General features: G+C 38.6%; 1 protein-coding gene, 1 long non-coding RNA gene and 1 pseudogene across 4 annotated transcripts; 1 reads left to right on the forward strand and 2 right to left on the reverse strand.

Moving 5' to 3' along the window:
• The first annotated feature begins 3,280 nt into the window (after positions 1–3,280).
• On the forward strand, positions 3,281–40,859 carry LOC143268513 (uncharacterized). Its single transcript, XR_013044571.1, has 3 exons — positions 3,281–4,208; positions 11,384–11,443; positions 39,861–40,859. It is a non-coding gene; the product is annotated as an uncharacterized LOC143268513 (long non-coding RNA).
• On the reverse strand, positions 8,699–10,817 carry LOC102927552 (L-lactate dehydrogenase A chain pseudogene; annotated as a pseudogene). Its single transcript, XR_013044568.1, has one exon. The product of XR_013044568.1 is annotated as an L-lactate dehydrogenase A chain pseudogene (transcript).
• Positions 24,301–100,871, reverse strand: Itgb8 (integrin subunit beta 8). Of its 2 annotated transcripts, XM_006988288.4 has the most exons (14): positions 99,722–100,871; positions 64,330–64,415; positions 58,054–58,228; positions 49,877–50,123; positions 48,331–48,496; positions 47,696–47,854; positions 40,854–40,949; positions 37,550–37,639; positions 33,981–34,115; positions 31,322–31,724; positions 28,635–28,860; positions 27,581–27,687; positions 24,561–24,724; positions 24,301–24,468 (listed from the first exon to the last, which is right to left on the reverse strand). In XM_006988288.4, the coding sequence occupies exons 1-14, from the start codon at positions 99,846–99,848 to the stop codon at positions 24,346–24,348; spliced, it is 2,304 nt and encodes a 767-aa protein (XP_006988350.1). In that variant the 5' UTR covers positions 99,849–100,871; the 3' UTR covers positions 24,301–24,345. The 2 variants fall into 2 exon arrangements, with proteins under 2 accessions (XP_006988350.1, XP_076407706.1); XM_076551591.1 differs by lacking the exon at positions 58,054–58,228.
• Between the last annotated feature and the right edge of the window lie 43,308 nt (positions 100,872–144,179).

Here is a 144,179-nt window from a genome sequence, read left to right on the forward strand (position 1 = left end):
TGTAGGCGGGGTGAGCAGACTGAGGAGAATTCTGGAAAGAGGAAGGACAGAGTGAGGGGTTGTGAGCTAGATGCAGAGGAAGCAAGATGAGAATGTCTAACTGAGAAAAGGTACCAAACCACATGGCTAAACATAGGTAAGAATTATGGGTTAATTTAAATGTAAGAGCTAGTTAATAATAAGCCTGAGCTAATGGCCAAGCAGTTATAATTAATATAAACCTCTGTGTGTTTACTCGGCAGGACACAGGAAAACTTCCAGCTACAATTGTGTAAAAAAATGGGCCTTCTTATAAAAAAAATCCTCATATCTGGGGAGATACTTTATAGCTTAAGTTTTGAGTGAGTGAGAGGTCCCAAGTGTGTATGTAGTGGTTTGAAACAAAATGCCCCCCAAAAGGAGTGGCACTGTTAGAAAGTGTGGCTTGGTTGGAGTAGGTGTGGCCTTGTTGGAGGAAGTGTGTCACTTGGGGGTGGACTTTGAGGTCTCCTTTGCTCAAGCTTTACTCTGTGTGACACTCCTTCTCTAGCACATGTCTGCCTGTATGCTGCCTTGCTCCCCACCATGGCAATAGTGTACTAAACCTCTGAACTGCAAACGAGCCACCACCATTAAATCTATAAGAGTTGCTGTGATCATGGTGGCTCTTCACAGCAATAGAAACCATAAGAGTGTGACATTCAGTAGTAGCATCTGGGGCTTGTAGGAACCCTCAGACACCTGTCATTTTTCTGCCTCTGCAAGGGCAGCAAGGCTGAGCTGACACTTAGGATGCATAGGGGCAGCACAGGAAAGTGACCTTGATGTAAAGGTAGCCTCCAAATGTGCAACCAGGTGAGCTATTCCCGAGGCCGCAGAGCAGAGCCACGCAGAGAGTAAACTAAAATCTTCCAATGCACTGAGCCAGTGTGAAACAGTGAGATCAAGATGAATCCAGAGGGTGGATTAAGACAGAATGCAGGGTTATTAGAAGGACCACACTATGAAAATCCTCTCACATAATATTGCTATGTCTTATTTTTTTCTGCCTGTTACCTGTTCCTATTGTCTATATAATAATGAAGACAGAACTGAGGATGACCAAGGGACTCAAAAACATGGAAAGGATCAGAGCCAATAGATTTGGGGATTTTGGAATCACAGGATCAGGCTGCAATCTCCCTGTTAGGTTATTGAGAAACGGTGGATTCTATCTATGGATGTAACATATAGGTGGGAACAATCTAACATCTCACAAACACACAGTTTCTCAGAAATATTTTCTTTGGTATCTCATGTTTCATTAACATTTAGTAGGGTGTTTATGTCTTTTGCACTGTCTATCCCCGTCTTTGTTTAAAACTTATGTTTGGCATATCTCACAGGCCACTAACTTGCATCTGTGTTTAACACTGGTTTCTCCTGTGTCTCACAAGACACTTTCATACTTACTGTTTATAATTGATGTTTCTCATGAGTGTTTTCAAGTCTATTTGTTCCCCCTGTTTTTGTGATGAGAACTGAATCCTCTCAGATAATAGAGCAAACACAGCTCAGAAAGAGGAAGATATAAACAGACCATGCAGAGACTAGCCTTCTGTGTGTGGTGGAGATTGTGCTAAACAAGGGACACCGGCAAAGGGTGGCAAAGGGATCCTCTTCCATAGGATTTTCCCCACATGTCCTATTGGCTCCAATGCTGTGGATTGTCCTTACTGGTTTTTAGGGATGATTCAGTAGTCACCGAAGAAAGTCCTACACACAGCTGTGTGCTTTAAAAGCTTCCCTATTGTAAACTGTATTATGGTGTTTATTCTTCTACCACCATATCTTCCTCAGGACCGATAAATTGTTTACTTAATGTTGACAAGGCTAAGCTAGAAAAACATGCCAACATTCAGATACTCAGAGGACTGAGGAAAGGGGAATACACAGGTTTGTTTTTCTTCAGGCAGATGGCTCCAGAATCTCTCAAGGTAGAATTAAGACTCACAAAAATTTTGATTGCTAGTAATATAAAATTGGGATTCATAATGTATCCTATCCTAGAATCCATGTTGCAACTAACTGACATTTTCTGTTCAAGCTATACACTTGATTCTGGGTGTTCAGTGTTGTTAAATTCCAGCTGAACTTGAATTTGCTGAGTTCTATAACAAGAGACAAAAATCCCCACTCTTACTTACAGTATACGACTTTATTCTTTGTTTTTCATCTTGGATTATGGAAATCACCAAAGTTTTACCACTATGACTTAAGATGCTGATTGGAGGGTTGAAATAGTTCTGATCCAACATTGGGCAAGTTCTGCTTTCCCAAGCGGACACTCTAGTATGTGTATACATACAACAAACAGATTTTGAAAGGAGCTACTTAGAAATTTGAAGTTCTATATCCAGGTAATTTAGTAATCACCTGGAGGTGGCTATTAAGGCCAATGCCCCAAAGCACAGGTGGTAGGACACCTCCTAAGCACTGCCAGTTTCACCACAGAAAACCCCGCAGCGCCAAAGCTGTCCTGCTCAGGCTTGCATATTGTTTTAATTCTCAGAGCTTGCTTGACCAAAGTGCTTTTTATTTTTAAGTTTTAATGAAAACCAGTTTGCTGTGTTTTAAGGGGATTTTCTCAGCAAGCATGAAAGAAAATGTGCAGAATGATTTTAACAAATTGTGGGTTAAATTTCATGATAAAAAATAAATCGGCTGGGTAAAACAATGCTAAATTAACATTTATGTATTTATGGTCCAAACATTTTAGTATTTAACCAAATGTCACTTTTCATGGATAGACAGAGCAAGTGTGGTTTTGGAGTAGAAGGCTACAAAAGAGTGGATTCAACACAAATATAAAAGTATTTGGAACACTATAAATAATCAAAATTCAGAGATAACAGATAGATTTTGCTTTACATCTTGCTTATACTTAACAAAGAATCTCATGCAAGATGCTGCAGAGTATTTTTAATAAATAAATGTAACATTTTGACTTATTCTTAAATACATATTTTTATAAAAGATTTTGGAAGGAAAAGGAGATTCTGTGTATCTTCACAGATCAACAGAAAGAAATAAATGATTATAGTATTCCAGAATTGTCCTTTGGACAGGAAGGGTGGGAGGAGGCTCATCTATGGTTATAAATAATGCGACTGGAATCTCTTCACAACTGCAGAAAGCTGTTCTCTATACTGTGCTGGGAGAAAATATTCACTGTGGCACCAAATATTCCACCCTGCCTCCCTAGTCCTCTCTTCTTGGGCTCCTGTTTTTTTTTTTTTGTTTTTTTTTTATCTACCCTTAGGCAATTTCTCCCTTGGTGGTATGACTTCCTGCAATTAAAAAATGGATTAGAAGACCGCTTATACCCAAGATATTGGCCTATGGAGATAAGAGAGTTAGCTCCATAGAGGACATGGAAGTAAAACTGGACCTCAGAAGGAGAGGGGTTCCCTGGAAGTGAGTGGGAAGGAGCCCTGCACATCACAGGACAAGCATCTGCCACAGGAAGAGTGCAGAACCCAGCTTATGTTTACTATGCCTCCTCCCAAACGTGGCTGGAAATGGAAAGTGAAATTCTGCTGTGGAAGCGTTTCAAAACAGGTGGATGGGTACAGAGTCCAAAAAAAAATCAGTGTAGGTTCCCACATCAACAGCACCAGACACAATCAGAATGCTGTCCAGTGATCACATTCAGCAAAGGAATTTAACAAAATTGGGTATTTGTCCTGAAAGAGTTCTCAGTAAATTAGGAACAATAAGGGAATTTCCTCAACTCACCATAATAAATTTGTGAAGAGCCTACAGCTAATAACTTAATGGTCAAAGTCTTATGCCTTCATCTGAGGATAAAGACAATGGTAAGATATTTGCTTGTAATGTTTACTTTAACACTGTCCTGGCTGCTGTGGCCACAGATGATGCTTCTTTATATGCCCAAAACAAAACAACAACAAAAAATGGGAGTAGGAAATCGAGAGCACAGAAAGAAAAGGAAAGTTACATTTTTGAGTTGGAACTCAGAAAACAGTCATGCTTACCAGTGAAGATTCACAAGCAATTGCAAGGGGAGGGACTCCTTGGAGGTATAAGCACACTGTCTCTTTAAGGAGGTAATTATTTCTCCTATCTCCTTGGCCTGTTTTCAGGTGAATCATGGTTCCTGTGGGATGGTCTCCTAGATGGGAGAGTGACAGGCCCAGCTGCATTAACTCTTAAGGGAGGAGGCAATGGTATGTAACATTCTAATTTTTGAAGCGTATAGTGGTTTGAATGAAAATGGCCCCCATAGGCTCATAGGGAGTAGCATTATTGGGAAGTGTGGCCCTGTTGGGGTAAGTATGGCCTTGTTGATTGAAGTGTGCCACTGGCTTTAGGGTTTCAGAAGCCCAACCCAGGCATAGTTCCCTCTCTCTTCCTGTTGTCTCTAATCCAGATGTAGCTACCTCTCCAGCACCATGTCGGCCTGTGTGCCACCATGCTTCCTGCCATGATGATAATGGACTAAACCTCTGAACTGTAAGCCTGCCCCAATGAACTGTTTTCCTTTTTAAGAGATATTGTGGTCCTGGTGTCTCTTCACAGTAATAGAACCTAGCTAAGACAGAGCAGATCAGAATGTCATGTCTCCATCTAGGGCCAGAGGTAAAGCTCAGATTCCAGAAGGAGGTGCCTTTCGCTTAATGGGCCTCCACAAAGCTCCAATACCTTTTTCATATGGTATTTTAAATCCTAAGGAGGGTGAATTGTGAAGCTTCTCTTTTTAGGGAGAACAAGGTAGGCTCTAAAGCCAAATATGAGGCAGGGGTTTGCACTGTGGCCTCTAAAGCTGCTAGTAGGTCTTTCTACCTAACAAAATACTTGACAAAAACAACTTCAGGGACAGAGTTTATCTTGTCTGATGATTCCAGAGTACAGTCTATTGTGATAGGGACAGCATTTGTGGGAGGTGGCTAGGCAGCTGGTCACGTTGTCCACAATCAGGAAACAAAGGCATGTGATGGAGTAGAGCTTATCTTCTCCTTATTTAGTTTAGGGCCCCACCTACCCCATGGGATGGTGCTATGCATACTCAGTTAAATCTTTCTAGAAACATCTTCATACATACTCAGAAGTTTGTTTCCATAGTGATTCTAAATCAAGTCTCATTGACAAGATTTATTTATTTATTTATTTTATTTTTATTTTATGTGCATTGGCATTTTGTCTGCATGTATGTCTGTGTGAGGGTGTCAGATTTTGGAGTTACAGATAGTTGTTAGCTGCCATGTGGGTGCTGGGAATTGAGCCCGAGTCCTTTGGAAGAGCAGTCGGTGCTCTTAACCACTGAGCCATCTCTCCATCTCAACAAGATTTATTTGAACAGCTTCCAGAAGAGAATATATGAATTTTATGTTGTCTGTTATTGCATAACAATCTAACCATAAAACTTGCACAGAATAACTGGACCTACAAGCACTTATTATCTCATAGTAGTCATAGCTCAGGACTGAAGAGCAGCTTAGTTGAGTAGTCCTGGTTTCCGTTGAACATGTAGCCAAGATGTTGGCCAAGGCTGAAGACTCTGAACTGTTAGCACTTGAGGATTTGACTTCCAAACTGTTCATTTACATGCCTGCACAAGTGAGTATTGGCTAATGTCAGGAGGCCAGCATTCTTTATCCTGCGGCTCTCCCTATGGGGTTTTGGGAATGTCTTCATAACATGGCAGCTGGTTTCCATCAAAATGAGCAAGCCAAGAAAGATTAGGACGACAACAGTAATAGTTTTATGACTTAATCTCAGAAACTTTCTATGGTGTCCTAATAGTTACAGTTTAGGAGGGAACCACATTGGGGTTTGAACACCAGTATCTTGGGATGACTTGGGATTTATCTTAGAGGCTAGACACAGAGGTATCAGAAAATACATGAAAAGAACCTCACTGTCTTAGTTGAATGTACCCTTTAGAGTTGTGTGTGTGTGTGTGTGTGTGTGTGTGTGTGTGTGTGTATGTATACAGAAGACAGTGGTTGATATCAGGTGTTTACCTCAGTTGCTCTTCACCTTATTTTTTGAGGCAGAGTCTCTCAGTGACCCTGGAGCTTACTGATCTGGCTAGATTTGCTGGCCAGAAAGCCCCAGGGATCTCTGTTTCTGCCTCCATACAACTGGTATCACAGATGGACTGTAGCATGCCTGGCTTTTTTTCAAGGGTGCTTGGGACTCAAAGAACTCAAGTAGTCATTTTTGCATGACAATGCTTTGCTGACTGAGCCACCCCCAAAGTTGTAGGATGGCTCTTAAAACTGTGACAGTACTTGACCCTACTAAGAATGCCAAACACCTGGGACACTCATATTTTGCTGCTGAAAATGGGGAATGCCACAGCAATTTGCAATGTAGTTTGATCATGTCTTACATAATGATGTTCATGTTTACTGTTTGCCCTATTACTTTACTCCTAGGCCTTGAAACAAGACAGATAGAAACACAGCTCTGTAGAAAGAGTGTATATGAATGAGGATGGCACTTTTACTCATAATTAATTACCCCAGACAGAAATACTTCAAACTTACTAGGCAGGGCCAGTGAAATAACTTGGCTGGTAAGCCTGATGATCTGAGTTTAATCCTCTGGATCTACAAGATGGAAGGGGAGAACCAGCTTTTCCAAGTTGTTCTCTCTCCTCCATGCATACACCCTAGCAACTGTCCCCTGCACTAACTAAAACAGAAAAAAAAATTAAACAAAACAAAACCAGATATTAGCCACAAGTGGAAAATCAAACTGGTGTATCTGTAAGATGGGATTTTGGCAGCTCATAAATAGAAAGAAGCTATACATGTGATCACAGTTAAATTTCAAAATCATTATGCTAAGTGAAAAAAAAGCCAGTGGAAAGGATTATACAGGGCACAATATCATACTTACTACATCCTGGAAAAGAGTCTATATAGGATCATTGGTGATTGTCAGGGACTGAGAACAAGTAGGAAGAGAAGATCAACTACAAAGGCCTTCAGAAACTCTTGGAGCTGTTGTAAATACCGTTTGTATTGTTCCTAGTAAGGAGCCTACTACCATATGCATGTTTTACCTAAGATCTAGCTAACAATGCCCCCGAAATCAGTGACTTTTCCTGTAAAGTGCTCTCATAAACCGGAGTTTAAAGAAATATAATTTAAATACCATAACAGATTCAGTGTTTCAGTGTTCTTTTTTGTTTTGAGACACTTATGTTTTTAATATTAGGTGAGATACTATTTTAATTATAATGAGAAAGCTATTTGGCAGTGGTGGGTTAGATGAGCCAGAGGTTGTAGAATGGGATGGGTAGCAGGTTCTCCAAAGAAACAGAACCTATTACATGTGCTTTTCTTAAGCCAATTGCTTAAAATGCAGCTAATGTGGAAGTCTGGCAAGTCAAAAATCTGATAGGAAGAATGATGTAGCCAAAGTCCAATGGCAGTTGTTGGCAGAAACATGATGAGCCTTGCAGAAGGTAGTATATTAAGAATCCTTTGTGTCTCTATGAAGTCACACGTCAGATCTGGTCAGAGCTTCAGTTCAATGGATGAGGCCCATTCACATTAAGGAGAACAATCTGCTTTACTGAAAGTCCCCAGATCCAAACAAAATTCTCACCTTAAAGCACCCTTACAGAAGTATCCACAATAATCTTTGGCCAAAGATATGGGTGCTGTGGCCCTGACAGGTTGTCATATGTTTAACCATCACAGGAGGGCACTGATTGATTGGGGAAGGGAATAAAAATCTACTAAAGTATCAGAATCTGAGTTGGGATGGTGCTGTCCTGGGTGCAAACATTTCTCAAAACTCATTCAGTGGTGAACTTCACTTCTGCACACTGTGATAAGTTATATACTTTCTTAAAATCCAGAAGATGCTCTGGGAAGCGTTATAAGGTGGATGTGACAGCCCACCTATCACAGTGTGTTAGTGTGCATTTTCCTGTGTGTGCATGTATGTGTACATGTGTGCACACACATTTGAGTGCCTATGTGTTAGTATGTGAGTATGCATATATGTGTGTGTGGTGGTGGGATTTGGTGATAATTGATGATTTCACTCAAATCATCTTCCTTCACTGGTCTTCCTGTTCTTGAGCCCCCCCCCCCCTGCCAATACCAAACACTTGAGCCACTTTTAATCAGCACCACTTTTAAGAACCCATTTTATTTCCTGCTGTTCTTTGGAAGTATGTGGGCTTTTTCTATTCTGCTCCCCCTTTCAAGTTACTAATTAGACCATCACTGCTCCCTTTACCAAAATAGAGAGACAGAAATGTATGATCTGTCTTACTAAATGACTAAGGAGGTAGGAATAAATTTAAATGGCATCTTTATCTTTTGTTAATGGAGGAAATAGAAAGGAAAGCATGTACAGGTATTATTCTAGTCATCTAATTTTACTCAGAGTTCTACATAATTTTTCCAGATGAAACTTGTGTCATTGGAGGACAAAGCAATAGCATCTTTAAGCTTGCTAACTGGTCTTTCATAGTTTACCCAAAGACAAATACATAGCATGGTGCTTATTTTAAATATTGAAAGCATTGAATTTGTCTTAAAATATCAAAATGCTTAGTCTAATAATCAGAATCTAGAAAATATCAAGTGAGAAGCAACTGATATTTGAAGAATCAATTTGTAAATCAAGGCAAATATTTTTGTATGCAAAGTAATCTAAATTGAAATGGGCAAAAGTATAAATTATAATGAAGTAGAAAGGATAATTTTATTAAAAATTTTTTCACTGTTCAAAGTTTATTTGGTGTTTTCATTGGCATGACACTTGGGTAGTTGGTTGCATCATCCATATGTAGATCTTTTTATATATTTCAATGCACACTACAGACACATAATACACAAAATAATATCCTTTAGAACAGTTATGCACAAATATCCATGGGATTTACCCACTGGAGCCACGTTATGACTAACTGGGAACTCACTGGCCTAGGCATGTTGGTGAGGGTGCGCAGCAGACATAGCAGGCTCCCAAGATCACCGAAGCCTGCACACAGTTGGCAGTGTGTCTCAGAGACAGTGGGACGACAGTGGGACTGCCACACCAACCAGGTTACCACTACACAAGTACGTACCACTTAGCATCAGGGTAGAGCTGTGGGAACTGCCACCTTAACACAACCACATAAACACAGCTCAGATGAGGAGATAGTGTGTGATCTCCATAGAAACCCTGCTGCAGCCTGGACAGTGAAGCTCTAGGACATCTGAGGACTTTAGAACTGCAGCTCTTTCTGAATGCCCCAGAGTGTATCTGCACTCTTCTTCAAGAGGGCCTCCTCTTTAGAAGTCAGAGTTACTTTCACAACATCTGAGATTCCATTTTGTCCCAGGATACAAAGGACACTGAGGAAGGCATCATCCTTGATTCCATAGGGACCCTAAATCATGGCAGAAATGGGATGCACCCGCCTAAGATTCTTCATCATACTCTCAGCCAGGTCAGTCACCAAGAGGCCAATGGCCCAGGATGTATATCCTTTGAGTTTAATCACCTCATAGGCGCTGTCAACCACCTGCTTGTGAACCTCCTTCCACTACTCCTTGTCTGCATCGCTGCCCAGTTCTGGGTTCAGATTCTTCAGGGAGACACCAGCAACATTCATACCACTCCACACAGGCACACTGGAGTCTCCATGCTCCCCTAGGGCCCATCCATGACAACTTAGCGGGTGAATGCCCAGCCTTTCTCCCATCAGGTAACGGAACCGAGCTGAATCCAGATTGCAACCACTCCCAATAACTCGGTTTTTGGGGAAGCCACTTATCTTCCAGGCCACGTAGGTCAAGATATCAACTGGGTTTGAAACAATAAGCAGCTTGCAGTTTGGACTGTACTTCACAACGTTGGGAATGATGAACTTGAAGATGTTCACATTTCGCTGGACCAGATTGAGTCGGCTCTCTCCCTCTTGCTGACGGGCCCCCGCTGTGATAAGGACCAGCTGGGAGTTTGCAGTCACACTATAGTCTTTGCCAGAGACAATTTTTGGTGTTCTGAGGAAAAGGCTGCCGTGCTGGAGATCCATCATCTCTCCTTTCAGCTTGTCTTCCATGACATCAACAAGGGCAAGCTCATCGGCCAAGTCCTTCATTAGGATACTGATGGCACAAGCCATGCCAACAGCACCAACCTCAACAACCGTAATCTTGTTCTGGGGGGCTTGTTCTTCCTTAAGTAGATTCACAATCAGCTGGTTCTTGAGGGTTGCCATCTTGGTGGACTTTGAACCTCTTGGGACCGCTAGTGCACGATGAACAGCAGCGTGGTCTGGGCTTGGCAATAGAGGCTCCAGGACCAATTTTATTAAAATTTTTCAATTTTTTTCAGATATTTTTGGTCGGTTAATAGGGGGTTGTGAGTCATGTCCAAATTATTTCTGAGAAGATTCTGATTAGTTTTTCAAGTTATATAGCAAGCTATACAGTGGGCATAGACATTTAGTCAGAGTTAGTGTTGTGCCCAGATCGCGACCCCCAGAGAGACCACCAAAGACCAGCATGCCGGAATGCAAAAGCAAGGTTTAATTCTGGATATCCAAAAGCAATACAAGCCTAGGCAGGGACTTCGTCCAATACATCCAACGCAGTGGAGGCTGGAGGAAGTGCCCGCCTGTCTGCAAGCTCAGTTTTTAAAGGGAAAAATCACAAGGTTACATCATTTAGGGGGTGCTAGTACAGGTACAATTCTGACTGGCTTGTTTCTAGGGGCTTTCTAGAAATCATGGCTTAATCTTACTTCTAAGGGGGTGGTTGCCTGCTGCCATTGTTCATTGGCTGCCTCAGGTAGGGACATTTTTATGGTCAGTTACCCTGGAAACCAGGGTTGGAACATTCTCTATAGTCTGGCAATCATTACCTCGTGACTACCTTGTGACACCGTACTTTTACACTTCCTGGATTCTGGAATCTGGACTGACTTGTTTCAGTAACTATTGGCCTATTCCTAGAAGGAGAAATCTTAGGCCTAAGTTTTGGGGTGAAAGCATTTTGTTCTTATAATTCTAAGATGGCTTATTTTGGTCTCACATTAGAAAGAAGATGCTCAACTTTGTCCCATTTTGTTTTCATGGGAGGAGACAGGATTTAGGCTATAACAGCTTTGTGTGTTATTAGAACTAATTTATGGCCAAGACTTCTTCTGGCATGAATCTGGCATAAGACTTCCCTGCATCCTAAATGTCAGGAATTTATTGATGATCCATATGGAGCTTGATGTTGGTAGTGATATATCCTGTTTTATCCACAGGGAGCAGTAAAGGTGAATTTCTAAAATAAATAAATGAACAAATAAATTTGTCTTTTTTTTCTCTCTTCTCCCTTACTGTCCCCCCTCCTCTTCCTTCCCCTTTCCCTCTCCTCCCCTCACTTTCTAGGTCCAACAGGAGGCAGCTAGAATTTCAATACCCTTTATTCTGAAAATCTGCATATGACAGGTAGGGATCTTCTCAGCCTGGCATCCTGGTAACTATGAGCAATGCCCCAGGTCAGACTGACATGTGGATGCCAATACCTTGTGTCCTCATTTATCTGTCTGACTCCTGATTCATTCAGAGATGCAGAGTGAATTTTTATGACAACTTCCTACTGTTCCAAACTTTTCCTGAGGCCTTAAATACTAATATGTATTAAGAATAATTAAGGTATATTTTTTTTTTATCAAAAATACCTTTGTGAGAAACTTAGATAAATGCTTGTTTCTTGGAAATCCATAGTTTAAACAAAACAAATAAATGAATAATGTATTATTGAAAGAATAAGGGAGGAACCACTGGTGTTAATTATACTTGGTTGAACTCAATAATCATTGAAAAGAGCAAAGAGTATCTGTGATAGTTTGAGTAAAAATAGCCCCTATAAGCTTACAGGAAGTGGCATTATTTGAAAAGATTAGTACTTGTGGCTTTGTTGGAATAGTTATGGCCTTATTGGAGGAAGTGTTTCACTGGGGGTGGGCTTTGAGGTTTCAGAAGCTAAAGTCCAGCACAGTCTCTCTCTCTCTCTTCCTGCTGCCTGAACTTTCAGCTCCTTCTTCAGCACCATATCTGCCTGTGTGCCATCATGCTTCCTTCTGTGACAATAACGGGCTAAATCTCTGAACCTATAAGCCAGCCCCAATTAAATGTTTTCCTTTATAAGAGTTGCCCTGTTTATGGTGTCTCTCCACAGCAATAGAGACCCTGTCGGAACTGGGGTACTACTGTGATAGGCCTGCCCCCCCCTTTTTGTTTGTTTGTTTGTTTGTTTGTAAGAATGTAGACTTTGGGATATATGAAGATCTATAATGAAAATGAGCAAGCTGAGCATGGAAAAGTACAAAATGTACTTTTTATACATGAGAAGAAAAGGAACACCAGGAAGTATAATAGAGCTAAATCCAGTGCTCAAGGAGATTAAAAAAAAAAATTAAAGAAAAGCCTGAGTCTAAATGGAGTAAAGGGTGTGGTGACCTCAGAGCTAGACCCCACGTAGCTAAACTTTCAATTTGTGATAAAGAATTAAAGTGAAGCTTAGGCCTGCGTGTGGGTGCATACCTTTAATCCCAGTACTCAGCAGAGAGAAGCAAGCAGATCTCTGAGTTCGAGGTCAGCTTGGTTTGCAGAGCAAGTTCTTAGACAGCCAAGTTTAGGCAGTGAAGGAAACCATCAAAAACAGAAAGCTAATGAAGATGTAACTGAAAGAAGGGACCATGTTGCAGCCTGGCAAATAGAAAAACTTGGCAGCTTTGGCTGTGTGATTCTGATTTTAGAATCAAGGATAGAAGAAAAGGGTTATGGGCTATCCGTCTGTGGCTAAGGAAAGCCCCCAAGGCCAGGAGTGTGTCAGGGGTGTCCCTGAATGGAGGCCTAGAGAGGCTATTACCTGAAGCTGTGAAGTTGAAGCCTGGATTACCTTGGACATCTCAAGATGTTGGAGATGCCAAAGTTGCAAGATAATCTGCCAAGGAGAGCTGCTAACAGGGAGTGGATCTGGCCCATGAGAAAGAAGTGTGTTGCAATCAACAAAGCTGAAGAGAGTTGGAGATCTGAACAGCACTTTGATATCAGACATGGAGATGCAGAGTTTGGAGTTTGCTCAGCTGGTTTTAGTCTTTTTAGTCCAGCATTTTTTCACTATGCTCCCTTTCCTCCCTTTTGGAATGGTAATGTGCCACTTGGAATAACATTGTGCTGTTGTTAGAAGTATATGATCTGCTTTTCCATTTTGATTTTACAGGGGATTACAGTTAAGAGATTACATGAATCTCAAAAGAGACTTTGAACTTTGGACTTTTAAATAGTGCTGAGACTATTATAGACTATGGGGACTTTTGAAGTTGGACTGAATGCATTTTCACATTATGATATGGCTACAAGCCTATGGGGGCCAGGGAGTGGAATGTGGTGGTTTGAATAGGAAATGGCCCCATAAGCTCACAGGGAGTGGCAATATTTGAAAGGATTAGGATATGTGGCCTTGTTGAAGTAGGTGTGGCCTTATTGGAGGAAGTGTGTCAATGGGGGCAGGCTTTGAGGTTTCGAGGGCCCAATCCAGGGCCATTGTCTCTCTTCCTACTGCCTGCTGACCCAGATGCAGCCACCTCTCCAGCACCATGTCTGCCTGTGTGCCACCATGCTTCATGCCATGATAATAATGGGCTAAACCTATGAACCTGTAAACCAGTCCCAATTAAATGTTTTCCTTTAAAAGAGTTGCCCTGTTCATGATGTCTCTGCACAGCAATAGAACATTGACTGAGATAGCATCTAGTGTGTAACAATCTGTGACTTTTAATTCATAGTGCATAGAATGACCCTCCCAGGCTCCTGTTCTTTCCCCAATAGTATTCTCTGCTCATCTTCTAGTAGGCTCACCTAGATTCCTGACTAACATGAGGGTCCTTCCCTCTCCAGATAATTGGTAAACACTTATAAGAGAAAATAGTTTTTTTTTTCTCTATAACAGTGTATACCCTCAATTATGCTGGAACTCATTTCCATTTAATGATGTTAGAGAAAAGGATATAGGAAAAACCAGCAGAAGCCTAGCAGGGTAGGTACCTAGATTTTTTTTATCTTGGAGCTTGAGTATCACTGAAAATTAAGTTGGGTACATTTATGCTTTTCCATTTGTACTTCCAATCAATCCAACTCCCTTCTTTTTCCTCCAGTACACATTTCTATCAAGCCTATGATAAAGTAGAAATACTACCAGAATACTGCTGCTGCCCATTCCCATCTTTATGGAGTGATTCTTAAATGTTGCCAGTCATTGGAGCCTTGTAGAGAGCTTGTGAATGCACATTGCTGGGACCCATTTCTAGAGTTTCTGACTCAGAAAATTTTGGCTATTGTAGTAGCTTGAGTAAGAATGGCACCCGCAGGCTCATTTATTTGAATGCTTGGTCATTAGGGAGTGGGTCTACTTGATAGGAATTAGGAAGTGTGGCCTTCTTGGAGTAGGTGTGGCTTTGTTAAAGTAGAAGTGTGTCTCTAGGGTGGACTTTGGGCTTCAAGTACTCAAACCAGGCCAAGTGTTGCTCTCTTTGTCTGTCAATCAGTCTGTCAGGCAGTCTCTCTCTCTCTCTCTCTCTCTCTCTCTCTCTCTCTCTCTCTCTCTCTCTCTCTCTCCCTCTCTCCCTCTCTCCCTCTCTCCCTCTCTCCCTCTCTCCCTCTCTTTCTTCCTGCTAGCTGCCAACCCAGTTATAAGCCTCTCAGCTACCTCTTCAGCATCAAGTCTCCCTGTGTGCTGCCATGCTTCCCACTATGACTATAATGGACTAAAACTCTGAACTGTAAGCCAGCTGCAATTAAATGTTCTCCTTTATAAGAGTAGCCATGGTCATGGTGTGCTGTGGGATGTTCTGTATGTCCTGTGGGAGCCCTTCTTGGGTTCTTTGTGGCGTTACCCAGCAGGTCCGTATAGAGGATGATTAGGACCATGGGCCTGAGTGCAGGTGTTTGAGATGGTCTGCACTTGGCTGTGCTGGGGGATGGTCTGTATGTCAAGTTGCTCTGATTGGTTAATAAATAAAACCTGATCGGCCGTGGCTAGGCAGGAAAGATAGGTGGGACTAACAGAGAGGAGAAATAAAAGGACAGAAGGGTAGAAGGAGACGCTGCAGCCGCCGCCATGACCAGAGAGGCTGCAGCCGCCGCCATGACCAGAGACACTGCAGCCGCCGCCATGACCAGCAGCATGTGAAGACGCTAGTAAGCCACCAGCCACATGGCAAGGTATAGATGTATGGAAATGGATCAATTTAAGATAAAAGCACAGTTAGCAAGATAAGGACAGTTAGCAGGAAGCCTGCCACGGCCATACGGTTTGAAAGCAATATAAGTGTCTGTGTTTACTTGGTTGGGTCTGAGCGGCTGTGGGACTGGCGGGTGACAGAGGTTTGTCCTGACAGTGGGCAAGGCGAAAAAATCAAGCTACAATGGTGTCTCTTCACAACAATAGAACACTATCTGAGATAGCTAGGTACCAAAAATTTGTCTCATCAGCAGAGTTTCCTGGTGATGCTACTACTGACCCAGGGGCTCCTCTGTGAAAGTCTGGGGCTCATAGATTACAAGGCACTTAATATGGAAAAATATTGGCAAATTAAGTGTTTTTCTTAAGTGGGTTATTCTCATTATTTTAGTGGTGGTTACAGTGAATTTTATAATCATAATCACAAAGTAGTACATAATATGAAAAAGCAAATAAAGAAAGAGTATCCCTCTTACCAGTCTGGTCTGAGGGCTTGTCTGATTAAGGCCAGAAGTCAGAATGGCATTGACCCACAGTGCAGCAACTTCAGTGTGCTGCAGGGGATGCAGAGCTGAGCACAGGTGCCACCTGCCTTTCTCATGCAGCACACAATGGCCTGTAAATATGACCACAATTTCCACACTAAAACACATATTGTTGCTCTTTCAATTAGATTTATTTTACAAATCATTGAAAGTATGACCATTGACGTGGTTTAAAAATTCCCTGCTTTGGTTTGGTCTGGCCAAATATTTTGATAATGTGAGAATTTAGTCTACAAGTCAAAGATTGGCAAGAATAATATGGTTTGTGAGACCAGTCTGGGAGTTTGATCCAGTTTGGACAGATGCCAGGAGTAACTATTGGAGCTGGCATTAGAATTCTCTTGGAGTAACTTCTTTATAGCCTAGATCAACTCAGTCCCCAAGCTTCCTTGAAATTCTCTTTAGGCAGTAGCCAATAGTCCCTTTCTCTATACTTTTATTTGGATCTTTACTTTCTCATGGAAAAGCTTTGTTCACTTTTTTTATGGACTCTACTTTGTCACAGTTTGAAATGGCCACCCTTATATCTCAATTCACCAGACCTTCCCAATATGAATGTTTTTCTCTACTCTGGTTTCTTTTCATCTTTGTTAAAAATGGACAAGCTTGGACTGGAGAGATGGCTCAGAGGTTAAGAGCACTGGCTGTTCTTCCAGAGGTCCTGAATTTAATTCCCAGCAACCACATGGTGGCTCACAACCACTTATAATGAGATCTGGTGCTCTCTTCTGGCCTATAGGCATATGTGCAGGCATAACACTGTATACATAATAAATAAATCAATCTTTAAAAAAGTAGACAAGTCTTTCCCATTAAAAATAATTTTTTCCTGAATATTGATGTTAACAATGCTTGATATTTGATATCTTATCCTGTATATTCTTTCCTCAGTGAACATGATTATGATAAACTTATGGGTGAAGCACAGTTTATCTCTTAAGCAGAGTTTTAGGCTAGGGGCAATACAGCTCAGTCAGCAGAGTGCTTGTCCTGCAGACATAAGGATCTGAGTTCAACTCCCAGAACGCAACTGAAGGAAAAGCTGGTGTGGGAGCACGCACTCTGTCAGTCCAGGGCTAGAGAGGTGGAGATAGTCAGATCCTGGAGGCTTGCCTGTCTAGCTTTTTCAGTGAGTTCCAGGCCAGTGGAAGACCCTGTCTTAAAAGTAAGGTAGATGGCACTTGAGGAACGACACCTGAGACAGCTGAATTTGTCCTCTGGACTTCATGCATACAGATGTGCACACACACACAGACACCAGCAAAAACTACCCTAAATTTAGTTTTAAATCTTTACAGACAAAATATTTGATATATTTTAGAAGAAAAAGGTGTATCTTAATATATAAAACCCCAGGAAGAACAAGTACAAATATTTATCATTTCTTTCTTAGCTACAGATGTGTGCCTTTTCTGAAAAAAAAAAAAAAAAAAGGCAACAATCAACTGGGTGGTTGTTTTGGAGAATTTATTTCCATGTCTAGGGAGTTTTGAGCTTCTGTAATATATATGTACCACTTGCATAATAATAGTCATAAATCACATAGAAAACAAAATGAAAATATAAATATGCTTACATATGAAAGCGATTGCCACTCAGAAGTTAGAATTTGAATTCTTTTTGATTTTGTATGTTTTTTTAACATTAGTATTAAATAGTATTTGAATTTAATAGCAAAGGGAATTCATTAGAATTAAATACCTTATAGTACTAAATAAGTATTTACATTTGAGAATATAAAATTAATGTGAATTATAGTTTTTGTAATTATATTCCAATCATGTTTCTTCCAACAATACTACTTTCAAAATGTAGCAGGCCTACCTTTGACTCCAAGTGTTCCATAGCTGAGACTGGTAGGTCACTGCCTTTTGTTATCCTATACAGTCTCTGAATGGAATTACCACTTCCCTTGCCTTGTGGTCATGCTTTACCATTTCCTATGTCTCTCCTGATGCCCCCTTTCTCCATGTCCACACACACTTTTCCTGCGAGGCCAGTGCTATTTTCTCTGAGTCTTATGTCCTCCTTTACTTGTGGCATCTTAGTGTACATGGCATTTCAATTACCATTTATTACCATGTAGCATTTGTGCTCACATAGCAGCTCCTCTGTTTTATTCATTGCATGTGTCTTTGGGGGCACAGGGACAAAATAGCCTCTGATAGCTGAACTGGTTAATTATCCTCAAAATACAAATGGTCAACCACTTATGAAAAGAAAAGTAGACCTGGGTATGGTGGACAATGGCCTGGCCATTTATTGGCTTGATGCATTTTTGTAAGTTCCTGAACCTCTCTGTAACTCATTTTTCTTTGAACAGTTAGGGGGAAAGGTATTTATATCAGTGAAGATTCATTGAGACAATTATATAATGAGTCAGTATTACAGGTTGTCTGCTGTCATGTCAAATGGTATATATAACTACACTATTTACCTGCCAGGGATCAGTTTTGAGAGTTTTGAGGTGAGCACCATTAGGTAAAGAGGAAGCTGTCAGTCTCAGGACAGAGTTCCCTATGCCAACGCAGTTTCTCTAGTTGCCCTAGATAATGAAAGGGGAGGAGAAAGGGAAATCAGACTTGAACACATCAGTTCTCTTTCCTTTCACTATATCTTCTTTTGGCTGCAAAGGAGTCTGGAAATTGCAGTGTACTCTATTGAAACGCAGGAGGAAGATTCTGTGACTACACCAGGATGGGAAGAATTGCCCCTCTAAGACTGGGTGTAGTCCAAACACAACTGGGATGAATCCTCAAAATGAAGGGCTGTGAGATCGACTTTCTAGTAGCTTCTCTCTGAACTTTCCAATGTGCCTTCTATCTAATGGTGTGTTACACAACCTCTTCAAATTATTAAGAGCGCCTTAAAGATAAAGTCTGTTGTGTTTAATATGTCTTCCACCCTTCTGTCATATTCTTTCCCTTAGGTTAAAAAAAAGAGAGCTGCAACACCTTTTAATAAATTTTAATTGCTTAGTGGTGACATTCTAGAATGAACAATTGGATATTAGTAATGTGATGTTTGTGTCAAATGTATCCTATATCTCATGGTAGAAATCTCTTAAAGGTAGAGAATGCCAGTTTTAAAATGGACTAATTTTTTTTTAATACTCTGTCATTAGGATGATCTTTCTGTTTCCATCACTAGGGATCACCTAAAGGGGCAAAGGCAGTTTAGGATGCCACAGCTCTCCCTCAGTGGTTCTCATACCTAAAAACAGTAGGTTTTAAAAATGATTTAATATCCTCTGTCAGTGACAGCATGTGACTATTGCCACATTTTCCCCCATGTCAATGCTGTTTTCTGAGACTTGGAGGGTTGTGAAGCACGTAGAAAATAAAACACAATTTAATATATTCTTTATGTTTTTATTAGAGCTTTAAAGTTTCATTTTAAAACATAAAATTTTATATTGATTAACACGTACATTTAGACAGAATAGTTTTATTAATTAAATGCCTTGTCACAAACTGTTATAAGCTCTGTTAGAAAAATAAACATCTTACAACAATCTACAGTGTCAGCTTTTAATAAATACATAAAAGAGAAGTTAGTAGTCAACCAGTTATGTGAAGAGATTCATAGTATAGTATGTGAAATTGTCATATTTATCAGTTTTCTGTATCATTTAAGGCAGTTTCACCTTGTATATAATTCAAAGCCAGAAACAACACAAAACTTGTTCATGAATAATTTGTTTTTCTTTGAGCTATTTTATATTCAAATGTTTTGATTTAAAAATACATTCTATATTAAATTTCTTTTTACAAAGGCAGTATTTGTTAAGTGAAACAAAGATTATGTTATTGATAATTTAAAAACATGTCTAATCATTTTTGCAGAGATTTACAAACCTTAACAAAGTAGCTAGTACATGTAAAATAGCTTTAAAGGTATGTTAAATATACACAAAATGAATTTCTATATTAATATGTGCAAATTTATACTTTCTTATAATTTAGAATGAAAAATAATTTTACTCAATATTTCAATAAAAAAATCTATGTACCATAGTTGTCATTGTGCAGACTTGCTGTCAAAAATCACATTTGTCTGTGTAAAGTCAGTAAAAGTTCTTTACACAAATCACATGATTTCCATCCTTGATGACTACAGTGTTTTTTTTCCTTTATGCTGATGTGTTAGACAATTGTACTGAAATTGGTTGTGAAGAATAGACACCTGATTGAAAGAGTTAGCTTACAAGGATACATTTTATGCAAGAAGGTACTTCAGGTAGACACAGAGTAGTGTTATTACTCTCACATATTTAATCAAAAGCTGCCCAGAGAGTTGAACAATTGTTTCACATAAGTACTATATTTTAACTATGCAGTTTTATAACAGCCATCACATGGGCTGGAAAGGAAAGTTACTAAAGCCAAGGAAAACAGCAAAAGAACAGAAAGGATAAGGAAAACTAAGAAAGTTGGGAGACCTGAGAGGAAATCTTTTCCACAAGACCAATTGGTTGCATTATTTATTCTTTTGCAGCTGACGTCAAGCATACAAATTGCTGTGAAATCTAACTATGATGTATTCATGTAACCTTTTTCCAGTTAACTTATTTAAAAGTGAGATGATCCTTTCAAACAATCCCTTCAAAAGGAATAAAGACTAAAGACCCCTAAATGAAAGCTCGAGAAACCTCTGATTTCATCAGTCATCAGTTAACTTAGGTTTGCTTAAATCACTGATATTATAATAACACATAAATGGGACCCTTAAAGAGCTTTTGTAACTTGGAGATGCAAGGATCCAAGCTGATAGCCAGTTAGGTCTGTGTTGAGTGGTATGTGGCTCAGTTGTATTGAAAACTGGCTTTACATGTTATCACAAATTCATAAACATGTATAAGGAAAGGAATTTCCCTGTACACATGAATATTTGATTAAGTTGAAGTAGTGTAATGTTTATTCCAACACAACTTTAAACACTGCATTATAGATGACAATTTCAAGAGACATCACAATTTTGGAGATGCTAAATTGAATAAATGTGTCCTAGAATCAGCAAGACACACAATAGGTATTCTAATAAGTTATCACAAGTAATTTTCCATGCAGGGATTATGGAATACGAAGAGAGAAAACTTTGAAGGAATATTGTTTCAATATCCCTTTGAAAATGTTTGCATCACATGAAATGAAATAATGTTTTTAAGGTCGTAAAGACATAAGGATAGCTGTAAACTAAGTATTAAAAGTAAACAAAGAGACTACAATTGAGTTGCTACCTTAATGAAAACATAAATCACTAATTGTAAAAATTTAAAATTCTTTGTTTTTAGTGGGGCTGTCTTTGTCCAAATGAGTGTTTAAATTAACAGAACTTTGTAAATGAAGAACTTAAGTATATTATTAAACAGTTATTTTTTTGCAATTAGGTTTATTGGCTTGAAGCTTATGGCCTATTTCTAGAGAAGTGTGAATAGGACAAACAGGAGCCAGGAAAGGAAGGAAAAGCCATTAAGTATGATCTATTCTACCAAGTACCAGAAAAAATATAATTCAATGGAGAAAAATATTCATAATCCATCAATAATAAATGATTTCAGTATCTCCTGAATATCTGTTGACATATACAAGAATATATTCAATGGAGATTAGGTAAATATTAAAATATTTTAAATTTACTCTTTGGTGAAGGTTTGCATCTGATGTATACACAATTTTAATTTTTTTGAGTTTTGAAAAATTTGTCTCTAGAGATACCTACTTTTTTGTTATTTTTACAAACTATTAAATTGAAATTTGGGACATAATTGGATTTTTTTAGTGAATTTTTAAGTCTTTTAGAGAATGTCTATGGTTTAATAAATAGTAGAAAATACCTAAAAATTGTATCAAGTGTCTATAAATACATGTGTACTGCAGTGTACAAATGTCTCAACAAAGAAACAACTTGCATATGTAGTGGATGTATGGAACATTTCTGAATAATTACACACCAGGGCACAAAATGCTGCCATGCCAAAAAATATCATTCAAGTCATTAATTTTACTAACAATTTAAAATTCAATTAATTGCATTTACTATCAACAACTCTCAAAAGACTCTTGCCATCATAGCATTTGAAAATACTCTCTAAGTACATAAATTATTTAATCTAAGAATACCCTGTTTCCCCTTACTTGTTAATTAATTCTATCTAGTCAAATATTAATTTTCATCTCACTAACTATTAAACAGAAGAACATCAATTATTCAAGTAAAATATGAGCCCTACAATCTTTAAGAATTAGCTCTTTAAGTTAACAAAAAAAGAAGAGAAAAAGAAACCACAAGACATTCCATGTGTTAAGTACATTTTATCACCTGGCACTGAATTCCTGGCAAGGAAGTTTGTCTTTCCTGTGACAACAATCTTGCTCCATCTTAAAATTAGTGCAAACTAGTGAGGGCCCAAGAGTACAAATCCTTGCTTTTCAAGGATTCCCTTTAAGTATGCTCTTTTGCTCATTCCACCTGGAAATAATCTATTGTTCATAAACACTGCTTACTTTTAAGTTGTCAGCATTTAATTAGTGGATATCTTTCATTTTTTTTTTTGGGGGGGGAGACTGCCAAGCATCCATTAATTTATATATTCATAAAAGTCTACTGTATGTTATGAGCAGCAAAATATGATTTTTTCACACTAGCTTTAGTGACTACAGTTTCCTGACACACAGTCACAATATGCAGTATTTTGATGATGCCCATCCTCCTTGGAGGCAGAAGAAACAGTTCAAGATAGCAACATCACCACTGCACTTCTAAGGGACTTGTCATGTTGGCTGGCTAGAAAACAACATATAGGCTTTCCAGGCCCCTAGGGTACAATATCTAATGGAAGTTAGTCTTCATCAAAATGCAAATATCTAGAACTTTCAAGTGCTGGGAAGCAGCAAACCTGGGAGAGACACTTCTTTAGAATCCTCTGTTGTCACAGGAAAAACATGTGCTACTCGTAGGACAGTTGGAATTTAGGATTCAAGTACCAAGCCTCTGCATGAAGGCTTCAAGCTGAGCCATTCACAGCTCTATGAGACTTGTTCTTATAGCCACTGTGTGGAGGGAAGGGCTGTGCCAAAGCCTTATCAGAATGTGGCTAATGAGAAAAACAATAAGCTGCTTATACACAAATCCATTTAAAGTACCTTCTTCTACCTTGCTTTGAAATATTCTCATGAAAATACACTCAGGACTTCAATAAATTATGTTTTAAGTTTTGCCATGGATATTTTGCAAATTTAAGAGGTAGTGTGCTATTGTGCAATGCTGGCCTGTAATTATAAGGCAGATCTTCTCTAATAGTGCTACTTCGTTGCTTCTGTGTTTTTGTGAATCATTTATATTCTCCAAGCCTCAGTTCCCTGGCTAACAAAAAGAGGGGATTAGCTTATTTCTAAGATATTACCCACCCTTCTCCAATTTTATGCCCTTGTTAATTCTCATGAGTCAGGTTGGGATGATTCAAACAATGCCCTTAGACTGCACGGGGGCGGGGGTGGGGGAGGTGGGGGGTGGGGGGGGATAGTACAGCTTTCCCTTTGAAAACGGTTGATATCAACTTGGAGTAAAAATCAAGAGAGCATACTCAGAAAAGGGCACTCCACTTGAAGCAGTTCTGTAGACACCTTGTGGATTTCAGGCTACAGGTTAGATTAATGAGATAGGCAAACAATGCATCCAGTTTGACAGGTAAGAAAGTACAAAATTCTGTATCTTCCAACAAAGAAGCCATGGACTTCAGTGACACTTTACAGTGACCCTTATTAACATTCAGCTTTAAAAACCAGTATTCTAATAAAGTGACATTGTCATATAGATTTCTATGGCAGTAGTAATTTAGCACTTATTTAATCCAGTCATCTATGACATTATAAACTTATTCCAGAAGGAAGAAAAAACAGAGTATAAATGCAAAAAAGAGAAGATGTTCGAGTCAATATCCATTTTGCAAAAGAGAAGAAAACAGAAATGCACATGCACCAAACCACACAGTTTCAAAAGCAACACCCCTTAGGTTTAAGGTTTTATCTATTCACCTCCAACTGAAGTGAAATACTAACCATTATTCAGCTGGTTGTGCACATCTAGACGATGCCAGTTGGTGTGGTTGACTGCTTTCAGTGACTCCCAGATGTTTCCCATCAGCAGGCTGTGTGCAAGAAACACTGCACTGTGGCAACAACACCATGCCAGCCTGTGTCACAGCACTGTGTCTGGGAAGTGCAGGGATGACAGGAACCTGTAAAGTGTAATCAGTGCTTTCCAGATGATCTACATTCTACGCTGATCTAAATAAGTTATATATTACAGTAAAGTGCTACAACACTAGTATCCAACAGTAGTAAGACACATAGTTCTCTGAAAGTTTCAGCAGCCGGGTGAGTCACATGGTTGTGAAGACACTTGCCAGTCTTTGTGGCACAATCTTCAATACTTTGTCTCCTCCTGTGACTTTTTATATTATACTTTTTCAGAGTAATTGTGTAAAAAAAAAAATCCAGTTTCCAACAGTGTTGTTTTGTTATTATTATTATTGTTGTTGTTGTTTTAATCTTTCTTTAGAAGTTGCACCTGAAAGCTTCATGAGCATTTAGTTTGCTGATATCCATTTTTATTTCTTCGGGCTTTTCTCGTCGGTAGGTTACAGCTCTTGTGCAAACACTTTGCAGAATCAGTTTATCCTTGGTAGAGAAGAAATAGTAGCATTAGTGAAGAAGCTGAGTATTAGAACAGGACAGTCACATACAGACAGCTATCCTCTGAATTCACCAACCTTTTTGGAAGCAGACATTCTGTAATCTGATGAAGACTTTATCTTATTACTATTCCATTGTAGTATCACCTGTCTAATGATAAGGACTTTAAGCAACCCAATCAAGAATGTGACTATGAATATAATGAAAAATATTCGCAGATAGCTTGGGCCAGATAAACATTCTGCAAGAAAGAAAACAAGTTGATGGGTTAAAAAAAAGTTTAGAAAAGTAAATAAAAGTTTTCTGTCAAATAAATGATGTTTATATTCCTATAACAGAAACAGAGTTATTTACAAATCTATATTTTCAAAATAGGAGGCTGGCATTACTGCTTACTCAAAACAGTAAACCTGTTTTTGGAAAATATCCACAATATCTCTTACCTACGTGTAAGTTTCTTTACAACAGAGAGAGCTATAGTGGTGTGTAACGTTCAGCACTATATGGAAAATATGATTAGAAACTATTGAGCAGCCCCAAGCATTTAGCATGTGTTTCTCTTTTTGTGCTTTCTCCTACTTTGTTGTTCAGCAGTAATGGAAAATAAACATCTGCAGAAGCTAAACTCAGTACCACTCTAATAGGCAAATAAATATTTCCTCTAAACCCTGGTGTAGGATTTCATTTTTATTACACATCATGACTCTGAGAAGTAAGAATGCCATATCTTGGACAATACCTAAATATCTTGTCTCATCTTTAACTAATTAACTTTACTAATCTAGTCTGTTTGCCTGCACAAATTCATTATGTGTTTCTCTAAGAACAAATGATCACTAGCTCTAAAGAAAGAAAAGCTCTGTTAGGAGAGTGAGCATGCTAAACCTTTGTTTTAGCACCAAATCTCTGGCAAACTCTTACTGGAAAATTTGCAGGCTCTGTGCTTGCCTGGAGTCTACTTTAATCTCTGAGGAACATGGTTGCACAATAGTGGGTATTCCACAGAGCTCACAAGCTGCCCCAGATTCATAAAATGACTTCCTGGACTGAAGCATGTGTTTCTCCACCCATTCAGCAGGCTTCAGGGACCTGGTCTGAATGTAGCAATTGCCTCTGAAAAAGTCTCTCGGGAGAGGACATTCCAAGGCCTCAAGCAGAGTAGCATCCAGGTATGGCTGATTCTGGCCAGAAAGTCCAATAATAACCCAGCATGCCTGTTGAACAAGGCAAAGTTTCAGTAATGGGGATAAGAGTTCTTTTCCAACTAGGTGGACTTAATAGAGACCATTTCTTGTGATTGGTGACAAAAGACCTTGAGGAGGTCAAAGACACACCCATTCCTACTTATTGGAATGGAAACAACAGATGCCAATACAGTATAATGCTTCCTTGTTAAAGATTCATGGGGACAGAAAACAGAATGTGTGTCCAAAGATGTTACTATTTGATCTTCTACAACTCCCTTCAGGTTAATGACCCTCATGGCGTATGTCCTGACAGACTGAGGTCTTTTGGCTGACTTAGTCGATCCTCAGAGGGGCACGTGGCTTGATCCTACTCTTGGCTTTTTGCCTGGTGGGAGCTTAGCCAGAGAGACTGAAAGAAGACCCTGTAAGTGTGATTGAGTGGACAGATAATTGAGGTGCCTAACAAATGCCCTTTTCCTCTCCTTGCACAATAGTTGTCAAGGGGAGGGAAGCCCTGTAGCTACTGATGCATTTCAGAAATATTACTAATGTGTTAGCCAGAAGACCCTTTGAGGGTTCAAATCTGTGCATTTTCCCCATATTGTTATGGATGGTCTAACCTTTGCCCCTGGTCATGCTTTTCGTAGCTGAGGTCAGGCTGGGCCTTTTTCTAAGGAGATTTAAGGAAATACTGTTTGCAACAACACTTAAGTCAGAGTAGTGTTTACTTAACATAATTAATGACATGTAGGGCCCTTCTTTATTAGGAGGCACTTGGCTTTCTGGAGAGATTGCTGCAGGCTCAGCTGGCAGGACATGGGACTCTTTTCTGAGCCAAATTCACTGTGGGCTAAGATAAGCATGGGTGGGAATGAAATATGGGAAACTAAGACGTGCAGGACATTTCTACTCTGCTGTTCCTGAGGGCTGGCTTCTCTATTTCTTGAAATAGTAGAAGCAATGGGTATGTTTCTGAATATTTAACTACAAGTATAGCTTCTATGACATGGATAGTTCTACAGCTTAGGCCTGTGCAAAGTGGGCTTTGTGGTTTTTTTTTGGGGGGGGGTGAGTGGGAGTACCCCAATAAACTTGCTTAAAAGTAGTTTTTGTACACAGCTCTCACATCTTTCCTATTTATACATCACCTTTTCATTTTTCTTTATGTTTTTCTTTTTTCTTTTTTAAAATTTAAAAGCAGGATCTCACATGGCTCAGGCTGGCCTTGAATTCCCTATGTATCTGAAACTGACCTTGATCTTATGATCTGGGCACTACCTTCCAAGTTCTGTTACGTACCACGATGCCTAGTTTTATGTGATACTGGGTATTGAACATGGGGCTTTACCCATGCCAGGCACGTGTTCTACCAACAGAGCTACACGCCCAGCCTCATAACCTTTGGAAGTTAGGTATACTGCAACAGCAGATGATCACTTAAAATCTTAGGTTTTCACCTGAAACAGGAGAATAAAGTTTTGATAGATATGAGGAGGGTCATCAGCAAATTTAGGTTATGAAGAAAAACCATGGCTTCTGACCTCTTAAAGAAATTATTCTACATGGGGAACCTATATTTTGGCTCATGGAAGTACTAGGCTCCTTGGTGGAGGTAGGCAGCACAGAAATAGGGCTGTGAGGATGAGAAGGGAATTCTGACCACTTAGGAATTCCATCTCTGAGAGATTAAAAAATGGATCACCAACTCAATTCAATATTGTATATACAAATAAGCACAGTTTTTTTTTTTTTATATTTGTGGCACAGTGATAAAAGTTGTTTTAGGCATAGTGATAAAAGTTGTTTTAAAAACGTTTATAATTTAATCAATACGAAGCTACTGCTCTTTTCTTCAGGAAGTAAGTGGTACTTGGCGGACCCCTCAGCCCCAGGAGCCTCCACACACTTACCTGACACTTGGTCCACACGATGCTGTTCCATGACAGCACAAGTGGTTTTACACTGATCAAGTACAGCCTGAGACAGATTGTGAGGGTGAAGGCATTGCATGCAGTTCCTGTGCAGGGAATGGGACAGGGTTACTACTGTAAAAAGGCAATCGACTGGATTAGGTCCATTAGGAACTAATCCCATCAGCAAGGCCTGGTGGCCCAAGCTAGTAATCCCAGCTACACGAAAGGCTAAGGCAGGAAGATTATATGTTCTAGGGCTGCCTGAGTTAAATTCAGAGGCCAGCTAGGGTGAAACATTGTCTCAAAAGTAAAGAGAAAAAAAGAAAAAAAAAAGGCAGGATATGTTGCTTGGTAGAGTAGTTGCTCAACATGTGTGAGACCTGGATCCAGTTCCCAGTAGCAAATAAATAAACACCAATATATTAAAACAATGTATTTCTAAATGAGTTAAATAAATTACTTTGCATATTTATAAAATTCTTTTTTGCATTACTGATCTGAGAAAGTACATGCTTTAAAAACTTGAACAAACAAACTGGAGGCACAGTGACATTTACACAAGTGTTCTTTGAGCAGGTCTCAGATTAATATTGGAAAATATTTTTAGCACAAAATAATAATGTCACTGTCATGTAACACAGGGCTTTCCGTTTATGCATCCCGAGTGCTCATAGCACCTTTAATTCTTTCACATTAACCAGAGGCACAGAGAGTTTTAGCAACTTATTGTACATCACAAGGCTAAATGGCAATAAGTAGGTTAGCTGGAAGCCTCTATTTTCAGAAAATTATGTTTAAAAACCAAACAAATCCAGTAGTGACTTTATGTAGATTTATTCTAATTTTTCCAAAGCAACTTACTAGCCAAAGATGGGAATTTTAGTATCCTAATTCTTAAAATTTCCCATTCAGTTTCTAAAAATCATCATCATCATTATTTTTGTATGATAGTAACTAAGGATCCAGCAACTAAGATTAAAGGCAGCAGAATAAAGAACAAAAACAGCCTTCAGCAAGGACTGCTTTGTTCATGCTGGAGACAGAATCATACCAGTTTTCACTGCAGGACAGATGGCAGGTTGGGCAGTGCTCACAGAGGCGGCCAATGCTCCTGTGGTCAGTGCACTCGCACCGGCCACATACACAGGTGCCTCTCCCGCTGCAAACTTGGCCCTTGGAATTGACACAGTGCTGTGCTAAGGCTGACGGACACTGGCACCGATCTCCTTCCCAGCCATTAAAGCACTGGCATCTGCCACCTTCACACTCCCCACGCCCTGCAACAAAATCACACCAAGATCAGGGTCACCAGTCCCACTCACTAACCTTGTAATACCTCTTTCTTTTTAATGGAAACATGTAACAGTTTTATGAACGGAAACAGCATCCGTTTCTACTTGTTTTGACAAAGCAGTGCCAAGATCTAGGAGTGTCTGTTTTAAAAGCTGTTCTATTGTAGATAATTTCCCCCTACCAATATATTCAATATATTATGCTAACATGTATAAAGAAAGCCCCTACTTTGGTGGTTGCCCAACTTCTTAAATGTCATTGTGCTTTCAAGTTTTAAATTAAAAGCGCATAAATATAATAAAGCCATAAAGGCTGACTTGAAATCAGCAAGTTAAGTATTTGGTCAATGGATTCCACAGTCTACCCTAGTCACCGTTGCTAGGTGCCCAGGAAAGTTTTGCAGGATGACCAGGCAGCCATGTTATTGCTTCTGTATATTCAGGCATGGTTAAAAATAGGTTTTCTGAGAAGCTAAAATAATCCCTCTTATCCTCAACACCTTCGTGCAGGCAGGGTTCATCTGTGCTATGAGCTGTTACTAGGCAGTATAATGAGAAAGAGAAAGGGATGTGTGTGCGTCGGGTGGGGGGGAGGGGGTGGAGGGAGCATTTATGCAGACAATTTACCTGAGAAAATCTTGGATACACATTATTAAATGGATTTTAGACTATAGAAAGTATCCCAAATTTAATATGCCAATGTGAAATAGAAGTCTCAAAAGGAGGTACATTTTATGTTTTATATAGTATTTCTCAAGCTTATTTGCCTATGGATCATCCTTCCTTTTTCTTTCTTTCTTTATGCTTTTTTAATCTCTTTGTATTCCCCCTCTTTTTATTCCCCCTCTTTTTATTCCCCCTCTTTTCTCCCCTCTATTTTCTACCTTCTCTCTCTCTCTCTCTCTCTCTCTCTCTCTCTCTCTCTCTCTCTCTCTCTCTCTCCCTCCCTTCTTTTATTGCTGAATACCTCACAAGTTAATTGTTCCATAGAGCCTACTGCTGGATCAGCTCAATTTGCTAACTGTGAAACAAATGAGGTCCAGGCAAACAAATGTCCACTATATCCCCTTCCCTGATGTAGCTAGCATGCTGAACCCTAGCCAGTTGACCTGTGAACATGAGTTTTCATTCCCAAGGGAAAGTGGTAGGTAAATGCATGTCAGCCTTGTAGCTTGCACTCCCACAGCAATTCAAAGCAGATTTCAGTTGACTCTGTGTGTGTGAGGTATGTGGTTACAATCATATAGTATATCAGTATATCGATTTTTGAGATTTTCAGATTCTCATTGTATATGAAACTGCTTTAAGAGACCATTCTATTGACTGATGACAAACTTCATTCTCTTCTTCCCTGTCAAATATTTCTTTTCCCTGTAAAATATAATAGACAACTGCTGGTTTATTCTGATGTTATCTTCTTTCCTATCCACAATTCCAGTTACAGCAGAATAAGTGTCTAGAGCACAGTGTTTTGTGTATATAATAGAATAAAAAGATGACTTGTAATAGTGTTTTTCTGTAATTTACAACAAGATTTCTGCCTATACAAGAATAGAGAGTTAAATTTTGTAGGTTTTGATTTTCATTTTCCAATAATTTAACACATATTTTCTTACTAACATGCACATACAAAAAGAGATCTTTATGATAAGCAAGCTTACCTTTTCATGGAGAAACAATCAAGGAATTAAAATGACAGGTAGTTTATTTTAAAACAATAATTTGTTTTAATTTTCAAATGCTGCATTGGTTTTTTTTCTGGACTTTAACCAGCAGGTGGCAGTGAACTAAGTTAGCCAAAAAAGTAATCTTGATATTTTTATCTTATCCTATTTCATTGCAAAATCTGGTCTGTGTGTGGCCAGAGAGAATCTTCTGGATTACTTCGCAATCCAGTGCTTTCTGAAGAACGTTGTTCTTTGTCCATTCTGTTGCTGGTGGCTTTCCAAAAATAAACTGGCAAGGTTTGAATGGCTGCAAACTTACAATACCATATACAATGATGCTTTAAGAATTTTCCAGTGAGTGGAATTATATTTTTATAGCTCACTTCCCCTCATCCTGACAGAAATAAAATCCTCTGAGCAAGCAGGAGGGGGACCACTTGTCAGAATGAGTCAGACCTTTATAGAAGAATACCCCCCATTCTTCTAGGAAACATGTCTGCTATCACCAGTAACTTCCTTTTTTGATGTAAATCTTTCCAAGATCAAGGGATACATGAGATTCATATTTAATTTTAGGTTTTGATTTTAAAAAATAGTTGCTATACTTTAGCTAAAAATATAAACATGATCTTGCCATGACCTAATTTCATAGACTATGAGGCTTTAAACTTTGATTTGGGTTGAGTGGCAACATTTCATCACATCAGATTTAAAGATACACACATGTATATGTCAATATAGCTATGATTAATTCAAACTGCCTGTGTGTATCAACTCACCAGCACACACATTTCCATGGTGATATGGACAAGAAAAGTCATCCTTTTCACAGTATCTGCCATATACTCTTCCAAGCTTGGTTTTGTGACATAAACATTTCCCACAGATACAAACTCCTCGACCACTACAGACAGGTTGATCCTCCTGCAACTTGCAAGTTTCAGAAGGAAACTGGTCTTCATCAAGATGACATTTGCTGTCATCACACTGTGGACACTTGGGATCCAGGGGAGCTTCGGCACACTGTCCTTTGCGCTCTCTGCGATCCTCACACTGGCAGCTGCAGCTTCTGTGTATGTGGACTTTAGTGGTTTCATTGAAACCAATAGGTTTGATTATTGCATAATTTTTTCCTCCTGTGACATCACAGGTTTTCATCACAACTGTTACATTGAAAAGAGCCTAAATTTCAAAGGAAAAAGGAAATATATTTACATCCTTTGATACTGATACTATATTCAGTAATAATATTTGAATCAACAACAAACATCTTACAGACATATTTACAAATCACACGTGCAATCTCTTTCATATATAGATGCAAAATATCCTTTTAATTCCATTTTACCTGATTAATTAGAATTAAAGGAAGCAACAATTGCTAATGGCCTGTAAATCACCATGTGTCCATTTGTCCTCACATGTCTGTGCCCCTTAGATAACTGATTTCATAGAAAACTGGTGAAACAGTAATTTATTTTCTGAATTGGAAATACGGGGTTAGTGAACATTTGTCGTTAGGAAACAATGAACCAAAGTAACAGGCTTCTGCTCTTCTGGCTCAGAACCCTGAGGTATTCCTATGGACAATATTATTTATTTATATTCTATTTTCTAGAGGCCAAAGTGAAGGCCCAGAGTTGATCTTTAGCATATGTAGGTTGTCCATGAAGGAGAATACAATGCTGTCTCTGATGTTACTCAGGAGAAAGAGGCTTAGGACTTATTCTCCAATTTCGAGACTTCAATACAGAATCATTCTGTTGTCACAGTGGAGAAATCATTCCAGAACTAAATAATGTACTGGCAAGAATTCAGAATTCGGTTTTTTTCCTCCCAAAACTACAGTTTATTTTCCTGACAGTGTTTTTCCTTGTTCTCTAATTCCTTGTTTTTCCATAACATGATTGATTTAATATCTATATTTTTTGACTTTCCATCTTTACATGCTTTGGCAAATCAGAAAATTTATACACACAAACAGGTATATATACATAACATTCATATCAATAATTAAATTCCAACATTAAAATAATGTATTCTGAGCTTTTCAATAGGAACTTATGTAGCATGAAATGAAAGACCTATATTTAGGCTTTCATGTGCAAGGTATTTGAGTTGGATTTATCACATAAAAATCAGTGCAGTTGGTGTTGGTTTGTACTTAAATTATTTCTACCTCTAAGAATTTTAAGGATTCACAGATGTGTAGAATGATGTGGTCACTGCTAGCTACTATGACTAATGGAATGAAACTGCTCCCAGGAGTCAAACTGTTTTTACAACTTAGTTGAAGGTGATATAGTCAAAGAAAGAAAAAACATGTAAGAAGGAAGGTCAATCATTGCTATAAATTTGAGAGTCTTGAAAGACTTTGTTTTTAAGCAGTTAGTTTAGTGTTACTTTGCTACAAAAACTTTTGCAGAAATCAAATGTGTATTATTTAAACTAGTATATGACATCTTTTGAACAATATCCAAGGAATAATTATAGAGGAAACTACAGAATTAGAAGCTTGAGATAATTTATTAAAGATACATGGCTTGTGGGCACAGTCACACTACCCACAGTTTGTAATGTTCTCACGAGGAAAAATTTATTCTAACTAAAGATGAAAAAGTGTTCCCTTCGACTTAGTCTTAGAACTTTAGGACTTTGAAAACTCCTCCTTCCCAACACAGGATGGAATTAAAGTAATAAAATTACAGAACCTTAAAGTGAGAAGGAAGAAAGATTTGGAATTTTCTCACCCAGCTCATTCAAGTACAATCTAAGTAAGTGATGTTGTAGAGGTGACACCCCACAGCCCCAGGACCCTGCTGAGAGCATAATCTGCATGCTATGCTCTGCTGTGGCAGTTCTTGGAGAATCACTTTCTTATCTGGTCCCGTCTCTTGATAATGCTGAAACCTGGAGTTCTCCTCTTGGCATCCCAACCCTTTTTAGTTATTATATAAATGATGTCATCCCTCCAATTTGACTGATTTTAACAAATTTCTTTATCTCATTCTTGAGGCCATCACAAAGTGAAAGATTTTGGAATTCTTAGCTTTTATCAACTGTCCCATTCTTTCCTATGGCTACTTCAATTTCATACTCTGAGAATGAGCAGATTTGAAATTAAAAATACTTTGTCACTAGAATAACTACTAATACTGCATGTTTGAAGGATGTAGTTTCCTCATTAGACCAATTGTGCCACAAAATGTATTACTACTAATAGTTAATAAGTACTTAAAGCAATACATATTTGTGTTAACTTGAAAATTTGAGAAAATAGTCAATTAGGAAGAAAATTTGAGAAGAGACAAGGCTACTTTAAAGTTGAAACAAGACTCTTGTAGTTAGTAGTAAATTTTTTATAGTAGTTTGATTTTTTTTTCATGAGAAAGTACACCAAACAATTTATCTTAAACAAGAAAAACAGACCACACATACTTCATCATTGCTTGTCACATTTCCACATCCAATTGTGCCTGGCTTTCTGGCCCCATCCGGACAGATGGCAGTGATGTTAAAATAGACACCATGTACCTGGTTTTCCATCTGCACTTTTACTTCTGAAATGAGTTTCTGCAGAAACATTGGTTATAATTACATACTGCAGTGTAGCAACAAAGCAGACTCATGCATTATATCATTCTAGATGTAATATTAACTTAATCAAAGTCTAGCTCTGAAAAAAGATAAAATGGTGCTTCCTCATAACAATCCAATTATACTTAAAACATGTAAGAAACATTGAATGATCAGCTGTGTTTAAATGGCTTGATTTTCCACACATCTATGATTACACATTTTAATCACTTATAGAAATATCTCTTATCCAGTGCTGAAATGATAATCTTTCAAAATCATACTGCTGATATTTAATGATGAAATTTAAAGAAACATTTTCATAACAAGTGAATTTTGACAGTTTACAGCAGGGAATATAGTTTTGACAAAAGAAACTTGAATTTCAAACGCTTTTGATTTATATAAAGTTGAAACATATAGTTTTGTGGGGGTGGCATTTCTAAACTGTGGCTATGCACAGGAATCCCCATGCAAACACTATCATACAAGGTTCTCTAAGAAGGGCTTAGGGTTTTATCAAGTCTTCATGCTTGCCTGCATCTGTAATGCTTTTTTCCAAGCCTTAATTCTAAATCAAGACTTCTTACAGGGTATAAAACCATGCATGTATTTACACCATCATTCATAGGCTCATTCAGTAAATATCTACTGCATGATGCCATGTATTGGGCACACACTAACATCTTCCATCACAATCTTTTAGTTCCAAAAGATACAGCTATTTTAAATATGCCCTTTAGATATGCATGCATTTGGTCACATAAATCTGAGCCTGGCACATGCAAAAATCCTGAATTTATACTTGCAAACAGAAAAATAACAGAAATGTGAAATAGGCAGCTATGCAAGGAGAATGAGTTGTAGCATGTGGAAAAAACACTTCCAGTAGCTTCTAATCCTTTAGTTGAGTACTTTTATTTCTTCAATGTATCTTTGATAAGGAGATAGATACCCATTGATGAATAATTAATTGATCATGGAATTCTGATAACATATCCTCTAAAGAAGATGCTGTCCTCAAGTTCATGAATATTATTTGTATAGACAAGACTACTTTAGACACACACCCCCACACACATGATTTTCCTCTCACCAAGAGCTCATATACTGCAATCCCAAATAATTCTGGCAAACTAGGAGAAACTTTCAATGGTATTAAATGATGTGGATATGTATTGATTGTCAGGGCAGAACATGCCTCCCATTGTAGCACACTCAGCATGCCATGCTTGCTGTTCCTCTAAGAGCTCAAACCACTTGGGTTAATGTCTTTGAAGTATCGTGTGAAGACAAATTTCTGCAATATTTCTCATCTTTGTGCTTTGGAAATCAAGATTCTGGTGAAAGGACAGATTCCATTTCATATCTAGGAGGTGTTGGGAGAGACACTATTTTTTCTGATTTATAATACTTCAATGAATTGTGAATTGTTTCTGTTGGGCTTTGAAAACAAATAAAATTCTATAAGAGTTTTAAAGATATACACACATAAAAATGATAGAGTCCTAAGGAGATTGGCTTAGCCAAAGATAGTTTTTGTTGAGTTCATTAACATTCTTCCACTGCAAGGTTGTACAGAACCACAGTGGGCTAAGGTAGTCGCACATCTGCACAAGGCAAAGAATGTAAGGCTGGAAAGTGCTGTCTACTTTTACCATTTGAGCCAATGTCTCACTCATAGCTCCCTGTCTCATTTTTCATAAGTCTGACACAAAGGTTTAAAAAAAGTTAAATGTGGCGGTATGTGCTTTAATCTTGGGACTCAGGAGGAGGCTGAGACAGCAGAATCAGGAGTACAAGGCTATCCTGGGCTTACCAAACAAGCAGAAAAGGCAGAAAAGAAACCAATTTATGTATTTTGGGATAATATAATGGAGGCACACTGTAGTAATTGAAAGGACTAAATGCATAAACTCCCCTTTCATTTGGATGACTCTTGAGAACAAACTACTGATAGGAATATGTTTTCCTTTTCTTGATACAAAATTCTATGGATCTAACTTTTAAAAAATGTGTGTGAATGTTTTGTCTGCGTGTATGTAAGTGTGTGCAGTGCTGATGAAGGCCAGAAGGGGTGATGGGTCTCCTGGAACTGTAGGTAGAAACTGTTGTACGCCACCATGTGGGTGTTGGGAACTGAACCTCTGTCCTTTGGAAGAGCAGCAAGTGTTCTTAACCACTAAGCCATCTCTTCAGCTATTGGAGCTAACATTGTTTTTTTTTATACTAGTGAGAGATGTAATTTAAGATATCTGTTTCATTTCATTCTATGCAGTTTTCAGACAGTAAAAAAAATCATCCCCAGCAAAAACAAACCTAGCAAGATTTATTTTCTTTAAATAATAATATGTTTAAACAGTTTCTTCATTTTCTGCCTTGTGTCTGCTTCCTGCCTCACTGCTTTGAACCCAAGTTGCAAGCAGGTGCTGCCTGAAGACAATTAACAAAGCAGCCTGAGGTTTTTCACAGCTCTGTGGCTCTCTCAACACTTTAATTCTACATGTCAGGCAAGCAGGCAGGCAGAAAATCTGGAGAAGTGAGACTTTATAACTGGCCCATAAATCCATGGAAGAATAAAGCATAGTTTTTGACACCCTATTAAAAAATCAAAGAAAGGAAGATCAACAGGCCATATCATGCAGCTGACAGCAGCTGGGGCATGGAGTAACATCTGGAATTTCAACCTGATGCCTCTGCTTATTGGCTGTGTGAACTATGGTTAATTTGCTTACTTTGTTCCTACAAATATACAATAGTACTTCTAATTGCTGCCTGAAAGGTCAGATGTGAGGCTTAAGTGAAGTCATGTATAGAAAGTGACGGACATGAAAAGAAAAGTCAGTATTAGCACATTTTAATAGAGCTTTTTTAATGCAGGAATGATTCAGTTTGAGAGACCAAGTGTTCATTTAAAACATCATGAACGATGACAACATACAACCAATGATCCAAGAGGACAAGTGGGAAAGGAAACTTTGGCCTAACTGTTTTGATTAAAAAATGATAATTGACTGAACACTACAATGACTGATCAAGGAGACCCTTACTAAGCCTTCTTAGTAATCTCTATATCCCCCTGCAGATTTTTTTAAATAACACCATGGTGGATTTTGTTTTACTGCTAAATTTATGATGTAAGAAACTATTCAAATTTTTGTGACAGGCTGGTGACTCACTGAATTTTCAATTTGGAAGGAAACTTGGATGCTGGACCAGTTTTGGTTCACCTGTCAATGGGACAAATGAAGCACAGAGAACTGACTCTTCCAAGCATCAGACATCATTGCTGGTTTGTGGTCCATTCAGGGCTAACCCCAGCTAGTCCTAAATTCTTCCTGTCATTCCTTGCAAGATGCAGCAGTATTGCTTTGAACATTGCCACAAAAATGGTAGACTTAGAGAAAATTGTATAGGCTGTACATACATACCTTATAGGCTTCTACTACTAAATTGTTGAGATTTGCAGCTTTGGATTCTATCTCACCAGCAATGGCACCAGGCAAAAGGGGCAGAAGATCCTGTAAAACATGTAAGTCACAGGTACATAATATGACAGTAGCATAGAAACAGTGCATAATCAAGACACTAAACATTTTGTAGCTATCTGGAAGGCAAGCCATTATATGAATGAAAAAATGACAAAAACCATAAGGAAGCTAAGAGAGTTGCCAATCCAGAGAACCTAGAAGCATCAGTGTGTGTGGTCTGTATGTAAATGAGTATGTATGTATATACTGAATTACATGACCTCAAATCCAATTAAAGTTAGCTCAGCATTTCCTAAACTGTTTTTAACATGAAAAGTGTTCTGAGTGCAAATAAGCTGATAAAGTTATATGGTTGTTTTCTCCACCTAGAGATTCAAAATGCACATTTGCAAATTATTCAGGATAGGCCTGCAATTTGCAAATACTTTAATATTTATAATTGACATTCCCAGTTCTCTTTTAGTTACTAAACTCTGTTCCCATGTGACATAGATAAATGTTTAATAAGAATATTGTTCTGTGGAATGACACTTTGGGGCATGCTGGGCTGGATGGAAGGTCATAGTTAAGGTGTGAGCTTCATGGAGCTGATGAGTAAGACTATGAGGAGGGACACCAGCAAACATTTCAATCTGGGGAACATTGTCATGGACTATTTCCCCGAGAAAGTGACTTAAAAGTTTTGTCCAAAGAATAAGTGAGAGCTAAGCAAGTAATGAGGGAGAATGGCTTCTATGGGGTGGAAGCAGAGCAAGAACCAGGCCACCCAGGAAAAGTACAGCCTGAAGAGTATATATGCACAAACAATTAGAAGCAGTGAAAAGACAAGCGCAAGGCAGGAAACAGTCTAGGGAATGAGGCCAGAGAGACGGACAGAGGCCATATTTTCCTATGTCCTATGAGAGACTTAGCTATTGAAAGCAAAGGATGATTTCAATAGAACATTTTGCTATAGAGAGTATTGTGGATATCTCTGTGGTTTCAGTGGATTTTCTAAGTAACCAGGTAGAGAATGGGCCTCGGAGAAGGCTCCCAGTGCCATTTTAACCCAGATAAACATGGTTTGTCAAATGACACCCGTGAGAGTGCTGAGAGTAGGGGTACTGGATTCTGAGCAGAGCTTGTCAGGCTTGGAGAGCCCAGTGATTCTTACTTTGCGCATAATTCAGTTAATAATAAACCTGATTTTCTATTTTATCATTCAATGGCAGATTTACAAAGGGAAGGATAAGCCCTGGTGTCAACAACACATGAAGAAACAAAAAGCAGTAGAGAAGCAGGAGGCAAAAGACACAAAAAGCTGAATAGAATTTCAAGGTCAGCTGTTAACCTTAAAGGTTAAGAGCCCAAGATTTGAGTCATTAGGAAACCAGGCAAGCTTTTAACCTCTCTAAATGTTTGCTCATCTTAAAATGAGCATCTTCATAATACTCCCCTTGTTACGTGTAGCTAAGAGGACTGGAAGAATGGCTATTTCTGAGCTCAGTGTCTGAAAGTTGGCTGGTACTCAGCAAACAGAAGCTGTTTGTGCCATTGGTGGTTTGCACCTTTCAGTTTGGACCAGAACTAACTCACGTGAATGTTGATTTGCTATTATTTTAAAAAATGATTACATGGTATGTTTATATATTTGGGGAATCAAGGAATTAAAGTTTCATCATAAATTTCAAACAGAACAAGTGATACACTTAAAACTGCACTTTTAGGTTGATAGCATTGTCATTAGGTATGAGGTAAACTTGTGAAGGAAACACTAACTTTGTGGAAGATGGAAATGAGCTTCAGAATTTTTTTTTTTGAAGTCAAAAGAAAATGTGGCTGCTCAAAGGGCTCAAAATCAATAAATAAGTAAGTAGGTAAGTAAGTAAACAAACAGACAGGCAAAGCAGATGGGCCACTGCAGGAGGTTTAGAGAGTAGAAGGAAGAAGAAAAAATTGTAAAGGAGATGAAGGCTGAGTGAAGAGAGGACAATTGAGGTTATTATGTTCTCCTGGAAACAAGTAGCTGAGTAGCCGAAAGAGACACTCTAAGAAGGCTGTGAGAGACAGCAGTGCCACAGGCTCGGAACACTTCTCTGCTGGGAGCTACATCACACTTCCAGATTGGTAATGATGCACAACATTTGCTTTGCTTAGGAGGCTCACATACACTCAAGGGTTCTGAGAACCACAGAGATGATTTTTATGTACACAGTATTGGCTGGCTTAGCCATTTTCATGACTTCTGTTTTCTCTTTACTTCATAATCTAGATCAAAGCTAGGTGTGTTGGTGCTGTTGAAAAATCAGTGCATCTACAATACAATTACACCCGAGGCTCCTGGAAAATCATGGAAGAAGGGCAGGAAGATTGTAAGGAAGGAGGACCAGGATGCCTGCTTCAGATGCTTGCTTCATATGACTATGAAGCTTCACCCATGAAATCTCAACAATATGGCTGCCTCAACAAGACCTGCATAATGATGACACTAGTCAACATACCAAGAAGGATGGGAGTATTTTCACAAGGCCCCACCCCTAGATGAAAAGCTACAGGCAATCAAGAAAAGGAAAAATCACTTTTCTCTAGGGATGAGTTTCTGACAGGTCTTAATAAATTATCTAATCCCAAGTCAGACCTGAACACATGTACATAAAAGCAACACTAAAACAGCAGGATTTATATTATGTGTATATGCATATATGCATATATATATATCAATAATAAGATGTTATTAATTTGAGGAAGAGTTGAGGGGCATGTGAGGAGTTGAAGGAAAAAGAAGGGGTAGAAATTATGTAAATACAGTGATTATATATGAAGTTCTCCAAAAAAAATTAATAAAGAGCAGACAGCTGTTGTTCTCTAGTCTTACCCTATTTCAAGGACATGGCCATGAACCATGGTACAAGCAGGACTTCAGACATGAAAGGGACAGAGATGGAATATGAAATACTTCTCATCTGATGGGAGTTTCCCATTATTGTTACATTCAGTACCAGCTTAGTTGTCAGGCTGTGCCCTTGTGTATTGAGTATAGTTTTCACCCAGCTTTCACTGCCCACATGTCATGGTCCTAGAGTGTCACAGACTTAGAATTTACACCTAAATGCTAACATAAGATACTATAAAGTTCACCTTGAGACATTATTAAATTTACATAGTGTATCAGAATTCCAGAACCCTCATCCCTGCTTCTGAAAACAGCCTCAATTCATCCACTAATCCAAGCATTTTAACTTTGATGTTGCAGGCATGAACATACCTTGTACCAATGAAACTGCTTTCCTTGAACTGCAAAAATGACATTTATGTTGTTGTCTATTAACTTTTCAGAAAGTTGCCCTAGTGACGGATGTTCCTGTAATGGACAATGAAACAGAGAAGGGAGTGAAGTTCAGCAGCTCAACCTCACACATCTCCAGACGTTCAGAATGGAGAAACCAAGTGCCTTAGAATAACAGTGAGTCCACTTGCTTATGGCAGTCAAGGGACATGTAAACTCTTTGCAAATGCAACACCAATATCAATGAAGTCAGGATGTCTTGCAAGCAGAGCTCCATCAAAGTCTACTACTCAGAAAAGTAAAAAAGGTCAAATTCACACAATAAAGTGAGGATCAGAACCTTGTTAGGTTTATGTGAACTGAAAATGATGTAACTGAGAGATAGCATAATACTCAGAAGTGGAGACAGTGCCTTCTGAGGTAGAACTCAGAAAGTTTTGAAGTTCAATTAAGAAACAATTAAAAATATATATTTGTTTATACATATCCGGTGTGTGTGCACATATACATCTTTGCACACATTTATGTGTATATGTGTGTGTGTGCATGCAAACATTTGATTTGACTTGTGACATAGCACACTCTTTAGATGTAGAAAACCCCATGGCTTTCACTTGGATAACAAAAGCCTTCAATTCTATCCTCTAACATTTGCATGAGGTCCACTTTTTACAGTTGCTGGTTAATTAGAAAGATGGTACTAGTACATTAAATTAGAAAGATGTATTCAGTAGGTATTTAAAACTAATCACACTAAAATTTCTACTTTAACTTCCTATATAGAGTGAAGATGAATGACCCCTTAATTTGTTATTATACTTTTTTTGTTGTATGATATATTGTGAGCCATTTTACCTTGGTAAATAAAATGTGAAAAGCCAAACGTAGCTTGTTGGTGTGTGGTGGCTGTTAGAAGGCTAGGGATGAGTTAGGAAAGGAAATACAGTTTAGTTCAAGGATGAGAATGCAGTAGTAGGGTTCTTTCCCAGAGCACAAAGGATCCTGGCTTCAATTCTTAACAATGCCTTGTCCTCCTGTTCGACAACTGCAGAAGTTGCTTTTTACTGTTATATAGTAAGGCACAACAGAGGTATTGTTTCTTTCCATAAATGTTCATCTAGGAATTAAACTGATTGTCTCAAACAATGGGTTCATGATTAGACAACCACAGAGGGATGATGTCAGACTCCACTTGCTGTGGCCTCTGGCTATTCATTGGTGCCTAAGTATAGGAGCAAAAAAGGGTTGTGTGACTGAGCCTACCTAACTTCATGGAGGTCAAGGTCAAGCTGTTCTGTAGTTTACCAGGTGTCTTAGTTAGGGTTTCTATTGAAGTGAATAGACACCATGACCACAGCAACTCATATAAAGGAAAAACATTCAATTGGGGTGGCTTATATTTTCAGAGGTGTAGTCCATTATCATGGCATAACATGGTGGCATGCAGGCAAACATGGTGCTGGAGAAGTAGCTGAGTGTTCTACATCTTGACTTGCAGGCAACAGGAAGTAGACTGTCGCACTGGGCATAGCTTGAACATATATGAGACCCCAAAGCCCACCTCCACAGTGACACACTTCCTCTAACAAGACCACACCTACTCTATCAAGGCCACACCTCCTCATAGTGCCACTCCTTTTGTGGGCCATTTTCTTTTAAACCATCATACCAGGTTACACCAGGTTATACCCACCAATGTTAATCTAACTTAGTTAATGTCTCTGTAATATGAAGACTATGTGAATTTAGTAACAAACCTAAATTAACTAGTCTTACTCATAGCCAATGTTCTGTGGCCTGCATTTAAAATTTATGCATATGGACAGATACAGCCTTGTTTTTAAAAATTCCACTAGGGCAGCAGGTGTGCTTGGTGTTATAGAATATGTTTAGCATACATGAGGCCTTGGGCCCAACTCTGTCTGTATTTGTTTTTATTAGTTGCATTTATGTGATATGAAACCAATTCACAAAAAGGCCTGAAAAGTGTTAACACATGGGTTTGCATAAGAAAAATTCTGCCCAGAGCAATTCTTAGGAATGTAATTTTAAAGTAATAGAAAAAAAAATTCCTAAGTATAAATTCTTCCAGCCAAATTCCTATTCCTGTTCCTAATAAAGTACATGACCTTAAAATAGATTTGTGACAGTTTGCGTAATACCAGTTAAGCTACAGGGAGTAAGTAAAAAGTAAGACAAATCTAGATACATTGGGAATATTATTTTAATAGCAACAGTTACTTTTTAAATATTTTTTCTTTGACAAAAAAATAGTAACAGCTTGCCAAGCACTCACTCTTCTTACTTTTTAAAAACATTTCATTTGAAATAAGAAAAAAACCCACATGTTTTTAACCAGCTTATACTTAATCCACACAAAGTCAATATTTAAAGAACAGTTGAAAATGTGAGTAGCTTTAGGAGCCTTTTAAATTTCCTTTCTTATCCACAAACAGGAAGTCATGTTAGACAAAATTATACAAAATTCAAGTCTAGAACATTTATTCAAGCTGGTCAAAAGCTTCGTCAGACTTCTAAGTTTAAAAGAACATTTTTTGCCCCTAGAGAGAAATCTGTCTTAAAAGAATAATCCCAAGTACCTCAAGGCAGATTTTTTTTAGATTATAAATGTCTAACATATGTGTAAATAAACCACTGTTGACAAGTGGCTATGGATTAATTACCATTTCTGAAGCTGCCTCACCCCTCCTCCATGCAGCACAGTATCTTTTAAGCATTTTATCTTTTATGTCCTTTTTTCTGTGAGCAGGAGAATGTACTCCCTCTCAGCCAGCTGCCCTGTCCTGGTGATGTCATGACTCCTCAATTCTAGCAAATATCCCCTCCTCCCTCCACCTAACCCATTATATTGCTTCTCTAAACTCTGAAAATAATTAATGGAGATAAGGTACATTTTAGAGGCAAAAGGGAGAAGGGAAGGAACATGCCAGGAGCACCACTAAGTAATTAAGTTTGTGGGAAGTGGCTTATAAATGTCAGGAGGGAAGAGAGGTTGACAGGAACACTTTCAGTCAAAGAGATTACTGTTTGGGAAGTACAGTTGAATTATAATAATATGTATATCCAGGGGGACAAAGAAAGTGTTAAAGAGTCTCTTCTTCCTAAGTAAAAATAAGTTAGGAGGGTAAGTTAAAGTTTGCAGTACTGAGAAATATAATATATTGAAACTTTCACTTTCAGTGAGTTTATGTTTTAGAGGAGTAAAACAAAGTGGAGACAGTGTGGGAGTGAAAATGTATTTGGAGATGAAAACTTGAAAGGTTGTTTGTCTACTTTTGTCTCAACAGCCTGGCTTTTTAAGTACATGGTAGATTCTGGTAATGGCACAGGGCAGGTTAGGCAGAAGTGGGGCTGCCAACATTTGGGGCTAGATACCGGTTTGTTTTGAGAGTGTCTGTACAGGTGTTCTATGCAATACAGTCTGTACAGGTGTTCTATGCAATGGAGGATGTGAAACATACTGTTTGACTGCCTGTTAAATGGTAGAACCCCTCCCTCTGCCACGATAGCTAAAATGTTTTTGGCATGGAAATGTCCTCTTAAAAGTGAAATATCCCAAAGAAAATCAAGAACTGGTGCTCTGGACAGAGCAACGATGCTGGAGCTCCATTTCCTAGCTCTGCAGCTGCCAGCTTTGTCCTTAGTTTGGACCTTAAATGCCTCTCAACACCCCACATGGTAGAAGCCTGGTCCACACTGTGAATCTAGGGGGTGAAGGTGGAACCTTTGACTGGTGGGGTTTATTAGAAGTGTTCAGGGCACTGGGGTATGCCCTGGGAGAAAACTCTGGGTCCCTGGCCCTCTTCCCTTCTTTTGCTCCCTGGTCACAAGGTAAGCAGTTTTACCACCACCGCAATGAGGACAAACATTCATGGACCACAGCCTCCCAAACTGTGGTTCAAAATAAACCCTACCTCTTTACAAGCTGATCATCTCAGGTAGGTGTCATAGAGAGGGGATGGTGATCAGCACACCATGTGACCAGGACACAGTTTTAAGGTATCTGAGGTCCTGTTTCCATGTGATTAAGGCATATAGAAATACTAGTTTATATTTCTGAGAATTATGGCAGTACTATCTTACATAAATGGACTACTGAATAAAAAGGCTTTGCTCCAGGATTCTGGAATTACTAAGCCCATACCAATAGTGAGAAGTGGCCAGGTCTTGATGTCCATTGACTGGCATTTATTGCAGGCTCTGCCATGGAGTAGAGTGGGATTATGTTCAGCTTCTGACAGTTACCATATTTACCCAAGAGAAGAAAAGCATTATCCCTACTTCTGGGCTGTGAGGTTGTGCTTCCAAAATGTAAAAAGGAATGCACAGAAGGACTACTTAGTAGAAGATCATTTTAAATAAGACTGTTAACAGTAAACACTGTAGGCATGCTCTTAACTGTGCTTTGGTGGATCTACCTCACTCATTAACCCTGTTCCCCTGGCTTCTGGGGTGTTTAAATTTGTCTCCTCTGCCCCAGATAGTGTCAACTGTAATCATGAAACTCTACTTGGTGAAGAAGGGCAAGAACTAATGTGTAAGCTTTTCAAAAAGAATGGGAATAGATGTTTTCTCCTTAAATGTTTTAACCCAAACATTTAATTTAATCAAGATAGCTTGTCCCATAAACTTGCAAATTAAATTTAAATGTTTTTGAGCTTAGTTTTTAGTTATTAGTTGAATTCCTTTCCAGACATTCTAGAGAAACAGAGCCAGACTCCTTTTATCCTGGGTAGGTGATTTTTGCATGTAGCATTTGCTTTCAATTAAGGGATATGTTCATCTAGGTATTGTTTGCAGAGATTATTTCCTGGCTAGTTTTCTGTGAACATGTAGAACATTCAAATTTGGCTTCATAAAATAACTGCAAAAATATTCTCAGCATGTTTGCAGTTGAAAACAAATAGTACAGTCAACTGCTATCAAGTATTTTGTTAGTTAAAAAAAAAACACAAGATGCAACAATATTTGTTAAAACCACATACAGGCTTCCAGCTTTCTGGAAGTATTTAAGAGTGCTAAAGAATAAGTATTTTTATTAATGCATCCAGGACACATAATGAAAAGTGAAAGGATTCTTAACACTTTCTGACACTGAATAGCCCATTTCTTAATCAAGAGCGGCAAAAATAATTAACAAATTTCTTTATTAAGAGATTATAAGTCTTTGCTTAAATGGAATTGTCTTATGTCAATATTAATTATAAATGCCTTTGTGACTTTGAAATTGCTAAAGAAAATTTATTTTAGTAAAAAAGAGAACTGAAATAAATGTTATAAAATACAGATCTGGTGTAATGGAAATAAAGGTGTTCTTTAAGTTATTATTAAGTGCACTTCTCTTTGATTTACCCAATAAATCACAGGAATGACATGTGTAAAAGTCATTCCACTAAATAATGGCTGAGGACACAAAAGAAGGGCATGATGCATTGCCTGTTTTTCCATATCACAATAACGCAAATGGGGTTTAAAATCCTACAAAAATTATATACAAAATTATAACTTATCCCCACAAGTTTTTTTTAACATAACCTAGGTCAAATATCATGACATTTTATTTTTGCTCAAAGATTCATCCCTGCATGAGCCACAACATCCTTTCAAATATACTGATGAAGAGATGATGTCAGTAACTTGGCAAGACTTCAAAAGAATAATAGGACTTGGGAATCATACCATTGTCATTTCTCCTTTAAAAAGCTTCCCTCTGTCTCAAAATAGAGTAGCTCCTCCTGTCTCCTTTTCCATTGCCAAGGAACACATTAGACCTCTACCCTAGATTCAATGAGGCCAAGTAGAAAGCAAGCTAGATAAGAGATGAGTAACTAGAATGCAATGTAGTTGCACAGGAGAGAAGATGCCCCTGTAGTTATTCCAAAGCCTGAATTTTAAATATGCTCAGGATTGAATTTATTTATTATAGTTTATTATTTCATTTATTATATTATTTGAAACAGAGTCTGATGTGTCCAGGTTGGTCTTGAGCTTGCTATATAGCTGAGGATGATATTGAATTTCTGATCCCCTTGTCTCTACCTCCAGAATGCTGGAATTTCAAGCTGGCACCACCATGACTAGTTTATGTCGTACTAGACAATGGGGCTTGTGAGCTGAGAAACTTGGCAGCTTTGTTGAAAACGTTTCCAAGTAAATAGCTGTCAACGTCAGACACAAACGATACTTTGTTATTCCTTTTTAAAAAATATCTGCAATTAGCTAATACCAGGGAAGATGTGGTGATAAAAGGTTGTATTTAAATACACGCTTCAAATCTTATGCGAACCTCTAGGGAGCAATTCAGATAGGCTTCGTCTAACAAGCAGTCCTACACAAAGATGTGTTGCAGAGGGAGGATGAGTGGTGTCTGTATACAAAGTCTGCCTTGTTTTATGCTTTTCCCAATGATTTTTATTTAGCTTATTTAGTACTGTATTCTGAAGATTTCTTAGACCAATCCATTTTTCTTATCACTTCTTATTCTATTTATAGATACCAACCTCAGAGAAGCAGCTTATTTCTATAAAACAAATGCCATGTTTTTCTTTCTTTCAAGGCCTTTGAATCCCATGAAAACAATCTCTTGTATCACTTTCTTTCAGAAATTCTACCATTCGTAGTAGCTTGTCAAAGAGTCAGCTACTAGACAATGCCAATGTCTTTTAGCCATCAACTTTCTTGAGCAGTGATTTTACTATACTGCTCTATAGGTATAGACAAGAATGGCTGAATTGACAATTTAAACTTGCATTTTAGCCCAAGGAATCAGTGTAGCTAGGAAGGAGCTGTTGCTACATTACCATGGTTGTCGATTTGACGTAGACGTTGTTTTTCAGATGGCAGTTTCCGTCATTTGGCACCACTATGCCTGCCAGCTTGCTATCAAGAGCAAGATGTGATGTCTGGTCTGTCATCACCAGCAGCAATCTTTTAGCTTCTTTTCGCCATCCAATGTGACTCTTAAAATAAACATGTAATTAGACCTTGTACAATGACATGGATCTCACTGTGGTCTTTGCCTCAAGTAAACGATATATTTGAATTGACAAACACCAAGTCAGGCTTGAATGATGTAGTGTCTCTAAAATAGCATACCCATGCATTTGTTTACCCTTTACTTCCCCACTGGAGGAAGAATAGGCTGGACAACATGACGAAAATGGGATAACAGGCTCTTTCTGGCTTTTTCCTGGGGTGTATACAAGCAAAGAACATCTCCTTTGTAAAATTTTGTCTTCTCTCTATAGCCTTTCCCCAACTTGGCCCCTCTATCCCAGCATATACCAAAATGAATCCTAATAGTGATGAGAAATGAGATTTTTTAAAAATGTATTCTTCCATGCTGTTTCTGCTCCACAAACCAACCAGAACATAAAACTCTTATACCCTCTGCTACATCTGAGATCTAAAACACTCAGCATGCAAAACTTCTTACCTCACATACAGCAGCCTGAAGCATGGCATCAAAACCTCCTTCAGGAGTGTCTATGTTTCCAGATATCTTTTGTCTGTGAACTGCTTTTTCAAACTCAGTGATGTTTTCTGTCAGAGACAGCACATGGATGTATCCATGGGGAGGCATACAGTCTAAATTGTAGTCACTGTGTGGGAAAAAGAAGTCCAAAATCTAGTTTTCTATGCTTTCTTAAATTTTTCAAAGTGCTACTAATAGTCAAATTATGTAGTTGGTAAAAGAAAGAAGGGGATTATTTTGGAGGTGTAGGGAAATTTTTACACCATAAAAATTTATAAGATTAGAGAATTCAATGTTGGTGAAACTTGTTTGTGATCAGAAATAGAACTGTATGATTAATGTTAAAAATGAAGAAGATTCTATGTGTCTCGTGAACACAGGACGATGAAGTGCTTCAGTATGCTAATGAACACTTTGTTTAAAGGAACATAAAGATTTTTAGTAATTTCCTATCACAGTTGGCCCTGGAGCTGATGAGAAACACATCCAAAGGGATAGTTTGTGAATCAGCTCAAATAGCATATTACCTTATTATTTCTAAAAAGATATCACACTAATTTTGAAAATGATGCTTGCTGTGGAATTATTAGTGAGTAGTAAAATGCATGAGAATGACTTTGATAAACACTCTTGTATTACAGAAAGAGACTCAGTCCTCAGGTGGCCTCTCCTTCAAGGAGATTGTTCAAGCTGGGCATAATGTAACCCAAGTACTCAGGATGCAGAGGCAGGAGGATTCATGAGTTTAGGGTCAGTCTGAGCAACAAAATAACACCTGACCTCAGAAAACCACAGTGAATGATAAAGAAATAACAATTAGGAGAAGACTTCTCGAAGTCTACAAGTTGGAATGTGTAGAGTGAAATTATTTGAGCAGTTTATAGAAGTAGAAAATATCTTTAAAGAAAATGATTTATGGAATAAGAGATTTACAAAGTCATTTCTCTGAAAATTCAACAGATGACTCTAAGAAAACTTGCATGCTTGAAGTTAGTTTTCTTTCCCTGGGGAGGCAAATGCTATTTAGAATCAAATTCTTATTTTTTATCCCTCGTCTTTCAGGAAGTTAGTTACATCATTAACAACATAAATATATACCATCACAATACAGTAAGGTATCAGTGTAGCATTGAGGTGATAAATACTCTAAAATGTGTCAAACCTAAATTTAATAAATTTGGAGCAACCACAAAGGAGGCATATATTTCCACAGGTACTTATGTGCATGTCAGCCTCATTGTTGGAAATTCATACAGGGTTACTAATAATAGGTAAGATTATTTTGTATGACAAAAGGTGAATAAACAATATTTGAAGGAATATAACTTAAAACCTAAGCTACAGGCAAATGTTTCCATAGAGGAACAAAGATCCTCCTCAAATATTTTAAACTTTTATTTAATAAGACAATATTTTGAAATATGGTGAGTCTATAAGAACAAATAACATGAGCTTTTTTTTCATAAGAAAGATTCTTTTAATATTATCCCCATGAAACATTAGCTACCTGCACTGGTTATGGATCCTCTCTGGATGGATGCTAATGTAAGGTGAGACAGTTTTATCCACATATGAACCAAAACCAAGACGGAAGTCATGGGAGAAAAACGCCATTTTTCTGGATAAATCATTTCCAACAGAATTCAATTTTTCTATATTATTGTGCATTGATGCTGACACATCCACCAGATAATAAAGATCCACAGGGTATTTCTTCAGAGGACGGACTTTTAACATGAAGTTAGCTTCAGCTCCTAATTCAAAGAAAGAAAAACATCATATAGTCTCCACTTACACATCTTAGATGTAAGTGACATTTTCAGTTGCATTTGGTGTGTGCATGCATGTGTGTATGTATATATGTGTGTAAGCACACTTGTAACAACATATGTGTTGAGATCAGATGACAACTTATAGGAATCAGAATCAGTTCTGTGTTTCTCTCTTGTGAATCCCAGAGATTGAACTCAGGATAGTTAGGTATGACAAGCTCCATGCAGCCAGAGTCATCTTGATGGTTTGCAGTGATACTTTAGTAGCAGCACAGTAATCCTAAGTTTATACATTATCAAGTTACTTTTCTTATCACTGTGATCCAGTACCGGATAGAGGTAACTTAAGCAGAAAAGGATTGTTTGGGTTCACAGATCAGAGGATACAGCCTATTATCTTGGTGGGGATGGCACAGTAGTTGAGGTAGCAGTAGCTTGAAGACTCACTTTTTTCTCATCTTTGTAGATCAGGAAGCTGAGTGCTACAGAAGGAAACAGGGTTGTGTCCAGCTCTCAAAGGCCTATGACTGTGACCCACTCCCCCAGCCATATCCTTCCAAAATAGTGTCAGAAGCTGGGGACCAAGACCAAGTGTTCAAACACAGGAGCCATGAGGGACATTTCAGGTCTAAGCTACAACAATGCATTTTCTGACAATTCTAGAGACAACATACAAATAAAAAAAAATAGACCAGCTCAATACAAATGTAGGAGGAATCATTTACATGACATGAATTGCCCATCACCCTCAAAGCTAGGAAAGCATAATGCAAAACAGTAAGCAGTATTCTATTTGAAAAAGGTTCCAGGTGGCCGCGCTAATCAGAAAGATGTTCTTCTGAGGTAAGGTGCCTTTATCAATGAGATGCAAACCCTTTGGCTCTTGACAGTACATGAAGCTCTTTGAGATAATGATTGCACATTATGAATCAGCTGATGAGTTTCTTCCTTTTGGTTATTAGTGGGTTAGACAGTGGGTTAGAGCAGAAAACCAGGCATGCCATATTGAAGGTGTGCAGATTGTTAGTTCAACACTTGGAGGGGGTTCAGTGAATGTATGAAGATCACAGAGGCCAGGTATTGGCCTTGAGTAAAATAACTGGATTGGAAGAGACAGTTATCACCACAACAGGTAAAGCGTTTCCCAAGGGCACCTGTCTGCAGTTCACATTATTTAGTTCTTGGCCACATTATAATTTGACATAGAATCTGGGTTTTTTTTTTTTTTTTTTTTTTTTTTTTTTTTTTTTTTTTTTCATCTAGACTCTTCAAATTCTAGGTCTGCATTTAAGCTATACTGTGAAAAGTTACCTATTTAAAATATGTGAATTTCTCCTTTTAAAATAATAGATCAAAAGGTTTCAAATCATTAATGTTCATCCATGGGGATCATTTCAACTGGGAAATACTTTATAAAAAAATTACAATTTGTATATCTACATAGTCAGTAGGGTGATATAGTTATTAAAAGATTTACCTAATCAATTAATTATTCCTGTAGTTTTCTTTAAATTCTTTTACAATTCAAATGTTATTCAATCTGAACTATCTAACCTATCGAAATAGCAATGCTTTACTGGGGGATATAAACAAATACAGAAAAGGAAGGATGTTCATTCATTTCCAGTTTCCTGCCTGAGTAGGAAGCCCTGTGAATGTAATATTCTGAGTTCTGCATCCCAGAAGTTTGGAAGGAAAAGTGGGGCAAGCATAACCCAGCCTCCTCCATTCTGTATTCCTCTTTGGGAGCTGGCCTGCCTCCAGAGCACATTTACTCTGTTTACTTTTTGACTCTGTACTGAAGAGTACCAGTAGAAACATTCTGTAATTAAAATGGAGAATTAAATGTAGGAGAATATCAGAAAATAGTACACAGGGGCAATTGGAGAGCATAGTTCATGCAGAAGGGCTGACACATGGGTCAGCATTTAAAAAATATATGAATTGTGTAGTTTTTTTTGACTGTTGACTTGAGCATATTGCTAAAGGCCTTAAGCATTAGCTGCATAGTATTTTTATCTTGGTGAATCATTACAGTTTATAGTAACTCTGCCTGACATTGAATGAGTCTCTGTGTTTTTACAGATGATGCTAAATGTAGCAGTTATTCAGCAGATTGTGCATGGAACTCAGCAAAAGTGTGGGGTGCTGACCTCAGTAAAAGGCACAGTTTGTGCAGCATCTGCAAAGGCGTCTTAGGGGGCCTACACTACTGAAGGTACTCCAGACAAATGTCAGCCACACAGGGGACCTGTGCTGACAACACTTGTTCACAGCCCAGCCAGCAAAATCTCCTTTCACTGGCTCAGCAGAGGAGAGATGATAAGAAAGCCCTGGAGGCTACTGTGACAGGGTACTTGATTACCTAGGTGCTGGCCTTAGCACAGGTACCTGGGTCAGTCCTCAACATGGCGTACGACCTCAATCGGACAAGTTGTCATTTAAAAATAAATATTTTCTTAACTGAGCCATTTAGTCACTGCACAAGAAAACAGTAATTGCTACTTTTACATTTCAAGACCCCTAAACTGCCAGTGAGATTTGCCAGTTCAGGGTAGATAGCCCTAGACAGTCTGACCCCAAATCCCACTTTGCTTGTTAAGATGCGATCAAGTTTGATTACCATGCCTTCCTTGCCTGTGAGTTTGAGACATTATCCATAATGTGCTCTCAGGATGCCTTTGGATTAGACAAGTATATATGTGGGAGAAAAGAATTAGATGTGGGTTTTGTAATATTCTATAGGTAAAGGTAGTAGAAACACCATCTCATGGTTATATAGGTACTATGTCCCCCTGTATAACCATTTAGTTTATATTAGAGTATAGTCAACATAGACCAATAACCAGATGACACTAAAAAGGGTTTGGTTAAGCTGGCTCAGAGAGAAATGTATCTATAGATACATGACTTAAGACCTGGTTGTTAACGCAGTCCACAATGTTTTGATGTTAGAGGAACTATGTGAGATGAGCTATGCTAAGATGGATGTACTACATTCATATACTCTACACAACTGGTATACTTTAGCTAATCAAACAATTCTTTAATTAAATGTTGCCAAAGCCACACTCAACCCAGACTATGTCCTTTGTGCAATGATAAATGATTCTATAACAAGATTACATGGAAACTTTAGGATATCCAAATACTAAAATTCCAAAATGACCTATTTAATTAAAGAGGCTGCACCTAGCTTGGTGTACTCAGGCTTGTCTTGCTTCCCAGGATTGCTGTCAAAGGAACTGTGAGAGTAACTGAAGAACTGTGCCAGTGGACCATGGAGCTCTGGTATGAAGTGGCAACACAAGGCTCATCAAGCATTTGTTGGTTCTATCCAGTGGTTTAAAACTAAGAGACTGACAGTAGTGGGTAAGGAAGGGAGAGCTCATCACTCTTAATCTTTCTTCCTACAAGAACAGCCTCCTGGGCCAAAGGCGTGGCTCAGTGGTTAAGAGCATTAGCTGCTTTTCCAGAGGACTTAGATTTGATTTCCAGAACCTACATGCTGCTCAAAGCTATTGGTAACTCCAGTTTTAGGCTATCCAAAGCCCTCTTCTGGTCTCTGAGGGTACTGTGCACAAGTGGTGCACAAACATATATGCAGGCAAAATACCCATAACATAAAAATAATTAAATTAAAAAGAATAACCTCATACATTTCTAATTAGAGGCAAAATATGACTTGCAATTTTATCAAAAGAATATTGATTTTCCAGGGTTAGGATGGTTTGAATGAGAAAGCCCCCATAGGCTCATGTTTGAATACTTGATGCCTAGTCAGTGGAACTGTTTGGGAAGGATTAAAAAGGTGTGGGCTTGCTGGAGAAGATCATAGTCACTCAAGTCGCTTTGCTTTGAGTGTTGAGGATGAAGGGCAATGACTGATTATGTTGCTGATATCTTTCTTTATCAACCCCACTAAGAGGAAATCTTAGACAGTGATAAGTGAGTTTCTGACTATGCCTCAGTTTTGTTCAAGTTTTTGGTGTTGGCACATACTTCTCATGTCTTCATCAGCTTCTATTTGTGGAGTGCAAGTGAGTATGAAGAATATACTGGGGTGTGTGTTTATGTGAATATCCTTAAAATATTGTCAGGTTCTCTTGGATGGAAGCCCCCCTTTTTTGTATATGTGATTTAAATCACATTTTCTAACTAATTTTAGATCCCATCCCCAACATTAAACAGTCAAACCACTAAACATAGTTGATAGTCAAGGCCAACTATGTGGAAAATAATTATAATTGACTACAGTCTGGGGCTAACCATAACATTTCCTCCTTGGTATTTTCTTTCCTTTATGAATCTGTCTCCTCCCCTCTTGTCTTATCTCCTTTTCTACCAGCTTTTCCTTTTACCGTTGTTTCAGACAGGATCTCACTATGTAGCTCAGGTTGGCCTCAAACTCAACTTTCTGACTCTCCCCTGCATTTTGCCTTCTCACTTCACTGTCCTTTGCTGTGCTGCTCTCCCATAGTCACTATACCATGGACTCTGTCTTTTTAAAACTCAAAAAGTTGTATGTGTCACTGCCTGCTTAAGGTGTTCAAGCAGCTAATCATGACAGGTTAAGGCATCTCATCATTTTGATTTTTTCTTCATCTTAAATCTAACAAGATAAAACTGCTTCTAAGTCCCCAGAAGTACTCTGCAAACATACACTTCCATGCCCTGTTTATGTTCCTTTTGCCTGTGGTGAGCTAACCTCCCTTTCTTCATGTAATTACTGCTTTAAGACACTCTTTAGTAAGCTACTCCTCCTTGGACCAGGCTGAGCTTCCCTGCCTTGTTTCCCTGGCAACTGGATCATACCATCATTTTAATGTTTGCCATATAATTATGAGGTTCCAGACATGGTATCTTTATGTTCTTTCAATTTCTAAAAGCTACTATGAGATAGCTTTACACAGAATACTTAGTTCCATATTTGGCACACAGTAAATAGATATATGTACTCACATATATTATTGCCATTATTTCTACTGGATTCTAAATAACCTTAGGGTAAGGACTGCTTTTCTTCTCTGAAGCCTCTGGTATCTGCTTATAATTTCAGAAGACCAAAATCATTAATATAGCTACAAAAGGGGAAAACTGTAATTACTGACATATATGAATTTCATGAACACATAAGCAAAAAGGTGCAATTTATAGGTCCTTACATTGCAAATATTTTCTAAAGAGCAGGGCATTTGAAGGATATATTTGCATTTATTAGCCATAAATAATATATGAAATAGGATAACCTGCTGGAAATTAGTATTTAATTATAAAAATAGAGTCATTGGCTTAATAGTATGGAAAAGCAAATCACACTCAAAACCTAGAGATATCTATCTATTTATATTTTTTGTTTTAATGCTCTATTTCATTAATTTTATTAAATTAAATTTATCAATTACTTCTTTTTATTTTATGGTTGTTTATTTTTTGCTATTCTTTTGTTTGGATGCTCTGTCCATTTTTATTCATTCTTTTTCAAAATAAAATCAAACCTTTCAATTTTTTAGAACAATTCAAGTTACAACCTATATATTTGAATGTATCTTGTTACTGTTGCTATTAGTTTATGATTAGAATTTTGATTATATCTTTTGACTTAATTTCAAATTTTATGGCACTATGTTTAAAGACGATGGATCATAAAATAATTTTTACTTTCTATAACTGGTTCTTCTCTGTGGTTGATTTCTTAATATATTTTATGGACTTTAAAAATAACATTTTACTTATCAAGTCTTATAATCTGAATAGTATTTGTAGAGGGGGCTTTGGGATGTAATTAGGTTTAGATGAGATGATGGGGAATGGTACTTCATAATAGGATTAGTGGTCCTCTGAGATACTGGAGAGTTTTATTCCATACCATCCCCACTCCTATGACTTTCCTCTTCAACTCTGCCATGTGAGGACTTATCAAGGAAGTGAACACCTGTAAGCCTGGTGAACCCTCACTAGAAACCCAATCTGCTTATACCTTGTTCTTGAATTTCCCTGGTCTTTGAAATTTGAACCTTCCTGTGACATTGTGTCACCAAATGTGAGGCATCTGTGTTGTGGAAGCTGAACAGGCTAAGGCATCAAAGTTATTAATTAAGCTCAGCTGTTCTGCTTTCTAGTCCCCCACCCCTTATTTCCTCTGCAGATATTGAAGGGGATAGTTTTACACTCTCCTCTAATAAAGAACTTGAGGTTAAGTGCAGAGTGGTGATGCAGGAATCTGTAGGATTTGAAGAGAGGCTTAGGGTAAAGACCATGGTAACAGAGTACCTTCAAATTCAGGTGTGCTCTAGGAGTAAGCCAGAAACCTGAGTCAGAAAGCCAAGATATAATGGAGTGTCATATGTGTTACTATTCAATGTTAACACAGAAAGCAAACAAAACAAACCCACCCTAGAAAGACTGTAGAGACAAAGGTGGAAAGGTGATGGATGAGAATGTCAAGACATGGAGGCTGGTAAGATATGGAGACTGGAATTTTTAGAAGTAGTTTAGGAGAGATTAGAAAACCTGAGATCATGAATGTGTTATAAAACCAGGTAGAGAAAAAAGTCATTAGAGGTGGTTGGACAATTATAACTTTAGAAGGCTGTATGTGAGGCAAGACATGTAATTATTGTAATGCTAAGGTCAGATTTTAGTGAATATACTGGACTGAGTAAATATTGCCTTTTTTTTTAAACAAATAGCAGGTGACAAGAACCATAATCTTTATTAACTGACTAGAATTCCTGTACTGGCTATGAATCCCTTTCCTGCTAGTGCTCATATATTTCCATATTAAACTGTATCATCATTTTATATGGTGAAGAACCCAGTTTTAACTGGAAACTAGGAACATGTCCAGGGAAAGAAACAGACTTTGTTTTGCTGGTAACTAATCAGTCTGGAAAAAATAGTTCAGCATTTAGAGTGGGGTGAGAAGTGTAGGAAGAATTATTATTATTATTACTATTATTATTTTATTATTAAAAACAAAAACTAATGACAAGACATGACCACCCACAGTGAACTAATGAAGAGTTGAAAACAATTTAATATTATTTTAAACAAGTCTTCTAGCTCTGTGGTACATATCTGTGTACTTTGACATCTTGTATATAGTTCATATATTGGAATTCTATGTACCTGGGGGCATGGATGTTTTCCAGAGCTACAATATGTGTCAGACTGTGGGGAACACTGCTATAGAAGGGGAGATATAAGAGAAATGTATGAGGAAAAGTGCACATTAATCTTAATTTCCATCACAAAGTTATTTAAGGTAATTATGGTAATAATGAATGATAGTTTTGTATTTAAAAGTTCATATCAGAGGCTCTAAGTACTTAACTCATTTGTATTTCCCACAAACTAATGAATCAATGTATCATATAAGTACTCATGGAGAATTTACTCTATTCTAGCACTCTGAGGAATGGCGAAAGAGAACAAAAAGTACGTTCCCTTTCTGGACTTTGCTACCAGGCTCGACAATGGTCATGCAGCCATCAGAACAGACAAGGCTGAAGGAGAGAATTGAATTGATTCTTGCAAGTTGTTTTCTGACCTCTATGTGCACTGTGGCATGCATGCCTCTTCACCCTCTACCAACTAAATAACTAAATGTAACAAAAAGTTCTCTTTCCCCAGAGCTTCATTGGAACCAGAGCACAATTACATCACAGTGTGAGTGGCCTGTATAATCAGAACAGAGTTATAATAGGTTGTAGTAAGGTTTATAGTGTGGCCCAGGCCACACAGCTTAGCTACAAACATGACAGGGAGTAGAACCATGGTTCCTTGATCTGAGCTCACTAAGATTTCAACTACATTGTTGTCTGCTGCAGCATATTAACTGTGAGCAAGTCACTACGAGTTGTCATTGCAAATTAATGGTCATCACAGATTTCTTTGAAAATCATCAAACCTGGATGCAGTTGGATTGAGACTTCTCCTGGTGTCACTTGGGTATTGATTTCATTCTCACTTGGTGTTACTATACGCACAGACAGGTACTCTACAGAATCAACTGGACAGCCTTTGCTTATCAAATTGGAAACAGTATCACAGCGTTCATTTCTTGATCCACTTGAAACAAAATCCTGTTTAAAAAAAGGGAAAATCACTGATGTTTTAGCAAATCCTCTCAGTGACAACTTAAGAAACCTGTACAATGCAAATATTACAAAGGAGACATTTCCCGTGTAGAGCAAATTAGGTCATTGCATAAATTAGCTGCATGCTTCCAATAAAAGTATGGGCAAATTTGTCAGGAATAAAAGTTTTACTTCTACATTTTATTTAAAAAAAAGAAAAGTTAATAAAGAGGAGAAGATTAATCAAGCACTTTCATTGTTGTTGACTGAGCACTGTAAAATTACACCAGCTTCATTCTTTCTAAACATCTGACTTCGGAAAGACAGATCTAAAAAGTAATTAATCAAAGTAGACAATTTATTGTTCCCACATGTATGCCTCATGTTTCAGGGAACACAGCTGGCATGTCTACTGTGTGCTGTTGTGCTCAGGAGATGAGAACAACTCCTTCAAAATCACATCCCTAACTGTGCTGACAGCTCATATAAGAAGGAATTGGAAGTCTGCCTTCTCAGACCATCAATCTCTGGTGCTTCTTATATAGAAATCAACCTGTGAATAATTGGATAAACCAAGAAAGATGCTTTTGATGACATGGTGGTAGAAGATTCCAGTTCAGAATCTCCTGATTTTGCATCTAAAGCTAAACCTTTCACGATAGTTCAGCATAAAACAGTAGCTAGTTGTTTAAGAGTCATCCATATGCTTAGGATTAATGGAAAATGTTTAAAAGTTAATTTGTTCTGAGATAAAAAAGGATACTTCTATTTTTCACATGACCATTCAGATTGTATTGAAAAGTATGGAAATATTTTTCTATGGATATATATTGGTATAAATTATTTGAGATAGTTACATGTGAGCTGAACATTTTTTCAGCAATCTTCTGGAAGGGCTGTTTTGGTCCAGCATTCAATCATTTTACCTTTAATTCCTATGATTCAGGGAATCTGATCTCTACTTAATTAATCATTTGGCTAAAGACTGTTGAGCAGATACTTAACTACAGAACAATGGTTTTCAAAGTGTTCAGGATACAGATCAAGGCAGCTAGAGTCTTCACTACTGGAATCAACAGATCAGTCACTACACAGAAAAATATAATTATTATGGAAGTAAAGCTTAGGGGCAAGAGAATGTCATATGTTATGAAAAAAAGTTATATTTTTTATATAAAGTTTATAATTTTGGAATTATAAAGTTTAAATGGCATACTGAAAATGAGATAATTAATTATGAAGAATGAATCCCCAGCATCAGGGAAGGATTAGGTAGATTCATAGCAGGCAATATAAAACATTCAAAAAAATTTTGTTTTTTCTCGATTTAGAGCATGGTTTGGAAAATTAAAGTCTGTAGGACAAATGTGACGTTTTGTCTGTCTTTACATGGTTCGTGTCAAAATGCCCCATTTTTAGAAGACAGCAATAGATCAAGGCAAGAAGAACATGCTGCAGACTGTGTTTGGCAGCTGTCTGGTCTTCACAGTGTTTATTCCTAATTAGTATATGGCTCTTGCTGGTGATCCTAACACAATGAAAAGGAAGAAGGCAATGTGCCTTTCTTTCTAATTGAACTTTCCAGGTATTTGCTAAATGGTACAGTGGAAACAGACATTTTAATTTGCCTTACATTTAACCTTCACCTAGATTTTAACCAGAAGTTTACAAGTCAGAGCCTTTACTTATATCTAAATTTATCATATCAGCTGGTAACACCTACAACTATCAGCCAGATGTAGTTTATGAACTGCTTGGAGTTCCTCAGAGAAAGGTAGCTAATAACTGCTACAGCATGTGCCACCATTCCTAGTTCCTGGTGTGCTTTAGGTTAGGTGAACTCTTTCTCCCATTGTGGGGACACAGAGTACATAAGTTTTGTACTCACGTGTTATGTGAAGGGCCACATGCGTTTTCCAGATAAAGCATCCCCAAGATTTTAGATCATGCAATGGAAATAAAATATAAACAACTCCCATCTTCCTTTTCAGCCTACTAGATTTTCTGAACTTGGGTGTATAGAACAGAGAAAGGAAGGGTGGCTTCTTTCCTGTAAGTATACATCAAGCTATATGCCATGTGACCTTTAAATGTCAAATAGTTCTGCTGAAATAGCAAAATCTTCTCAATTATTTTGCAATATCTGAATCAGAATAGCTGTGTTAGCCCACTGTAAGCACTAAGTCAGAAAAGCATTGCCAATTGGCCAATTAGGTTTGAAAAGGAAAGAAAAGGCTCTTGCCCATTGTGGCTTACTTTCCGTTAGAAAGAAAAGCAATTTGAAACCACACTCTTCTAATTTCTTGGCAAATTATGTCATTTTAATTTCTTCTAACCATTATGTTTTACTTTTTCTTCAAGAAAAATACTGGGGAAATCAGACTCCACGTTTCTGTAGCTAAGATCTGTTGAGAATGAGAGTCCTAGGCTGAAGTCACTGGCTTTTCACCAGTTACCTCTTCTGTGAATTAGCACAAAACTCTGGGTGTATAAACAAAATGCATTTTCCCCCTACTAATGTCTGAGTCTTTTGGGCTTCCAAAACCAGCAATCTGCTTGGAAATAGAAGGGTCTTATCATCTCCCTTGGAACAGTGAGTGCCCTTCACATCTATGATAACTGTGGTTTCAAGTCAGGCCCACACTGTGACACTGTGATGGCTGTGTTAGCCAAGACAGAAGAGAACTGCTCAAAACAATGTGGCTCTTAACCATGTTAACTAGAAACACGAGTGTTAACTAGGTAATATTAATAAAGTTCTTTCTATCTCAATTATTTTTCTAATAGTTTTATTGAGCATGGGAGGAAGGGAAAATAGAGATTATGGAATGATAGATTAAAATGCCATTTAAGAATGCAAGCAGATTGAGTATATACTGTCTATATTCATAGTGATTTTTTAGACAGGATTTTCATTCAATTTTTTGACAGTTTCATAGATGCATATAATACTCTCTGATTACTATTATTCCCCCTTTATTTCCCTCGACCACTAATGCCTCCTCCTCCCTACAAAGCTTTTTCCCACATTCAACTCTATTTGTTTTTTTCTGTGACCTCCTGTTTACTCAGGACTGTCTTTGTGTTCATGGGTTTGAATTATCTACTAAAGCCTGTGGGCTCACCATTTAGTTCACAGCTAAAGACAATGACCACACTTCTCTTAGGATCTTTTAGTTGCTAGTATTTTGGCAGGGAGGGAAGGGCTCTGTGAACCTCTCTCCCATCCATAACCAGTTGTTGACAAGACCAGTCTTATGCAGGTCCAGTGTAGGTAGCCACAACTGCTGTGAGTTTTGGAGTGCAAGGGCTTCCTCATTCCTAGTAGATAGCATTTCTTAGCCTTATTTAAGCTCTTATATCTTTTCTACCATCCCTTCTGGAGTATTGCCTGAGCCTTGGAGGGGATGGGATTTTGACCAGCTTTGAAAATTATACAAGTCAGGTTTATTAAGCTATTTATTCATTCATTATCATTATGATCAGGAAAACACTCCCTCACCCTTTTCTTTCCCTCCATCTTTTCTGGCTGAGAAATCAGGGTCACCACCTATATCTGTGTTTATATGATGGGCGATCTTACCTCTTGATATCGTGCCAGCCTACAGGGATTACACAATTCCTTCTCTTAGGAATAATGGCAGATTGTACCTTCAGAGATTGTGTTACTTTTTATTTATTTTATTATTATTTTTGTGTGCATATGTGGTGTATGTATGTGTATGCAACTGTGCTTTCCCACACAACTACATGTGGAGAGTAGAAGTTGATGTTTAGATGTCTTTTTCCATTGCTTCTTTAACTTAGTTTTTGAGATATGGTCTTTTTACTGAATTTGGTGTTTGCCATTTCAACTAGACTATCTTGCTAGCAAGCCCTAGGAATATGTCTGTCTTCACCTTCCAGTATTGGAGTTACATATGTGTGCCACTACACCTGGCTTTGATATGGGTAATGGGGCCCTAACTAAGGTCCTTGTACAGCAAGCACTTTTCCACTGAGCAATCTCCCCAGCTCCTGGTTGAATTATTGACACAGCAGTCCCATTTCCTTAAATATAAGTAAAGTATCTATAGTTACAACTCCTGTATCTCAAGCAATGCCCTATGCTGTATGTTACTTCATTATATATTGGTTAAAGTGTCGGGTGGATACAATCAGTATTTCCATTTTAGAGATAGGGAAATGATTTAAAGGGATGAAGCAACATAGTGTACATAGTTGTTTACATAGTCTATAGTTAGAAACTTGGAACCAGGATTTGATCTTTCTAAACTATATATACTACCTTACACTGTGGTATGTAGACAAGAATAACCTTGCAAATTCTCCCCAAGGTCCCTGTTTGCAAGTGCAACAGTTGAAACAGGTTTCCTTTGTCCCTTTCAGCACCTCCCTTGCATTGGCTTTCTTCCTTCTCAATTCCCATTCCTTGGCACACTCCTAAGTCCCTGCTTCTGTGACAAGACAGATGGGTATTTTCAGGGCTGCTAATTTTCTCCCTTTTTGTGCCAATCACAAATATGAGGAGGAGCGGTCTCTGGGACCCGATGTCACACTTGGCTGACAACTAGGCTTTGAAGCATATTTCAGAAAGCTCCTTCCAACAACTCCCACTGAAGCACTCAGCAACTGAAGTTGGCTTGGCACAAACAGTAGGGCTCTAAGGATCTTCTTTAGTGATGAGTGGATAACTGGCTTAGGGTCAGGAAAGCCAGGCCACAAGACATTCCTAACAGAGAATCCTACAAGTCAATTCCACATTCAAGGCTGTAGAGATGAGTGAGGAAATCGTCGTTCAGAGAATGGCAAGAATTCTGTCTAGTCTTTAGATAATAAAACTTGGACTAAGAAAGTCTGGAATCTTCCTTTTTGTGACATTGTCTGACTTGATGAGTTGTGATAAAGTACTTCCTTGTTAATTAATGACATCTCATTTTTCCCAGTATGTTAGCCCAGAGCACACAGGATTACATGAGACTGTCAGCAGAAAAGGCAACTTTTAGATATGGTTACTGTATGTGAATCCCTTCCGTGCTTGAACCCTAATTTGTTCACAGAAGAGAGCGATACCCATCATCCTTGCTACTTTTCAATGGTCTCTGTCTTCTTGCTTCATGCATGAAGTGGGGGGTAAGAAGAGAGGGTGACAGTATGATGGAAATTTAGTCGTTGAACTAAATTAGAGGAAGTAAAACTAGAGATTCATGTCCATGTCAGGGAGAAGTCTCTGAAAGCCTGTTAGTTGCAATTTCCAGGAGTTGCATAAGTAACTACAAAACTACCCAGGCAATCTCACAAAGAGATTCCAATTTAGCAGATGACACCTTGGGAAAACATTATATGTAGGTGCCCCTGATTTAAGATTATTGATTTTAAATACCTCATAAAACAATTTTAGAGCAAGACAAAAAGAAGTTATTATAATTTTTATTAAGAATTTTGTTGGAATTTGTTTCTCTGCACAGAATGAAAAGCATTAACTTTTAACAATAATACTGAATTATTCTCCACTCCATGGAATTTAAATATACACAATACTTCAGGAACAGGTTCAAGTGTAAAAATAAAGGCATCACATTTCCATGAGAAACTAAAAATTGCTATACAATGTTAGGAAATAACTGAACTTTTAGTGTTTCATATTAAAAACAAGTAAAATGGACAAATGAATCATCTTACTTTTCTTTTATAAGCAAGTATTAAGAAAGCAATCAAACTTGGGCATATAACTTTGCGCTGCAAGTTGCAGCAAGAATCTTATATCAAAGTCTACTGAACTATCAAAAGTTATTATATGTATTTGCCAACTTCTTCTATAGAACAGATGGAAAACATAAAATGGTTTGCACTTCATGTCAAAATTACCACACTTTTCCTAATAAAAATGTTACATTTGATTTTATGTTCAACCAGATAAGCTGCTTTTCCACAGAAAACCAAATAAAATTTTCCTGGTGCTCAGGATTATCTTTCTTGTTCCTGATGCATCTTTATAGAATAGAATATTAGGGGGATGAAGTCTGGTTAGAGAGAAAGTTAAGGATGAAAAAAACCCTCAAAAGTAGCAGCAAGAATAAACAAAAATTACAACAACAAAGGCACACCTCTTGAACACACCATCCGCATTCTGGACCCATCTGGAGGCACCTGGCACAGGAGACCACGTTTGAAGAGGCACATCTATTGTGTTCTGGAATTCAAGTGAAGAGGAACCATTAAGCTTTTCTTTCAAGGTAGAAAGTGCACACAGTTTGAAATGCAGTTAGAAAAGTGAAATAAGGTCATCTTTTGTTAAAAACAGATGGCATCAGATAATGTATAGTTTCTTTATGAAACATTAACTTGCTCGTTGCCATTAACAAGCACCTGGATAGCATTTAATTTTCTAAGATCAGGAGAGAGGAGGAGGGTAGAAATGTGACCTTGGTCATATCTGGGGCTTTAGCTTTATTATAGGTTGTGCTGCACTGCAAGGGGATCCTTTAAAGTTTTAGTTCATTGAAGTCATAGTTCATTATCTCTGAACCAAGCAGGTACTTTTCCTTCTGATGTTTTTCCTGTAAAAATTAGCATATTAACATGTGAAGCTGTGCTGAGTCACAGTGAGAGAAATTTCTGAGAAGTAATCTTGATGGGCATTTGAAGTAGTTCCTGTGGAAGGTCTGATTGCGTTAATATTGATTATTTTGTGTAATAAAGATCTAGACACTGTGGCATGATTCAGTATTTTAGACACAGAGTGGTTAAAGTGAGTGATCCCTTTGAGCTAATTCAATGTGGTTTTCAGACTGGATCACATTAAGATCATTGATTCTTGTGCTGGGCTGTATCTGAATAGATAGCTGTATCTTGAAATTGCCTTTATTCCTCCATGTACTCAGTTCTTAAAGAAAACAATGCTCGCTATTATAAACATAGACACATAGACTCTAATACAGAATAAGAATGTATCATTTTTCTTCTTGAGTTTAGTGGGCCAGTTTTCCTATATTTTATCCTTTAAGCTGAAATGGCCTACAGGCACTGGAAATTATGTACCTACCCCCTTACTCATAGGCACACAGTGAATGGGGTGGACATCAAGGCTACAAGTCACATACATTTCAGGTGGGAGAGAATATGCAGATTGTGTAACAAACATAGGAGATGTCATCAAATTGCTATGATGTGGTGAGGTTCTCTCTATTTCAGAGCAATAGAAAGGGGTAAGGGTGGGGCTCTTTAATTATTGCTCCATAGAGATTGTGCCTCTCGTACTCTCTTTGCTATCTTAGTTCACATATTTTAATCTGCATTTCTCTCTTTAAAAATGCATTCAGCATTAAAATGTGAATACCTATGGACAGAATCACACATGAACATAGGATTTACCAGGGACATAGCCTATCAAATTCCTATTGCAATTTTTCTTGTCTCTTTCAACTTTCCTAAGTGTTCTGGAATCCAGGGTGAAACAGTTCTGACTTGGATGTGTCATAGCACAGGTGTTAGAGTGGGCAGAGCGAGGGTGGTAACTACAGTAGAGAGGCACTAACTATAGCAGAGTGTCAGGCTAGTGTGCACCCTTCCCTGACTTCCCTAGGCAGGCTTTGCATTAAGCTTCATACACTATTCCCTAACACCCTCTCTCATGGGCTATTATTTACTCTATGGTTCCTCCTACCCTTCATCTTTGGCTTTAGAACAACCTTTTTTTTGTGATATATATATGAATTCTTCACTGATCTTCCAAAATCTACTCTAGAATTCCAAGAACTAAAAATAACTTGTGTTTGGGCTCTCTTCACTACCAGCTTGGCTATCTAAATATGGAGACTCCCTATTCCAAATCTTCCATCTGGCTTAGTCTGCAAAATGAAAAAATAAAAATTAAAAAAACCCTGCTTATTCTTAAAATATTCAGAAGACGGAGTGACCTTTTCAGTTTTATTTCGAGAAAGAAAACCAAAATGGTTAGAAATCAGGGACACTGGCAAACTCCTGTGGTCTGAGTGTATTCATCTCCAATGCAGTGTTTGAGGTGGGGCCTTTAGGGTATAACTATTTCCGAGGTTCCTCCCCTGTGAGTGAGACAATAGCCCTTATAGAAGAGGCTTCTCCGTGGTTGTCCCCTTTTGCCTTTTGGTCTCTGTCATGTGAAGGTAGAAGATCCTCACTAGGATGGAATGCCTGCTCCTTTATGGTATATTTCCCAGCCCCCAGAGCTATGAAAAGCAAACCTCTTATAAATTACTTAATATCAGATATACTGTTACATCAACAAGAAATAAGTGAGATACAGACCTGACTTGACCTTTACTAGTGCTGGCTTTGACCTTACTGGAACATGGAGTGACATCTATTTCAGTTTAGACTTGAATGGGCATCTGATTTAACAGGTAGAACTTTGCATTGCCAGTCAAGTTTGCAGAATCCAGGAAGGACAGATGCAGAATCTAGGGCTCTAGTCCTTATTACTAATATTTGTCCAATTCTGACCTAAGTGCTCCCAGGTTAAAGCTTATGTTAGGCTCCTACTTCCACAGCATATAGGAAGCATAGCAAATTTACAAGCAAAAAATCTTTTTCTTTCCTTTTTTATCTTGCCTGGAATTCTGTATAGCCCAGGCTGACCTTGAAGTACCAGTGATCTTCCTGACCATGTGCTAGACAATCCAAATGAGTGGCCATGAAGAGCTGCAAAAGTTTTCTTAATATTTTCTTATTTTAAAATATTTCCAGGGCCAACCTCTATTCTCCAACTTCACATACCTAAAAATGATAGTCAAGATGGATAGAGACCATAGTCTTGTCAATGAGTCACAGATCCCAGAGATGACATTGCTCAAGTCTACAGAACTACAGACAATGAAAGAGCCCAGAGATGGATTTAGAGGAGGCAGGACTGATGGCTCTGCAGATCTGGGAGAAGGCAGGGAACTGAACTCCATGGGAACAGTGTCAAACATTATTTCTGGGCAGTGTCATAGTTACACTTCACAGATATGCTTTGCCAGATAGAATTTTAAGAGATTACTCTTTAATTTAAAAATATGCAAGTTAGAAAATGCCTAACATTTAAAGAACATGTTAATTATGGCAATTCTTGTCACTGAGTGGACAAATTATTGTAAGAACTGTTAGTCAGCATGTATTATAAATTCTCTCTCTCTCACACACACATACAGACACACATACATATTTCTGTGAGAGGAGAAATCCTTACAAAGCACACATATCAATGCACAAATGCTGTTTGTAGACTCTGGCATTTGTCATCAGCCTCTGGGTCTGCTTGGCTCATTGGCTTTCTCATTCCTAATGCAAGAACGTGGTTTCCTAGCAGCCCAGGGCCCTGCCCTGACACCTCATTAGGATGTGGGCTTGAGTAGTTCCTCCCCCATCTATGATTGCAGTGTCTGCTTGCTCAGTCTTTTGTCCAGTGCTGTTGCCTTACATTCACTATTCTTTATATTCTAGGCTTACATTCTTAGGAAAGAATACAATACAATACAATACAATACAATACAATACAATACAATACAACACAACACAACACAACACAACACAATAGCTTTGTATTGATTGTAATGAGTATTCCTAAGCCACAGGAAGCATGGTGACAATGTTTTAAAGCACACAATTCCAATTCACCTTTTGTACCTTTTAAGTCCCCCTGAACTCTGTGTCATTTTTCTGTGACAGAAATCAGTAAAGGGTTTAATGGCTTATTGTCCTTCTAAATAATTTTATTCCTTGACCTATGAGTAAATTTTCACATTACATTATGAAACTGGAAGGGGCAGATGTGTTGGGGCTGCATTGCTAAATGATTACTGGGAGAAAACACCAGACATCCATGCTGCTTCCACTTACTAACATGTGCCCAAAACCTCTATGACTTCATTTCCTCCTTCTAATGAGTACCTAACCCATAGCCACCTGTTTCTACAATGATGCTGTAAGGTAAAGCATGCAAACACAGTAAGCACAGAGTAGGGGACCTGTGATGATGGTATAATAATTGACATTACTAATTATATGGAGAGATCCATATGGACATATGTACACTTGTACCTTTTTTTTTTTTTTTGGTTTTCTGAGACAGGGTTTCTGTATGTAGCTTTGCGCCTTTCCTAGAACTCACTTGGTAGCCCAGGCTGGCCTCAAACTCACAGAGATCCGCCTGCCTCTGCCTCCCGCGTGCTGGGATTAAAGGTGTGCGCCACGACCGCCACTTGTACCTTTATATGTAGGTGTGTTTATGTGTTTAGTTCTAGGTTCCCAAAAGGATGCTGGTGTGTGTTTAAATATGTAGTAATATATCATGCTGCCTATCCTTAACATGAAAGTCTCTTTAGTTATAAGACAAAAATTTAAACTGTAGCTAAAATAGAAATATAAGTAAATAAAAAGTTTATGTACTCAACTTAGTTGTTTGAAATGATTATTAAGAAAAAGGGGGTTAAAGAAACATGTACCAATCCAGTCCTGCAAGCAAAAGCCAGGCCTAACTGGGGACCAAATTACAGAAGCTCTCTGAGAACACAATCATTTTATTCATGTTTTTACTGTGATACATATGAAATGATGTCTATGACTCCATATATAGAATAATAAGGACCCATCACCCACAGAGGACAGACTAGGAAACTGCATGTCCATGATGCTCAGTTCAGTCCTCTGTTTAGATGGTGTCACTTACTAATTATTTTGAGACTATTTAGTCAGTAGAAGTTAGGAAACTCAAACAGATGACAAGAACCCCAAGCAAAATTTAACAAGCACAGCACCCCTCCCAACCAAAAAAGACAGTAGATGTTTTGGTGTTAGGACTTAGAGCTTTCCCCAAATCAAATGATCAGACTAAGTGAAGGCTAGAGACAAGATTTCTAGTGTTATTTTCTTGCTGTAAGGACTGTACAACAATTTTTTGATGTGATTCACATGATATCTGTTGTTAGTAGGTAGCTTATAAAACAAATAGGATTGGCAGGCATTGTAGACTCTGATAATTAAAAGCACCTATTTCAGTTTCTTCTATTACTCCTAGATAGAATGATTTGTAAGAAAGTGAATTTTTTCCAGGCAGTATCGCTTTCCTTCTTCTATTATTATACAAATCAAATTATGTTTGGATAATTGCATAAAGCTACTTATGGTGGCACTCACACCTTTAACCCTAGCATTACAGAGTCAGAAATCTGTCTGTATCTCTGTGAGTTCAAAGCCACATTGGAGACAGCCAGGCATGGTGATACATGTCTTTAATCCCAGAAAGTGAGCCTTTAATCCCAGGAAGTGATGGCAGAAAGCAGAAAGGTATAGAAGGTGTGAAGACCAGAAACTGGTTAAGCATTCAGGCTTTCGAGCAACATTTCAGCTGAGATTCATTCTGGATGAAGGCACAGAGACTTCCAGTCTGAAGAAACAGGATCAGCTGAGGAACTGGCAAGGTGAGGTAGCTGTGGCTTGTTCTGCTTCTCTGATCTTCCAGCAGTCACCCCAATACCTGGTTCAGGTTTGATTTTATTAATAAGAACTTTTAAGATTCATGCTACATCTGGCTCCAGATTTATTTTTATTAATAATACCTGTTAAGATTCCTGCTACACAAAAGTCAGTGCATAGTAGGGATCAGAAGGAGGCAAGGAGCTCCTCTAAAGGGGGATCTGAGAAGGGAATTTTTGAAGGCTAAGGAAGATGAGACTAAACAAGTTAGTTCCTGGGACTGAGATTTAAAAAAAAAAGGTGATGAGAAAAGGGCATGGGTCTTCCATTTTCTTTATTCCTCTGAGTATACCCTTAGACTTCATACATACAGCATTCAAACAGTGTAGGTTGGCATTTTTCATTTGCTATTTTATTTAGTGCTTAGACTATAGGCAACAATTCTACTCTTGGAACTGATAAGACAGTAGATAAATGAATTACAATACATATGTCAAAACTTTAGCTATTAAAATAACTTATGGAACAAATATATATCTCAGTTATGTTCATTTATAAGTAATTAAAAATTTAGTCTTATATGTGTAGTTTACTCATAAGTTATGGAATCAGAAGCTACTAGTTTCTAACATATATAGTAAACAGTATTAGCTAGCAGACTCCTCTTTTTGTTCTCTAGCATATTGTTTAATTTATTTCAAACTTGTAGTAAATAAGCATCCAACTCAAAGCAATGAAGATGAGTGTGTCTTTGGAGAAAGCACTCTTGTCTAAAGGGATCATCTTCTTTTGCTGTGCATGTGTTGGTGTGTGTGTGTGTGTGTGTGTGTGTGTGTGTGTGTGTGTGTGTGTTGAAAACCACATATTATCATGCATCTAGAAAAAAAAGTGCAAATTGTATTCGTGTTTGCCTTCTTGGTTTGCTTTTTGAGGTGGAGAACTCTGGAGGGGTTTTAGAAGAAGAGAAAGTGGTATAATAATGTTTAATTCTTAGTAGTAGTTGAAGAGAAACTGACGAGATGAGGTCATTATGAGAAGAAGAATAGAGATTCCTAGCAAGTGGCTTATTGAGAAATATTATTATAGTCAGGGGAGGGCATAGTAGCAGACCCCAGAGCACAAATGGCATCACAATCTGTCCCACCTTAAGGCAAGACCTAACTTTAAACTCAGATTAGAGAGAGAGGTTGTAGGCAGGCCAGTGTAGAGTTGGGTTGTAATGGCTTGACATTACATTATAATACATTGTAATACATTGCATTGAAATGTGGCTCCTTGGAAGGAAAGCAATTCTTCAGAGAAGAGAGCAGTTATTGTCCCTCAAACAACAGAGCTCAAAGCAGAAGGCAAGGAGGCTGACAGCCTGATGAAAGAGGTCTAGGCAGAATACCACCAATGTCTGCAGTGGTCTACCCCAGTTAGTGATAAATCATTAGAGTACTGTGGCTAGTGGCCTGCCTGTTCCTTTTTAATTACTGTCCCCAGGATTTTTAAAGCAACATTGAGAGGAACTGGAATGTCACAATTCCCAGCCTCTCTTGCAATGATGGTGATTGAATGAATGTCCTGATGACAGTTATCCCAAAGTTGCTTAATGGGTCATCTGTGAAAGATTCTCAAAAGGGACCTTTCTGTCCTTTGCCTGTCCTGCTTTGTCCTTCCTGCCACATCAACATGTCTCTAGTATCCACCACCATCTTCAGACCAGAGAGAACTTGCCTCAGAAAAGTCAATGCTAAGGATTCAGAGTGAAAGGGCCCATGCCTTTCTGTCTGAGTCTGTCTGTCTGTGACACTCAGAGCTGCATCCGAGGATGAGAATAGAGATACCCTGATCTTAACTAATTCACTGCTTTTAGGAACCCTTTCACTAGTATATTAACACAGCTATTAACTAACAAATTTTTATCTGAGAGTTTGAAAAAATTAATAAGGGAGAGACAAAAAATTAAGTACATGGTTTTAAAAGAACTGTGAAGCCTTTTCTTACCACATTGAAAAGATACCCCCTGGCACACACACATTTTGTTTGTTTGCTTTCTCTTGGAGAAAATGACTAGACTCCTTAAACATATTGTAGGGGCCCACAGAGGCTTCCTAGTAAGGCCTTACTAAAGGTCAGAGAATCTGAGCTTGCTTTACCCAGCAGGGCTGCATAATGGGATGATCTGGCCAGGGATGTGGTTACCAGGTGTTTTGAAGGGTCTATATTTGGCTGTATATTGTGCTTCAGTCTTGAAAGGGGAAGGTCTTTTACCTCTTCCCTTGATAATATATAAAAAGCCCATTAGAATAAAACTCTAGGTGACTGGGTATTGACCCAGAGCCCTCCTGAAGCTATCCTGTGTCTCTGTCTTTCTCGTTGTCTAAGCCTATATTTATTTTTTTTCATTTTTCTTTATTAAGAAATTTTCTACTCCACATACCTACCTCCCCCTCCTACCTCCTCCCACCCCCAGCCCTCTCTCCCAAGCCACCCCGCAACCCCACATCCCCCAAATCGAGGTCTCTCATGGGGAGTCAGCAGAGCCCAGCACACTGAGCCTAGGCAGGTCCAAGCCCTTTCCTACTGCACCAAGACTGTGCAAGGCATCACCACCACAGGCACCAGATTCCAGAAGCCTGCCCATAGACCAGGGATGGATCCTGATCCCCCTGCCTGGGTGCCCCCCAAACAGTTCGAGCCAAACAACTGTCTTCCGTATCCAGAGGGCCTAGTCCAGTCCCATGGGGGCTCCACAGCCACCAGTCCCCAGTTCATGGGCTTTCACTAGTGTGGCCCGTCATCTCTGCAAGTTCTCCTATCATGATCTCGACGTTACTCACCTGCAGTATCTCTCCTCTCTCATCAATTGGATTCCCAGAACTCAGTCTGGTACCTGGCCGTGGATCTCTGCATCTGCCTCCATCTGTCACTGGACAAAGGCTCTATGATGACAGCTAGGTTATTTGCTAGGCTGGTCACCAGAGTAGACCGGTCCAGGCACCCTCTGGACCACTGCCAGCAGACCAAGGTGGGGTCAACTTTGTGGATTCCTGAGAGCCTCCCCAGCACCCTGCCTCTTCTATTCCCATGATGTCCTCATCTGTCATGGTATCTTCCTACCTGCCCTCCCACTCTGTCCCTGTTCTAGCTCAACCCTCCCATCCCTATGTTCTCATCCCCCACTCCTCGCCCTCTGCCACCCCCACCCCCCACCCAGTCCACTCATGTAGCTCTCATCTACTTCTCCTTCACAGGATCATCCATGTGCCCCTCCTAGGATCTTTTCCTGTTACCTAGCCTCTCTGGAGTTGTGGGTTGCAGTCTGGCCATCCCTTCCCTCCCATTTAGTATCCACTTATGAGTGAGTACATACTATGTCTGTCCTTCTGAGTCTGGGTTACCTCACTCAGGATGACATTTTCTAGATCCATCCATTTTAGGCCTATATTTCTATCTAATACTTCCTCATTCCTCTGTGCTCCTCCCAAGAACCATTTGACAGGAGCTGGCCTCCTGCAACATATTTTGTTTGTTTTTAATTAATTGAATTAATTAACTTATTATATTGTTATTACTCTGTGTTTGTGTGTTTGTGTGTGTGTGTGTATGAGAGAGAGAAAGAGAGAGAGAGAGAGAGATTGAGAGAGAGAGGGAGGGAGGGAGTGTTTGGTTGGTAATACAAGTTAGGATAGAAAATGAACACCTTGGATTCACCAAAATAGAATAGATAATGGAGTATTTTCTCTGAATTTGTCAAATGTTTATGGAATGGACATTGTTAATGTAATTATTGACTGTATATATTGTATATACTTATTGTACTTATTGTATATAGTTTTTCTTATATTAGTTATAACCTTCTTTTATTATTTTAGACAAAAAAGGGGAAATGTGGTGATATGTTGTGCCCTAATAAAATCTGCCTGAAAAATCAGAGAACAGAACAAGCCACTAGATTAAACATAGATGCCAGGAAGTGGTGGCACACACCTTTAATCCTAGCACTAAGAAGGAAGTGATGGTTGGTTGGAGAAAGGTATATAAGGCACGAGGAGACAGGAACTGAAGCCTTTTCAGGATGAGGAGTCCTAGAAGTGGCAGTGGCTTGTTCCTTTGTCTCTCTGATCTTTCAGTATTTACCTCAATATCTGGTTCTGGTTTTTTTATTAAAAGACTAATTTAAGATTTGAGCAATAAGATAAAGCACATGATTCTCTCAATTCATGAAAACAAACATACCCTAGTGACATTATTTATTTTGAAAATACAACTTTTATTTTGAAAGTCATTTGAAAATATAATTTATTTTGAAAATTAATTTTTTTCAAAAGAACTCTGACTATATGATGAGATGGTATGACTAAAATAGCACTTTTTAATCTTAATCTCTTCAGATGCAAAACTACAAAATCCATTTGCATTCTTTAAGTGTTCCTGTCCTACACTGGAATAATTCCGTAGTGGAACTTCTTTGTGAGTGTTGCTCCTTTAAGCCAGGTGGGGATTTGGGGATGAGGAGGCCCTTAGTATATGTTACCTTAGGTTTCAAGGATAAGACTCAACCTTCCCATTATTCAGAAAATATCTCATGCAATTGTATTAGAAAAGCAAAGTGGGTAAAGGCCATTTTAACTATGGGCAGGTTCATGAATATTCATGAATGTTGGGGTGAAAGAAAATTCTAGTTCCTCTTTGGGGCAGTCCAAAGTGTGTCCAGTTGCACTGGACTAAAACAGCATAAGTTTGAATGCCAGTTTACAAGAAGAACTAGTGTGTAGCTACAAGTAACCTTCATTTGTGTTGAAAGTGATGGTCACAAGAGGCCTGGTCAGAAGGGATCATAGCAGAAATTTTTATTATTATTTATTTTTATATATAATAATCAGAAAGGCTCTGACTGGTGCACCTATAGGGTGACTATAATTTATGCTTTATCTCCAGTCACTTTTTACATCAAACAAGACCCTGGTATAATTAATTACAATTACAGTTATATCATTGGTATAAACTAGAAGTCCCCAGGGAGGCCAACGGTCAAGATCAACCTTAATCAGTGGTTCTCAATCCATAGTTCAAGACCATTGGAAAACACATATTTCTGATGGCCTTAGTAACTGAGACACCACTTAGTAGCAAAATTATAGTTATGAAGTATCAATGAAAATAACTTTATGACTGGAGGTCACCACAACATGAAGAACTGTATTAAATGTTGTAGCATTAGGAAGATTGAGAACCATTGGTCCTAAATGCTGTTTTAGTGGTGAGCAATCCAGAAGTAACAACAACAGAGCAATTAGACAGTAGTTGGAAGATATGTGAGTCTCTACTCACCAAGCTGTCAAAGAGAAAGGACTCCCTCCTCACAGGATGGCCTGGAGTGGGGATTGAAGGCCAGGTAAATGCAGAAATCAGATTAAAAAGTAGATTATGTTTAAATTACATTCCATGAACACCTTGGCATATATTGTTTGATGTGTGAAGCAGATGAGCACACAAAACGAATATTTGTTTCCTTAATGATTACTGTTCCTGTTATCCCTAGACCATGAAATTTCTTGAGTGGGCCAACTTGTCACTCAACAAACAACAAGAGTAGATCCAAAAAGGATCCAATTTGTTTGTTCATCTGGCATGTCAATTTGTCTTCAGATACTCACCTGGTAGGAAAATGAGACATACTCAGGAAAAAAAGGTGGGGTCAAGACCACTCATATCTCAGTACAGCCTTTCTACTGAAGCCTCAGAACTTCAAAAACCACCAGCAGCTCAGGACTCAAGCAATGTTCCAGAGGCCCCTCTGAGGTAAATCCTAGTTAAGGCTGCATTTGTCTAACTTGGAAAGGCAATATTAGTCATGTGCTTTGTGTCTTGTTTTAACTGGAACTTTTCCATACATTCCAACTATCCTGTTTATGAGGCACACTCCCTTTCTATAAAAGCCAAATATTCACCAGCTTTCCACCCTACAAGTTTTGAACTTAGCATACTGGATTGAATGAGTTCCAGGGGCTCTTCCTATTTTCCTTTCCAATTCTTGGCAGGTAGGAATTTCCATTCTCCCATTTAAAAATGAAACAAAACAAACAACAACCAAAACCCCCAAACACTGTTTTTCATGCCAGGAAAATGGCTTGTTAAAGAGGCAAAAGAAAAATGTCCTGTGGTAAGAGGAATGCCTTGTCTGCATTGAATCTTCCAAACCTGGAGTCATATTGCAGATGTATATGACTAAAACCCCAAGGCAACACCTAAATTGTAAGGAATTCAGTTTGCTTTTCAGTAAACCTTGTGTGTTTGTCTGTCTGTGAGTATGATAACTCCTACCTGCATGGTTTTTTAAAAGGTCTCTTGTTCACCAAATCTAATACCTCACTCAAGTAGAATGCCAGTAAATGTCTGGGTATTTCCTGTCTCTGGCTCCCATCTCACCGACCAGTGCAGTGAGATTACAGATACACATTCCCACACATGACTTTTTGTGAATTCTGAGGATCTGAACTCAGATCCTCATGCTTATGTGGCCATGCCTTCCCTTCTCAGTCCAGGAATTTAGTTTTAAGTAAAATAAACAAATTATTAAGAGCCTAAGTGGATGAAGCCCAGTTAGAAATTGGTTTTCTTCAAACTGCATTTCAAAGTTCTGGATACTGCCGCTTGAAAAGTTAAGTCTATATTTACCATCAGATAGAATTTTGGGAAATTAAAACAGTAATGATTCATCCTGCAATTTTTACCCCATGTTGAGCCCTGTACTGAGTCTTACTGATAGTATAAAAAGCCTTTGAGGGTGGCACTACTGTCCCTGTGTTTTGGATCATGAGCTAAAGTCTAGAGAAGCTAAGTCTCAATCTAAAGTCATCCAGTTAGTATGCCTGGGGACAGGCATTGTGGGCAGTTGTGACTACAGAGCACTTTCTGGTGAAGACTGTCCCACATGTAGTTAAAAACAACAAAAAGACAATTTACCCAAAGTAGCACTGGAAGCTCCTGGGTATTAAAGTTATTAATGTTAGTCCTTAAGTGATGACTCAGTAACCCCATGTACCCAAAGACATGGCTTAAGTACATGCACTCTGTCATTACTTTTCCTATCATTATCCCACTCTAAACGTGAGGATATTATATTCCACAGCAAGTGTTTAGTATTCTCAATGTCAAAGAACCCCTAAATGCTTCATCCCTTTGCAAGATCCATTTTCTTTCTATGCCCAAGGTAACTATGAATTTTAGCTTGAAAGTCCTGGCCTGAGCCTCTTGCTGAGGCATAATCAGGTCTGCTGGCCAGTGCTCAGTGTAGGGGAGGGCAGAATTCTCTTTTCAACTGTTTCCCCAACCTCTTGCCAGGAGACGCTCTGAGCTGCTTACTAATTAGGCAGAAGCATAGAGTGCTGTTCACAGTGGCCTTTCACTTGCTAACTTCCAGTTCTGCCCTAGCAGTCAAATCTGGACCAGGAAAGAGATTGGGTTGGTCTTCTGTCACTACTGCTTCTCTGACCTTAGCTGTCACTGAACTTTGCTGAAGTTCTGCTTGCTGGCAGATGAGGGATGCTGCTCCCCACATCACAGGCTTTGCTCATCCTCTGAGTTGTAAAACCCCTTTAAAAAGCAGAGTATGAGTTGTTGGACATGAGTGGTGAAGATCATGCAGCTAGCCTATACAGTTCTCTCAGCATATGGGGCTGTTTTAAGACACAGTTTATAGCAGCCGAGATTTATTTTAAAGGCCGGCAAAATCTTCATGCTTTAGCTACAACACTTGCCCATAATGTTGAATGAGCATTCACTGTTTCCTGTTTTAACATTACTGAGAGGCATCAGCAGCTCCTGCAGATAAGGAGGGCTCTGCATGTAGGCACAGTACTGCCTTCACAGGTCTGTCAAAATCTGTGCACTCACCCTCTCATGTTATCTCAATAAAACTTACAATTGACATTGTAAATAGAATATTATTTTCAAAGAGGGCAACCAGTGCAGAGTAAAAGATTTTTTCTTCTCCTGACAGTATACAGAAAAACATGAAATTACATGATATAGCTTTTTAAAAGTAAACTAATAACACTTTATATATGTTTTTGGCTTCAGCTCCCTTGGTGACCAGCTCAGGTTTTTTAGGCCTATATGGTATTTGGTTAATGTATATACCTTCTTTAATTCAGATTAAGAGGTTAATTATTCTAATGATGCCCTTCATACCAATGGAGCCCAATTGGTGAATTACAGTCTTAATGCTGTGAAGAGATACTATGACCAAGGAAATTTTTTTTTCGAGACAAGTTCTCTCTGTGTGGCTTTGGAGCCTGTCCTGGAACTCATGCTGTAGACCAGGCTGGCCTCGAACTCACAGAGATCCGCCTGCCTCTGCCTCCCGAGTGCTAGGATTAAAGGTGTGTGCCACCACAAGGAAGTTTTTACAGCATTTAATTGGGAACTTGCTTACAGTTTTAGAGGGTTAGCCTGTGGTCAGCCTTGTGTGAGCTTTTGAACCCCCAAAGCCCAAACCCAGTGACACCTATTCCAAAAGGCCACAGCCACTTTGTGGTGGTTTGAATAGATATGACCCCCATAGCCTCATGTGTTTGAATGCTTGGCCCATAGAGAGTGGCACTATTACAATGTGTGGCCTTGTTGGAGTAAGTGTGTTACTGTGGAGGCAGGCTATGAGGTCTCCTATGCTCAAGCTATGCCCAGTGACACAGTTCACTTCCTGTTTCCTGTGGATCAAGATTTAGAACTCTCAGCTCCTTCTCCAGCACATGTCTGCCTGCACACCACCATGAAGATAGTGGACTAAACCTCTGAACTGTAAGCCAGCCCCAGTTATATGTTCCTCTGATAAGAGTTGCCATGGTCATGGTGTCTCTTCACAGCAATAGAAACCCTAACTAAGATACATTCCATCAAGGCCACACCTCCTAATCCTTCCTGAACATTTCCACTAACTGGGGACCAAGAATTCAAACGTATGAGCTTATAGGGACCATTCTCATTCAAATCACTATATTAGTATCTCAAGCTGTAAAGAAATAGGCAGGATAGTGATATCAGTCTAAGATTTATTTAGTAATTGATATTACTACTCCCAGTATACTAATGCAGTTTGAACTTCATGTTAATAATGTATCTTATATTCTATTCTATACATTAAATTCTCTTCTATACTTAACACCAATGATAGTTCTAGATATATTTATGTCTTTTCTAAAGTTCATTCTATTTATAAGGTTATACAAAAGGAAATCCTGAGTTACAGTCAGATGACTGTAACAGAAGTGTATCTTATGCAATGGACATGTAGATATATACTCTTCTGTAATATCTCAGTTTCTTTAAACTTTTAAAATCAATATTTATCTAATTTCATTGGCCACAATTTGAAATGTATATGCATATTACTATGGAGTTGATATATTTAGGAAAGATAATATTAATGCTAAGTTATGAGCTGTTGTAATTTGTTGCTTTAAAATACTTTGAAATTTTTGCTCTGTATTCCTCACATGTATCCAAATAATTAAGTTACTTCCCCTTCATCATAATTCAGCTTCTCCAGAGTTCATCATTCCCTGGAAAGGTTTCCCAACAGGGTTTTAATACTCTTCTTGTTCTCCCTATATTCTTGCAGGAGCCTGTCCCAACCCCACCTCACAACACTTCCCATCAGTCCTTCCTAATGAACAGTTCTGACATACTAGACTGCACCAGGCCCCATTGTCATCATTGCAGAAATATTTTCTAAATTTGACAATATGTTCATCACCTTTCTCAAATACCCCCATGTCTCACTCTGCCACCATGGACAGAGCTGTTAGGACTCCCTGAAGTTGCTGACTGTGATAGGGTGGGAACCCTCTTAGGCTATAATAGTACTGCACCGTAAACATGCAATGGTTCTTAGACTCCAAAAACCAAAGAGAAGTGGAGTAAAGGGAAAATTCAAGACAAGCCAGAAGGTGGGATAGAAGGCTGTCCACTGAGCCAAGGATGCTAAAGCATGGAGTTGAAAGTGAACAGAACAGGCCAATACCAGTGTGTATGAATCCTGAGTAAGAGCTTGAATCTCAGTGTCTGGAGCTGCTTCATAGCAGTCTCCTTCACAGTCCTTTCTCCTGTACCTCGCTCTTATACCTGGCTTTTGTTCATGACTGGTTAATTTCCACTGGAGCTTCTTTTTACACTTGCCATTTGAGATTCTTTCTTCTTAGGCCCACATTTTTTTCTAAGTCTTCCCACTAAGACATGACTCAGACTTAACCTTTCTCTGGCAGAGAACATGAGAGTGGCTTGCCTTCTCTGCCCCAACTTGTCTTTATTCTTTTTCTGTAGGACAAGCTCTCCCCTACAAGATCTCCTCCTCTATGTGCTCAGTGAATGGTTCATTCAAAGGCAAATGGCTATTGCCTAATTACATTTAGCAACTGATATTCAGTGATGATTGATTGTCCTGTGCCTTTAACAAGGAGTGTCACTCTATTTCATTTCCCCTTCTGACAATATCTCTTCTTTTTATGTCTGACTATTTTTGTATCTCTCAGTAGATTCCACACCTGGAGATTCCATGAGCTAATGAAACTTTAGATTCCCCTCCTCAAACATGAATACAATTTTTTTAACTTAATTTCCAATTTCTTCTCCAAGTTTCTGTTTTGGGTTTCCATCAACTTTCTGGCTATCTATTTAGATCCATGACACGTCTTCAAAATCCACAAGTGTTCCTCTTCCTCACCCAAATGGGTTTTCATTAATAACCTTATTTTCACATTTATTTCAGTCTAAATCTTTGTGATCAACCCAATTTCCAACAGCCTACCAGTTCCCAGGACTCTGCTTTAACTTCAGCATCGTTGCATTCAGCCTCTTTCTCACCATTTCCTCTGCTCTCATCTTGGTTTAGGCTCTTTGTCATTTACTCTGTCATGATAACTTTCTTATAGTCTCCTTCAACCAGTGCTTGGCACTAAAAGTTATTAAACAAGGATTGGGGAGATGGCTCAGTTGATAAAGTATTTGCCACATAAACCTGAAGATCCCCAGAACCCACATAAAAAGCTAGGCATGGTGGTGTGTGCATGTTTGCCTCTATGTGCTACTCCTTTTGTATTTCCGGGTTACAAAATCCTACTTTATAGATGTTCTATGGTTTGTTTATGCATTCTTGGCTAATTGTACTTGAGGCATCTCTGTCTGAGGTGACTATAAGTGAAGGTGCCATTCACATTCATGCACAGCTGTATGTACAGAGCTGTGTTTCTACATCACTTGTTTAAGGGCCTAGGAGTCATAGGGCAGATGGTAAGTATAAACATCACTATGTGAGATACAAACAAACTGCATTGCAAATGGCTGTGCCATTTTCAAATCAACAGCAAAATTTAAGTATCCCAGGTGCCTGGTATCTGCAGCTTCTGGGTGGCTCAGTCAGCAAAGCGTTTGTCATGCAAAAATGACTGCTTGAGTTATTTGGGTCCCCAGCACCCTTGCAGAAACTCAGGCTTGCTACGGTGCATCTGTGATTTCAGTTGTATGGAGGCAGAAACAGGAAGATCCCTGAGGTTTTCTGGCCATCAAGTCTAGCCAGATCAGTAAGCTCCAGGGTCAGCCTCACAAAGTAAATGGGGACTAATGAGGAAAATACTCAGTGCTGACCTCTGACCTCCACAAACATGCATATATACATATGTAATATGTACATACATATGTAAAGTCATCAGACACATTTCTTCCAGCTTCACTTTCTGATACAGTAGATCTATCCCATGAACACAAAATTTCAAAAGCCAAAATAAACAAACTCCCAATCCTGTGTAATTTCCCTCCTCCTGAGAAGTAAAGTGATATTAGTCTGTTTAGCTTGCTATCATGAAATTACTTAGATTGAGTACCTTGTTAGTATCAAAATTTATTGCATACTGTTTTGGAGGAGGCTGGGGCATCCAAGTGCTAACAGGTTTAGTGGCCCCTTTCTGATAGCTGCCTAAGGCTTCTTTGTTGAGGACAGTTAATACCTTTATGACTTAGTCATCTTCCCAAGTCCCTGCCTGTTAACACTGTCACAACCAGGATTTGATTTTAATATTTACATTTTGGAGGCACCCAAGTATTGACACTGTGCAAGAAAGTTAAAAAAAATCTATTGCTAACTCTATAGCCTTGTCTCACTTCTCCCCTTTTGCCCTAGGTCAGGTCAATATTTCTCCCACCTATATAGTGCCAGCCTGTGCATTTCCATCTGTACAGTCCAGACAGTCCTTTTGATTCTAGTTTAGACATACATCACTTACCTCATGTGTCTGTCACCAAAACAACCTCCCTTTTCCCTTCAGGCGTAGTTAATCACTTCACTAATGAATGCTTCCACAATTTGTACTACAATTCTTATACTATGCTGGGCTATTTGTCTGCATGCTATTTTCTACTTATGTTTTTTTATTCAGATATTTGCATATTATGTCTGGGTCTATAATTTATATATACACAAGCAAATATACTTACCAAGAAGCAAATTCCTCAAGGAAGGAGACACTATAAGTCGAATTGGGAAAACTTCCTTTGATACCTTCACTGACAAAGTACTGTTTGCTTGTATCTCAATCAGTTTTATCACCAGGAATCAAGAGCAGTCACAAAGAAACCTATCTACCACTAGGGAGGAAAGGAGATAGAGTAAGCCTCATACTTGAGTGATAACAGGCTTCCTCGGGCCTCTTCTTTTCTTTCTGCAGCAATCAAATGAAAGCCCTGAGCCCCTGCCCCCTTTGTTGTAGAATACTATTTTAAAGTGTGTTACTTTTGTTTTATGTTGCATTTGTTTAACTCTGTGAAGCTGTGTTACTGTGCCTGTGTAAAACACCCCATGGTCTATTAAAGAACTGGCCAATAGCAAGGCAGGAGAAAGGATAGGCAGGGCTGTCAGGCAGAGAGAATATATAGAAGGAGAAATCTGGGAGGAGAGGGAAAAAAAAGGAGGAGCCAGGGATGGGAATTCAACCTGAGGTCAGTAAATGGCACTGAATGCCTGACAATTCGTTACTGAAAGACACCTGGTTAGGAGGCTCAAAGAGAGTGGGAGCACTTAGGGAGAGCTCTGCAAAAGACAGCGAGGAAGGCAGTCAGTCCATCTCCAGACCCAGCCATGAGAGCTAGGGAAGGAAGAATCATCACCTCTCCTAAGTCAGAAGCACAGTCCTCATGAGAGCACTCTGTGGGGACTGGAAGATAAAGGGATGCTTTGAGAAGAGACTAAGATACAGGCAATTCTCCTGTAATACACCAAGGACTGAATGAGAGTCACCAGGGCTGTGATGGCTGAGGGGATGAAGATGAAGGGAGGTCCCACAGAGCCGTAGGGGGACTAGAGAGAGGGATGGGTGCAGGGAAACTTGGCAGTTTTGAGCATCTTATAGTGATTGGTTTAACCAAGGAAAAGTAAGATTAGTTCTGAGGAACTCAAGGTAAATCATCCTGTACTTGATTCTGTGGGTACTGTGGGGGAAAGGGGTACTGTTATTTTTACTCTTTTAGGGGGCCTACCACCTAGCTCCTAAATAAATCACTCATGGAGGCTTATTCTTAGTTATGAATGCCCAGCCTTAGCTTGGCATTTCCTTAACTTTAAATTAGCACTGTCTATCTTTTGCCTCTGGGCTTTCCCTGTTCTCTTACTTCTGTAAATCTTGCTCTTATTCCATGGCTTGCTGGTTGTGTAGCTGGGTGTGTTACATTTGCTTATGCTCTGGAACATTTCTTTAATGATGCAAAGATATGTTACATTTGTTTATGTTGCATGTGTTTAACTCTGTGAAGCTGTGTTACTGTGCCTGTATAAAACACCTGATGGTCTAATAAAGAACTAAATAACAGCAAGACAGGAAAAAGGATAGGTGGGGCTAGCAGGCAGACAGAAGAAATATGAGAAATCTGAGAAGATAGGAGAAAGAGCAAGAGAACAAGGAGATGAGGATGTCAGGGCCCAGCCACTGAGCCACACAGCCAGTCACGGAGTAGAAGTGAAAGTAAGATATACAGAAGTAAAAAAAGGAAAAGGCCCAGAGGCAAAAGGTAGATGGGATAATTTAAGAAAAGCTAGCAAGAAACAAGCCAAGCTAAGGCTGGGTATTTATAATTAAGAATAAGCCTCCCTGTGTGATTTATTTGGGAGCTAGGTGGCGGGCCCCCCAAAAGAATGAAAGAGAAAAAACAATCAACAGTTACACAGGTTTATTGCAGAGAATGAGTGAAGTTCTGAGTGAATGTATGCTGTTGATATGGCACAGCCATGTCAAGCACCAATGCCTTTACCCTATGGTGATGGCAAAGATTCCCTGGGTGATACTCAGAGGGAAGGCAAAGCCTCCCTTTGGTCTGAGTGTGAATGTTGATAGGATGTGCAGATAATCACCATAGCTTTCTCCTCTTGAATGTTTATGGCCTGAAGTCTATTCTCTACAGAGACTTCACCTACCAAGATTAGCCAAACCTGCCTCCTTGTTCAGCTGTATATAATAAGCTGGTCTTTTAAAAAAAAATCTGAATGCAATAACCTTGTCTCTTGTTCAGCTGTATGTAATAATCCTTCAACTGTATATAAATAGCACAAGGAACTTCTACTGTGATGGCTTTTCCACCAGATAGATCAGCTCATCAGATCCCAGCTTTTCTGTGTCTATGTGCCTGTCCTTTCTTCATTTCCTCACAACCCAAGGTAGGTGAATCATTGGAGCCTTGCAGAACACAGCCATTTATTGTTTATTCTGTTTTCTGCTACCAAAATTATAAACTAATGAGGAAAAGGACAGGCAGGTGTGTGTGTGTGTGTGTGTATGTGCGTGCATGCGTGCGTGCGCACGCACGCGCATGAGAGAGAGAGAGAGAGAGAGAGAGAGAGAGAGAGAGAGAGAGAGAGAGAGAGAGAGAGAGAGGAGAGCTGTATATGTGTTTTTCTGTACATATGTTCCTGTGTGCAGGTAAGAGATTGATGCTTGGTGTCATACTCTGTCTCTCTCCACCTTGGTTTTGAGATAGTCTTCCACAACCTAGACCTTACCATTTCAGCAAGTGGTTGACAAGACTTTCCCCAGGATCTACCTGTCTTTGTACTTCCACCACTGTGCCTATAGCTGGATGCCACCATGCTTGGCTTTTATACTGGGGAATAGAATTCAGGAACACTTTACCCACTGAGCCACGGCTCCATCCCTCCGTTTCTTTCTTTTGTCTATTATTGTTCTCCTGCCATATGAATGTAATCTCTGATGAGAAAGATATTTTTGTTTATTCTGTTCTCTGCCATCTCCTCAGGGTTTAGAGAAAGACCGGGCACTCTCCAAACAGTACATATTTGTGCAGTGAGTGGATGAATGGGCATCTTCTCTTCATTGATCAAAATGCCCTGTGTGTATTCTCTCTCACCCTCCCCCACTTCTCTGACTTGTGTTTATTTCTGTGTCATTCATGTAGCTTTCCCCATCTGTGTCCCCTTTCCTCAGTCCACTCAGGAACTCAGCACACCCAGTTGGAAGTGCTTAGCCTGAACACTGTGCTTGTCTGTTAGGCTCTGCACTACTTTCCAGTACACATATACTAATATTTTTCCTCCAGGAGCCATCCCTGAATTTGGGTTCTTTGGTATCCTAAGTCTACTCATTTGCTTAGTTAACCCTGTGCTTCCCATCCTACACACATATATCACAATTTAAACACAGTGCAAGCAGACCATGCTCTTGGTGTGCAGAACACACAATTTGGTTGGATGGCACTTTCTGATGACTCATTTCATGACAATCTGGGACATACTGTGCCCATTTGTATTGAGAAACGAACATTCTCGAAATCTTCCATTAATCAGAGCCGCACACCCTAACACTCAGTTTAGGGGAGGAAAAACAAAACAGAAGCTCTAATATTTATAAAGACACTGAGGCTTTGTCTTCCATCAGAACACATTTGCCCTATATCCTATCTAAAGCTTCAAGGCACCAAGAGTGAAAGAACTCTTCTGCAGCTTCACACCACTGCCTTTTGTGTGTTTTCTCTCAAATCCTCGGAAACAGTTACCCTGTCTGCAAGCAATGTCTGTAGTAGCCAGACCAAGGTCCCATACACCTCCTGGGTAAGTGATGTTTTATGACTCAGCTGTAATTGCGAGTTTTGTGATTCTGATAAAATGATAACTTTAAGGCTTTCTTCTTTTAACAAAAACCATTTAAATAAGGCCATTGTCAACAGAGGAAAGCATACATATACATCTTAAACAGTTTAAAAAAGAGTCAGGATATGAATGACCATGGAATTTGATTAAAATACCTTTTACATGTAGCACATGGAATCAAACTATTCACTTCATGAGAACTCTGCTAGTATTAGTAAAAGCTGGTTGCTTAGAATAAAGGAAGTGGTTAAGGATTTAGTTCAAAGAAGAACATCAAATCATTGGGAATTAGAGGGAGAAGAGTCTACTTCAGGATTTTGGAGTAGTAATGATTTTGATGGCATTTCTTCATCTATGAATTTTCTAGTAATACCTGCTACTGCACAGGATTTTTAAGGCTATAGTACTTGCTGTGTGAAGTTTATGGCATCACAGCCAAACCAGACATAAAACAGAACCTTTACAAGCATGTCACAAAAAGGACCAGGCAGGGTGCAGTGGCATCAGATAACAGGGACCTGTCACCTCAAATGGAGACAAAAAGGCACAAAGCACTCTTCCTTGAGGAAGTTCCTGAGCCTTTTTTTACTGCAAGATTGCACCTCTATCCTGTCTGGTTCCCAACTACATGCTGCCTGTGAAAAATCACACCCTATTGCTAAGGCTGGGCTAGGATTGATACCAGACCACACAACAGCAGCAGCCTGTTCAGAGACATGAAATGACTCCCCATATCCAGAACCTCACATTTAATCTTTGATTGCTGAGATTCCTCTCAAACCTCAGGTCTTTTCTGTTTTGAACACCTACTGGCCTCTTTCAGGGTTCAAACCTAATGCTTCTGTTAAAGGCTCCAAGATTCAAAATCATATTTGAGTGGGCAATAAAGAAGCCACTTGTTCACTATGATGAGGCTATAGATTGTCTCCCTACCTACTCAGAACTCATAGGTCCATGCAGATATAGCTGTTTTTATTTACTTTTTTTGGTCTGGAATACTCTGCTATATTACCAAGTGAATGACACACAAATGGAGTTTATAGGATTCTATATTCCCACACTCAGATTGAGAATGCCTACAGTCATTTAATCCTTGCCTCATGGACAATCAGAGGCATCCTGAACTTTATGACATTTTACTTTGATATAAAACCAATTCAGAGACGAAATGGATAAAGGCCTCTTGTGACATGAGTTTGCATGTGACTGGTAAAATCTCCTGGAGTCTAGGATTTCCTGCCATTCTCCCAGTGCTGATGCCCCATCACCTGTAAAAGTGACTAGTTTAGGAAGCAGTATCCAGAAACCTGGATTTCTCTGACCAACTCATTTGCACCATTCTGGATGACTTACCAGCATCATCAAAGCTCTACAAAAGTGACTATGCACTATTGAAACAGAAATTATTGTGACCCAGACTCTTTCTAGGACAGCCATGTATAGAGTGACATTTGGCTAGAAGAAGGCCTCTAAAAATTGAAATACTTCTGTATTTCTTGTGATTTTTTCAGGACATTTCATTCATTCCCTGCTTGCCAATAAATGTCTTTAATAAAGATTCTCATAGACTGATGATTTATAGGCTCTCTGAGATTATAGCAGCTTTATATGATTTGCTGCAATTTGTTGCTAAGTGTCCCTTAACATAACACAGAAATACCTAGTAACCACACAGGATCAAGGACGCCTATGTTCTGCACAAAAGTTAAGCCTAAAGAATTACAATTTTGTAGTGTGGAAAGAAAATAGTTTGTGGCCTCTAGACAATAGTTAAGATGTCTATTTGTGAGGAAGAATGTAAAGTCCAGTGATAGTTCTGACCAGACATATCTTTCCTGCTCAGGAGTCCATTCAGAAGCAGCACTTGCCTATTTATTATTCAAAGCCAAACATCTCTGGGAGGTAGAATTTCTCTCCAAAGCCCTGATGTCTGCTTTTTCCATAATATTCATACATCACCCTCTGTCTCACCAAGTCTGTCACAGGTAATTCAGTCTCAAAGAGCAGTGGACTCTGGTATTGGTGTTGTGTTGACCTCCAAGAGGACAAGATCAGTCTTGGACTTGTATATTGCCATGTTGGGGACGTAGCCAGGAAATGCTGGAACTCATCCTCCAAATGCCCTACCCTGGCTTCAGCAAAGCATGTACAACCCTCAGGAGCCCCTTCCTATTCTCCTACATTTTTGCAGTGCCATAAGATGGCACTAAACCCTGTATGGTCTTAATTCTTTACAAAGCATCATATGTGCAGCATCCCATTAATTAATGATGATAATAATATTTAATTCTTATATTTTTTAATCATGAACTCGGGGGTCTGGTATTGTGACCATATATTTTAGACTTTACCTCTGGACTGTCACTAGAGCTGACTGGAATTGAAATGATCATTGAAAAGGGCCTTTTTTGTTATTTGGTTGGTTTGGTTTTCTAGCCTTTTATGAGACAGGGTCTCACTGTGTAGCCTCAGCTGACCTGCAGCATGCTATGTAGACCTAACTGGCCTTGAATTCATAGAGATACTTCTGCCTCTGCCTCCTGAGTGCTGGGATTAGAGATCAGCACTAACACACCAGTAAAGTGACTTTTAAAAACCAAACTTGGGATTCCTGGAACTGACTTCTATCTTGAATGTGTGTTCGGCTGCTTTGTTGGTTTCAGTATTAACCTTCCAGATAAAGTTTTCTCTAAGTGTTCATCATTTGTATAGAGTTGTCTTTTGCAAATTATAATCTTCTTGTTTTAATTCAAAAAGACAGCAGAGAAATACCTTGGGAGGTATGGCTTGTACTAAGGGAGACTGGCTCCATCTTTTTTTCTCTGCCAACAATAAAGCTTGCTACAATGGCTTCTTTGTTTCTAACTAGAACAGCTAGTTCTACAGAAATCCCTGCCCATCCTATTACTTTCTTGTGTTCTTTGTTCTCCAGCAGTCAATGAATACCTTACATGACTAGGCAAAGCCAGCCTGGCTTCTCAGCTTCTCTCTAACAGGACTTAGGAAGGGCACCCCCGGTCTGGCACACCACAAGGTACATTCTGTCAACCTTCTTTTAAGGAAACTAGAGTTTGTATTTTAATTACTTCCCTTTTTAGATCTCTAAATATTCAAAAGCCCCCTTGTAGGATAAAGGTGATCACTCATTCAGCAAGAAGCTCCCCTTCTCCCCAGTACTCGATATCTGGCAGAGTTACTGAAGAGTGACACTGAATACACAGTCTTCTCTGAGGTCAGGCAAAATGCTCCTTTCTGGAAAGACACTTGTCATTCAATTCAAGGCAGGGAAACACAGATCAGGTGACTTCATTTTGCATCAGCATATCTTGAAATACCAGTATAAACCCAAATTGTCCAAACAAAGCTATTCAAAACATGAAAATATTCCAGTGTACATCTTCTATACCTACCAGGACATGTTTGGCACACTTCAACAGGTTGACCTATATCTAATGTCCCATCCTTTTGTCTGTATTATCCTTTCTCCCCACACTTCCAGGCTTACACCCATCCAGGGCCTTTGGCTTAACCCAGCCCTCCCGAGCTACTTCTGCTTCATATTTCATTATTGGGCATGGGATGTATTTGGCAACGCTCTAGGTCAATCAAACTGCACCAATACTTAGAATGACAACAGACTCTTTGACAAATTCAATATTCTCCAGGCAAAACACAGCAACAATTAAACTCCTTGTAAAAAGAGCTAACATTTCTTAACTACTTACAGGAATGATAAGTGGCTCATTACTAATGTCAGAATGAAAGGCTACTTCTTAAAAGCTTATATCCTGTTCTAAAATGTGAACTATAAGTACTTCAAAAAATACCATTCATAATAAAAATCATTTAAAGTTATCTTGAAAATATACATGTGGAGCAGGAAAATCTGACAACCTGAGTTCAATACTTGGAACCCATATGGTGGAGGCGAGAATGAACTTGCTCAAGTGGTCCTCTGACCTCCAAACTCACACCAAGGAATGGATGACCACACACATACCCACAATAAATAAGTGCAAAACTTCTTTAAATTGAATGAAAATTAAAGAATATACATAATAAGACCATTATAATTTATTTTATAATTTTTGGTCAATGATTTCCATTTTACTTCCTAAGTTAATTAGGGGCCTTTAAAAATAACTCAGTGAGATAATTTGAATGTGTCTGTTTAGTATCATAGTTTCTAGCAAGAACTGATTCTTGCTCTTGTTGAAAGGTGGGATCATTTTAACTAATGTATAAAATCCTCCTGAATACCATTTTTATTTTCACTACAGTTTTGTTTGGCTATAAATTCTGCTGGTTTACTGACTGTGAATGATAAAATAAGGTGACATCAATGCTGATTTTTGAAGTGAAAAATAGTCCCTTTTACTCTATGAAAGTTGTATAGCATTTACTGCATGTTCATTCTCCTATGGATATTAACTATATGCAGCTGGATAATTTAGCTTATTCATGTGAATAAAAAAATCTTTCTTGAGGTGTTTTAAATTAATAACAGGAAATAAAAAGTAAAACTAACTTAAGAATATGCATGGCACTGACTCTCATAGGCATACTATTTGCAAGAGAGTAAAACTTAGTTCACATCTTGAAGTTTTCTGAAAATAGGGCAATATAAAAGCCCTTTGATGTGAAGGAGTCCTTCTGCACTTTACTCTGGTACTATTCTTGTCTGTCCCGCTCTCCAATAATATTTAAACTATTAGCCAAGTCTGCTCTAACTTTTCAAGGCCAAAGCCAGAGTACAAACAGCAATAGGCAGAACAAGGCCAAGTATTTAATACTTGCAAACTAGAATAAGAAATAATTAAGTCAAAGAAGTTCATTGTGGTTTGGATATTAAATGTCCCTTTAAGACTCACATGCTAAAGTCTTGGTCCTTAATGCAACAGTTCAGAGGTGAGAGTCTGAGTAATGATTGGATCATGAGGGTTCTAATCTTATCAATGGGCTAATCCATTGAAGTATTCATATCTGAATGGACCATTAGGAGGCAGAGCCTATTTGAAGGAAGTAGGTCACTTGCCCTTGAAGAAAGGCAGATCTTGTTCTTGTACTTGTTCGAGAGTCTGCCCCCACCCTCCTCTACCCCCACCCCAGCATTGTCTTCTCTTTCCCTGTCTCACCCTACATCATGGCTATCATGAGGTGAACACTCTCCTCTGCTGCAGGTTTCCACTGCTGTGTTAGCCTGTCTCAGCTCTTTAGAGATTGAATACAGCCAAATCCCAACTGAAACCTCTGGAGCCTTAAGGCAAATTGGATCTTTACTCCCCACAGTTTATTTCTCCAAGGTGTTTTATCAAAGTGATGCAAAGTTAACACAGAGTTTTGTCTTCTGGTTAGGAAGTTAGCATTGTATGAACTCCTTAAACCTCCAGTCCAGGATCCATCTTTTTCCCTTCCAGCCCTAGAATCATTCTGCAATGCAAAGAGGCAGCTATATACTTGCATAGAAACTGCAGTCTGTGTGTCTAAACTATCTTGTTTCCATCAGCTACATTTGGGCATGTTTGTCTTGAACTTGGCACAGGAGCAGTTACCCACAGAAAGAAGGCCAAGAAAACAGCTTGTGGCCCAGGTCAAGAATTTTAGAAATAATCTAGAAGTGACTGACAGAAAGGACACCTTCCATGGACTATTTATGCTTGCTTGGGGAATAACCAGAAGAGGCTAGAACTAGGTGTCACAAGGTCAGGGAGGAACTACACTTCCCTGTAGATGGCAGTCTATGATGGTAATTCAGAGTGCTGAGTAAAAACCAGCTCTAAATTCTGTTTCCATTACTTATTAGCTAAGAGAACTTTCAGAAGTTATCCGGTAACTTCCTCCAGCTCAGAGAGCTGTAACATTAAGGAAATAGCAAATTTTCACATCACATGCATAAGAGGCCTCCTGGCCTGTAGAAATCCTCCACAAATCTCAACTATTCTTACCCTTACCTCTAAAGCTCAGTGTACTACTTGTCGTGACTCTAAAGGCTTAATAAGAGCCTGCATAATGGTCAAGTGGATGAGAATACTTTGTTCATTTATTACTTTTTGTACTCATCTTTTCTTCCTCATCTTACCAACCATTCAAAGTGTGAGAGAAATTATTAAGGAAGAACAAACTTAAGTAGTTAAGATTCAAGAATACAGAGTCTTAGCTTTTAGAAGAAACTCTCTGTAGTTCATGAAAGGGTCATAACTGAGTGGGGTTTGGCTGCTTTCAAAACTGCTTAGTATTCTTATATTATTCAGTGTGACTTATTCAAATTATTTATTGGACCTACTGTGTGCCCAGCTCTGGTTACAGAATCAGCAGGCTTAGTGTAACCTGTCCAGGAGGTCATGGGTGGGAGTGGCGGCAGGGCATAAACAAAGCAGAGGGCATTGGACTTTTGGTCTTCTGAGGATACTGAAGGTAATGGAAAGCCATGGTAGATTCTGAATAGAATGTATACAAAGGTCATAAAGAATGAGATTGCTTCAGGAGCCCTTGTAGTGAGGGCCCAGCCAGGCTTTCTCTACCTATTGAGAAAGGCAAGGCCACTTTAAAGAGATCATGAAGGACAAAAATCTCCATGTTGAGAAACATGTTAAGAATCCCCGTTGAAATTTAATCATTTTATTCGGTATCAATTTTCATTTTATTTTTATCTTCTCTGGTATCAACCTCTTATGTTGTTCTCTCATTCATTCAAAAATTTTTTTTTAAAAAAAAACCTATTATAGTTACCAACTTGAAAATCCTAACATATATTCCCTTTCACATTTTCCCCAAGAAGCTAAACTGCAGAATGTATTAAGTGAATCTCTAAAAAAAATCAAATAAACTTAATGTTACAAAATAAGAAAAGTGTGTGTGTGTGTGTGTGTGTGTGTGTGTGTGTGTGTGTGTGTGTGTATGAGATAGCAGTCTGCTTTTCAAACCTCTCTTTCTCTCTCCCTCTCTCAGATACACATACATACTTGGAAGGCAAATCTCCTGAAGCAGGCCTTTGTTATGCTCTGTGTTCCCAGTGCTTAAAACAGAGGCCTGGTTCTCTCAGCATTGAAGCTGTGTGAAGAGAGTAGAGCAGCATGTGCCTTGAGCTTAGCATATACTGAAATGCCAGGCTCTAGTGACCCATCTTGCAGACATGAAGAATTGCTGAAAACCATTAACAGCCAATGGAGTGTCCAAGTTAGTGAATATGCATGGGGTAAAAAATTGATATGAATATACAAAGTAATATATAAGTTCAGCCACATTGTAACACACTGGCTATAAGCAGTTAGAAGCATGATCAGGTCTGAGTTGGTCAGTAGTTTGACAACGTCATAGATTTGTTCCTGTAAGTACTTTTTATTTACCTGGAATGCTCATTCTTTTCCTTCTTGTCTTTCTTCCCTCTAGTAGCAACGCTTACACATTAGTGACACACTAGAAAGCAAAGGGACCCCAAGGAAGGACTTTACAACAGGGTGCTCCCCACTAAGCCACTTGTTTTCTCTTCCTTCATCACTCATACACAAAAAACCTTTCCATAGTGAGGTGTACATGAAGTGACCTGGGGTTAACTGGGAGCTTCCCCAGGATGCATATTTCGAAGATACCAGGATCCTAAAATCAAAGTCCTCTCTCTGTGATTGTTGTGCATAGGCAGCAGAGTTCTACATTACTCACACTATGGAGGTGCCCAAGGGCTCACCAGGTGGGGCATGTGTGACAGACATAATTGTATAACACCCAGAAATTTCCTTAAGAAATTGTGAAGCCATATAAAGGAACTCAAATCCTGGCTCTCCTCACACTGGCTATGTGTTATAAAATATAAGCATTATTCATCTCCTTCTATGTCTATCCTCCTTTCAAAAGTAGGGATTATAAATTCACTTTTCTCACAGTGTGTTATGAAGATTTAATAATTGCATTGAATCATTTAGAAAAAAGGTGTGGCAGAGAATGGGAGCTCAAATGACAAACATATCCTTTTTGTTTATTTTTCGAGACAGGATTTCTCTGTGTAGCCCTGACTGTCCTGGAACTCTCTCTGTATACCAGGCAGGTCTTGAATTCACAGAGATCTACCTGCTTCTGCCTCCTGTGTGCTGGGATTAAGGCATGTGTCACCGCTGCCAGGCGACAAATGGCATCTTTAAGATATCATTCTTAAAGATTTTAATTGGGTAGCCTTTAAATTCAATACTTCAGCTTTATATAGCCAAATACGTTATTATAAAATGTTGCTCTTTCCTATGGTTTATTTTATGATACAGCGAGTATGTAATTCAGAGAATGTATTATAAAATTGGAGAACCTTCACAGGACCTCATAGTCTTCTGCTGACAGCATTTAAGAGGCATCAACTTGCACAGCAGCAGAAGCTAGAGTTTTAAGAACAAGAAGGATTGAGCAAATATAGGAACATTGGGAGAGAAGCTGTTTGGTTATTCAATGAATGCAAAAAAAAAGATATCCTCATGTCAGTCTGGCAAGGTAACATTCAAGTATATCATAAGAGTTTTTATATCAGTTATAATAAAGTTATCATGGCAGGAACAAGGTAAGCTCTGCAGTGGCTGCAGATACCAGAGAACAGGCACCATCAGGGAAGATGATGTATGCATCTCTTCTCGGAAAGCCCAAACAAAGACTCACCAAAGGTAAATAGTTTATTGAGTTGCAAGAAAACTGGCTGATGTCTATAGAGGGGTTGAACTTATTTGTTAAAGTTTTAAAAGCCTAGATCAGAACAGAACCTTCCATTTCAGTAGTCCATAAAAGGACCCAAGGGAGATTGTCTGTGAGCAAAGTGAGGAATTTAACACCAGACTATTTATACTTATCTATACCAGATATAACCAAAAGAAGTCCAAAAGTCTGTAAATGTAAAGAACAAAGACCAGATTATTTCACATGCTGTGTTTTCTGCAAGAAAGTTTTATTTAAAATAGTAGTATGTAAAAAATTGGGAAGTCAATATAGTATTTTACATCATATTTCTTAACTCTCATAAAATATCCAATTGGAGTGGAAATTATCATACCTATCTTGATTGCCTATCCTAATTCTATTTGAAAGTTTCCCTTTCTTTCATGAACTGTATCGACAGTTTATTTGTTTGTTTTGATGCCAACTAATTTGTTTTTCAGTTTATAATGAAGACATAATTAGCTTGGCAGGCATATATATATTCACAATTAAATAATACTATATCTTTCAAATTTAAACATACATCTAAAAATGATCAGCTGGCAAATGTATTCTAAGAAATTCTATTCCCTGGTCAGTTTTCCTTTTAAGATTCTCCACATGGCTCTATTACCTGATCATAGCCTATGGATTTTACAGCTCTCCTAAACAAAAAGTCAGGCTATGGGAGTGATTCAGTTTTGTTTTTGTTTTTGTTTTTTGTTTTAAAATTGGAGCACCTCTTCCCCAATCAGAAAACTGTATAACCTAGGACAGCTTTTCTTCTCATTTTTACAAATGTTGAAAGAACTTTTTCTCTAGAAGATCTCTGTTTTCTATTAAATGTATTAGAGCTTGAGAAGTACATCTATTTGTTACAGGAAGAAAAAGTGAGTCAATCCTGCCTTGAAATAAACAAGGACTCACTGGAGACTCAATCTAGAAGAAGCATATTCCTATTTTTCTACTTTGACTCTTTTGCAAGTGTGTGTAGGTATATATATGGATGGTGTTTTTCAGAAAAAGAAGAAAATGCTTCCTGTCATTAGCAGTATTCTAGTTGTGGGACTGGAAAGAGAGAAGGACAACAAAATCATGTATAATATAACACAAGGTACTAAGGACTATGAAAGTAAAATATGCAGAATGCAGGATTAGACAGGGTCCAAAAGAAACACAGAGACATCCTCTCTGATAGGGTGATATTTGCTAGACACTGAGAAGAAATGGGGTGAGAAAGAAGTAATACAGCTCAGGCAGGAGCATTTCAGTGGCAGGGCATAGAGCAAGAGAGTAGGACCATGCCTTGTACCTCCACAGACAGCGAGGATCAGTATTTCTAGAACCAAATCAGAGAGGAACAGACAGGACCAGTGTTGTAGCTCTTATAGTGTCTAAAACTAAAACTTGGCCTTGAATTCAAGATAGATGACAACTATGTAGAGTTCCAAGTAGAGGAGTGACAAGAGCTGAAGTGCATCTTTACAATAGAGGTGTGGTGGACTGTGCAATGTGACAGAAACAGACAGTCAAGGATGCTATGAAGTGTGAGTTTGAACTATCAAGATTCTGGCTCACCACTTACTGAATTGACAGAATGTGAAAGGGGCAAGTTTAGGGGAGAAAACTAGGCATTTGGTTTTAAATATATAGGGATCAATTTTTGTCTTTAGACACACAATAGGGATGTTGAATAGGCAGTTTGATGTCTCCTCTGGAAAGCCAAAAAGAGGACAAGACTGGAAATAGATGTCTGGGTGGTGTCATCATAGAAACACAATATAAAACCCCAAAGCTGAATTCATTCACTTCTTGGGGTCTCTGTATTGATAAGAGAAATGAGGACAAAATTCTGGAGCTACTGCTGCTATTGAAGTTCATGGATGAACAAGAATCAAAATCAGAGATGGAGAAAGAGGTTAAACCAGATCATAGGTCTAAGAAACTAACTTGTGTGTAGACACTGTCAACTTTTTAACTGATGATAGGTCTAACAGAGTGATAACTAAGGATTGGATATCAGATTTGACAACTGGGCAGCTATCAGATCTTAGCTGAGCAGAACCGTAACATGATGAATAAAGCCTTCCCACAAGGGCTCAATATGGTTAGATGAAGCATTGGAGGAAACAAGCATGGCAACTCTTTCAACAGAAGAGAAATTTTTGAAATCATATCAGCTACTTGTTTTCACATGTAAGGCAATCATAGATGACTTTAAAATAGACCCCAAAGTGTCTCTGTTGCCTAAAGATAGAGTTAATATAGACACATTTTATGGAAGTGACATAGAAGATTGGACTTTATCCAAATGAAGCTTTGGTTCCCTTAAATAGCTTTTTGTTCCAAATTAGCTGAAGAATTTTAGGGGCTAATGAGATCATTCAATGGTTAACATGCTTGCATGGCAGGTATTTAGGTCCCCAGAAGCCCACATACAAATGTCCAGTTGGCATATTGACCTGCTTGTAATTCCAGTCTTGGAAGATGGAGAAAGAATCCCCAGAAACAAGCTGTCTAGCAAGACTAGCCATATCTGAATTCCTGGTTTGACTGAGAGACTCTGCTTGAATGAATAAGGTGAAAGAGCTATTTAGGATAGTTCTGACATCAATATCCGGCTTCCACATGCATGTGCACCCACATGCATTCCTACCCACACATATGTGCACCCCACATGTGCAAAAACAAGGCTGTGCATCTGTGCATATATGAGTGCATGTGCACACCCCCCCAATAAAATCTAGGGGAGGGGATATTCATAGACTACTTGATATGATTAAATCTCTTTGAGGGAAAGCCATACTGTCACAAAGCAATGCTCATTCTGTTGGTTGATTGTAATGGAAAAGAATAAGAACCTGGTAGCTCAATAAACAGAAAATTAAATTTCATTGTAATAACAGTTACCACTTGTTGTAAAGAAATTGTGAGTTTTGAAATGTGTCATTTTTCTATTGCTATGTAATTGGGTAACAGATTTTTTAATCATTTAAAATTAGCAAATGTAGAAATAAAGTATTGCTATGATAACTATTCAAATATTAACTAATTTTTGTATTTAATGGAAAACCATTAGTAACCAGTTTTTTAGTGTTGGTATTGATGACTTTAATAGTCCCAATCCCCATTAATTTCTGTGAGAAAGTTAAAAGAAACTGAAGTAATGTTTCCTACCCAAGAAATCTTTGCATCTCATTCATAACATGCTTCATCTTCTGTATTTAGCCACCCTCAGCTCTTTCTGCTCCATTACTAAAAGTCCAATGCATTTGTATAAATTGTACTTTAAAAATTAAAGCCAAAGTCATATGTTTCTTGTGTAGCTTACAGTCTTCTCTTAGTATAGCTTTATTGCCCTCCACATTTTCTTGGTGTAAACTACTGGGCATGGGGAAAAGATTTCTTTTGTAACTGATACCTAAATTCCTATTCTGCTTTAAGCATTCAATTTGCACAGTAGAGACCTGTAATTTAAGACTTGTAGCTATATCACAAAGTACAGCTGTTTATACTGATCTCTAATTTGCTGAGTGGTACTGGCTGTAATTTAAATTTTTTTCATGTTTTTAACTACCATGCAAGTCAGTATATATCAGAAGCCTTTGTATATTGACAGAGGCTGGGGAAAGGATGCCTTGTTTTGATTTCAGATAAGCAGTCACTTTTCAGGTCAGCAGGTGCAAGGCAGCCCATTCATAATACTTACTTCAAATCAATAATAGTCATTGGATGGAAATATCTTGCTATTATACAGGAACCTGATTTATCTTTATAAGCACAATGAACTTCTAAAATCTCTATTAGCTAATGTTAAAGGTGAGACTTTCTTCAGAACAAAATATATTCTGTTGGCATAAATTTTGGTTGTTTTACTAGTGTGAATGTTTACTAATTTTCTTAGTAGTAAAAGAACACTTTACTACCTACTGGCATAGGATGGAATTATGCTCAGTGGAAACTCTGATGCGGCAAATGTGTGTTCCATTCAAAAGACACTTGATAATGAGTGTGATTCTTTCCTTTGCATTAAGTTTCACTTATTTTGAAATAAATAAGTCTCAAAATAGCCACAAGATAAAAATTGACTTTAATTTGTCCTGTTTCAGCTAACTAGGCAAATCTCATACCCAAAACAAGTGTTAGCTGACTGTATATACAACAATTTTAAGAAGTTACCTGAATTTTTCCATTATAAACTTTTACATATAAGCTTCAGTTTACTTCAGGCAGAAAGCCAGCACATCAATTCAAACAAAGTGCAGGAGTAAAATTTAGTTTTACAACAGAAGTGTGGCTATTAATTAAAACTCCTCTCAGGTTCAGAGGCTATAGTAGTCTCTAATAAAATTAAAGGGATTAGTGACCAGAAGAGAAAAGTGGAAAAAAAAATTAAAGTATGGCAATGGTGACTCCATTCGCAAAAATAAATATTTGACCTCTATGGTAAATTTGATCTTTAGACTGCTAATTGTTATTATTGCTTATTTTGTTTCATGGGTCACTAAGAATGCAATGCCATCATGCTGAAGTCCCAAACTCCTCCTCATGCACTACTTGACTAGAACTGTCTGTCCTTTGTGACTTAGGAAAGGCAGTTATCTTTATCTGTTTTACAGACAAGGACAGTAAGGTTTATGGAGAGATGACCTCTCCGTATCAGAGACTGAACTTAGGGAGGGATCAATTAGCCACAAACGTTTATCAACAACAGTGTTCTCCCCCACCCCACCCCCTCCAGTGGCTTAAAGCATGAATGGATACTTCTCAAGGGTATTTAATTCATTCAGGCTGAATGTTATAGTAGAAGAAACTTGTATGTTGTTCTTTCATAGACCAAAAATGGAAGACTCCATCTCACTATTAATCATCTTAGCCACAGCCTTGATCCAAATGTCGTTAGTGAATTGTGCCCCTTGCCCCCCCCCCCCGTGAAAAGATGGGGAACACAGTCTCTACAGCGATATCTTCCGGAAATACTGGAACCCCCAAATTGGCTTCTGTAAATACAACAGTCTCTTTCCCAAACTTCAACTCAAGAACTACTTTCCCAGCACCATGGACTATTGCTGTCACTACAGGACAGAAATGCTTGACACCTGGCTTTTCTATGGAGGACTTTACCACACACCCACCCTCTCCTTAAGTCTCAGGACTGACCAGGACTGACATCTGGCACTTACCTGTCAGGGATGCCCAGGCCAGAAGCTCTCAATGCCAGCCCAAGACTTTGGGAAAAGGGAAGAAAACAAAGCAAAATAACTTACCGCTTTGGCCCAGTCCAAGAACAAGTGAAAACAGCCAGGCCGCCTGGAGAACCAAGGCAGGACCTCGCTGGCAGTTGTGCAGGCAGAGCAGTGCAGCAGTCAGAAAAGCCAGGGCCGAGTCGCACATAATGCAAAGCAGCCCGCCCCGCGCCCGCTGCCTGGCCGCTTTCCTGACGCGCGCTCGCGACTTGGGGGCGCACCTTGGGGCCCGCTGTCCGAGAATCCCTAGGATCTTTTCCACAGGCCGATCTGACCCACCCAGGGGCTCCGAGTAGGCGATACAGGTACGCGGGCCTGAGCAGCTCTCTGCATCTCAGGGCCCCAGCGGCCCTCCCAGCTCCGCTCAGCGGGCCCCGCGGTCTCAACCAAAAGCACCTCCTCGGACAGCCGATGGCCCGCGGCGGCGAAGCGAGTGAGGGCTCCACAGTCCGCTCGGGACAAAGAAAAGAGCTTTTGTTTCTCTCCAGCGGATGGGGCTCTGCTGCATAAATCAGCTTAGCGAAGAGCCAAACACAATCAAACCCAAACAAAGCCCGAGGCTGGGGGGAAAACCACCCTAATGTAATTCACAGGGTGATGCTGCATTAGTGGGAGGGGACGGCTAGAAGGCCAAGGGGGTGGGAGGGGAGTCGCTGGCGCATCTGTCCGTGTGAGCTTCTTCCACAGGTGGGCAGGGAGGCCAACTCCACTTAGTCTCAGCAAGCCAAGGGCGTCAGCGTCCCGATTGGCGGGAGAGGAGGCTCGAGTGCCAGCAGCTGGGGGAACGGCTCCACGAGCACCCTAGAAGCCCGGGTCTGCGCCCGCAGGCACCCAGCAAGGCACCGTTGATTAACGGGCTGGAAGGGGAGGTTCCACACTCCTTGCCGGGAGGGAGTTGCGTACCCTTGTCCTTTAGGACTCAGTCAGCTCAGGCGTCTGGTCACCCAGAACCCTGGCAGCTGTTGCTCCCTGGGCTGTACCCGGAGAGAATGAGAGGGAGGCGAGGCAGGAATGGGGTGCTCTAGTTCTGTGGGTCCCCCCCACCCCAGAGGGGGGCTCCCAGCCTTCGGGTGGCTGGGTGTGCTCAGAGCTGAGAGTTGCTAGGAAACCGCCCCACGCTACAGTGCTCCTTGCTCTGGTAGCCAGCAAGCGCCGGATCGGCCCAGGGCAGCAGCAGCAGCAGCCGCGCAGCAGAAGCAGCAACAGCTTCAGCGTGGGCGGGACATTGGTGAGGCATGAAGTCACTGCGGCCCACACTCGCTCTTTGTTTTGCTCACTCCAGCTCTTTTTCTCCCCCTCGAATCTGATAACTGCCATTCCCATCGTTCTCAAGAATTCCTAGTGCGTATCGCCGCAACAGGAATCGCACGCTGAGTTTTTTTCCCCTCATTCCCTGGAATCCTGAACCCCAGCGCTCTCATAACGGGCGTAGTGGGAGACTTTGCTCAGCCCGAGTGGCAGCTGTGACCCCCAACATTTCATCCTCGTGCTGCATGCTTCTTTGTTCAGGAGTACTCACTGGTCTGCAGCTGCTGCATACAAAGTGGAGTTCAGGGGCCTCTCCCCACACCCAGTACTCTGCTCTTGGAGTGCGCTTTGCCGATAGCCTTAAGAGCTCGCTCTGTGTCTGATCCCAACTCTGTCAGGAGTCTCCCCTTGGAGAGTCAGACAAGACCTACTCTAGTGGCAGAGATGTTTCACTGTTCCTTTTTGTGGACCCCCAGCCCTGAAAGGGACAGCTTCGCTTTTTCCCAGGGTCCATTGGCTCTTTGGCCTTTTGGTTATGGTGGATCTTTTGACCTTAAACACCACCTTTCCAGTAAAGGGTACCAAGAAGTTACAGACGATGGTAGAGGAGTGAGTGAGGAGCTAAGAGAAGTGATGGATGGGAAGCCCTTTGTGCAGGCTTGCAATTCAGACTTTTGTGTGAGGCTAGAGCATAGCTAAGCTTGACAGTCAAGGAAGTAGAGCTGCTTCGCCAGGTCCTGTCAGCGACAATGCCACCTTAACCAGAAGGAAGGAACCCAGACCTCTGGGTTTGGGAAAGAGCACCTTTTTCAGTTTGAAACTGGACGACGGTGGCTCCCAGTTTCCGCTGGGGCAGAAGTAATTTCAGCGTCTTGAAGTTTGACTTTTTTTTTTAGAGGCTTACAGAGCGCTGCCTCTTACAGGCATCAGACCAGTCCAGCCAGGTCAAGGTAAAGTATAAGGGAGTTTCCCTCCTTATTTAATTGTTTCCGTCTTCCTATTTGGAGTAAAGAAAACAAGTAGGAGGCTCCCCCCTCTTAAAAATTTCTTCTTTCTGTTTTCTAATTGTTAACAGTGAATGGAAAGTACCTGGTTAATAAACCACAGCATCAAAAACTCCCCTTTCTTCAGGTGTGGACTGCACGTTGGGCTGTCAATAAAGCCAGGAACCTAGAAAAGTGCCCTAGATCTGTTAAGGAGATCCGTTTGAGAAGTTAAAGGAGCGATCCAAACCTTAATGACTGATGTCAGTCAACACAACTCTAAGCTGTTCTCTTTGCAAGTAAAACAAACTGCAGCCTCATTTCATTTTCAAACTCTCATTCTTTGATTTTTCAAATTTCTTCATAGATGAGTTGAAATGTCTATGAAGGGCTTGCAAAGTGCCTGATAAACGGCAGAGCACAAACCTAGCATAATCAAGATACGGTTAGAGACTATTCAGCTGGGATGTGTGTTTATTTTCTTGAGATTATGTGACAAACCTAGGCAATGGAGCAACCCTTGAGACAGTGCAACATCCCAACAAAGAAAATGAAATAGTCTCAAGTGTGTGTGTCCAGTCTGCGTTGTAATGTTACTGATGGACTTAAGTCGCAGTCACATGCTTTTACATCTAGCTGGTAATACTGGATCAGAAATGGCAGTTAAAATGTTAAATGAGTCAGAGCTTGTACAGTAAGAATGGATATAATACTATGAAAGTGATGAGGTACATAACTTTATGTTGTTAGGTGTTGATATACTTTACACATGAACTCAAACCAACCGTGTGGAAAGATGAAAACAATGAAACATCTGTTTTGGGAAAGTTTGAAAGTCATTCAAAAGAAACCCATTTTTGGCCATGAAATCCATGGAAATAAATGCCAGGGTTTGGGGTAGAATGTGTAGTTAGTAAAGTCTGTGTCACACAGCATGAGGTCCCGAGTTTGGATCCCCAGAACTTACATAAAAAGTCTGGCACAGAGCTCTTCCCCTTAGCCTCAGGAGGAGGGGGCCAGACGGATCCCTGAAGCTCATTGACCAGCCATTCTTGCTGAATCAATGAGCTCCAGGTTCAATGAGAAGGCTTGCTTTTTAAAAGCAAATGATGGTGAGAAATTGAGAGAAGCACCCAATGTTAACCTCCATCCACGGTCCACAGGCATGCACACACACATGCATATGTATGTCAAGGTACATGTACATGCACCAACACTAACAAGTTTTCTCAACTGTTTCCTGTTGGTGTGCTATAAATACTCTCACAAATCAAGAAAGGGTTTGTTAAGCTCTAAATTCCAGGTGACAGTCCTTTATTTCAAGAGGAGTCAGGTGGCAGACACTTGAAGCAATGAATCATCCAGGCCAGGCTTAAGTACTCAGAGCACCCTCTTTTCATTTGGTCCAGGGCTAGTACATGATATGGTGCTGCCCACATCCAGGGTGACTCTTCCCACATCAATGAACCCAAATAAGAAAATTCCTCATAGGCATACCCTATCTAGACATTCCTCATTGTGACTCCTTTATCAGGTGAATCTAGATTGTGTCAAGTTAACAATTAAAACTAACAACCACCACACAAGTACATATATTACACAGGCACCACCCATACATACAGCCAAAACTCCATAATGCCAATTTTTATGGAGTTATTGAATAAGCACAGCATTGCTTGCCACTACTCCCCAGCTGGGAAGAGGCATTAACTCTGCTAAGCAAAATAAAGTAAGATAATATACTAGACATTAGACTGTGAGCTTACAGGTTATTTATGAGAAAGTTATCTGAACATTTTTGGCTATGAAGATATAATTAATTACTCCTGAAATTCTGCAGCTCATCCTTGAGTTTTCTTTTAATAAATTTCACAAGTGACCTAGGAGCAAAGTTTACTTGTATTCAATAATTGCCACTGGCTACACAACTTATAATTTCTCTTGTAAAAAATGAACATGATACAGTAAAGAAATACAGTATTATCTCCATTACATTACCTGAAGAATTTTAACAGAGAAAAATCTTCAAAATGATGACTAATTCCTGTTTTCTATAATGTTTCTCAGTTTTGCTTTGAAATTTCTGACAGCTAATTTTTCATCATTTGTGGTAATGAGAGCAAATGAAATTCAAAGATAGCCTAAAATAACATTCTAACTATTCATTCCAGCATTTGAATCATTAGTTAATAAGTCATAAAATTAGATGACTTAAGCTTCTACCCTACTCCTTTAACCTTAGTTTCTTGGCAATGCAGTTTATGGTAATAATGAATAATCTACGTGGGTAGTAGGAGTGACAGACACATCTGAGAGACTTTTATTGAGTATGTAAACTTGAAACTGATTTTGCCTAAATGATTGACTTCATACTTGTATCTACAGCCATATTAACACTTCAATATTATGTCTTTTGAAGTTGAAGCTAGAGCTACTTGGTAGCTTTTCAGTGTGTGGTCACAAGTTGTCTATAAGCTTCCCTCATCTACAGTTCATAAGAGATGAAAAGTGATCAGAAAATCGGACTATGTTATGAAGATAATGTCTAGCTACTTCTTCTGATGAAGCATACAAACCACTGAAAAGTGCTCATCTCTACTATTTTGTGAACTGAAGACTTCCTACCACATAATCATCATAGAGTATTCACAAACTCTGATTCTTTCTCTGTTCCAGGAGATTTTGAATTAGTTTGTCTTGTATACAGCCCAACAACTGTCTAAGTAAGCTCTTAGAATAGATTTTGTATGTTCATGACTACTGAAGCCCCTTGATAATGGCTAAATAAGGAGTTCTCAAAGTCTTCATCAATACTTAGAAACAAAGTCTGTAGGGTAAAATTTAAAAAATGCATGTGTAGAGTGGAACCAGTGTCTCTTACAAAGGTAAATGATGGTTGACTAAGGCTATGATCTGCTAATATTTTCTGAAACAAAATTCTATTATCAAGCTTGAAAAACTTTGAGTTAAAAGTTAAACCATTCTTAGAGAAATTCCCAGAAGCTTGAGTAGGTCAATATGCTTTTGATTTTGAAAAACTTTATTCCAAGACCATCATCTAATACATACTGCTCAGTTGCTTTCCTTGTACAAATGTAGAAACTGAGGCCCAAACAGACAAAGAGAACAGCTTCATTTCTTTAAGAGAGTTCTTGGGCATGCATAAATCAGAACTCTAATTTATTGGACCACCATATATCAGTGATGACTTTTGGTTTCAAGTAATAGAATCATATTATGAGTGTTATGTTATTATGTTTTTTAATGAGAAGAAGTTGGGAGCTTATGGAATTAGTATCAAGCTGGGATACCAGGGTTGAATAAGGCCACAGAACAAGGGAGACATTGGCCTGTTGTGTTAGTTAGGGTTTCTATTGCTGTGAAAATCACCTTGACCATGGAAACTCCTATAAAGAAAAACATTTTATTGGGACTGGTTTACAGTTCAGAGGTTTAGTCCATTGTCATCATGGTGGGAAACATGGTGGCATGCAGGTAGACATGGTGCTGGAGAAGTAGCTGAGAATTCTTCATCTGGATCTCAAGGCAACAGGAAGAGAGAATGAGCCATTGGGCCTGACTTGAGCATCTGAAAACTCAAAGCCCATCCTCAGTGACATACTTCCCTTAACAAGGCCACAACTCATTATATTTAAAATATAAGTTTTTTTGAAATATTTTAACTGTGCACAGTCTAATTCCAACTTTCTCTTATCCATTTTTAGCGTGCAGCAAACTGATGCTTACTTAGCCTTCAATTTATATTTGTTGGGGATTCTAGAAATGTGAAATGTTTGAATTCATCTAAAAAATTTGGGAAATTCTTTATTGGCTCAAGCCTATATCAAGTGCTATCAGGTTGCCTCTTGTCTGATCTGGCTAACTGTATAGCTTGAATTGCCAGTGAATGGGTACTATTTAAACTGCAACTGACCAGATGGGGAGCAAGGTATAAATACTCCAGTTCCCTGTTCCTTGAATGGAATCACTTGAGACCTTGTGTTCTACAGTATTTTTGGAATAGTTTTCAAAAATAATTTTCTATCTATCGTAGGTTAATGTTAATAAAATAAGATGAATTATTAGTGTGATGGAAGTCACTAAATTGTCAATTTGCTATATAAGTTTCTGAAAACTTTCCATCTTTATATGTTCTTCCTGAACCAGGAAGAATGCTTTCTCAGGCAATTCTGAAACAGTAAAAGGAACACACATCACATCACAGTTTGAACAACACTGAGTACATTCCCCTAAACTCCCCCTTGAAAATAAACTGTAGTAGATCCATGCATGCCAGTAGTTGTCTCCCTCATTTCTCCACTGTTCTCTGTTATTTCCTTGTCTCAAGGGGGAACTAAAATCACACGAGTGATGAATCTAATTGAGACTGACCTTTAGTGTTCTGGATATGAAAATTTGAATTTTATTCTTGTATGTATATAAAACAATCACAGGAAGAAAAAAAATCACAAAAACTTTGGACAATAAAAAGTCTAATTTGAACCTGTTACTTAGTAGCTGTTGAGTCATGGGCAAGTTATTTATTTTCTGTATGCCCCAGTTTATTCATTTTTGCAATGATGACATTAAAATAACTACCAGAATTGCAAATGAAAATGATACATCATGACATTTCTATTATGATGGCTAAAATTCCTAACACTTACAGCACCAAATTCTGGTGAGGATGTGAAGCAACAGGAGTTACTACCATTCATTGCTGTTGAGAATCTAAAGTGCCATGACTACTCCTTAGACAGTCTGGCATTTCTTATAAACCAAATGAACCACTACTTATATTCATTGCTATTTATCCAAATAAGTTGAAAGCTTTGTCTGCACAGAACCAGCACATGGGTGTTTATATCTCCTTTAATCATCATTTCCCAAACTTAGAAGCATTCAGGATATCCTTCAAAGGCTGTGAAATGCTGTCTTCTAGATATAAAACAACCCGTGTAGTAATGAGGTCATAGCATATGTGGCTGATTGAAGTGAGCCTACACAGGCCTGAGCTATCAACAGTCAATCATATATTGGGGAGGGACTCATGGATATTGCCCCTCCTTGCTGGATGATTAGCTACTGCTGGATACTTGGGGGACAGTCACTGTCTTTAGTTGTGAACCTGTTGAAGAGCCCACAGGATTCCAGTGGATAATTCTAAATCAATTGTCACACAAATGATCCTGGTTAAATTAAGGCGGTCTCAAACAAAGGAAAGAAAAGACAAAAAGAAAAGGAAAAGAAATAGATGGAAATAAACAATATGACTTGTAGGGAAGAGGACAGGAAGGAAATACAAGATCAGAGGGTTATAGCAATCAGCTCTTTATACATATATGGAATTGTCAAAGAGTAAACTCAATAAAGTTTTAAAAATTATCTTCAAATCACTTAGATAAGTGAAGTATAATATATTTGACAGTGGAATATTTATCAGCACTAAAACTAAGTACATGTTTAAATCACAAAAGACATGAAGAAACTTAAGTGAGTCATGTTACATTAAAGAAGCCAATCTGCAAAACCTCTGTATGATATGATTCCAACTACATGGCATTCTGGAAAAGGAAAAATCTATGGAGACAGTATGAAGATCAGTGGTTGGCAGAGGCCATTTGGGATAAAAAAACGAACAGCAAGAGCAGAGGGTTTTTATTGCAGTGAAAGTGTCCTGTACATCATCTGTACAATGGTGGACAAATGTCATGCCCCATTAGTCACAACCACAGGATGTAGGGCAGCAAGAGTAAATATAATATAAACCATGGACTACAGATGATATGTAGTATTGCTCTATCAAAAACATCACTGTGGTGCAAGGGTGTTAATAGGGGAGGCTGTATGCATGTGGAAGCGGGGGTATATGGAAGCTTATGTATGTGCTCCTTAATTGTGGTGTCAACCTAAAGCTGTTGTAAAAAATAGTTCATAAATACATATCCACACCCACAAGTATTCACACACATACCACACATGAAGCTACCCAGAAAGATAATTGTTCAAATTAAAAGTGAGTTCATGAACAAAACACACTAGAATTCATCATGTATTAATCCCATAGGGTTTAAAAAAATTGGTAATTAGAATTATTTTAATTTTATGACATGTAAATATGTAAAAATTTTCACCAGACTTGCATTTTGTGAAGAAAAAAAAAGCAACATCAAATGCCATTCGTTTGCTGAATGCTTAACTTTGCTTTTTTGGTATCCATTTGCTTCTTTACTCACAGTAACAGATGCAGTGAGCTTTTCTCTATATAGAAATCTGTAACCCAAGCATCTTTAATGACAATCTAGTTTCATGCCTTTTTTTGTCAGAAAAAGTTGTTCTGAATCTTTAGTCAGTCCCTGTCCAGTATGATATACAACTACAGGATGGACAGATTCACTGATATGTTCATGAAGGGACACATGCTCATAACATTACCTTTTAATTCAAATTTAAGGTGTTTAAACTTTTATGCACTTAGGAAGCTAAATGAATGTTTTTTAAGTAGTATATGCTATTGTTTCAAATGTGTAGTAACTTTAAAGCCCCACAGCTGGGTCTCTCCTACAGAGGTATCTGCAGATATTATAAAGACAACATTTCACATTAACATAGTTTATTTGTTGAGCCACTGTGGTATTTGGATGGAGTCACACGTCATTTTACAGCTATAGGCCCTTCTAAACTTCAATAAGTCATTGAGTCCAGGACCAAAAGATTCTCTTTCAGCATTTTCTCATGATCACATGGCCTCTGGAGAGAGAAGTCATCACAAAATTTAAATTATTCTAATTGAATTCACTTGGAATGTTTAGACTTGGCATTCAGCCAACATCAGCCCCCTTCTCTAATTTCAATATTACTTCATGATTCACCTTGAAGAATGTGACCTTTTAGCATACTGAGGAAATTCTTTGTGAATTAGACACAGGATATTCAATTTAAGCATTCATTTGGTAAACATATAACTATTTATTGAACATTTACTATGTGTAAAGTGATGGGCCCTATGGAAAATACAAACATTAGTGAAAGTGAATCTTTCTTCTTAGATATATTTAAATCAGATTTGGGGAAAAAAGATAACTCAGTTGTTAAATTGGTAAATAGAATGGATGAGAATCCAATCCTAGTATCAGTAATCAATTTAATGTAATGTAAAACATAATTCACAAACTAATTGAAAAGATAAATTACTTAATGTCATTTATTTGGAAAAATAGGGCTGGAGAGATGGCTCAGCCGTTAAAGGCTAGGCTCACAACCAAAAATTATTTGGAAAAAATATTTAATCTAGATGCTTTTAGCAGAATGTTTGTGATAGATTAAATGCAGTAGTGTACATAGTGTACAGTCTTGAGACTGTGTATGTCATTTCTTTCTGACATTGGTAATAATTTATCATTAGCACTACTAATAGATCATAACAAATGTACAAATAATTTAGTCAATATTATAAGAACAAGTAACAGATTTAATGAGTTTTTAGAATTTTATGTGTTTACAAATGCAGGAAAAGGTAAAATTACAAACCATAGAGCATATAAATAGATGATAAAACACTTAGTCTAGAGTAGATAAATTTGTAAAGATGAGGAAATGCAAATGCTTAAAGACATATGGGAATATTTCAGCATTACCGTTTATAAAAATGAAGGTGGGCAGTGGTGGCATGCACCTTTCTTTAACCCCAGCACTCTGGAAGCAGAGGCAGGTGGATCTCTGTGAGTTTGATGCCAATCTCATCTACAGAGCAAGTTCCAGGACAGCCTGGCTACACAGAGAAACCCTATCTCTAAAAAGGACAACAAAAAAGATGTAAGATGACATTTTCGTGCAACAAATACCCAAATGACTTCAAAATTTAGAGGACTGAAATAAAAAAAAAAACCCTCACTTATGGTAGAATTTTAAATTATATCTTTTTGCAGTCAGTGACATCTAATAAAAATCTCCAAAATATTTGAACCACTAACCCCACATATGTGGAGTGAAACTTCTAAAGATTCAGAAATGTGAGGCATTTATTTATAAATGTGTGTGTGTGGTGGTATTGTGTTCCCCAAAATATTGTGTACCTTAATAAACTTATCTGGGGTCAGAGAACAGAAAAGCCACTAGTTAGGCAGTGATAACACACGCCTTTAATCCTAGCATTCCAGAGGCAGAAATCCATCTGGGATCTCTGTGAGTTCAAGGCCACATTGGAAACAGCCAGGCATGGTGACTCACGCCTTTAATCCCAGGAAGCGAGCCTTTAATCCTAGGGAGTGATGGTAGAAAACAGAAAGGTATATAAGGTGTGAGGACCAGAAACTAGACTCATTTGGCTGGTTAAGCATTCGGCTGGTTAAGCTTTCAGGCTTTGAAGCAGCACAGTTCAGCTGAGATTCATTCTGGATGATTACTCAGAGGCTTCCAGTCTGAGGAAACAGGACCAGGTGAGGAACTGGTGAGGTGAGATAGCTGTGGCTTGTTCTGTCTCTCTGACCTTCCAGTATTCATCCCAATAACTGGCCTTGGGTTTGATTTTATTAATAAGAACTTTTAAGATTCCTGCTACATGTGTGTCTCAGCATGACAGTCAATTACAACAAAAGATGGAAACAATATTTTGGGTTACTGGAACCCTATATAGGTTTTCAGGTACATCTGTGTCTTATTTTTCCTTTTGCAGATGGGTGCTGGATAACCCAATCCCTTATTCTTTTGTCAGTTGTAGTCCTGTAGTGAAGCTCTTTCCACTGCCAACAACTGGTTTATTAAGAAAAGACCCTTTTAAAAAATATAACCATAGTCATCTTTTCCCTTTACTTAAAATAGCCAAGTTGCAATCCAGTAACTGCAGTAAAAAAATCGATAGGAATTTTGCAGTCAGATCCATCTGCTTACTCCTTGGGATTTGGGTAATAAGCCCTTCCAAACAGCACTGCTCCCTTGCTTTTCACATGGTGCTGTCTGCCACTCCCTGAATTCACCATGAGGTTTTTGCTTCTCTGCTTTCATTCATGGGCTTCTGGAACTGTCTTCTCTACAGCTTGTATCAAACCTATCACATCAATGTCAGTACCATGACTGCCTCTCCATGGCTATGTCTGCACATTTTCTGTTTTCCAAATGTCTTGAGTTGCTGGAAGAATGGAAGCTTGTTTAACTTGTTGAGCCCTTAGATCTAGCATAGCGATAGCTTTGCCTGTAGTGCTTCATAAATGGTGTATAATTTATTCTTGAGCATTAGAGAAAAATCTTGTTTGTTTTCCTTTTGGGAAAAAACTTTGTGAATGTTTCATACATTAGATTGCAGGATATTTGCTTTTAAAAAATCTTTTATATTGTGATGTAGGCATCTGGTGGTTCTGTGCAGGAATTATTGAAAACACACCCTTATACATAAACTTCCCATGCTCCCCTTTTCAGTGACAAATCATTAATAGTAAATGGAGATGTATTGTTTCAGAGATTGGTGCCAGTTGAAGACAAGACCATGAACTATAGAGAGCAGTAATACCTAGAGTCTGTCGAGCCACTTGTGGCTCTCAGGACCCATACTTGTTCTTAGATCTTCTCAGAAGGAGATCACAGATGGATCATCTGTGATTAAACCTTACTTGGATTTTTATTCTCCTCCAAAGAAAGATTGTGGTCTAACAGAAGTATGCCTTGTTTTCTTCATTGATTTCTCTTGATTGGTCATTCCTTTAGATGCCTCTAAATACTATTAATTCATCATTAATATAAATCATAGAGAAGTGATCTGATAGCAATTTTTCTATACAGTTTAGAACCATGTCCTTAGGAAGTCTCTTTAGGCAAGGCTTTGTCAGTCTTTTCTGGAATCTTCAGTCATCTCTTCTCCACAGTGCTTAAAAGTCTTCCTTCTGAAACACAAATCTGAACCACTTATCCTCTTCCACAATTCATTTCACATCAGATTCCTGCTTCTCTCCAGGCCATGAAAGGGACATTTAACATCAACATTGAAACCTTGGACATTCTGGCCCCACATCATATTCCCAGTGCCCTTTTCTATGAAATTCCCCTGCTCCTTTCCAACTTCATCTGCCCAGTACTCTACAGACAAGGACCCTGGGTTTCTGCGACTTTCACTTGCCTTTTTGTAAACTTCATGCTTGGTCAGACATGTTTTTCCCCTTTCTCTTTTTCGTTTCACTTGCTGGTCAAAAATTGTGTGTGTGTGTGTGTGTGTGTGTGTGTGTGTGTGTGTGTGTGTGTGTGTGTATGTGTGTGTGTGTAAAAGTCTATAGGAAATAATATAGTGTTGCTCTGTGTACTTAAATATGTTCTTTAGTTCCACCAGATTCATTAACAAATTGTCTATTAACTGGACAATTTGGGGGAGGATTTGCTAATAGAATGACAATTCACATTCCTGGGATGTGGTGTCCATGAGCACACATATCCTATGGAATGGGAAGCAGTGTTGAGAGGAGGAGCACCATCCTTAGGCCTCAAAGGACAAACTAAGGATACCTTACTAGACCCCAGCAGGACTGAGTGTGGAGAGGGTCAGGGCACACTTTCTCACATTGATTCAAGAATCATAGCCAGCCTGAGGTCACCTGCATAGAAGATACAGGAGAATAATGATCTATACTTTATTCCTTTCCACATCTCCAGTCTCCTATCAGGATAGCTCACTGTGAAGCTCAATCCAAGGTCAGTGGTAGCAGAGATACAGACAGAGCATGAAGAAGGCTGATTTCTTGGCTGAAAGCAGTTGGGTGTAGGGTCTGCCTGGCAAACAGAAGACACCTGACATACCCTATAATAAATTCTGGTTCTTTAGAGCCTTTGACTATGGATAACATACATTCATGCATCTTTATCCAAACTCTTAAGTATTTATGATTCTTTAGGAAAAACTGCAAAGTTGAAGTCATTAGATCAAAGATAAAAGACTTTTCAAGACTCCTAACAATTACTGCCAAATAGCTTTGCTTTTCCAGAAGTCTATAGAAACTTACCCTCCAGAAAGGCATGAGTATACTTCTGTCATTAAATCATAAACCCAGAGGTTTAGGGAAATCTTTCTGACAACCAGCAAGAAGAGAATCATGCTGTGAATTATAGTGAGTATTTGTTCCACCTATGACCTTGGGGGTGTTTCTTGTTTGATGTTGTTCTTGTTGGTTGTATTTCCATTTTTGTTTGTTATTACCTTCACCTTCTCCTGGACAATTCTTGATAATCATTCCTAATGTATATAGTTTTGTATTGGGTTTAGAACTTCCTTATTTAGACAAAATGGGGAGATATAGTGGGTATTTGTTCTACCTATGACCTTGGGGTACCAGTCCCTAGGGCATGGCCTCTTGGCTAGCTTAAGACCTGAAGAGCACAATACTTGGGACCCCTTCTCTCGTGTGTGTGTTCTTGGATAGTGGAGACTCACTCAGGTGGCAGAAAGCAGTGTGGTGTAGTTGGAATATTTCCTGTGTCCCAGCCTGCTGGTGGTCCTGACAAATCTCTCCCACTTGCGTTCCCTCCCCCAGTAAACACACAGAGGCTTATATTAATTATAACTGAATGGCCATAGCTCAAGCCTTTTTCTAGCTAGCTCTTATATCTTAAATTAGCCCATAACTATTAATCTATGTATCCTGCTACAGATTTGCCTTCTCCTGTGTTACTGAGTTGTTCTCCTCAATATATATATATATATATATATATATATATATATATATATATATATTTTTTTTTTTTTTTTTTTGGTTTTTTGAGACAGGGTTTCTCTGCGTAGCTTTGCGCCTTTCCTGGAGCTCACTTGGTAGCCCAGGCTGGCCTCGAATTCACAGAGATCCACCTAGCTCTGCCTCCCGAGTGCTGGGATTAAAGGCGTGCGCCACCACCGCCCGGCTCAATATAATTTCTTAATAAATAATTCCTTTATCAGTTATCTGCAGGTTTTCTGAATTAGTGAGTGCTGGGGGAAGATTTGGCAGTCTAAAGATAAAGAAGGCAGACATACCCCAGAGATGGTAGAATTAAAAGAATTATGGGATACTTTGCCCAGTGAAGATATCAACCTTGAACAACAGTTGTGTCTTTTGAAATGGCCTTTAAAGCCAAGTCTCAAGTATGAAAGAGAAGGCAGACCTCAACTGATATTTGAGGACTGTAGGACAGTTTGTAAGGAAACGGACAAGTGATATAGTCCATGGAGGCTGGCAATAGTGAGAAGCCTTTACTACACATATCCTTGAAAATAGAAAAAGAATATTGCAAGAAACATATCCACACATATAGGTCTGTGTAAGCCTCTCTCTCTCTCTCTCTCTCTCTCTCTCTCTCTCTCTCTCTCTCTCTCTCTCTCTTTCTCTCTCTCTCTCTGTGTGTGTGTGTGTGTGTGTGTGTGTGTGTTTGGTGTGTAGGAAGAGGCTTTCACAGGGAAGAAGGAGCCCACGTTGACTAGCATTGAAAAGCAGGATGACAAGTACCCTGACCCTAATTTCTTCCTTCCTTTCAAATGCCTGCCAATGCCCCCAGCTGGGTCACATGCAATTAAATCCAGAAAGAAGCAAGCCCCTTTAATGTCATCTACACTGGCCACCATCCTTGGACAAATATAATAGAGAAAGGTTCTGTAAAGTGAAAAATATCCTATACTTTTACTTTATAGGAGACCAAATGACCAGGAGATTAGCTTTATTAGAGACCACTGCAGCCTGAGTTTTAATCAATTCCATTTATTGAATTATCAATCTTTCTGAATAAAACTGGCTTTTCTAGTTTGAATAAATGTTACTCAGTAATGTTTTGACTGGGGCCTTTCCTAGCAAAATATCCCTGATATACATTATTGACCATCATAGTGTCTATCAAACTAGGTCTGCAGCCCTATCCTTTGCCCCATTGACTTTATGCCCTGGAAGTAAATGATACTGTGGTTTTTCATGATGGATACAAGGAGAGAGTTCAAGATATGATGTATGCACAGCTAGACAGCCTCAGGTTTTTAATATTTATGCAGTGTTCAATAATACAATATGCAAAGTCCCTTCAGAAAACCATTGAAAATATTCTTTAGGACATTAAAGATGCTTAAAATTAGTAAGGGTTTGAAGTCAACTGAAGTACTATAGACACTCTTTGCTATCAACAGTATGCCTGTAGAGAAGGGAGGACAATAGTAACAAAGTATAATTGATGCATGGTTCATGTTTAGAAGGATGAAAAATCAGCTTTTTTAGTCTCAGTAAAGTGACATTGATGATTAATTGTGGAGTATTCAAGATATGGGAAGATCATTTAGAATGGAAAATTTCTTGTGGAAATCTTCAGAAGGCAGCTGGAAATTCAGGTCTGAAGCTTAAATGTAAAGTTTCATTATAGATTTTGGAGTGAAAATACACTCACTTCTCAAGTATATCTTCTGTGCTGGGGCTATGCAAACTGTGTTCTATTCATTCTGTGGTTATTCCATAGAGGCAATTGTGTTCTCATGACTCTTAATTGTCATCTTTTCAGAAGAAGAAACCGAGTTACAAGAGATAACTGCCCAAAACCACTACTGCGGATGGTGGAGTTAAGTTCAATTTAGTCGATTAAACTAAATACCCCATGCCTTTAATCATGACTAACTTTTAGCAATTAGTACTAATAGCTACTATAGACATGCAGTGAGCATAAATGTAATATAAAAGACTTTCTGGTTTTGGCTTTAATGGGAGAGAAAATAACAAAAAAGTTATATCTTGGTAATTACTGAGCAATTGATTAAATTGATGTTTTCCTTTGATGAATAAATTTTGAAAAGGAAAACAGTTTTGATTCTTCTTCTTACCACAAGCATAATGTAATAACATGCTTAGAAAAGCTCATTGTCATGATGAAATCACACATTTTGCTGAGGTAATTATTCTAATCATAGGCTATTTCACATTTTCTCATTCTTCCACCCAACAATTTTTAGAGTTTCATCTGCTTAGCATCTGAGGCAAATGGTGATATATCTTCAATGGGAGAGGGGCAAGGTATATTCTGTTCATAAAAGGATGGACTGAACTTTAGAGTAACACTCTGTCAGCTACCTTTGTCATCATTTAAACTATGTAAATCATTATTTGATTTTGCTTGGCAGTCTAGCTGTAAAACTCTCAGATACTGGCTGATACTTTTATACACTTCTTAGGTAATTAATGGGCAGTGCAGTAAGAAAAGCTGGCTATATTTATTGATGAGAGGTAGACAATACACATGCTGAAATCAGTTGTTCAGCATCTGCTGAATGGTGTTGCCTCCTGACTTAACAAGAATCAATTAGCTTGTTTGCTTCCCTTCCAGATATATGCAGAGGAATAAAGAATGAGCTTTGCTTCATGTCTTCTCCTTGACAGTGCAGAGCAGAATAAGTACAGATCATGGATGCCAAGATCTCTCAGTGGGAAAACAGAGAAGATGCCAATATCACCCATTGGGATTCTGCAGCTTAACCTTCTAGACTTCTCTGCTGCTCTTCTATAGTTTATGAGTCATTTTCCAGGTAAAAAGGCCACTCCTTTCAGTAATGCTTGGCTACCATTAGAACTGAATAAGAGATGTTAATAGCAGCACTTTTAAGACATCAATCTCTAGATTTAGGGGTTGATGACTCAGATTTGGAAAAAGGTTTTCTAACCTGTAGTCATGGTTGAGCACCATATGTTTGCATGTGGTCTTGGTCTATTCCTCTTCTACAACTAAGCCAAAGACTGAGTAATTTAGAAAGAATAGAAGTGTACTGTTCATAGTCCTGAAACCTGAGAAGTATTGGATTAATATACTAGCAGTCTGGTGAGGAACACTTTCTCAAAGATAGCACCTTCTTGCTGAAATGACAAGTCCTGGTGTGGCTCCTCTTTTAAAATAGCCCAACCCCACTTATAGGAGTCATGTGGACTTATCACCTACCAAATGCCCCACCCCTCAATAGCATCACATTGGAATTAAATGTCAATACTTGCACTTTAGAGGACACAAACATCCATACTATAGTGTTGAATGGCTTAAAAATGGATAAATCTAATATTAGTACTGACAGTTTCTTTAGGTATTAGCTGGAGAACCTGGGTAATGGTGCAGAAAATCTTGGGAAAGGACTCAATAGCTTAGAACCATGGGCCAAATCCAGGTCAGAGTTCTACAACTTTGGCACTCTTTCTGTCTCCAGAGTTGCTGGGTAGAGACTGTGGATTATAGAATTGCTGTGAGTTGGTCTGTATGTCAAATTACTCTGATTGGTCAATAAATAAAACACTGATTGGCCAGTGGCTAGGCAGGAAGTATAGGCAGGACTAATGGAGAGGAGAAAGGAAAGAACAGGAAGGCGGAAGGGGTCACTGCCAGCCACTGCCAGGACAAGCAGCATGTGAAGATGCTGGTAAGCCACGAGAGCCACGTGGCAAGGTATAGATTTATGGAAATGGATTATTTTAAGCTATAAGAACAGTTAGCGAGAAGCCTGCCACGGCCATACAGTTTGTAAGCAATATAAGTCTCTATGTTTACTTGGTTGGGTCTGAGCGGCTGTGGGACTGGCCGGTGACAGAGATTTGTCCTGACTGTGGGCCAGGCAGGAAAACTCTAGCTACATAGGATGTTTAGCAGAATTCCTAGCTTCCACCTCCTCAGTGCCTGGGATGCTTATCTTGAATGTCCCCAGACACTGGAAATCTTTTTGGGAGGCAAAACTCACTCCTAGTTAAGAATGGTAGACACAGATAATTGCCTAGAGCAGCAATTGTCGGGTTGGTTTGGATGGGATATAGTTAGTCTGTGATGGAATAGACAGAATAAGAAATCCTTAATTCAAGCTGGATCACATGAAGATTTACCTGGGTCATACACATTTACATGTTCTCTGAAGAAATTACAGAAGTACTTGGAGCTTTTTGTTGTTGTTGTTGTTGTTAGTTTGTTTAACTGATTTTATTTACAAATCTAAAATTTTGCCCAGGATAGGTGAGATAATTCACCACCATTCTACTGGGGCAACCTAATGCTGGACTCTTGAGTCATCCCAAACTGCTCATACTCACACATCTGGTAGCTGAAGAGCTGGCTGTTGGGGATTAAAGGGGAGTTTTTTAAGAAGGACCCAAATATGACTTTTCTATGGGGCTGCTTATCTTTCTCACAATATGGTGACTGCATTCCTTAGGCAAGGGATCAAGAGAGAACCAAGTGGAAACACAACTGAATAATTGATCTTAGGAGTCACATACTATTCACTTGCACAGTAGTCTGAAGTCTGCCTAGATCCAGGCAGATGTAGCATAATCCCCACTATTTAATGGTGTGATGGCAATGCCACTTTTGAGAACCCAGTGCATGGTAGATTGCATATTAGTACAGTCACCTTTAGAAAATAAAACCTACCCCAAGTTGAGAAACAAAGTCAGAGGATTTCTTATGCTGTGTCTACCACAGTATTACTAAGAGATCTTCTGAGAGATGCAAGTCTGTCAGCTAGGGAACATGCACATTGAATGTTAATTTCTGGACCTTTACCTAAAGAATTTCCAGTTGGCAGGTCAGCCATGGCATCTGGAATCTGATGTTTCAGTAGAATCCCAAGAAGACTTCTATGCTGTCAAGAATGTTCTGTTTGTACTGATGCTTTCATCAGTTACACATTTTCATTACACATTTGCTCATTTTTTTTTTTTCATTTCATGGAACAAGGCACTGACACAGGAACAGCTCTGAGGAATGCAGCTGTTTTGAAGAGCCACTTTAAAAATCTGTCTTTGGGTTTGAAATCAGCACATGTTACTTGTCAAAAGACACTTTGAAGGTAGTATTACCGATTGGGGTTTTGTGGACATTTGATTTATTTGTTTCCATGTACTGTCAGAATGGAAAAAAAAAAGATAACATTATAGGACCAGCCAAGCAAGACATTTGGAATTATTTTTATAGTCTAGTTTTATGGTAAAATTTTGCATTCTTTTATGTTACATTTGAAAAGTATACTTTAGGCATCTATTGAAAAACTAATACGTATGATAAAGTTTTTCAAGTTGTCTCAGAAGGAAGGAGCCTTTGTAGAAACTTAAAATGATAATGTGCATTCTAATGTGAATTCAATTTTAGCGAGCATTATGAATGTGGGAAATAACATGCAAATACGGGGATATTTTCATGAGATGAATATTGCTGGTGTCAGAACGTCATAGACTTGAAATATACTTAAGAAATCAACATTTAAAAAGCTTCAGGATAATCAAACTAGAAAACAAACTCATACCCTTTCCTCAGAGCCTCTTACTCTTTACTTGCACAAAGAAATGGGGTCCCAAGCTCCCAGCTTACAGGACAGGAGGCACAGAGTATTCAGGCAGAAGCTGATTTCTGTTGCCAAACACAAAGGGTGATAAGGGAAAAGAATGAGAATTTAATCATTTAAAAACAGTTGTCTTCAGTTTTTCACAGTCACAGAAAGAACCCTATTTCGTATGTCACCATTTTGATATTGCCCCAGGTTATAGAGATAAATTTGAGCTCTTCAAAAGTTTAACTTACTTTAAATATATTCTGTTTGACATAAAGGAATTGTTGATAAAGGAAATGTTTTAGAAAATATTCATCATGGTTAAAATAAACTTTGATGCTTTTAATAAACTTCCACTATTTATAAAATTGTCTTTCTAGACTCATTTGCAGTAGATACTAGATAATAAGTATTTCTTGCAGTATAACTTGGTCATTCAATTAAGATACTGTCTCTGAAAGATTTAAATTAAAACTCAGGTGTGATGTAAATATAATGTGGAAATTTAAATTTGATGGGAATGAGATCAGACTTTTAAAGTTATATCAGCAAAGTTAACAAACTGGGAATGAACAAAAGGATCATGTGATCTACTACAAAGTTCAACTGAATCCAGCACTCTAATCCATCTCAAATGTGTCCACTTCTCTTGGCCAAAACTGCCTTTACCATAGCCACCACCACAATCATCAGTGATCTCCCACCTGTTTCTCAAATTATATTTGTGGTGGTTTGAATAAAAGTGGCCCCATAGACTTATATATTTGATTGCATAGTCACCAGGGAGTGGAGCTATTTGAAAAGGTTACAAGGCTTAGAATGTGTGGCCTTGTTGAAGGAAATGTGGTGTCATTGAGGGTGGGCTTTGAGGTTTCAAAAGCTCATGCTAGGCCCAATTCTCTCTCTCTCTCTCTCTCTCTCTCTCTCTCTCTCTCTCTCTCTCTCTCTCTCTCTCTCTCTCTCCCTCCCTCCCTCCCCTCTCCTCCCCTCCCCTCCCCTCCTCTCTCCCCTCTCCCCTCCCACTTCTTGGTCAGTATGTAGAACCATCAGCTACTTCTATAGTATCATGTCTGCCTGCATGCCACCATGCTCCCCATCATGATGATAATGGACTGAACTCCTGAAACTGTAAGCAAGTTCCCAAATAAATGGCTTCTTCTATGAGTTGTCATGGTGTCTCTTTACAGCAGTGGAATAGTGACTAAGACAGTGTTCCATCTCTCTATTCTCTTGGTAGCCTCCAGTTCCTTCTCTGCAAAACCATCTGTTCAAGTTATTCTTTTTTTAAAAAAAATTATTTAACTTTATTTTATGTGCATTGATGTGAAGGTGTCAGATCTCCTGGAATTCGAGTTACAGACAGTTGTGAGCTGCCATGTGGGTGCTGGGAATTGAACTTGGGTCCTCAGGAAGAGCAGCCAGTGTAGCATGAATCTTAAAAGGTTTTATTAATAAAAACAAACCTGATACCAGTTATTACAGTGAATGCTGGGAGATCAGAGAAGCAGAACAAGCCACAGCCACCTCACTTTGCCAATTCCTCAGCTGATCCTGTTTCCTCAGATTGGAAGACTCTCAGTCCTCATCCAGAAGGAATCTTAGCTGAACTGTGCTGCTCAAAAGCCTAAAAGCTTAACCAGCTCTAGTTCCTGGTCCTCACGTCTTATATACCTTTCTGCTTTCTGCCATCATTTCCTGGGATTAAAGGCATGAGTCACCATGCCTGGCTGTTTCCAGTGTAGCTTTGAACTCACAGAGATCCATCTGGATCTCTGCCTCTGGAATGCTAGGATTAAAGGCATGTGTTACCACTGCCTAACTTCTATGTTTAATATTATGGCTGTTCTGTTCTCTGACCCTCAGATAAGTTTATTGGGGTGCACAATATATCAACCACACAGCCAGTGTTTTTAATCACTGAGCCATTTCTCCATCCCCTAAGTTACTTCTTCTTTAAGCAGCCACTGTGGCTTTCCATTATCTTTCAGATAAAACCCCAAGTCCTTACTGTGGCTTTCGGGATCCTGCACAATTTAGTTCTTCATACTTCCCCAATTCCATGTCTCACACTCCTTTTTGTTCACTCTGCCTTCTTCCCTCTGCCCTCTCTTAGCACTTTGGACTTTATTACATGAATGATTCCCTCTGCTTCTTTCTATTCTTGGCAGAGCTTGTTCCTTAGTCTTCATGTCCCAGGCCAAATATTGTCTTCTTAGAAAGGTCTTTCCCCAACATAATTTTTTAGCACATTATACATTAGCTCCTTTGGGCCATGTGGTTATGTGTTTTGCTTATTCATTTACTTTCTATTTCCTTTACAAGCTCTCTCTAAACACAAAGACTAATTTTCTTTTTTAAATGATGACAGTAGTGGATGGTAGGTACCCACCTGTTCATGGTATTCTAGAAATGAAATGAGCTAAATGAGTAGATTGTATAATGGCAAGTTTACTCACCAATGGAACATATCTACATACTAAGTGATCTACAGATGATCTGGCCATGTGGATTTTGAAATTAAAAATTTAAAAAGTTTCTGTCTTACTTTCATTATTGTATCCCAGCTGCTTTTAATTCTAGTCTCCAAATGTTTTTAACCTTTTTCAGAATTAGTTGTAGATTGGAGATACTTGACTTGACAAACCAAGTATTTTTAGGAGTTGAATAAAGGACATAAAAATAGGATATGGAGCAAGCAATAATATTTTGATATTTCATTTACTTCCAAGCATAATTAAGAGATTGTATGTGTTACTAACAGTCTGTATGAAGTGGGTGAGGTTTGATGAATATGATAAGAGTTTAAGTGACTTTGCCCTGGGAAATTGGAAATGAAAATATTTCCTTTTGTTCAGACTTTTCCTAGATTTATTCAGTGGTATCCAATTCATGGTGATTTTAATGTGGAGTATGAAAGACCAAAAGCTGGTTTCTATATAGGTGACTCATGCAACCTTCTTGCTTCTAAGGACCATGACTTTAATGGCTTCCTCTTTCCAAGGAGAGTTTATGAGATGGGATGACACATGATATAATTGTAAAGCTCTCAAACCACACCAAAGGCTAGTTTCAATGGACTTTTAATAATGAATAGTTTGCAAATATTTTATTCATTTAACAATGAATAAAATAACTTCAGCTACCTATGTTCTTCAATTCATAAAAACAAATAATGCACTAAAATATAACTCTTTAGCTCATACTTGTATGGAAACCTGTGATGACATCCTTAACAATTTTATTTTAAAAGAAATGCACAGTAGGTCTCATGAAATAAAACAAAAAAGAAGCCTTTAGGTGGCGATCAAGAGCTATGATTATGAATTTTCTAGTTTGCTTTTATGGGAATTTATGGACTATTTGAAAGTGGCCATGTTAAAAGGGCCAATTTAAGCCTAATTCATTTAAGTGCAAAGCAAATATACAATTAGGCAACAGAAAGAAGTTTTTGGTAAAGGAAAGAACTAGCAGGAATGGGAACATGGGAGCAGGAGGAGGAGAATGGTGTAAAGATGGTCAAATTAGATGATGTACATGCATAAGCTGTCTTTATGCATATAATGTCCTTATTAAGCATCACTATGTATATACACTGGTGATTTTAAAAATATAAATAAACAAAAACCTTACATTCCTAGGGAAATGAAAAAATACAGAATATGTAAAAGTATCCTGAGCTAGTTGTGCCCTTCACCTGAGGGAGCCCAGTGGCCTTGACCAAATAACTCAGCTATCACCCAGACTCACATCCTGGGCCTTGGGCTGACCCACCCTAACATCTACCCCATCTATGGCCTGTTGGAGTATGTAAAGGGATTGGTCCTGCAGAGCAATAACTGCGGTATCTCCATGACTCTGGGTAACAGTAGGATATCCAAGAGGAGTTTCAGTGAGGGTCCAGTGATGATGGTGTGCCAGAGTCCTTGAACTAGACCAATGACTCATTGCAGTGAACATTTTGTGGGTGGGTTGATCGGACAAAAAGGGTGAATGTGTGACACACCACAGCTCCTTATGCCACAAGGATGAATGAAGAGGTGTTGGTTGGAAAGACAGAGGAATGAGGTGGGCTTTTTGTTTTGTTTTTAATTAATTTTGGAGACTGTTTTGTGGGGATATGCTGCAGGGGTGAGGAGTGGATATGGAGGGAATGGGATTTGAACAAAATTGGAATGCATGATGTAAAATCCCCCAAATCAATAAAGAATTACATAAAAAAAAAGTATCTGGAGTTTTTGGTGGCCAACACTAATATTTACCTCCTTGCTTGTTCTTTGCATCATTATATATGCATATATATATAAATGTGCATATATATATATCAGCATTAATCTACTGAATATAACTGTTTGAAGCATCACCATTAAGATTTGCTCTATAGTAATTTTTCCATTTAAGTTTTCCAATGATCTCTGCTAGCATTTAGACCAAGTCTCCACCCTTCTTTCCTGAATCTTCATCTCCATGTAAGATGCCCAGGCAATTTAGTGCAAACCTGAGTTCAGTCCAGCTTCCACTGAACTCTCTCCTTTGTTATGGCAACTTCCACTATTATATCAGATTGACTCTAGTGGGCATGGTGATCCATGCCCGTAGGTCCAGCATATAGGAGAATGAGGCAGGATAGTGAATTTGAGGCCTGCTACAGAGAGAGACATTGTCTAGAAAAATTTACCCATTAAAATCTGTCTGTGCCACATTGGTGTCCAGCTTTGTCTCTGACAACAGTGTGTTCCTGCTTCTAAGTCTCTGTGTTCAGTTGCTCAACCAGCCATCACTCTCACTGCAATGCATTCACATTCATGCTCTAAGAATCCCTATTAGTACCTGTGTATATTAGAGGGGACTAACATTCTTTTTTACCTACAGGTTTATGAAGGAAATAAAATAATCCAATATTTTTCCAACAAATACCCATTTACTACTAACTTCAGTCCTGGTACCAGCAGGAACCCACAGACACAATCTTGTTCTCCAAAATCAGGTTCTTCATCCTTTCCTCATTTCTTTAGAATGGTGCTATTTCTCTCTTCAATGCAATGCCCATGCTCTATAGTGTAGCATTTTCAATAGGTAGTGCCAAAGTCATTTCTGTTAGGTCATGTTTGGTTCCTGAGGTAGCAGCTAGTGTGGCAGAGTTTGTGAGGTGCATAAAATGAAAATGTGTATGGGTTTTTGATTATCCTACCAGTCTAAATTCATAAAAAACAATACACTTTTCAAGATGGCCCTTGGTCCCTGAAAACACCGTGTGTTGTAATGAATTCATTTCTCAAAGCCAGACTTTTGTGTAGATATCAGGCCTCTTATCTATTTAGGCTGCAGGCCTGTGAAGGCCATGAAACTTCTAACTTGTAGTATTTCCACCATTTGGACTGAGTTTACTGAGATTCTCTCTTTCACACTTATCCCTTTGAATGGGTGAGTCCTCATTTTTGGCTGTGGAATGGGGGTAGTAGGTGATAAGATATTTTGTCTAGCCTACTATACAGCTGCCTCAGGTCTCTGGATTTTATAGGGTTTTCATTTCTGTAGTCTTGATTTCTAGTGTTCAACTGTGGTCACTCACATCAATAGGAAGCTTTTTTGCTATGGCTCTGTGAAGAGAAGTGGGTGAATCCTGGGAGCTTCTTCTATGTAGTCATCTTTCTGATCTGTATTTTTCCTCTTAGCTTTGAAATAATCATAGCAAATTTCAGTGTTTCTGTTAAGCCATGTGCCTTCTACTTTCAGATTTCTACTTACCATTAAATAAATTATTTTTTTTTATAAAAATAAATTATTATTTTTGCCAATTATTTTTTTGTTTGAGAATTTCATGAACACAATGTGTTTTGGTGCTGTCTACCTCCATTCTCTCCCTCTGATTCCTTCCATATTCCTAACTGTTATTCTTTCCCAATTTACTGTATTGTTTTTAAACTCACTGAGTCCATTAAGTGCTGGTAGTATGTCTATGGGTACAGAGCCATCTGCTGGAGCACTGGTAGCCTCCCAGGGGCTGTATTCCTGAAGAAAACTGGCTCTTTGACTCCTAGAAGTCATCAATAGCATAGCTCCTCAGCTAGTGATGGGACTTCCTGACCATCTTAGCCCTTCATGCTAGGATTTTGTCTAGCTTTATCTTATGCAGGACTTGTGTCACAACTGCTGTGAGTTGATATGTGCAACTTACCTGCTATATTCAGAGTTTCCATGTAGATTCCACAATCTTTCTGGCCCCTCTTCCTTGATGATCCCTGAGCTTTGGAAGGAAAGAGTGTCATAAATATGTTCCATTTAGAGCCAACTGAGACTTCTGTAATCTCTTATTTTCTGCACATTGAGCAGTTGTGGGTCTCTTTTTAATGATATTGATTGAAAAAAGAAAAATTGTTGATGAAGACTGAGAGAGGCATGAATCTATAGGTATAATGATAAGTCCTTAGGAAATGATTTAAGCCTATCTCTACTAGCAGAATAACAGTAGCAGGTTCTCCCATGGGGCTTACATGTCTGACTTCAGGCTCTCAGCTCCATTAATGATACCAGACAGGCATGAGTTTGATTTTGTTGAGCAGGGCCTTAAATCCAATCATGAAGTGATTGGCCACTCCCATAACATTCATGCTGCTATTGTATCATTGGGTGCATCTTACCAGGCTGGACATTACTATAGCTTGCAGGATTCATAGCTGGATAAGACTGATGATTACTTTTTCATGGTGACATGGTTAGCATCTTCCAGTACTATGAAAGCTAGTCAGTAGAGATAAAGCTTCCATATTGGTACCAACTTGATTTTTCCATGCTCTATGAATCAACCATTTGGTGTCTTCAACAATAGGGCCTCACCATCAAATTCTAGAGGATAACCAAGAGCAATAGTAAAAGCCTGTAGTGTTTGGAGGAGTCTAAGGAACACCACTGATTAACAACTCCAAATGAGGTCTCCTATTCTAGTCACTGGCTTTTTATTGATAGTCTATAGTAATTTGGAGAGGCATTATCCACTATTACAGGGCAGCTTCATTAAAAGTGTGTGTGTGTGTGTGTGTGTGTGTGTGTGTGTGTGTGTGTGTGTGTGTGTATTAGCCCCTACAGTAGCAGATTTCAATATGGCTTTATAAAGTATCTTTATTGTTAGTTATTTCTCTCCATATTTCCACCTCTATCCTGTCCTCCCATTTTCCACCCCCACTTAACTCTCTTGTTTCACTATTCAGTTAACTTTTATATATTGTATTTTAAATTAGTAAAAGTACATCTATAATTATACCATAGGAACTTACATGAAAATTATAGGAAAGGCTGCATGCATTTTTATCTCCAAAACACATTGGTTTTTATTTACTTATAACAGGTGAAAATGTTCCTCTATGTAGGGGACTCTACAAAGTCAAATTACATCAACTCTCACCCTCAAAACACTCACTCTGAAATCATATCATTTCTGAAAGCTGAGACAGTTCTGTTTAAATTGTTTCCCAGCTTTAAGAGTCTGATAAACAACTGCTTCTAGGCTATTCGAAAACAAGGTAAGGGTGTGACATATAGTCTCATCTTTAATATGGTTAGCTTTGTGTGTGTGTGTGTGTGTGTGTGTGTGTGTGTGAGAGAGAGAGAGAGAGAGAGAGAGAGAGAGAGAGAGAGAAAGAGAGAGAGATGAGGCAGAGACTGTTTGTGTGTGTGAGAGAGAGAGAGAGAGAGAGAGAGGCAGAGACAGTGTGTGTGTGTGTGTGTGTGTGTGTGTGTGTGTGTGAGAGAGAGAGAGAGAGAGAGAGAGAGAGAGAGAGAGAGAGAGAGAGAGAGAAGAGAGATGAGGCAGAGACAGAGACAGTGTGTGTGTGTGTGTGTGTGTGTGTGTGTGTGTGTGTGTGTGTGTGTGTGCAGGTGTTGTAAGGAGGCTAGAAAAAGGTGTTAGTTTCCATGGAGTTGAAGGCGATTGTGTGTTGCCTGACATGGGCACTAGGAACTGAGCTCTGGTTCTCCAGAAGAGCAGAAAGTGACCTCAGCCTCACCGTTGCTCTTTTACTGAAGTTTATGCCATTGCTTTTATGAAAGAACCTGACATCATATTTTTTTACTGAATATCAAAAAATATCAAGCTATAATTTCCAGCATGCATGTTATTGCTATTGAAAACATAAAACTCTTCTTGGGATATATGTGGGAATCTTTCTCTTGCCAGTGAATTGCAAATGTTTCTCCCTATATATAATAAGCATTTGAAAATTAATTGGTAAGTATGGAATTCTTGTTGTGGGGTAATGTTGGGTAAATCAGGTCTGCTTGTACTCAGCACCAGGCAAATTCCTAAAACCTTGTTTCATTCTGCTTCCATACAGTTTCTGAACCAATCCCAATGCAGCCAGACAAATGCTAAGAGCTCCACAAAGTTATTAAACGTAGTTTGGAACTAACTATGTGTCCCTGTGCTTAATATCCAGAGTTTCTGTGGAGGGCCTGGCAAGCTGCAGTCTCTATCACACCCAAAGATGTTGTGGCTTAAAAGTCACTGCAGGGTGCCCATTTTTGCAGACATCCTCTATTTTTGGTGTTACAACTAGTCCTAGACTAAATATTCAATTCTTTAATAGAGGGCTTGAATCTTGATTAGTATTTGGATTTAAACTTGACATTTTGTTTCCAAGACATTGGTTGGAGTTGTGCTTCCAACCTAATATGTCCATACTTTCTTTTTTCTGGATCCTAAACCTCATACTTCCTGGAATTTATAGTGCTTTATCTTTTCCACTAGATTATAACCCCATAAAATTATTCCTGGCTCAGAAACTCATCTCCACTACCTTCTCATATTGTGATTTGCAATGCTGGTGATTTACCTCATTTCAAACCCTTACTTCTCACCTGTCACCAAGGGAACCACACATATCATAAAGCACAAACAATGGTATGAAAGACAACCTCAGTATGGCAAGATAACCTATAATGTAAAGGAAATCTTGAATACATCTCTATAGTCAATGTAAATGATCAGGACCACTAATTTTCTGGTTAGTAATTTTGTTTTAATGAAAAGACAAACTTTTATGTTTTCTTTGATGAGGACACAGTATATCTTCTTTTAATAATTCTCATTGAGATGCCATCATATCGTTAGCATTAGAAAATCCCGCTAGTACTTGTACTATGTATTTAACCCTGTTAGGAGCCTGTTTCTTTCTATAGGGCTTTCTGTAATATCTGTATTCTGTGCTATCCTGTTTCCATGGCAATATATTTGTTCCCATGGAGAAGCAGAAATGAGTGCCTAACTGCAGTTGAACTTGAAGACAAACTTCAATTGATGGGTAGTTTGCTCAGAGGCTATTTAAGGAGGAAAAGATCAGAAAACAGAAAATATATCTAGGTTTCAAATTCTAGCTACAAGCTATGAAGCTATATCTGCTTTCTTTTGACTTCTTAAGCAACAAAGTATCTCCTGTCATTAGGAACACGTTCAAGCATGCTTTGTCTCCCTAAAAGCAATCTTTAAAACTTACCATGATATTTAAACAAAATCCTTTTAAAGTATTGTTTTGTTTGACCATTTGGTCTTTTTAGTAGTAATTTGAATTGCCATACTTCAAGGATTGGGTGTATTTTCATGAGATTGCCTAAAGTTAAGTAAACTTAGTCTGAAAACAAACAAGAACAAAATACCCCACCAAACTTTGTAAACTAAGTAGCAAGACTATCTATCAGTAAGTAGATATGATTTTATTTATTGATTTATTTTATTTTATTTTTTACAATACAAACAGGTTCTTTTGTCCGCAATTTTCCTACCCTACCTATATACCTAGCTTATCAGAATTACAACAGCTTGCAAACTGCAGATGGATGTAAATACAGCTGCTGTAATTTACTGGAGAGGAAACTCATAGCCTTAGCTGAGGCTGAGGCCATTATGCCAGATCCTTAACAACACCACAGCAGGATTTTGGATGCCAGTAAATGATTTCCCATCCATCTGCTGGCTCCACTCATGTGTGCTAAACTTCACTCACAAAAGAAACAAGCAGTCCTGGGGTTCTGGGACTCTGCCCTGCCCATCCTCCTGTTTGCTATGTACCCCGCCCTCACCCCTTTGCAATGTAGACTCTTGCTCTTTCTGTTTGAGAAGTCTTTGCTGATCTCTAGCCTTTTTGTGCTTTCTTTTCCTTAAACCTAAGCATCGTTTGTCCCATTCTGCTCTGCTGTTTTTGCTTTACATTTTTCCACCCTTCCCATACTTTATTCCTGTGTCTTATTCTCTTCCTTTTTCAATGTTCATCTCTTAGACTATTATCCTTGCCTTTGATTTCCTTCTGTGATGTTACTTTCATTTTTGTTTTCTTTTCTTCCCCTCTTTGTACCCCGTCTTTTAGCAGTTTGTGCCTTTTGTGCTCTCTGTCTTTGTCTCCCTCTGTCTGTATCTCTCTTTTTCTCTTCCTCTCCTATGTCCCTAAATGACTTCCTTCACTCATGTTCAGTGCTATTTTATCCTGATTCCCTGAATTCTAGTCCCACTGATCTTGTGCAAAAGATTATATTGGGAACAATTTTAAGAATTTCTTAAGTGTGAAAATATGAGAAAAATTTGCTTTGGAAAATAGGATCAGGCTGATGACATGACCCAGCAGGTGACGTGCTTACTACTAAACTCAATGACCTCAATTCAATCCCCAGAATCAACATGATGTTAGGAAGAAACTGACTCCCACAAACAAGCTGTTTTCTGACTTCCACATGTATGCTGTGACAAGAATGCATGCATGCACAAATCCACACGTGTGTATCCACACAGAAACAAACATAGTTAGTTGGAGACTAACTCACTATTGTATTAGTGTTTTAGGATACAGAAAATACCCATATATTTTTTATTTGCTGATCTAACTGTACAGCCAACAACAACAACAACAACAACAACACACACACACACACACACACACACACACACACACACACACACACCTGTGTTCTTTGAGCCTGCTGCAATATTAGAAGTCATGGTTCACCTACTTGTGGAAACTGGTATACACTGGGATTCATTTTGTAATCCTTACCAAGACTCTGCCATAGTTTATTCATCTGAAAGAAAAGAAATTCTACTCTGACAAGTCTAGTTTTATTCTCAAACTTATAGGTCATCAGGCTCTTTCCTTTCATGCTGCAGAGAAGGAAGCTGACAGAGAAATGGCACAATCCTATCATACTTTATCAACATGTGTACTGTAAGAATTATTTTTAGCAGTAGCCATCTTGATTCCTCCTGGGAGTATCATTTTGTGTGGATTCATTTATGGATGTTGGTTGATAAACAATGATGTTTACTATTTAAATCAACCATTTATAAGTATTGGTTGATAAGCAATGATGTTTGCTATTGAAATCAACCATTTATGGGTATTAATTGATAAACAATGATGTTTGCTATCTGGGTCATTTGGAATCCACTGGAGCCAGTGATTTAATCCCTTGTAAAATTCTGTTAAAGATTTCTGTAAAGTATCCCATTTCTTCCCCATGTGATATTTTCTGTTCTGTTCAATAAATGCAGAGTGAAGCTCTTTGTTAGGGACAGACACCAGACACACACACACACACATACACACACACACACACACACACACATCATATAACACACAGAGAGATACTCATATAGATAGAAGACAAAGGGAGCATGAAGTGGAAAATTTAAATCTGGACTTGCTCTTGGTTAAATGACGACAAGGGGAAGTGCTTTTATTTCTTTCTGTAATGTGACACCAGTGTGTTAATTGGTAACTTGGGGTTAGTCACTAATGTGCTTAATCCACACAGATCATACTGTGTTCAAACTTAAGAGTGATAGATGTTAAAATAGTGATGGGTGACAATGGATAATTTCAAATGCCATATGGATCATGATATGAGGAATATCAGAACATATTAAGCAAAGTTGGCTTCTTTGCATCCATGTATATTGTACACACGATACGATGGAATAATTTTATTTGCTTAATGAAGAGCAGGTTTATTAGTAAAACTATTCATAGATGCCACAGGTGAAATAAGGGCTTGGAGGTATGGTGCTGCCTTACTATGCATGTATTGTTGAGGCTATATATAGGAATGCAGAAGAGGATAAAGTAAAGGAGTCCCACCAGAGGGATGACCACGGAAACAAAGCAGAAGCACCAGGAGTTAGAAGGAAGCTACTCTGTGAATCATGTCAATGTCCACTAATGTTATTAGTTTCTTTATTAGCTTATTACCAATGAGTTGTGAGTTGACTTTTTTGATACCAGAAGAATTAAGTTTTCATGATCATATTTGTGCTATGAAAATAGACTGTGCAGATATCAGAAAGGAACTTAACAAAAATAAACCTAAAGCATTTATAGCCGAGGAAAGATTTGAAGCATCAAACTCCAACTAACCATTTGAAAGGGACTATGTAGCTTTCTAAGATGATGCTTAGGGTGTCACGACATTTGAATTACTCATGACTACATGGCATTTCAGCCATCATCATACAAAGTGCTATGGCTTGGTTATTTCGTAAGTTTTACATGGTGAATATTTTTCTAAACATTAAATAAAGCAAAATTCCTTAATTGAGTTCTGACCCTGGATTATGCTATAGATAAAGTTGTATTCTTTCATGAAAAGAAACAGAACAGTAATGAAGAGCCTACACTCATTTTGAGTTAGTGATGTTTTAACAGTTTTATTTTTTGATATAAATGTGAGAAATCATTTTTATGTAGATACCACTGGATTTACAAAATTGTTCTCTTTCTCTCTCTCTCTCTTCCCACAGATAAACAGACAGACAGACAGACAGACGACACACACACACACACACACAAAGAGAGAGAGAGAGAGAGAGAGAGAGAGAGAGAGAGAGAGAGAGAGAGAGAGAGAGAGAGAGATCTAAATGACTATCAAAGCTATAAAATGGAAAATTATGGAGGTATAGCAAAAAAAAAAATAGTTGTTCCAGGGGTGACTTTTGGATGAAAGCAAGGAAATGATTAATTTTAGTGTCATGGCTGATGCTGATGGTATTTGACTTGTTTACATGAGGCATTAGTGTTTTTAAATTAGAACAATCAATTGACTAATTTTAAAGAAACGTGTCTCTTCATATATAATACTTAAACACTCAAAGAACCCAAGTGTTGTACCCTTGCTCTGACTAACAGTTTCACATGACAAAGAGATGATTTTTAATCTTAACAATCTTTAATCTTTTACATGACTGCTGACCTAGCTCAGGCTGTGAATTCAGAATTTGAAGTTATTGTCTCCTTATGGTTTCTGCCTGTGCTCTCTTTCCTCCAATCTGTCATCTACAAGTCTGTGAGTGATACTTGTGAAACTGTGCACTTCATGGCTCTTGGGATTAAACAGCACACCTTTTCAGTTCACAGGCTCCTTGTGCATGGTTTTCTTGGTTTATTCATACAGATACATTGCAATTTATCACATCTGTGTGATGGGCAGCACTTTATCTTCTTAAGTTTACAGTGCTAACCATCATAGATTAGATCATTTCTCTTTAAACTAGACTAACATAAAGAAGTGTAGCAGGAATCTTAAAAGTTCTTATTAATAAAATCAAATCCGAGGCCAGTTATTGGGGTGAATACTGGAAGGTCAGAGAGACAGACAAGTCACAGCTATCTCACCTTGCTAATTCCTCAGCTGGTCCTGTTTCCTCAGGTTGGAAGCCTCTGAGTCCTCATCCAGAATGAATCTCAGCTGAACTGTGCTGCTTCAAAGCCTGAAAGCTTAACCAGCTGAATGCTTAACCAGCCACATGCTTAACCAGCCAAATGCTTCTAGTTTCTGGTCCTCACGCCTTATATACCTTTCTGCTTTCTACCATCACTCCCTAGGATTAAAGGCTCGCTTTCTGGGATTAAAGGCGTGAGTCACCATGCCTGGCTGTTTCCAATGTGGCCTTGAACTCACAGAGATCCCAGATGGATTTCTGCCTCTGGAATGCTAGGATTAAAGGCGTGCGTGTGTTATCACTGCCTAACTAGTGGCTTTTCTGTTCTCTGACCCCAGATAAGTTTATTAAGGTACACAATATTTTGGGGAACACAATACCACCACAAAGAAGTTTGTGTTACAACCAAAACTTAGTTTTTATACTAGCTAATAAGAGCAAACATATTAAAATTTACCTTCAGTTTAAAAGGAGATACTATTCTATTTCATTTTATATTGGGTGGTGTCAGTATTTCTCACATTTTAAAGTGTTTTGACTATTGATGAGGAAAGGGTGGTAGGAATAAAAGATAAGGGTATGAACATGGATGATTTATTATATAATTTGGGAAGTGGCGTAACAATCCAGGTCATAAATAATGTTTGCATGCGCAGTTATAGAAATAGATCAGACAACTTTGACTAGCCCTAATCCTAACTCTAACCCCGAGTTAGGATGTGTCACTTTTTTCTTGATTATGTGGTTTATTATACTAAATTGCACAAAAAAGAGCATGTGTATATTGATAAATCATTAGAACACTGAAGTGGAGATATTTGGGAGACAAAGGGAAGTCCTGCCTGGACCTTAGGAAAGCACTATGGCATCACAATGTACACACTGCCAGTGTGAAGGATCGGTGGTGAAGCAGTAGCACTCATTAAGCTGATTTGGAAGACAGTCTATCTAGAATATTAAACAGAGAGCTCTGGGAAACAATGATATTTAAGGGCTATTTTTTGCTGTGATAAAATACCATCACTAAAAACAATTTATGGAAAGAATAGCTTATTTGAGTATATGATTCCAGAGAGAGAGTCTATATTGTCAGGGGAGGAATAGTGGGAGGTGGCAGAAGCAGAAAGCTGAGATATCACACCTTCAGATAATCACAGGAAGAGAGAGAGAGAGAGAGAGAGAGAGAGAGAGAGAGAGAGAGAGAGAGAGAGAGAGAGAGAGAGAGAGAAACTAGAAATGGGGCAAGATGATAAACTCTCATGCTCACTCTTAATGAGGTACTTTCTCCATATTAAGTTCCTTAACTTCCCTAAATGGTGCCACCAAATGGGGATCAGGTTCTCAAATATGTGAGCCCATGGAAGATATTTCTCATTCAAACCTCAACAGATATGTAGAGAGCCAAATAAGGAGAAAAAAAATCCTAGAAGTAAGAAAGCAGAAGAGAAGGGAGTTGAGAAAATCCAGCAAAGAACTTTAAAGATGAAGTGGTTGAGGTGGTACCCATGAATTGGGAAGACAACATGAACCTGAATTAGAAATGTCAGCAGCAGGCGAAGGCCGCTGTGTAGCAGGTTAAAGAAAGAACAACTAGGGCAGGCAGGCAGACCATTCTTTTAAGAACTAAGCTGTGAAAATAAAGTGGAATGATGCCAAGGAAAACCAAGAAGATTTGCTTTCTTTTTTCTTTTGCCTTTAGTGGGAAAAGGACTAAAGAATAGTAGTATGTAGGCACAATTTAGGGTTCTAGAATTTACTTAATTCTAGGGGTTGACTAGGTCTATTATACAACTTTGCAAATACAATGTGGAAGTTCATGGAAGTAGAGATCTTGGGGAGACTGGAGTAGATCTGAGAACTTTGATGTAGTATATGAAGAATGCTGTATGGCTGGTATGAAGGTTGGGCTCAGATAATAATATTGTCCTTAGATGTTGAGGATTGCCTGAAAGTCAGAAGATAAGAGCCATAGATTCTGAGTAAAGGGACAAAGCCACATAGCATACATTTAAAGATAAAGGGGCTATAAAACAAAAGGCATGTATAGTGAGCAGTAAATGACAGGGAGAAGCCTTGAAGATGGCAGTCATGCCTCAGGGGACACGAAGATGCATGTGGGAGAAGACATGATCTCTACTTGATAAGTTAATGAGGCCAATTGACCTCCCTGCATTTAAAAAGGATATGCAGAATGTACCCTCTGAGAGTTAAAGAGCAGAAGGACACAGGGGATTTGGGTTTGCTTGTTTTTTTAGAATGAGTGATTTCAGAGAGCCATGGAAGATTCTAGAATGAGAGCAGAGGTGGAAGTGCTTCAAAGGAAAGGAGCAGAGGGAAGATGGCAAGCTAAGAAAAGAGAGCTTACCATGGAGACTCAACAGAGTGGCTGGTGGTTAGACGAACATGACATCATGCTGTTCCACAAAACATGGACATTTCATTTCAAATACTTTTGGCAGGGGTATGATTCTGATTTCCCAGGTGTTTTTCTTCTTGGGTATCCATCTCTTTATTTGTACTGATGAAGCCAGCATGTCAGGGAGCCATGATGACCATTGCAGTTCACATTGCTTGTTTCCTTCTAACATGTGGGAGCAAGGACCAGGTTTTTTGGGGGATGAGAGTTGTTAGCAAGTGCCAGTCAGTATGTCAATCATGACTAGATGTGGTGATTCTCTTTTGATCACTTATCCCTCAGTGAGGCTTATGGGAATCCTCATGATGCTCACAAGAAGCCTGTGGTTGATCAGTGAATTATTGAGCAATGATAGTTTCAAACCCTTTCCTCATAAGAGTTAGCTGAAATTCCCCAGGAACCTCCAAACACACACTAAGCCCTTTTCAGTTCTAGAGAGAAGAAATGGGGCTTTTCTAGGGGAAAGGAGAAACCCCAATCACTGCCATTTTAAAGAAAACTATAAAACCCCTCAAGGTTAGACATGCATTTGACACCTCACTCCAGACTTTATGCCTTGTTTACCACAGAAACTAAACCCCAGTGTTGATTTCTTATTAAAGTTTTGTGTGTTATTGTCTTTCCTTCATAAGTAATTACAGTTCCCTTAAGAAGTTACAAGAACATGTGATTTCTTTTTCAGATGTGACACAAAGTATTTTCTCTTTTATTTTTAAATTTTACTTTTCTACAAAAATCTAAGCTGAGACTATGAGAAAAGATATGTTAAATAGTAGAGGGAATATTACCAGCAAAGGAAAGTCATTCCTGATAGTAGGCATGTATAGAACACATAAAAGACGCACCTACCCACAGTGTTTGGGATATCAGGTAAAGGAATCTTTAAGAGGATATGGCAAGGTGGTTCTTCAGTGAGGGGCGTGGTGCTAAGTCTCACTGCTTGAGTTCAATTCCCAGGACTCCCTTGGTAAAATAGAATTGACTCCCACAAGTTACCCTCTAATTTCCATGTGTGCGGTATGGCATGCACATGCATATGTGTATGTGTGCACAGGGGCATGCATGTAAGCACACTTACATACATGCATACTAAGTAAAATATGATAAAATTTAAGAGTCTATATGAAAGAATGCAGAAGACAATCTTGGTTGAGTTTTCTATAACTATTCAGCAGTTGTTTGAGAATATATTCGGAATCATTGAAAAGCATTCATAATTCTACAGATGTACTGAACAAATGGTATGAGAGTGGGTCTGAATTTTTTCATGTCCAATTTAGAAAATATTTTCTGAAAATTATATTTTTATAGCATTGAGTCTTTGCATTCATTACAGCAAATAAAGTTGTCAATGGTTTGCAAGCTGGTTGCCTTTAGTAATGAGCAGATTATGGGACTATCAGAGAAGAAAACAAACAGTAGTCACATTGGCAAGATCTGAATATCATAATTAGTTTAGAAATCTGAGTCCTGGGAATTGAACTCAAGCAGCGAGACTTAGCACCAAGGCCCCTCCTTTTCCAAATTCTGTGGAAAGCTTTGCATGGTTGATTGGATAATTGCAATTAACATCAGCTCTTAATCAGTTCCCTATTGAATAAGCTGATGTGAGAATTGAGCTCCCATTAAAGGTCTGCTTTTAATTAGAATATCCATCTATCTATCATCTATCTATCTATCTATCTATCTATCTATCTATCTATCTATCTATCTATCTATCTATCTATCTGGAGAGACATGGTCTTATGATGTTGTGATGGCTGGCCTGGTTATGGGTTTTCTTTTCTGTTTATCAGAGTAGGTCATTTCAGAGACCTGTAGGAAAGTCTGCAATGGTAATAGAAGTGGACATGCTTGGAAGGAAAGGAATCCAGAGAAGATGAGATACTAAGAAAAGCTTACTATGGTGGCTAAGTAAACAGAGCAGTGGGCAACTGGGTATGTATTAGTGAAGCAGCTTATAAATGTCTTGCAGAGCCAGAGTGGGCCACAGATAATCTGTCTTTCAAATACTGGGCATCTATATTCTCATTGTTAATTGTTGTTTGTGACCTGAGCAATCACAAGAAATAACTTAAAAGAAAATTTTAATTTTAAAAGAAAATTTTAATTTTAAAGAAAATTAAAAAAGAAGAAACTCAAACTTACTGAGTCTGAGGAATCAGAGGAAAAAAAGAGTTAATGAAGATGAAAATTCTTAAATAACATGTCAAGTAGCACCAATTACTGGCATGTCATGTGAAATCCCATGTGGAGAAAAGGGAGATTAAGGTACAAGGGCCAGTATCTGAAGAAACAGAGGTTGGTAATGTCCTGAATTTGATGGAAGACATCCATAGAAACAACTAAGAAATTCAGTGAATTACAGTGAGATGAACTCAGAGATCTACATCTAGATTATGATCAAATTAGCAAAAGCCAAAACTCTACAAAGAATCTTGAAAAAACGCAGAAAAGAGGTAACCTTTGAATACAGGGCATCCTCACTTTAACCAGCAGATTTCTTAGGAGAAACACTGGTGGCCAGATGGCTGTGAGCTGGTGTATTTAGAGTGATTAAAAATATGAATGGCAGTTAAATAAGTATCCTGTATTTGGTAAAACTGCCTTTCAAAATAATGGAAAATTTTTACATTCTAGATAGAAAAAAACTGAGAGGATTTGTTAAAACGTTGGTTAGTTTTAATGTCAACTTGACAAAAGCTAGAGTCATTTGGAAGAGGGGTTCTCAACTTAGAAAATGCCTCCATGAGAGTGACTTGTAGGCAAGTATGGTCAATGATTGATGTGGGAGTTCCCAGCCTACTTTGGGTGGTGCCATCACTGGACAGGAAGTTCTGGGTTGCGTAAGCTAGGAAGCAGCACCCCTTATGGTCTTTGTTTCAGTTTCTTTCACCAGGTCCCTGCCTTGAATTTCTGCCCTGACTTTCGTCAGTGGTGGAGTATGACCTGAATGTTGAAAGATGAAATAAACTCCTTTCTCCCACAAGTTGATTTGGTTATTTTTTTTTTCAGAACAATAGAAATCTTACCTAAGATAATTATCCTGAGATCTGCACTGAAAAGAAAAAACAAAACAAAACAAAACAAAACAACAACAACAAAAAAAAACAATAAGAGATTTGAGGGCTTGAAAACATACCAAACAGGGGGGCTGGAGAGATGGCTCAGAGGTTAAGAGCACTGACTGCTCTTCCAGAGGTCCTGAGGTCAATTCCCAGCAACCACATGGTGGCTCACAACCATCTGTAATGAGATTTGGCACCCTCTTCTGAATACATAATAAATAAATCTTTAAAAAAAAACAACATACCAAACAGTAATTTGAAGCCAAATAATGGGATAAAGATCACAGTAAGGGTAAATCCATGGGCAACTGCAAAAGTTATAGCTATTGATACTGTGCTTTGTGTCTCAATAATTTGTTTTCTACATAATGGAGGATTAGTGCACTAAAGTTATTGGATTGCAGGTGGAGAGATGGCTCTGACAGGAAAGGTATTTGTTGCAAGGGCTAAGGATCAGGATTCTGTCTATGGGACCAAGAGAGAAGTGACTCCCGCAGACTGTCTTCTGACCTCCACAGGTGCAGCATGGCACACATGTACTCACACATAGACACAGTAAATCAAACATAACAAACATTATTCAGTTACATTTTTGAACATCTAGTGCATAATTAAATGATTTTATGAAATTTTATGTCATCATTAACTGTGATGGGTAGTGACAATGCTTTAACTATAGGATACAAAGAGGTAATGAAAACTTTTCATTTTAGAAAATCATTGAAACACAATAAAAAAGCAATATACAGCAAACGAGACACAAACTAATAAAGTCTACTGAAAGCAAGCAACAAAATGAGAGAAATCCTTCCATATGTGTGGTTACTTTGTATGTAAATGGACTTAACTATCCAATCAAAAGATAGGAAAAGAGAACTAGAAAGGCAAAGTCATGAAAATTAGTTAAAATACCAATAAAATGATGGTGTGGTGGCGCACACTTGCCAGTAATCTCCGCACTTGATAGGTAGAATTGTGTGTAAGGACTGCTCACTCCAAGTTCAAGGCCAGCCTGACAACTCTGTGCTACTTATAAAGACACAGAGACAATCTTGAAAGTAATAGAATGAAGAACGAAATCTGTACATGAGAAAGGACAGCTTAGGTGCCTATCCATATAGCTTAAAAAAAAAAACTTAAATAAAAATTACAGTCATTTTATGAGCCCAGCACTAACCTTGGTACCAAAGCCAGAAACACCACAAGAAAAGAAAGCTACTAACCAACAGTATTGTGTTTGAAGCAAAACTTCTTAACAAAGCATTAGCAAAATGAATCTAGCAGCATATAAGATGGTCCCTCCACAGTGAAAAGTGAGAGTCAGTTCTGGATTAAGAGGGCTTTTTTCCATATTTTTAATCAAAGAAAAATATTTATGTGTATAGTATACAACTTGATACTTTGATAAATATGTGTTCTGTGGTATAGTTAAATCAAGCTTATTTACATACTTGTAACTCCGTGTATCTGTCAAGTTTTTTTTTTTTTTTGATGACAACACTTATGATCTATTCTCTTTGCAATTTTCAATTTTATAGTACATTTCTACTAAGGATAGTATAGCAGAACTCTTGAACCCACTCCTCTTGTCTCACTATAGTTTTATATTCTTTAATCATTATATCCCCATCTCCAGCCGTCCACATGCCATCTGCCTCTAATGATCAATATTCTACTCCTGAATTATTATAGTGGTTCAAAATCATTCAGTGGGAAAAAGAATCTTGGTTACAAATGTTTCTGGGAAAACTAGATATCTACATGTAAAAGATTAAAGCTGGACTGTTATCTAACACTATATACAAAAATTAACTCAAAATAGATCCAAGATCTTCATACAAAACATAAAACTAGGGGTTGTAGAGATGACTTAGTGGTTAAGAGTACTTACTACTCTTGTACAGAACCCAAGTTTAGTTCCTCATATCCATGTTAGGTGACTCACAATCACCTGTAACTCCAGCTCAGGGGACCTGAATCCCTCTTCTGGCCTCTGTGGGCACCTATGCATACATGTGCACACCACACATACACACACCACAAAAACAATTAAAATTAAATCTTTTTTAAAGACATAAAACTATATAAACTCTTTGAAGAAATCATAGGATAAAACTTTGTGATGTTTGGTTTAGCAGGAATTGTTGGATATGACATAAAGGTAATTGTGCTACTAATGAAAAAAAATCAGACAAATAGTCTTTACAGTAATTGTGTGCAGCAAAAGATATTATCCCCAGAATATCAAAGCAAGCCATGGAATGAGAGAAACATTCACAAATCATCTATCTGATAGGGTATTAAGATGACTATACAGAGAACTCTTTAAACAAAAACAAGAAAACTTGATATATACTGCTCAAAGAATTCGAACAGAATTTTTTTTCTGAAGATAAATTGCCAACAAGCATGTACATGACTAATGATTAGGGCAATACAAGTCAATATTATGATGAGGTGCAATCTATCCCTGATTACAATAACTGCTCCCAAAATACAGAAAATAATAAACATTGGTGAGGATGTGAAGAAGTTGGAACCCTTGTGCACTGTTGATAGGAGGGTAAAGTGTTATGGTTGTTGTGGGAAACAGTGTGTGGTTTCTCAGAAAATAGAAAACAGAATTGTCATGTGATTCAGCAATTCAATTTGTGGGTATGTGCCAATAATATTGAAAGAGAAGTCTCATTAGTGCACTAATTGTTCATTTCAGCATTATTCACAATAGGTAACATGCAGGTGAGTTCCTGGAAGGATTCAGGGATCATCCTGTTGTAAAAACAGATGGATAGATGGTGATTTAAACCCCCAGCAGGAAAGACTGGAAGAACAGCAGGCTATATGTCAGAAGAGATTTTGTTCAACATGGGCATGGAGAATACTTGTAGGACCATTGGGTGAATAGCCCATACCTACTTCTGGGTTATATCTACAGTGAATTCTAGTAAATGGATAGATGACAGATGAAGTTGGATTAGGACAACTAGGGAGAATTGGTTGAGACCAAAACAGAATCCAATACATCTATGAAAGAGAAGCCAGTGTTACAGCAGAATCATTAGAGAAGAGGGAGAACTACCAGGCAGTAGTAGGCAACTCTCCAGGAAATGAAGTGGTGATAGGAAAATAAGTAAGCAGACAGGCAGATAGACAGTTAATGGCCATGAAGACATTCTGGCTATTTTCTTTTTATACCTTGTTCTATAAATTTAGTTTCAATACCCTTCTTTGTTCTTGAAAAGAAAAACATGATTAAACTTCTTTCATGTTACAAAAATTCTGTAATATATACATGTAGTTATAGTAAGATATACCTTTTTCTACATTAATGTCTCAATTTACACATATTATTTTTTCATTTAGAAATGAAAAGTTCCTTAAAGTAGACTTTATATAAGGCAATCATGAGATAGAAACATAAAGTTAATTATGGGTGTGGTAATCATGAAACCATAGTGAGCTAGGAAAATTATTTTTCAAGGAAGTAGACATAGGAGTTGAACTCAGTAGACTGACAGTGAATGAACCCTATGAAGTGATAATTATATAAGACTTGCAGAAAACTAATTGGGAAATACAAGATGGAGAAGTAAACACTAGGGTTTTTTCTTTTTTCTTTTTTTAATAGAAGGAGCTTAGGCACAAATTATATCTATAATTTGTTTATATCTATATGTGTGTCTGTATGAGGGAAAGCAGACCCTGGAGGAGTGTTGAAAATAGAGAAGGCTAGAAGAAATTACTGGTTTAACATCTTAAATAGCAATAACAATTGCTTTCAAAGCAGATTGGCTTGCCAGGGATAAGGACCAGCTTTTTCCTTAAAACAGGCAGAGGGATCTGGAGGCTGGGACCTGCTCCTGAAGTTCAGCTGTGAGGAAGTGGAAACCCAGCTACATTTGTGCTTGGCAGCCCTTCTGAACTGATATGCAGAGGCCTTTGATGATATGAGAGTGGAGTCCTGATCTGGAGGGCAGTGGGACATTCCCTAAGAGAATGTGAAAAGGAGTTTACCAGGAATGGGAAGATGGAAACCAGTCTGTTTCTGTTACACCTGTTTTCAAGAGCTAATGAAAACACAAGGACTCATCTACACTAAGAAACCCAGTCGCTTTGGAATGTGTAAATATTTGATACCAAATACAGTAATAATGTAATGTAAGCCATACCATTGTTTTATTTACATTTTTATTCTGTATACAGAATATCCAATGCTTGTTTGCCACAAAAGTACATATTAGTATTAGAAAAAAATGAGAGTGAATGTTGTGGTGAAAAACTTATTTCTACTTAAAATGAAGGATTAAGGAACTCATGAGCAAGTCCCATGTGGGATGAACTGGTTTTGAATCTGAACATACCATATTTACTTACCTTCTCTCTCTCTCTCTCTCTCTCTCTCTCTCTCTCTCTCTCTCTCTCTCTCTCTCTCTCTCTCTCTCTTTGTTTTTTTGAGACAGGGTTTCTCTGTGTAGCTTTGTGCTTTTCCTGGAACTCGCTTTGTAGACCAGACTGGCCTCGAACTCACAGAGATCCACCTGCCTCTGCCTCCCGAGTGCTGGGATTAAAGGCCTGTGCCAATCTTCTCTTTTTAATATACAACATTTGAGTAAAAATAAAACTACCCTACCCAAGAGTTTGTGAAGAATATACATAATAGAGATTATTGATTTTTGAATAATATGTTAAACACTAGATGAATTACTTTTAGCTGTATTTTATTGTTCTTGGTGCCCATTCCAGGAGAAAATGAAGGCAGAAATCTTTATACTTTCCTGGTAGGCTCATGGGGTTAAATTTTCTCTCCTTGTCTGCTTCCTAAGTGAGAACTGTTAGAGCACAGGAAAGCTCCCTGACACAGCACCACCAAGAACAGCCAACGAAGGAAAGAAGCATTTCCCTTGGGCCAAATGCAGAGACCAGGCCTAGCAAATAAGAGAGAAGAAATAATGTCATTGAAAGTAAGTCAAATGGCTTGCTGTGTCTTCAAGTAAAGTGGAGTCAGAACATCTTAGTGACTTCCCACAAGAGTGGGACTGGCAACAGGAGTCACATTTCAGCTCCCCTCCCCCAAGAATGAAGGTAGCAAGCAAGTAATGGTTCTTACATAGTAGGAAGGGGTACACACGATGATGTGCTCAGAAGCACAGGGAATATTCTTTAAAATTTGTCTTTCCTTGGTCTGATGATCCACAGTTCTAATACTTTGGATTTCTTTGAAGTTCTCTAAATTGTCAACATAGTCTGTGCTTACTGATTTCTTTGAGAAATGATGAACTGTGACATAACATTGCTTGGCAGCTGGCACTGACTGAGCTGCAGTAAGGGAGGTCTTCTACAAGGCCCTCTTTTTGGGTCATCATATAACTCCTTCCTCATTACAGGATGAAATAACAGACTTCACTGCTCTTCTAATTAGAAAGTAGTGTAGTGTATCAGCAGGTGTATTAAACATATAACCAGAAGATTCTAGTTAGAGTCAACTGTGCAGCTATCCTCAGAAGTCATCTAGCCTATCAAAATTGCAGTTTTCTCTGAATGAAAAGGGCCAAAACATAGTTATTTCCTGGGTGGAGACCTCCAAGAGTCTATTATGCTTATAAAAGCTCTCACTTGCTCTCTGAAAAGTTACACATTATAGTAATGGTATTTATTGATGTTACTTTAGACTAGGTTTTCATTCTATGAACACCTTTTCACTGGTAAAAATATCAGTGCAAAATTAAAATTTTGAAACACATCAAAAACACTTTTAGTGATTTTTTGAACAAAATACTGAAAATATTAATGCTCACAAATACCAGT

This window comes from Peromyscus maniculatus, chromosome 14 (genome assembly GCF_049852395.1).
Source record: "Peromyscus maniculatus bairdii isolate BWxNUB_F1_BW_parent chromosome 14, HU_Pman_BW_mat_3.1, whole genome shotgun sequence".
Taxonomy (NCBI): domain Eukaryota; kingdom Metazoa; phylum Chordata; class Mammalia; order Rodentia; family Cricetidae; genus Peromyscus; species Peromyscus maniculatus.

Excerpts from the sequence above, each read along its gene's own strand:
- Itgb8 (XM_006988288.4), bottom strand. The coding sequence starts at position 99,848 with ATGTGCGACTCGGCCCTGGCTTTTCTGACTGCTGCACTGCTCTGCCTG. Across the intron at positions 34,116-37,549 it reads TAGTAGTAGAAGCCTATAAG|AAACTCATTTCAGAAGTAAA; the intron begins GTATGTATGTAC and ends ATGTTTCTGCAG. Across the intron at positions 27,688-28,634 it reads CTGTCCTGCAGTGAAAACTG|GAACTGCATGCAATGCCTTC; the intron begins GTATGATTCTGT and ends TTCCCTGCACAG.